We start from the raw sequence: 135,625 nt of genomic DNA on the forward strand, positions 1-135,625 counted from the left end.
CAACGTGCACCCCCTGTGCCCAGGCAGTCCGCGGGCACTGCCCTGGCCCTCACTATGGGCTAACACTGGGGCCCAACGAAAGGCAGAGCCACCGTCCCTTCCCCCCAGAAGCTAATGGGGGAGACATCACGTCTGTGAGCAGCCCGAGGCACCGGGCCGGCCACCGACTCTCAGAGCGTCTCTGCCGAGGGCCCTCCTCCCGGGGACCAGGTGTCCTCTGATTCTGGAGTCCGGGAGGCCAGGAGGACTCTCACAAATCCCTGCTGAGAGGACCCTTCCTTCCCGCCCAGCCCCCCCAAGCTGCTTCCTCCAGGGAGCCTCTCCTCTGGGTCTGTGGCTTTCAGCTCCAAAGAACATCAGAGTTGAATGTCAGGGCACGTTAGCCGGGAGATTTGGGGAGCAACGAGATACGGCCAGAGAGCCAGCCTGGAGTCGGGAGGAGCGAGGGCAAATCCCGTGTAACCTTGGGCCCCCCCAAAGAGAAAACTACCAATGAGATGGGCTTCCTCCGCTGCCCATTCTGTCCCCAGAACCCACCAGCTCAAGGCCCTCTACCTTCTTAACCCAGGAAAATTGCACTGATTCTGGACCGGGACAAGCTGGGAGGGACTTGGGTTTGGCGGAGGGAAAGGGTGGAGGGAACAGGGGCGGAGTGGGTGCCAGGGGAGCAGAGTGGGCACAGGGGGCAGAGTGAGCGCTGGGGAGCAGAGGGGCACGGGGGAGCAGAGGGTGCGGGGGAAGAGCAGGCACTGGGGAGCAGAGCAACGGGGAGCAGAGTGGTGCGGGGAGCAGAGGTGCGGGGAAGAGCAGGCACGGGGAGCAGAGGCGGAAGCAGAGTGGGCACAGGGAGCAGAGCGGTGGGGGAGAGAGGGCAACAGGGGCAGAGCGGAACCGGGGAGCAGAGCGGCGCTAGAGGAGGGCACGGGACAGAGGGTGCGGGGAAGAGCAGGCACCGGGGGGAGCAGAGCGGGCACCGGGGGGAGCAGAGCGGGCACGGGGGGAGCAGAGTGGGCACAGGGGGGCAGAGCAGGCGCCGGGGGGAGCAGAGCGGGAGCCGGCCTGTGAGCACTCGCCTCCGGGCTGCTCGGACTCACTCGAGGAGGCGCACCTAACCTTCTCGACTAGAATGAGACACGACGTGCCGTCTCTCCAGGGAAGGCCTCGTGCGCCAGAGCACTCCTCCTGCCGAGCGCTGCAGTTCCCTCCCAGCTGGCGCCGAGCTCTGGGAGAAGTCCTCCGCATCCTCCCTCTACGGCTTAGTCTTCCTCTCCTGTCTCATCAAAGGATAAGTTTGAGCTACCGACATGGCTGCCGACTTCGGGACCGAGGCTTCGAAGGCCTCGACGGTCGAAGGTCGCTGCAAAGAAGGCTGCCTCTCTGGCTGGGAGAATCAAGGGACTCGAGGCGTGGTCTCAGGGGCCATAGCCGACCCACTGCGGGGGCCTTCACCTCCTCCCCTGGGCCTCGTGCCCCCCTCCTCGCCCTCCCGGCCCTCGCCTCCCTCCTCCTCCCCTCCCCTGGCCCTCGTGCCCCCTCCTCCTCCCTGCCCCCTCCCGGCCCCGGCCCCTCCCTCTCGCCCCTCCCCGGGCTCCTCTCCCACGGCCCCACAGCCGAAGGAGCGGGTGCCTAGGGACCCCAGGGACTCGGTGACCCTGACCTCTGCCTCGGCAGCGCCCCGAGCAGGTGCCCCCCAGGGGAGCGGGCGCACCGCACGCAGGAGGGGAGCACCGCCTGCCCTCCCAGAGCCAGGACGCGAAGCGGCGGTTCGCCCTGGAGACCTCCCCCGAAAGTGCGGACTCGCGGGGGTACAACGCTGACGGCAGCGCCGCTGCAGGGAGCCCCGGGGGCCTCCGCCCTTCCCCGGCCTCGGCGGCTCCGGGGGCCCGGGCCGTGACCCCTCGGGCTGCGCCTCCCCGTCCGGGCCCTCCCCCTTCCCTCGGCCCGCGGGGCCTGTTCCTCCCTCCGCTCCCAGGGGCTGGGGGCCCCCGCCGGACCCCCGGGGCCGCCCTTCTTACCCGCCGTTCGGGGCTCGGCTCCGTGCTCGCCGCCGCCTCAGCCAGCTGCGCCCCCAGCGGCTGCTCGGGTCCGGGGCGCAGGCGCAGCCCCGCCCCTGGGGCTGACCACCGGGCGGAAGGCGGGGGGTGTTTCCCCCAGACAAGCGCTGCAGCGCGGGTGGTTCCGCCCGCCCCCCCCCCGCTGTGATGGGCTCGCCCGGGCCCCCCCCCCCCGGGGTTTGACAACAGAGCAAGTCACGTGCGCGGCCAGCCGGAAGCGGGCAGTCTGCGCCTGCGCCGTGGCGGCCCGGCCAGGAAGGGCCGCGAGCTCCTAGCCCGAGTCGCCCGAGGCCGAGGTGGAGGAAGGCGGTTCGGCTGGGGCCATGGCGGCGGGAGCGGCCCGGCCGGCGGCCTGCCCCGGCCCCTGCCCCGGCCGCGGCTCCGCGCGCGGCTTCTACTTCAACACGGTCCTGTCGCTGGCCCGCTCGCTGGCGGTGCAGAGGCCCGCGGCCCTGGACAAGGTGACCGGCCCTGGGGAGGGGAAGCTCTGCGCGCCCCCGGCCCCTCACCCCCGACCCTTCACCCCCGACCCCCGACCCCCGACCCCTCACCCCCGCCCGCTCCGAGAGCGGGGACAGCGGCTGTCGCGCTGCTCTCTCCCGGGAGCCGCGGCCGGAGCTGGCGCCCAGAGCCCCGAGTTCCGATCCTGCGCCGCCGCAGCTCCGGCCGCGCCCCTTCCTGAGCCCAGCCCGGGGGCCAGTCTCCCGGGAGCCTCCTCCGAGCGTTCGGGGTCGGAGCTGGGGCGCAGGGGGGGGCGCGGGGAAAGGGGCAGCGGGAGCTGCTCCCCGCCGGCTCCGCCCCCTCTGTGAGATCACGTGCCCCCGGGCGGCCGCTTTTGCGGGCCCGGGCTGGCCCTGCCGGGGGAAGGGCCCGGGCTGGGGGACCCTCAGGGGGCGGGGAGGATGGAGCCTGGGGGGGGGGGGCGCAGGGGCCTGAGGACAGAACTCCTCCTCGGGCAGCAGAGGCGGCAGAGCCCCAGCCCGAGGCGACAGGGCCCCCCGCGGGCCCCCGAGCGCGCTGCCGACTCTAACCCTAACCCTAAATGCGCCCGGCCCCCCTCGCGCTCTGGGAGAACGTTGCGGAGCCGGCCGCCTTGTGAAGCCGGGCCAGATTCGGGCGGAACCGGGGGAGGGCCCCTTCCCGGGGCCGGGTCTGCGGGTGGTCCGAGCCGCGCCCCCCTTCCTGGGGCACCTCAGGCCCTCCCCCACTCCCGGCTTCCGGGCAGGGCGCAGGCGCACCTGTGTGTGAGGGGGCCCGGCCCGGCCCCTCCCCGCCCTGGGCCACTGGTCCCGGGCGGGGCCGGCGGGCGAGGGAAACACCGCGCCGGCCGGTGCTGGAGAACTCGGGGGGCCTCTGCTGAGGGGGCTGGGGGCGCCGGCCGGGATGTGGGGGAAGGACACAGACGGCTCCGAGGGCCTCGGACCGAGCTTTGGCAGCGGAGGCGGCTTCCCCGGGAGAGGAGCCGGGCCCCTGCGAGGCAGCGGCTGCCCGGCCCGTTTGGCCGTACTATCCAATGTCTGAGCGGGAGACTGGAGCCCAGTCTGTTCTGGAGGCGTTAGGAGGGCTCAGAAGCCTGCGCAGGGGCGGTGGGGAGGGAGCTGGGGGCCGGACCCCGGCGGCCCCAGCCCCCCCCCCCCAGCCTCCCCAGGCCTCATCAGCTTATTTCTCCTGGTGGCGTCCCTGCAGAGCCCAGGGGAGCCCGGACAAAGCACTTCATTGCTGCCTGCCCAGCCCCCTTGGAGGGCGAGGGGCTCTGCGCAGGCCCGTGTCTAAATGGCTGAGGTTTTAGCTGCACTGGCAGGGCGGGCTTTCTGAAGCGGACCGGAACCGTTCCTGCTTTCTTCTCGTCACGTGGTGCGGTGGAGGCTGACCTGTCAGATGCGGGCTGCAGGCCCGACCCCCTCACACCCCCCTGTCCCCCACCCCCGGCCCTCAGTGTCGCCGGGCTCTCGCGCTGCCACTTCAACCTGACAACATGGGCCTCTTGCAGACCTCGCCGGGCGGCCAGAGCACCTTTGGCTAAGGGAACCAGAGCAGTTGGAGCGTGTCTGATGCCGCCTCCCAGGCTTTTGCTGGTGCTGAGAGGCGGCTCCATTTGTGGCGGAGGCTCTGTTCTGCTGTTCTGACAAGAGCTGGGACCGTGCTTATTTTGGAAGCTTGAACGTTCTGGATTTACAAGGAGACAAGATTGTGCAGTGATGGAGCAAGAGGTTAGAACGAGAGCCTCTGGAGTTTAACCCAAAGCCCTCAGCAACAGGGCTTCCTCAAACTGGTTTCCAATGTGGGCACTTGCGTCAGACTCTCGGACCAGCTTCATGCAGAGCTGTTGGGATTGACAAGTTACCTGGGATTATTCCCTGAAAAGACTTTATTATTTCAAGTTTTCCTGACATCGGGGTGGGCGATCTTTCCGTATAAGTAATTCTCCCTCGGCCTGAACGCACACTCTTCCAGGGCGTCCAAAACAGTGCTCCCCTGGTGGCCCGCAGTCCGGTGGCGACCCGAGTTCCGGGAATCAGGCACGTAGTTCGGTGCCTGAAGCCTGTCCGGCTGACCAGGCCCTGCCACCTCATTCCCCCTAGCTCATTGTGTCATGAGGAGGACCTTCGTGGAGGCCTCAGGAGAACAGACCATGAAAAAGTATCCAGGAGGACAAGTGGAAAATCTGAGGGAATGTTCCTGGCCTGGGCACCTGCTGGGACTGGCTGAGGGAGCTCTGGGGGCTCCGTGAGACCGAGGGGCAGAGACTTCTTCCCCCCAAAGCAGGAGGGATGTTTCTTGGCTGAACCTAAACGAAAGGTGCTTGTTTCTTGTTCACTTTAGTGGTTCGAGTTCCCAGGCTAGAGGGTTATTGTTGGTGAAATCATTAATGCTTTAGGGCTGCCCTACTTCCCAGGTGCAGAAGGTAACACCCACGTAATAATGGGCGGCCGGTGACCAGGCCACCGCCGCCTCCTCTTGCCCTCCCCGAACTCCTTGGCACTCAGCTCCCGTCTTGCCACTGTGAATGAAGGAGCCGGGATACTGGAGCGCGATTTTCCTCTGAAATGTCGTTATTCCAGTTCTTGTGCATGAAGGCTCTTATCCACCCAAGCATGGCTTTCTTAGAAGCTTTGGCCTTCCACCTGTGAGGGCTCTGCAAGTTAGAGGGGACAGCAGATCCCTACCTAATTACCAGGGAAACCAGGGCTACTCCCAACAGACTGAGGGCTGGCCCAGCTGGGGCCCAGCTAGGAAGCAAAGCCTGGCTGGAAAAGGCCACAGGAGCTGGTGGGAAGGGAGGCGGGCAAGCCTCATGCCGGGGGTCCCCATGCTCTTTCCTGCTCCAGTTCTGACTTGGGGTGTGTTTGAGTGAGTGTATAGTGCATTGTGGGACTTCAGAGGCAATGAAGAAACAGCTCTAGATCCAACAAACGATGGATAAGTTGAACCTAAGGATTGCCAGATTTCTGTTTCCAGGAGGAAGGAAGGGATCATGGGCCTTTACAGAAAATCTAGCCTTTGTACAAGAGGAGATGCTTGGAGACGGGTGGGCGGGAGGGGCTGGACGGGGAGACCCAGGAGCAGCCCTGGGATGCCATCTCCTGGCTCTTAGGGGTTACAGTGTCTGTCTCGGTCCTGTGGGCACCAGCAGCACGGACCTAACGGCCAGTACCCCCGGCAGCTGGAGCATGGGACGAGCCCCAGTCGGCTGTTCCCGGGGAGGGCCGGCCGCCTCTCAGAATCCTTGTTGCTACAGAAGAGATTTCTGAGGAGTTCAGTCCAACTGTGGATGCCCGGATGAAACTTTCTGTGTTCTGGCAGGATCTTCCCTTTGCAGCGTTGGTTCTGTTCAGTTGCACAGATATCGACCAGGGACTCTCGGTTGTGCTTAGGATTCTGGGATAGTGAAGCTGGATGCCCTGTGAATACGGCCCCCATCCCCCGCGAGCATAGGAGAGAGGCTCTGCCTTCTCTGCACACTAGGGACAAGCCCACTGTGCGCAGACTAACAGCATGAGTGGCTGCAGGTCAGTCAGTAAGCACTGAGTGAGGGCCTACTGTGTGCCAGACACAGGCAAAAGGTTGCCCCTGCCCTCACTAGCCCAGTGCTGGGCGACGGTGCTGCATCCAGCACTTGGGGTGTTTGGGATGGAACTGGCCAGAGAGGGGGGCAGGGTGCTGAGAAAGTCCCTCAATCTGGCCCCTGACCAGCATTAGCTGGGGGACCACGGAGAGGTCACTTTGTTTTTGAATCTCATGTCAGAGAGGGACAGTGACCACCCATACCCTGTGAAGTCACATGGACTCCAGGGATGCCAGAGCCCCAGTGAACTCCTCAAGACTGGCCCTTTAAAAGCCCCGCGTGGCCCCGGCTGCTAATCCTTTTGGTGCTGCCTCGTCTCCTGGGCTTCAAGAAGGGCTCAGGCCATACTGCTTTCTCAGCTTGGGGGACCCCCGGCCCGGTCACCCAGCCTCGTGCAGCTCAGTGCGCGCCGGAGGGCCGGCCTGCTGCCTTTCTCTCTCGTAGCACTTTCAAAGGGAGAGCATTGTTTTTTTCCAGAATCTGCAATGACGTTTTTCATTTTAATTTTTTTGGCTGTAGTTTGTTTTTCTTTGGAGTCAAGTGTCTCTTTGTGATTAATGGGGAGTTAGTTAGGGATCGGGCTTCGGCGGAGACACAGGTTCTCTGAACTAATCCCAAACCTCTGCCAGAGCCAGAAACACTGGGGCCTGCAGCATAGAGCCGAGCTGCCTTTTGGCCACGTCTCTCGGACTCTGGGTCCCTTTGCACACAGTCAGCGGGCTATGCTCCCCCTTCCCCCCCCGTCCGCCCTCATTCCCGCCAGTATGAGCCCTCCCTTTGTCTGGGCGGGGGGGGGGGGGGTTGGGTTCTGCCTTCTGTCAGCCAGCACTAGGTGCCAGGTAGGTGCCAGGCGCTCTGAGTGCTCCAGGAGATGAGAGGGAATGTGGTGGCTGGGCAAGGCCCCCCCCCCCGAGGGGGGGGCAGCGCAGACCACAGGAAGTGAGACGCCCTCCCCCAGGCGTGGCTCTGCCCTCTAGTCTGAGGAGAGAAGCCAGACCCTTCCCAGCCCTTTGCCCAAGTAGATGCTGGCCCGGTTTTCCTAGAATGTTTGCCTGGTGCCGGTGCCTGCCATGTGGGAGGCGCGAAGAAATGCTCCTTGTGGACTTGAGCTCAAGTCTTGTCAGCTCCTTGTTATCAGGTGACCTTGTCACTGAACTTCAGGAATAGCTGAGGGCAAATCCTGACTAAGGCACTTGCCTGAGAAGCCTGGGCAAGTCAAGTCAGCAAGCATTTATTAAGCACCAACTGTGTACTTGTTTAAAACAGGGCTTAAGAAATTCTGGTTGATTTACATTGTCATCTCCCGTGAAGTCATTTCTTATGGAGCAAATTAGGGATTAATAAGGGCGGTGAGACTCGGGACAAGGAAGGTGGTAAAAGAATTCTGGGGAAGGGGCCCTGCTGATTCCCTAGCTTCAGCACATGGGATCTGGCCCCCTGGGGCCCAGGAAAGCAAAGCCAGGCCAGGAGGGGCCGCCCATGGACAGCCTCCCACTGAACCATCTCTCACAAAAGACCACAAATCCTGCAAAGGCTATTGGGAGTCTTAGAAGCCTCAGTCACCCTTGAGTAGATGAATCAGAGCCATAGTCTTTTCTGACAACTGTCCATTAGATCACTGAGCACGATGAGGCCCCTGCTGTGTACAGTGGGGATGCAGAGGGAAGCCAGACCCACTTTCCAGGAGTTCGTGTTCTACCGTGAGGGGGAAACAAAAGGTCAGCTATGCACAGAAATGCAGGGTGAAGGGGAGGTGACCTCCAAGGGAAGGCACTGCCCACATAGAGTGGGCCAGGAAGGGGCCGGAAGCCACAGTGAAGAGGGAGAGCCCCCCAGAGGGGGAGAGTCAGGAGGCCAGCAGAGGGATCCCGCCAGAGAGCAGTGGACGCTACTCCACTCTGGTCTAAGGTCTTCTTCCCACGGCCCTTCAGGTACTTGAAGCAGGCTCTGGTGGGCCTGCTGAGAACTCCAGCTCCGTTGGCCCTGACATGGCCCGGAATGGGCTGGCTGTGCCCGGGGGCAGACCCAGGGAGGGCAGAAGCTCCCTAACTCCCAGAGCTGTCCGAACATTAAGGCAGAGATGGAGGCCGCTAGTCAGGGAGGTGAGGGCCCTTTCACCCAACGTTTGTTCTTGGTGACCCTCGAGGCCTCTTCCTGTCCCTAGAGTCTGGGATTCCCAGCAGACCAAAAAATAGAATTCAAGTTAGAAAGTCATCAGTACAAATGGAGCTCAAGGACACCCTTAGAGCTGGGGGGACATCAGGGAAAGCTGCATGGAAGGAGAGGATTCCCAGGCTGCTTCATGAAGAAAGGGTGGGAAGGGACAGCTCCTGATCCCAAGGAGAGGGATGGTGGGTGTGGAGGAGAGGCAGGAGCAGGGAGGGAAAGTTAGCACTTCACATGGGGTGACGAGAGGCTACAAGAGACGGGGGCCTCCGTGGCCAGGACCAGAACTTGCTCTGTGATCCAGAGCGAGAGAGCGTGGTACCAGGCAGGGGCATCCCCATGGTGGGGCTGTAGGAGCGGGGGCAAGAGCTGTGAGACCCCTCAGGGAAGAGCAGGGGAACCGCTTGCTGATTGGCTCTCCCTCCATGACGCTTGACTTAGTCTCTGCATTCCTCTCCAGCTTTTGTACTTAGGCCTTTAAATCAAGATGGGGTCCTTCATGCTTCTGAATGTTGGGCCGAGAAAGGCACCGGCTCCGGTGAGAAGCCGCCGGCTTCCTGGGCCCTCTGCCCCTTTGCCCCTTTTCAGGGTAGTGGTCCCCCCGACCACAGGCTGTGGTCCCTGTGTGGCTTCAGGGCTGCTCTGGGAGAATGTCGTGGGACTCCACGCAGTCAGCTGGTCTCTCCTCCTCTCCCAGAGGACCAGTACATATAACGACAAATAAGAAAAAGAAAAGAGGAAGGATGGGAAAAATCAGCAAAACTGTTCAAAATATTGGAAAAGTTTGGAAACCTGCCCCCTGCCCCCTGCTCATGTGTAATATTCTTCTCTAAAATACATTGTTCTCTGGGAGCAGGTTTCTTGGGGGGCTTCTGGAGGCAGGCTTCCTTTCAGTTCAAAATGATCACCCCAAATGCAGCCAGGAGTTAAAGTCTAAATCCTTTATTGTCTCCTTCAAAGTCTTGTCTCTTTTCCTGGGCCCAATTAGCTTTAATAGAGGTCTCTTTCTCCTTGGTTCCTGCCGCTAGTCCTTTGCCTCTGCCGGCTTCTGCCTCTGGCTCCCTCCGAATGAGCTTCTAGTGGACTTCTCCTTCTGGCCCTGACAGCTCCTCCTTATCTGCCCCACACTGAGCACACCCCAATCATTATATCTCTGGGAAACCATTATTTGTTGTAGGATTAAATCGATGCTAAAGTGGATTTAACCATTGTCTCCTCAGTTCCACTTAGTGCCTTGTTTCAAGCTCTAAATTCGTGCCCAACATCTCCTTGTAGGATCAGATCACACTGACCCAGGCTAAATGAGAGAACTATTGTCTCCATCAGTCTCACTGACTTAGCAGAATCCCAACACATGGGGATGTCTCCTTTTTGCAAGAGCAGGGGGGCCTGGGACAGGGCGCGGTGCCTTTGGGACCATGCTTGTTCTCCATAATGTGCTTTCAGTTGTTTGGGGTCATTTCCATTTATTCCATTGTTCAGTCGTGTCCAACTCTTTCTTCCCCCATTTGGGGTTTCCTTGGCAAAGATACTGGGCTGTCTTGCCATTTTTTTCTCTGGGTGATTCTACAGAGGAGGAAACTGAGGCAAACAGGGAGAAATGACTTGCCTAGGATCTCAGGAAGTGTTATTGAATCTGTCCTGCTGATTCCAACCCCCTCTCCCCCAGCTGCTCTCATTATTGGCAGCCACTGGCTTTGCTGACTTCCCCTTCATGGTTCCCTGGAGCTCAGTCTGCCAGGGCTTCCCCTTTGTTTCTGCTCCTTGCGCCTACACAGAGGGTTTGGGTGGAAGTGGCGCCTTCTCCTCCCCAGTCTTCTTGCCCAAAGCCCCTTCTGCCTCCTTGCTCCTCCTGTTCCCCACCATTCTTCCTGGCTGCCCCTAGGCTGGAAATCATCCTCAGCCCAACCACTGGCCTTCCAGGCTCCAAACTAAGACCCCACCCTGCCCAGGAAGCCCTCCCAGCCCCTCATAACTCCAGGGCTTTCTCTGTCCGCTCCTTCCATTTTATCCAGTTTCCAACTTGGCTGTTGTCTCCCCCATTGGGCAGCGACCTCCTGGAGGTCAAGGAGTGTCTGTTATCTTTATTTGTATCAGCAGTACTTAGAGCATAGCGCCTGGCTCACAGCCTGTCTATTAAATATTTATTGACTAATGCAATGACCTCCCTGGAGTCAGAGCCTGATGTGGGAGTCCCTGGGGTCTGGACCTGTGAGGCACTTGGGTGCAGATCGCTGTCCAGGCTGGTGGTGCTGATTCGGCTCCATCCGCGTGCCCCCGGGTGCCCACCCAGGTGGCTTTCCACCGGTCAGCAAAGGCTCCTGGGGGTTTCTGCTGGCATTTCTCTTCTCATTTATGGTTCAGAGCCGTCTTGAGGTTGTGCATAGTTTGCATTTCTTGTGGGAGCTGTTTGTTCCTGGGAAATGACTCTCGCCGTATCTCTGTGGTTGTTGGGTGTTTACATATCTTGGATACCAACTTATCTGAGAACTTTGAGACAAAGATTTTTTTTACTGTTCAGCCACCTCCCTTAAACCTAGATGGATCAGTGTTGTTTGCGCAGTGTTTGCGCAGAAGTTTATTTATCCATGTTATCGTCCATGATTATCTCCTGCCCTTCCTTGGTTAAGAACACCCCTTCTGCCCATAGCTGGGGGGAGTCTGATTTGCCTCTTTTCCAACTTCCTAATGATATGATCTCTATTTTGGATTTATGGGGGGACATGACATAAGATGCTGCTTCGGCCTAAATTTTAGCCAGTCTGCTTTCTCATTTTCCCATCATTTAAAAAAAATAAAATAAAATTGGGAGTTCTTTCCTAAAGGATTTGATTTTGGGGTTATTGAGTCCTGTTAGGATTTTTCTTTGTTTAGTGAGTTCCATTGATCCACTCCATTTTTCACCCAGTCCCAAATATTAACTGCATTTTTGTTGCTGCAAATAGTAACTTGAAAAATGAGAAGTGAAGCCGTTTTTTCTTTGCTTTCACTGCTGTTGCTTGGATCCCAACTTGGGTGAGATTTCCCTTGCTCTGGCTTCATTGGGAATTGCTTTGTGATAGATATTTCCAGCCTCTCCTTTGCTGCATTGGAAAAAGTCTCAAGTAGGGTCCCTGACCTCTTTTTTTTTTTTTTTAATTTTATTTTTATTTTTTTATTTTTTATTATAGTAACTTTTTATTGACAGAACCCATGCCAGGGTAAATTTTTTTTTAATTTAATAGCCTTTTATTTACAGGATATATGCATGGGTAACTTTACAGCATTAACAATTGCCAAACCTCTTGTTCCAATTTTTCACCTCTTCCCCCCCCCCCTCCCCTAGATGGCAGGATGACCAGTAGATGTTAAATATATTAAAATATAAATTAGATACACAACAAGTATACATGACAGGGTAATTTTTTTACAACATTATCCCTTTCACTCACTTCTGTTCCGATTTTTCCCTCCCATCCTCCACTCCCTCCTCTAGATGGCAAGCAGTCCTATATATGTTAAATATGTCCTAGTATATCCTAGATACAAGGTATGTGTGCAGATCCAAACAGTTTTCTTGTTGCTCAGGGAGAATTGGATTCAGAAGATAAAAATAACCCGGAGAGAAAAACAAAAATGCAAACAGTTTACATTCATTTCCCAGTGTTTTTTTTTTTTGGGTGTAGCTGCTTCTGTCCATCATTGATCAATTGAAACTGAATTAGGTCTCTTTGCCTGCCCTCTGGTTTTAACCAGACTTTGTGACTTTTTTTTGGATCCATTTAGAAGATGATGTCTTACATAGTGAAAAAGGGCAGGTTTTTCTGAGGAGTCCCATGTAGCCGGGATCCAGTCTGAGGCTGGGTTAGCTTTCTCTTGATGATGGTACATGTTTTTATTCCTTTGCTTAGGTCCAGAAACTGCTCTGCATGTGTCCTGTTGATTTTCATGGGATTTTCCAGTTAGACGAACGTCGGAGGGATGCTGTCATTGCTTTGGGGATTTTTCTTATCGAATCAAATCTGCAGGTATGGATTGTATTAGATTGTGAAACATATTGCTTAGAATAGAATTGATTTAAATCAGGAGGTTAAAGGAAACAAGTTAATCAAAGTAATTTTAAATCAAGTACTTTTTGTGCAATAGAACTTTAATCTGGTGTGGGTTATTCTCACATTTCACTAATAGATTAGGCTTAATGAGGGTATGAATTTTTAAGCACATTAAAAGTGATTCATTGTATTTAAGAGCCTTTTTTCCATTACATTTCTGCAATTGGATCTGAAAACCACGTGATAATTTGGCCATTTTATTTACCAATGGAGATGAAGTGACAGGGAAAGCATACCCAGACTAGAAGTTAATTATCAAGGGAGAGAATCTTTGCCAGACTCTTATTAGAGAGCTTTTGTTCCCCAAAGACCAATATTTGAATTGCCCGATTTAACTAAAGGAGAATTAAGTGTTCCACAAGTATTTGAGGAATGAACATGGAGGGTTATCTTAATGAAACCCAGCTTTAAGACACGAAGATGAATGTTATTTATTCATCCTGCTTCAGGTATCATTTTCTGTCCTCGGCTCCCCATGTTCTCTGTCACTTCTTTTCCAGCCCAGACTGTCCATCTTGATCTCCATCTTTTCCTCAAACCCCACCCTTATGTCCTCAGTACTCAGCTGGGCACTGGCTGAGGAAGATGTGGCACTTTCTCGGTGCCCTCCCAGGTGCCTCTTCTGCCATAGTGCCCTGCCCCACTAAGAGGTGGCATTTTCTCAGTGCCCTCCTAGCTGCCTCCTGTGGCATGGTGGGCATCTTTATGTGCCCTGCCCCTCTCTTGCCTCCTGAGCCTCCACTTTGGGAGCCCTCAGGCCTTGCCGCAGTTGTCCTTCCACCTCATTGGGACTCATGGCCCCAAGGGGGACTGGCCCCCCACCAGGCGTTCCCCAGGACTGGGGGTGGTTGGGGATAGTTGGACCATCCCTGATTTCACTGTGTTTCCCTTTCCTTTTCAGCACAAGGACCACATTGTTCCCTACCTCCTTCGCCTGCTGAAGGGTCTTCCCAAAGTGCACTGGATCGAGGAAAGTGCAGCTCGGAAAAAACGAGGTGAGATCCCGTTGGTTCCTCCGCTCCTCCTGGGGCTACTCAGTGGCCCCCCAAACTGCACGAATGTCCCCTCCCCAGTGCCCCTGCACTGCCGGCTCATTGCCTCCCAGAAGGAGGACCTCGGGGCCTTCCTCATTGGCTCCCAGTGGGCATCCTTCACAGCGGGCTCCCCAGCCATCGTCATCCTGTAAGGTCCCCATCTGGGGCCTGGGAGACATACCTCCCTGCCTCCCAGAGTTCTAGAGATGCTTTATCTTGATTGGCGGGAGGGGGGAAGGCCCCTGGGTTCTCAGCCGCCCCCCTCCCCCCCCCAGCCTATCTCCAGTGAGGAGGTATTGGGTGCCCTGGCTGAGCTCGGCTCTGGCAGCGGCCTAGGCTGTGGCGCGGGAGTCAACATGGGCTCCGGGTCACTCTGATTTTTCTTTCAGAATGGGGAAATGATGGGGAGATGATTTTCCCCTTGGTTTATAGCTTCATTTCTTTGTTTTTTTTTGGGGGGGAGGGGGTCTTGGTTTCCAGAGAGTTTAAGGGAACCCTGAAAACCTTCATTGTGACTCTCTGTATCAGGGGCCGGAGGAGGGTAGTTGTGAGTGATCTCAGGCCCCCTCCCCCACTTTACAGAGAAGAAAGTTGGTCCCATGCAGCGAATGTGTGTCTGAAGTGGGATTGGAGTCCAAGTCCTTCTGAATTCATTCTAGTGCCCTCTGCACAAGCTGCTCTGAGGCTGACAGCCTTCCCTGGGCACGAGCTCCTGCAGCTCCTGGCCCCTCTGAATTTTGGGGAGCCCCAGATCTTGGGGCTCTGATGCATCCACAAATGTCACTTTTCGTTTCCTTACACTGCCTGGGCTTTTTCTGTTACTGGAAGAAGCACCAACCCCCATCTTCAAAATGGGGCGGGTCACCAAATTTCAGCTGAAAGCTGAAAGAGGGCTCTGTGGCTGCCATCTTGTCAGCTCTGATCTTGCCCCGGCGTGGGCGGCAGCCTCTTGGGCTCTGGAAAGCCACTGGTTCTTTGGCACTTCGGGGTGACTTCAGCCTCAGTTCCCTGGCTCCCCTGGTCTCTGCCTCCCTGATTGCTCCCTGTTCCTTCTTCCGTCATAAAGTTCCACTTTGGGCCTTTCTTCTCATGGCTGGAGCCCTTGCCCCTTCGCCCTTTGCTCCTCCGGCTCCTCCTCATCCTGAGCTCCTGGTGCCCAGATGGGTTCTGAGGAGAGCTCTCCCGGCCTGGGACGCTTTCCCAAAGGATGTCCTTGTGCCATCTCATCACCTTGTGCAGATGCACAACTTGCTCAGGGTCACAGGAGGGGCTGCCCTGGCACTCCCTGGGGTGCCCTTCAGGGCCCCCCTTCTTCCATAACTGCTGCAGCATCGTTCAGAGCCGGCTTTATTAGGCCGAGCTGCTCTGCACCTGTGATCCCCCTGCCTGTGCCCAGGCTGGTCAGCAAGCAGGCTTCCAGCTGGGGCCTGTCCGTGCGGGGCCCTTCATGACCCTCCGGAGGCCTTGCTGCGAGGAGTCCCAGCTGGGGGCCCTGTCAGTGCCTGCTGGAGCCCCCAGGCTGGGGGCTTCTTTGTCTAGGGTGGGGGTCCTTGGACCCGGCTCCCTTCCTGATGACAGCTAGGCGAGTTTGGCCTCCTACCACACCTTGAACCTTAGATAGGGACCCGGCAGTTTGTGGCCAGGCTGTGGGGGTTAAGGGATGCCCAGGGTCACACAGCCAGGATATGTTAAGTATCTGAGACCAAATTTGAATTCAGGTCCTCCTGACTCCAGGGCTGGGGCTCTATCCACTACAGCACCCCCGGTGGCTCCAGGCATGTTTTTCTTAGAGAAGTCCATGCTCCCCTTTTCCCCTTCACTTTTCAAAAAAAACTGGTGGCGAATCACAGAGCCTGCTGCTCGGGCCGGGGTGTCCTACCTTGGCGAGAGCTGGCTCCGGGGACGGCTGGGTCAGTGAATAAATGCTGATGGCTCCAGGCCTTGGGGCCACATCTCAGCATGGCTGCTGTTCCTCTGCAAAGTCATCCCCATGTGGTGGGGAGGCACCCCTAGTTCCGGAAGCTGTCGGGGACAGTATCCTCTCGTAGTCCCAGTGAGCGGTTCTGGTTCTTGTCGGGGTGGGCCCTAGGAGCTGCAGCCCGCCTCAGCCCTATTGCCATTCTCACCCATCCTGCTTCCTCAGACTTAAGCTTCTGAGAGGAGCCAAGATGCAGGGAAGGAAGGCCTGATGTCAGGAGGCTCGATAAGGGGCATCCGTGGCTCAAGGGTTGTTTTAAATGTAGAAGAGGCCATTGGGCTGTGGAGGTTGAATTTCTGTCCTTTGCGGGGCTGACCCATTGGTGGCAGGCCATGACCACATTTTCTCAAAGACCTTTCCTCTGCACTGTCCTGGGAGGTAGCGAGCTGGATTTTCTGCTTCATTTCACATAAAATCAATCTCTAGCTCTTGTTTTTTTTAAATTTCAGGTCCAAATTCTCTTCTTCCCTTCCCTTTAATCCCTTATTGAGAAGACAAGCAAATTATGCACATATAAATTATGCATGCGTAGTTAGACCATTTTCATATTTGTCACGATGTGAAAGAAAATGCACACTCCCCCCCTCCCCCCCCCAAAAAAAAAACACAACCCAATCCATCAAGTTTTTAAAAAGTCTGCTTTGACATGCATTCAGATTCTATCAGTTCTTTCTCCGGAAGTGGATGGCACCCCCCCCCCCCCCCCCCCTGGTCCTTTGGAACTGTCCTGGATCAATGTACATAGCCAAGTTTTTCACAGTTGATTCTGTTGCTGTCTGTGTCCAATGTTCTCCTGTTTCCGCCCACTTCACTTTGCATCGGTTGGTGTAAGCCTTCCCAGGTCCTTCTGAAACCATCCCGTTCATCGAGTCTTCTGGATCATTTACCACGGCCTGCTGGGCCGTTCCCTGGTTGCTGGGCGTCCCCTCAGTTTCTAAGTCTTTGCCACCACAAAGAGCTGCTAGGAAGAGTTCTGTACAAATCGGTCCTTTCCCTTGTACTCCCCGGGGGACACAGACCTGGTTGTGGGGCCGCTCGCTCAGTTTGGGTCTAGCTCGGGATTGCTCCCAGAGTGGAGCGGTCGGGTGACGGCCCCGCCTGCAGCGCCCTCGTTTTCCCCGGGAGTCCTTCCTAATGTGCTCGTGTCTCCTAGGGATGCTTCCTGTCGCGGAGAACTTCAGTTTCTGCTTGGTGACTCTCTTGTCGGACGTGGCCTATCGGGATTCCTCCCTGCGCGACGAGGTGAGATTTCCCACACATCTCTACTGGGCCTATGGCCGGTTTGGTCCCACCAAGAGCGGGAAACTTTCGTGGGCTAAAGTGGGATGTTGGGGGATGGGTTGCGTGCTGCGCCCCGAACCCCAGAATGCCTCCCCTCCCAGTCGGCCTGAGTATCTTGGCCCCTCTGTGTGCCAGGCTTGCCAGAGCCAGCAGCCCCTGCTCTCCACGAACCCTTTGGGGCAAACCCATTTGTCTCCAGCCGTTTGGGGCAGGCCATAAGGGAAGCTTCTCAGTTTCGGTAATTTGGGGTAGAAATCTTTTTAAATGCCTCATTAACCAAACCCAATCGGACCTTTCTTTGGCCCCGCTTTGTCCCTGTGAGCATTTGTCCCTGTGCTGTCCTCGAGACTGTGAGGTGGCGGGGCTCACCCCCCATGATGTCCTTGTACCCACTTTTTATCATTTTGGGGGGCTGTCAGCTGTCCCCTTTTACTGTTGGGGCTGCCTCGAGCCTCCCTCTGTCCTTGCCCCCAGGTGGCCTCTTGAGCTTGTTGGGCAGATCAGGTGCCCAGCTGTTTGGGACAGAGTTAAATGGACCTTCCCAGGGCTCTGAGGGGAGACTGAGGAGGGCCCAAAGCAATGCCGGGGGTAGGACTGGGCAGAGATGGGGCTCTTCCTTGGGGCGCCAGGCCGGCACTGGGCACTGCACCCCTTCACCCATGAGGGCATTGTTAAAACCTTTAACCTTTGCATTGCCTTTATCTGTTTTCTCAACCACCAGATTTTCGAGACAGTTCTGCACGTTTTGAACCTCCTTTTGGGGATGTGCAAGGCTTCGGAGATTCAGGAAAAGGGTATGTTGGATGTTCTTTCATGGCGTGATTCTCAGGAGGGCAGTTCCTGCTTCCCGTCCCTCCCCCTACTCTATCTCTGAAGGGCAAAGTTGATGGTTATGGGTTTGTCTTTTGGATTTGATGGAGTCTTGTCAGGGTGTGCACGTGCACCCTTGTCTCGGGGCATCCAGACTGCTCCTGGGTGGCCCCTGGCTCTTCTCAGGAACATCACAGCCCAAGGGGGAGGAGCCCTGTGCTTAGCACCTTGGGCTTGGAGCTCATAGACGGCACTGGCTGGGGAACGCTTGTCCGTGACTGTGGGGGAGGGACTCATTGGGCCTCTCCCCAGGGGGCCAGAGCCGGGGGTGGCCAGCCGCACTGTGCCAGGCCCTTCCCCCTCCCCAGCTCAGAGGGCTCTGAGTCCCTCCAGCTTGGTGGGAAGGAGCTGTCCCGGCTTCCTGCAGTGCCCTTCTCAGTGCCCATCTGTAGGAGGGGCTGGCGTGAGAGAGCCCTGGGCCTGCCACCAACCTCTCCCTGAAAGTCTGAGATCATCTCTCCCCGAAGGCCTGGCATGGCCCATCCTCAGCTCAGCATGTGCCATTTGGTCACAGTCTGAGCATGTAGATAAAGTGTCCGAGGCCCTGACGGTGTGGCTGCCTCCTGCTGCTGGCGCTTGTCAGTGGGCCTGGGGCATGCAGCCTGCCCAGGGGAGGCCTTGCCCATTCTGGGAGGGCTGCCCTGGCTGAGCGGATTCTCTGCTCGTTGGGACTGGCCCTCGGGTGCCACAGTGTTCCTGCTGTTCCCTGTTTGGGAGACGTCTGTTCCTGAAGGGCTGGGTGCACTTTGCTCTCAGTGCTCCTGACCTGACCACAGGCCTGGCACGCGGGGAATGGCTCGCCCTCCTGGCTCTAAAGCCTCCTCCTCCTCTTTGTTCCAGAGTACCTGTGTCGCTACACTGTGCCCTGCTTGCTGGGCATCGCTCGGGCCTTCGGGCGCTTCAGCCTCACGGAGGAGCCCCTGCTCTCCAAGCTCTTCCCTCAGATCCCGCCGCAGTCACTCAAAGTCCCAGAGGAGCTGGAGGGCATTCGCAGGCGCTCCTTCAACGACTTCCGCTCCATCCTGCCCAGCAATTTGCTGACCGTCTACCAGGAAGGCACCTTGAAGAGAAAAACCAGCAGCGTCTCCAGCATTACTCAGGTGAGCTGGGTCCCCTGGCAGTCATGCCAAGCTAAGGTGGGGAGAGCTTGGCACCATCCCGGGCTGGCGTGGGTCAGCAGTCCACCTGGCCACGGTGGGTCTCCCCTGGTCACCAGCGAACAAACTCCTCAGCCAGGCGTGAATCTGGCCCTCGGAGAAAGCCACCGCCTGCTTCCCGGGCTGATCCCTCCCCTGTGTTTCTTGTCTCTGCCTCTCCTGCCCGCCCTGGCTGGGTGCTGCCCACACTGGCCCCTTGGCATAGGCCTGGGCACTGGGGCCTGGAATTGGGTGATGCTGTGATTTTGAGTCTGACCTAGACCCCATCTGGCTGTGAGATCCTGGGCAAGCGACCGCCTCAGTTTTTGCTGCTCTTCAGTGGTTTTACCAGGTTAATGGCAACAGCAGCCCTGCAGGATGATTGGGTATTGATCCATTTGTCTGCTGTCTTCCCACTACTGGGAAGGGAACAGAAGATGCAGGTCGTCTCTCCCGGTAGCAAAGACCTGGCAGACCTTTTTCAGAGAACAGGGCAGGGGACTATAGGTGCCCGTGTGGAAAATGGCACGGCTGAGTTTTGCCCTCTAGACAAAGGTTTTTCAAAACCAGGAGCAGTCTGAGGGGTGCTAAAGTCTCCTTTTCTTTTCCTAACTTGGCTGGGGCCTAGCAGAGGACTGTGTCCTCACAGGACTGGCCCCGAGAGCCTGACAGTCAGAGGGTGCCCACCTTAGCGGGGCCGGCCAGGTTTTCTGGCTGTAGTAGATCAGGACGGTGTGCTGGCTGAGCGGGGCCAGGGACTCCAATAATCAGGGACCCTGTTTCCTATTTCAGGTGAGCCCTGAGCGAGGAGTGCCGCCCCCCAACTCTCCCGGAGGAACCTTCTTTCACTCCATGGATGGTAGGAGCATTTCTTTGGCCTGAGGGTTAGTGGGTTGGAGCAGGGTTTTCACAGCGCCAGCGTCCGGGGAAGAGGCTGGTTCTGAGGCGGCCCCAAGCTGGAGTGCGGTGGGACAATGGAGGCTTTACGTCACCATGCAGAGCTCGGAGGAAGCGTGTTTGCCTTAACTTTTCCAGGGCTACCATTTTCCCCGTCCTGCCCCCAGTAGTTCAGCCCCCGTCCTGCCCAGCGTAATGGGGCAGCTGTCTTGTCTGCTCTGGCTGTAAAATGAATCTCTCTACTTGCCCATGACGCCTCTCCATAGAGTCACAGAGATGGAAATGTGGAGGAGACTGTCGAGACTATCCCATCCACACCCCAGCCCCCCGCAGGAGTCCAGCAAGACTCTGCTTAAATCCTTCCAGCGACAGGGAGCTCGCTACCTAAGCAAGGAGCTCGTGCCATTTCTGTGGCCTGAGATCTCGAGCCAGCCAGTTCTCCCAGCTCAGGCTTCCTGCAGGGCTTTGAAGGCAGCCCTCTGCTCCCACTGCCACGAGTCTCCGATTCCTTCAGCTCTTCTTGGAGTCTTGGGAGGCACCTGGCTAGTGGGCCGGAAAGCTTAGGTTTGAGCTGCAAAGGGCCTTTGAAATCAGTGCCTTTCCCCTAATTGTACGGGAAGGAAACTGAGGCGCCGCCTGGGGAGGGCCTTTTTTCTTTTAGCTTATGATAGTATTTTGTCCCCATTTACATCACAAGAAGATTTTTTGCATTCATTTTTACGGTATTTTGAGTTCCACATATTTCTTCCTCTTTTTATCTCTTCCTCCCTCCTCTCCCCTCCAAAAAAGGTAGGCAGTTTGATATAGTTTATACATGTGCTATCATCTCAAATATATTAATTTCAGTTGTGAAAGAAAAAAAATAGATAAAAAGGGGAAAAAATCACAAGAAAGAATAAGTAAAGATAAATGAAAAAAATATGCTTTGCTGTGCCTTCAGAGTCCAAACGTTCTTTATCCTGGGGATAGATAACATTTTTCATAGTAAGTCCTTCAGAGTGGTCTTGGATCATCATATTGCTGAGAGTAGTTACATCATTCACTGCTGATCATCTTATGATATTGCTGTTACTTAGTACACAGCTCATTTATTTTGTATCCGCTCATGGGAGTCTTTTCAGGTTTGTCTGAGATCATCCTGCTCATCATTTCTTATGGCACAATAGTATTCCATCCTATTTACACACTGCAGTTTATTCAACCACCCCTGACTAATGGGCATCCCAGTTTTTGGTATATATAAGTCCTTTTCTTTGTTTGTTTTTAAATCTTTTTAGGGATATGTACCTAGAGTGGTATTGCTAGCTCAAAGGATAGGCCTAGTTTTATAATCCTTAATTCCAGATTGCACTACAGAGTGGTCAGATCAGTTCACAACAACATCAACAGCACTAATGTCTCATTTCCCCCACATCCCCGCCAACATTTGTCACTTGTTTCTTTTCTGTCTTCGCTGCCAATCTAATAGGTATGTGGTAGTACCTTGGAATTGTTTCACTTCCATTTCTCCAGTCAGTTGTGAGTCAGAACATTTTTATCGTATGGTTATAGATAACTATGATTATTTCATATGAAATAAATGGAAGCCATTCTTATCTTTTGATCATTTCTCAGTTGAAGAATGGTTCTTATTTTTCCAAATTTAATTGTTTTCCATATATTTGAGACACAAGGCCTTTTTCAGAAATATTTGCTTCAAATTTTTTTCACAATTGCTCTTGCTATCCCCCCCATTCTTTCTCTCTCTCTCTCTCTCTCTCTCTCTCTCTCTCTCTCTCCTGTCCTGTCTCTTTCTCTCTCTCTCTCTCTCATCTCTTTCTCTCTCAATCTGTCTCACCTCAAAAGCATTTTACTTTTGAACCATTCCCCCAAACAGTCGTCCTTTTTATCACCTCCCTCATGCCCTTCCCCTCCTACTATTTCATAGTGTAAGATTAGAGTTCTACGCCCAATTGAGTGTGTAAATTAATCCTTCTTTGAGCCAATTTGGATGAGAATAAGATTCACTCAGTCCCCTTCACCTCACCCTCTTCCCCTCCATTGTAAAAGCTTTCTCTTGCTTCTATTCCAGCTCTTCCTTTCCCTCTTTCTCAGTACATTCCTCTCTCATCCTTTAAATTGATTTTTTTGAGATCATCCCTTCACATTCAGCTAATACCCTTTGTCTGTATATACTCCTAACTACCCTAATTATAAGAAAGTTCTTATTAGTTGTAAGCATCATCTTCCTATGTATGAATGTAAGCAGTTTAACCTTAGTAAGTTGATTATGATTTATCTTTTCTGTTTAGCTTTTTATGCTTCTCTTGAGTTTTGTGTTTGAAAGCCAGTTTTTCTATTCAGTTCTGGTCTTTTCATCAAGAACTCTTGAAAATCCTTTATTTCATTCACTTCCCCTGAAAGAATTATACTGTTTTCCTGGGAGATGATTGTTGGCTGTAATCCTAGTTGCTTTTCCCTCCAGAATATCCTATTCCAAGCTCTCTGATCTTTTAATGTAGAAGCTGATAAATCTTGAGTTATCCTTACTGTGGCTTCTCAATGTAAGAATTGTTTCTTGCTGACTATTTTCTCCTTGAACTGGGAACTCTGGAATTTGGCTATCTTATTTTTGAGAGTTTTGATTTTGCGATCTCTTCCAGGAGATGATAGATGGATACTTTCAGATTCTATTTGACCCTCTGGTACAAGAATATCAGGGCAGTTTTCCTTGACAATTTCTTGAAAGATGATGTCTGGGCTCTTTTTTGTCTAGGTCAGTTTTTCCAGCGAGATATTTCATATTGTCTTCGATTTTTAATTTTTTGGTTTTTTGTTATTGTTTCCTGATTTCTTATCAAATCACTAGCCTCCATTTGCTCAGTTCCGATTTTTAAGGAATTATTTTCTTCAGTGAGCTTTTTATTCAATTTGTCCAATTCTGCTTTTAAAGGAGTTGTTTTCTTCAGTGGATATTTTTTTCCCATTTGGTCTGTTCCACTTTTCAAGGCTTTATTCTCATCATTGGCTTTTTGTACTTCTATTACCATTTGACCTAGTCTGTTTTTTAAGGTGTTATTTTCTAAAGTATTTTTGTGTGTGTGTGTCTCCTTAATCAAGTTGTTGATTTCTTGTATCATTCTCATTTCTCTTCCCCCTTTTTCTTCTGCCTCTCTCACATGATTTTCCTAATTCTTTTAGAACTCTTCCGTGGTGTGAGACTATACTTTTCTCAGAGGCTTTGGATGTAAAAACCTTGACTTTGTTATCTTCTGAGTGTGTTTTAAAGTTCCTTGTCACCATAGTAACTTCCCGTGGTCAGATTCTTTTTCTGTTGTTTGCTCATTTTCCCAGCCTCTTTGAATTTGGACTTTTTGCTAAAGAGGGGCTCTGCTTCCAGGGTGGAGGTTATACTATCCAAAGCTTCAGGGTTTTATGCAGCTGTTTTCAGAGACACATCTAGAGCCTTTAAGTTTTCAGTTCTTCCAAGGGGGTATGATCTAAGGAGAGGGCTGCGGCTCTCCTGGCCCGGGATCTGGTCTGCGAGTGACCACAGGCACTCTTTTCTGCCCGGGAGTGGTGACGAGGGTCCCTGCTCCACTGAGCAGGAAGCTGCTGCTGATTCAGTGGTTCTCAAGGCCTGCCCCTGGTTTTCTGGAGCTGGGGCTGTGCTGGGGCGGTCTGTGCTGGGCTGCGGTCGACTCTCACCCTGGTGCGACTTTCCTCCACTTCCAAACCATCCAGGGCTGGACGATTGTCATTCTTTAAAGGCATTGGAGGGTTTGGGGGGGGGAGCACAGAGAGAGCCTCCCCTCACTCTGCCTTTCTGGTTCCATGCCAGGAGGTCTCTTAGAGCACCTGGTCATCAAGGCAGCCTGAAGCCCAGTGTTCTGATTCCAGATCCATTGGCCCCTGGGTTCCTGTAGAATAAAAAAGCTGCCGGGGGCAGGACTCTTTGCTTCTTTTTTTTCCCCCTTTCCTTGCCTCCCATCATAAACTCCTGCAGAGAGTAAGCTCTTCGAAAGACTTGTTGAATAGAATCATTGCAGAGTAACCTTCTTTTCCATAGTTTTTCACAAAAAAGAGACTGAGACTCAAATCACTGATAAATGTTCCTGGTTAGTGTGAGACCCGAAATGTTGGCGTGGTCTCCAGGGCCCTAAGCACTAACTGAGGTACAGGTTGATTGAGAACTTGCCCTTTCTCCTCCCATTTCCCTTCCCCTCCCTTCAGGTCCTTGGAGGGCAGTGATGGCCTTCTGTTCTCAGGCTCCCTCCCTCCTGAACAGCTCCATCCTGGGATTCCCTTCGATGCAGGAGTCCTTCCAAGGGGCAGGTTGCGGTCTGTCTCTGCTGGCCTAGTTCATCCCTGTGTCTTTCCCCAGAATCCGTCCTTGGGCTGCCAGAGTCGGGCCTCTCCTGGGGGCCTTGGCTATAGGCCTGGCCCTTTCCTTTCCCTGCCCTTTGAACCAGGGAGCCCCAAGCAGTCCATCCAGCTGGCCTCCTGCCCGGTCCTCAGGGGCCCTTCCCATCCCAGCTTCTCCCTGACTCTCCGGCCACTGCAGAGGCCAGACTCCCACAGGCGGTGGCGGCGGCTACTGACCGTCCCCTTCTGCGCCCTGGTTGTTGCCCCGCTGTTCTCCCGGGCTCCCCTCCCACACGTCTCGTCCTTCCTGCTCACGGCTGTCACTGTCTAGCTCGGCTGCCCTCGAGCAGCCTCCATGGTGTCGAGGGCAAGGCTTCTGGACCCCTGGGAGACGGGATGATCTGTTCATTAGGGACTCACTAAGTGACAGGCCCTGAGCCAAGAACTGGGGACAGAAGAAGGCAAAAGTCCCTGCCTCAAGGAGCTCCCAGTCTGATGGAGGAGAAAAGCAGCAGATATATTTAATCAAGCTGGAGACCCCAGGGGAAGGGGCTGGGAAGGGGGGGGGGTTCTTATTGCTGCTTCATGGAAGCAAGAGACGAGGATGGCCTGGCCCCGGGGGCCAGAGGCAGAGGGAGGTCCTGAACCTGCTGGGCTGAGTGGGTCGTCCAGTCCAGGAGCACGGAGAAGAGAGGAGGGCCGAGAGAGTCCTGAGGGACCCTGAAGATTAGAGGGCATCATCTGGGGAAGGACCCAGCAGAGGAGACCGAGAAGGGCTGGTCTCAGAGGGAGGCCGGAGTCTGGAGATGGAAAAGGAGAACGAAAATAGCGGGAGGGGGAGCGCGGCGTCCGAGGCTGCAGAGATCCAGAAGACGCAGCATGGAGAAAGGGCCGCCAGGTCTGGCGACTGAGCGGCCCTCCCTGCTTGGGAGGGGGCGGCTTTGTGGGACAATGAGGTCCGAATTCTGCTTGTTCTGAGTTGAGAGAATGAGAGGAGAGCAGTGTAGACGGCTCTTCCGGGAGTTTGGCGTCACAGGGCAGGGGAGAGCCGGAACGACGGCCAGCAGGGACAGAGGGAAAGGAGCAGGAAAGGGGGAGCAGGGAGGGAGAGCGGAAAGCGAAAGTGGGGACTGGAGAGCAGACGGCAAGGACGGGGGCCAGCCTCGGTGAGGAGTGTGGCCACGCAGTCTGAGACGGCGCGAGCCAGGAGGTGGCGGATGAACCCTGAGTGAGGGCAGAGCCGAGGGGAGCTTTGGAAGAGCTGCTGGGGAGGGGGAGGGGGAGTTGGTGAGGGCGGCAGGGAGGGCCCAGCCCACTTGGGAAGGGTTCGGGCACTGAAGGTCCTCTCCTGAGCTCTGGCTCTCCCTGCCCCAGCCGGCTCCTTCGGCTCCTTCACCGCCCTCTGGGGCCTTTTCCCAGGAATCCACATTCAATTAGCAGAGTCTGTTCCCTTTCCTTTGGCAGCCAAGACGTTTGCCCGCTCCGTGCTGTGGCCGGGCCCCATTTTCTGAACCCAGACACAGGAGGGTTTGGCCACTTCCTCCTCAGCTCATTTTAGGACATGGAGGCAGACAGGGTGAGGTATGACCAGGATCACACAGCTAGCAAGTGTTTGAGGCAGGATTTGAACCCAGGACTTGCTGCCTCCAGGCCTGGCACCCTCCTCTGTGCCCCTGGCTGCCCACATGTTGTGGTACCTCTGCCCCTTCTTTTGTACCTAAGGGTCTCATTCATCTGGACCAATGGATGTCAGTTCATCAAGGGCTGCCAACTGACGTTTTGCGTCCCCTCCTCTGGGGTCTTAACTTCCTGCTGATTGTCAGCCATGTGCTGTCGGGTGCTCAGGGTGACAATCGAGGGATGAGAGCCCGGGACCTCCTTCCTTCTCCCTGTGGACGGATCTCGGGCCCTCAGCTTTGCATCTGCTTGGGGAAGGTGCTCTCGGAGGGGTCATTCTCTTTCCTGCTGCCTTCAGTGTGGTCTAGGCCCTGGCTCACCCCCCGGGTTGTCCTGGTCTCCTCCTCTCATTGCTCGTAGCCCGGCACTGGCCAAGTCGCTTCTGCCTCCAGAGCATTTCTTGGAGCCGCCCCCTCCCTGACCCTGCACCCCCCGTGCGGACCCTCTTCGCCTCCTCCCGACCAGTCTGGCCTCTCCTTGGCATCCAGGCTGCCTGTCCTTGGGAGGGCGCTGCTGATGGGGCGCCTTGTTGTCCGCAGGGCCTCTGTTTCCCGACGGGCAGGCCCTGGATCCAGAGTGCTGCTTGTTCACCGTCAGCTCCAGCTTCTCCATGTCTCCGCTGCTCCCGGGCACCATCAATGCCGACTACCAGGTGCCCCTGGAAATGCTCTATGACCTCCTCAGCCTGGTAAGTGGTGCTAGGCTCCGGGGCCGGCTGGGGCCCGGCCAGCTCAGTCAGCAGCGTCCCACGCTGGGCTTCTGCTCTCGCTCCCTCCTGGCGTTGCCACGTCTGTCCGCCACGGGACGTTGGGACTGCCTCAAGCCTTCCCTCTGCCGGTCACTTCCCTGGGCCCAAACTGCCTCTTCTGGTAGTCCATCCACATTTATTAAGCGCCTCTTGTGTGCTAGGCGCCAGCCTGAGGGGTACAGAGAGGCAGAAACGGCCTTGGCCTCTAAGGAGGAGCCCAATGTGGGGGCAAGTAGGCAGAAGGAGGCTGGCACCCCCCTGGTGTGCTTCTGCCTTAGCCCAGTGCTGGCAACACCGCAGGTGCCTGCGACCTTAGTCAGAACCGTTTGTGATGCAGGATTTGGTAGAGAGGCAGGCCCTTGAGTCTTTGTAACATTCCCTCTCAGGAGAAAGTTAATTTGTTTTAGAATTTAGGTTTCTTGTAACTAACTTCGTTTTTCTCCTACAAGTCAGTGTGTCATTTGTTGGACCTTCTGAAGTGCCCATAGTGAATAAAAAGGGGCACACTGGCAGGAGGCCCCCGGAGCCTCCAGGGAGGGTTTTGGGGGGGCAGCTGTGCACGGCTTCCCAGCCTTTCGGGTACTCCCACCTTGTGGGGGGCATCCTGACCACAGGCTTCCCAGGAGGCCTCCTCGGGCCTCTGTCACCTCTACTGTTGGTGGGACTGGCTGATGAGACTCCGGGGGCGGCTTCTTGGGACCAGCGTCATTCTGTGCCCTTGACTTTGACTTTTTTTCTTTGGTAGGTGAAGAAGGTTGTGGAGGAACCTGTTCTCAAAGCCTTGGACTCTGTGGTGACCTCGGTCACAGAGGTGGGTGACGTACATGCTTATTTGGGGGTGAAGGGACCCTAGAACAGGGGCCCTAGAATGTCAACTCTCTCCGGAGCCCGGGTCCCGCCTGCCCATTGTGCCGCTTGGGGAGCTGGGGCTCGACTTGGTCTCCGGGCAACTTGTCCAAGGTGCCCTCATGCTCGGGGCAGAGTCTGGACTAGTTTCCGGCCTGATTTTTCAATGGCTTCCCAGCTTCAGCATTGACGCCTGGCAGGAGGGGTGCTGTTCCGAGCAATTGGCCAGTCGCCTTTCCGGCTGCAAGCATCTCTTAAAAAAATTTTCAGTAGTGTTTAAATATTTCCAATTACATAGAAAGATAATTTTCAGCGATTTTTTTTTTTTTTTTTTAAGATTTTGAGTTCCTTCATGTCCCCCCTCCCAAAGCCAGCAAGCGATCTGCTGCAGGTTCTACATGTGTCATTATTTTAAACATATTTCCCCACCATTCTTGTTGTGCAAGAAAAATCAGAACAGAAGGGAAAATCACGAGAAACAAAAAGCAAATAGACAAGTCTCCGTAGTCGTTCTTTGGGTGCGGACGGCTCTCTCCATCCCAATCTCTTGGAACTGCCTTAAACCATCTCACTGTTGGAGAGAGCCACCATCATTCCCGCTGATCATTGTGTCATCTTGTTGCTGTGTACAATGATCTCCTGGCCCTGCTCATTTCCCTCAGCAGCAGTTCCTGTCAGTCTCTCCAGGCCTCTCTGAAATCCTCCTGCCGGTCGTTTCTTACAGAACAATTATATTCCATAACATTCATAGACCACAATTTATTCAGCCAGTCTCCAATTGAGGGGCATCCACTCAGTTTCTGGCCACTACAAACAGGGCTGCCACAAACATTCGTGCACATACAGGTGCCTTTCCCTTTTTTAGTATCTCTGTGGGGTATAAACCCAGTAGTAACACTGCTGGGTCAAAGGGGATGCACAGTTTGATAACTTTTTGAGCGTACTTCCAAATTGCTCTCCAGAATGGCTGGATGTGTTCACAATTCCACGCACAAGGCATCAGTGTCCCAGGTTTCCCGCATCCCTCCAACATTCGTCCTTGTGGTTCCCTGTCATCCTCGCCGCGCCGACAGGCAGGAGGTGGCCCCTCAGAGTTGCCCCCACCTTCCTCCCTGCTGGATGAGAGGAGGCCCCTGGGAGAGCAGGACACAGGTTTCTTTTAATGAGCTTGAAGGGTGTGGCTGTTCCCTATTTAAGTGGAGGGCCGCACTGGGCAGACAGGTCGTCAGAACTGGTCTCGGGGCTGCTTGTCTTGGGAATGGTCCCAGTCAATAAAACAAGCCAGGGGTCCGGGCACCAGGCTCTGCTCAGTGGGAGGGTGCAAGAGACGGCCCGCACGGGGCCCAGCACGAGACCTGAGGATGGCATTCGAAGCTGGGGTGCCCGGACAGAGCCTCCCCGGGGAGTGACCAGGCTCCCGGGCCCTGCCCTGCCATAGGCAGAGGTGGAGAGAGCCAAGCTCAGCTACCCTGGCTGGCACATCTGCCGGATACGGCCCCCCTCCCCTCCCCCAGGCGAGCATGTGAGGGGCCAGGGCAGTCCGGCCCTCCCTTGTCTCTCACCAAGCTGCCTGAGGGCAGGCCTGGTTCCCTGGGCAGTACCCGCTCGGTACCAGGAGTGCAGCTCAGGCAGAGCTTGTGCAGCAGTGGGCAGCACTTGCCCGGCCTCAGGTTTCAGGCGACACCACATCCCCCACTTTTAGGCATGGACTGAGTCCTGACCCAGCCAGAAGCTGGAGGGGGTGGGAAGGGTCAGGAGTCTGGTGCCCTTTTGGGCCAGAGGGCAGGGTCTGAGGAAGGTCCGACCCAGGCTGCTGAATCACCCACCGGGAGCAGGTGCCGTCTGCCTGCTGGCGCCTGAGGCTGGGGGGGCCGAAGTGGGAGAACCAGCCGCAGTTTGCCCGGCCCGGGGCAGGCACAGCCCACCTCCTCACCTTTCTCATGCTGACCGCGGCTTTCTTTCAGGCCAACCCCAACATTGATCTGTACTACTCCACCTTCAGCGACCCCCTCTATGTCGCCATGTTCAAGATGCTGAGAGACACCCTGAACTACATGAAAGGTGAGTGATGGCCGGACACGCGTCCGCTCCCTGGCTTATGGGCAGGCGCAGGGGCCAGGCCGGGGCCGAAGGCCGCCTCTCAGGGCCAGCGTCCATGGGCACTGGGCATGGGGCGAGGGGGTCATCTGCCTTCCAGGCAAGGATGCCTGAGGCACCATGGCCGGCTGCCCAGCCCAGTGTCCCCCTAGAGCCCACCTTCCCCAGGTTCTCTTTGTGGCCCTGACACCTCCTACTTCTGCCATCTGAACCCCCCAGGGCCTGTGCTGGGGGCTCATCTGCCCTTGGGGAGCCCAGGCTGGGGCACTTCCTATTCTGGGCCCCCTTTCTCTGGACCCCCCCCCTTGACCACTGGCCTCTTGCCCTCCCTCAGTAGCCATGGGCGTCTTTCAGAGAAGCAGTGGGCCCCCTGCCCCCCCACAGGAAGCTAAAGCTTGGGCCCAGACCTCAGCAAGCAGCCCAGGGCCTCTCTGATGGGGGGGGCGGCCTTTGGACTGTGGCCTTGGGGGGGGGGGATGGAGCATCCCCCAGAGGCCTCAGATTCCAGCTCTGGGCTCTCACTCCCTGTCCAGAGGGTGTGGGTTACCTCCGGGCAGGCCTGGGGGGCGGCGTGTGCCTCTGTGCCGGCCTGAGGTGGTCTCTGCTGCTCGCTCTCCACAGACCTGCCCATGTCCTTCGTGAAGGAGGTCCACGACTTCGTGCTGGAGCAGTTCAACCTGAGCCAGGCTGAGCTGCAGAAAATCCTCCACGACGTCGACCGCATCCCCAGCGAGCTCAGCCCCCTGAAGCTTCGCTGCCAGGCCAACGCCGCCTGCGTGGACCTCATGGTGTGGGCCGTGAAGGACGAGCAAGGTGGGCGCGGGGGCAGGCCTGGAAGGGGGGATGGGCCTGGAAGGGGGGGGCGGGGTGGGAAGGTGGGGCGGGGAAGGAGGCCAGGTGCAGTAGGGAAGTCCTTGGAGGCTGTAGCCTGCCAGGGGTGCGGGGAAAGGAAGAATTCCCACACCTGCAGATCCTGCAGAAGGGGAAGGGAAGGAAAGGGAACATTTAGGTGGCGCCTGCTGTGTGCCGGGCCGTGGGACAGCTCTGTAATGTTCAGGGGGATTCCTTTTGGGAAGGGGGATGGGCCTGACGGCTGCTGGGTTCTTGCCCCACACCGCCATTAGCCCCTGGAGTCAGCGTCCGAGGTCCTGCTCCCCTCCTGTGTGCCCCGACCTGGGCCTGTGCCCCCGATAGGCCAAGCCCGGGGGGCCGTGATCTGGAGCGTGGAGGGCCCGCAGCTGCTGCGACCCCCGCCATGGCCTCTGGCGGACCCGGCAGGGCTCGCGGCGCGCTGTGGGGCTCACCGATGTCCCCTATTTGCCCCCGACCTCACAGGAGCAGAAAACCTCTGCCTGAAGCTCTCCGAGAAGCTGCAGTCCAAGACCTCAAGCAAGGTCATCATCGCCCACTTGCCTCTGCTCATCTGCTGTCTGCAGGTGGGTCTCTCCGGCAGCAGGCACACATTCCGGGCAGAGCCTCCTCGCCCTTACTCCAGGGGGCCTTTCTCAGGCTCCCATGTGGCAGCGGGGCGGCCTCCCCTCCAAGTCTGTGCTGGGGAACTTGCGTCCTGGGGTCTCGGGCCCCCCCGCCCCCCTTTCTCCCATCCCCCAATCTCAGATCCTCGGGAGATGCTTAAATCTCTCTGGGTTCCGGCCTCCCCATGGCGAGGGGCACCTCTGCCTCCCAGCTCCGGCTCAGCTCCTGCCCAGCTCCTGCCCCGGCTTCTGTCCACAGGCCTTCCCCCGCCGCACCCACCGCTGCTTGGGCCAGGGCTCCCCCGGCAGGACCCACTGCTTGCCTTCCTTTGTGTGCCGGGGGCTTAGTGCGGGCACTTAGGCGCTGCCTGGCACTGACCCACACGGGGGTGTTGGACAGCGCTGCCCCTGGCACTCAGGCTGGTGGCTGCTGGGACTTCTCCCGGGACCCGCTAGACCTCTCCAAACATGTCCTTGGTCCCGGCCTGGAATCCCGTTGGGGCTCCTTGGTCAACTCCCCTGGGTCCAGGCCTGTAAAGACCACAGGCCTGGCCCACCTTCGTCCGGTCACTGCCCCTGTTCCCGCTTCCCCCTCCCGCATCCCGGGCCCCCCTGCTGACCATGGCCCCTTGGTGTCCCCCAGGGTCTGGGCCGCCTCTGTGAACGCTTCCCGGTGGTGGTTCATTCCGTGACACCGTCTCTGCGGGACTTCCTAGTCATCCCGTCCCCGGTGCTGATCAAGCTGTACAAGTACCACAGCCAGTACCACGCAGGTACCGGGGCCCCCAGCGGGTGGTCCCCCAGCAGCTCCTCCCTGGTGTTACTGGGAGGAGGGCCCCCAGGAGGCACCTCCTAAGTGCTCGTTCCCTCCTCTCCATCCTCCCCACACGTGCTAATCTCTACTGTGGGGCCCTGGTTTGGGGCTGGGAGGCGCAGATTTGGGGTCCCAGTTTCCTAGAACCAGAGATTCCCCCCCGAGCTCAGGTCACTCCCCACCCGGGTTGCCATGGCAACATCGGCCAGCTTTCAGGATGGAGTTGGGGCCTTGTCTGTCAAAGGCCGGCTCCGGCCCCTCCTCATGGGGTCCTCGGGATTAGTCCTAGGCTGGCCTGGTGGTGCTCATGCCCCCTGCTGCCCTGCAGCCTCTGGCTGCCCCGCTCCTTTGACCCAGCCAAGTTGTTCCACTGACCGGAACCTTATGAGCTTCAGAGAGTGTTGTGTGCCCGGGAGGAGGTCAGGAGGCCCATTGCCTCTGCCCAGGGGGCAGGCCATCGGCCTGAGTGGCGGAGCCTGTAAGGGATGTCCCCGTGTTCCCACTGCACGCCTCCTCGCCTCCCTCACTGTGCTCCCTGCAATGGGGTTCCTTATGATAAAAACTAAAAACAAAGGGAGGAAAGCTCTGGAAAGTGACCCTGACAGAAAGCTGACTGTGTGTGGTGCCCCACGCCTGGCACCCCCTCCCCAGAGGCTGTTAGGGAGGCCAAGGCGGGCAGAGCGGGCACCAAACTGTGTGTGTACCCATGTTTGCCTTTAGTTGGCGGCAACGACATCAAGATCAGCATCACCAATGAGCACTCGGAGCCCACGGTGAACGTGATGTCGGGGAAGAAGAGCCAGCCCTCCATGTACGAGCAGCTCCGCGACATCGCCATTGACAACATCTGCAGGTGAGTGAGGCTCTGGGAAGGGGAGCGCACCCTGGAGATGGAGGCCCCAGCCGGGCCCGAGTCGTCCCCGGGGGGGATGGGCTCTCTGCCCACAGTGGTGACGCGGAGGCCCCAGGCCAGCAGGTCCAGGGGCTTCGGGCTGTGTCACACACCCTGCTCACAGGCGCTTTCCTGGGGCTCCCCCCATGCGGGGCCGCTCTCCTCAGGGCCTCAGGGCCTTTCCTCCATCTTCTCAGGTGCCTGAAATCTGGCTTGACAATCGACCCGGTGATTGTGGAGGCCTTCCTGGCCAGCCTCTCCAACAGGCTCTACATCTCGCAGGAGAGTGACAAGTAAGGCTTCGGCGTCCGGCGTCTGTGGTGGGACAGCGAGAGGGAGCAGAGGGAGGGGGCGCAGAGGGAGGGGCTGCAGGCCGTAGCTCCCTGGGGCTTCGTCTGGTGAGGGAGATGATGGGGGGATGATGGTGAGGGGGACCCCGCTGATCACAGGCCGTGCTCCTCCTGGAGACCCCTGGGAAGTGGGCCAGAAGTGGGGCCTCTGCCGGCTGCTCAGAGTATCCTTGCCCCCAGGGACGCCCACCTGATTCCTGATCACACGATCCGGGCCCTGGGCCACATTGCTGTGGCTCTGAGGGACACCCCCAAGGTCATGGAGCCCATCCTGCAGATCCTGCAGCAGAAGTTCTGCCAGCCTCCGTCCCCACTCGATGTGCTTATTATCGATCAGCTGGGCTGCCTGGTGATCACTGGCAACGTAGGTACCCCCCCTCCCCTCCAAGGTGCTGCGGTCACGCCGATTCAAAGAGACAGGGCTCCAGGTCTGATCAGGGAAGGAACTGAGCCCAGGGTCCGGTCGGGGGCCCACTGCTCTGTCCCTGCTGGGACCCTCGTCCTTCCAAGAGACAGAGAGCCAGAGCCATGGCCCATTCCCAGGCTAATATCAGGCCCGTCTCCTCTCAGAAAAAGGAAGGGCCCGGGCATGCACACCCCCAGAGTAGCCCCTCGCCCTTTCCACTGGGGTTTGAGGGAAGGGAAGCAGCTCCCAGCGTGCCCACTGGACCCCAGGGAGGGAGCTGGAAGCACTGGGACTGAACCTTTAACCCCTAGAATTGAAATGGATTCCGAGCTGGAAGGGCCTGGCAGGAAATCCCTCCTCAGCCTCCCCCGATGCCGCCCCGCTCTGGGCGCCCGCCACCCTCTCGGCCGCATCTTGCCTGCACCGGTGGGCTGGGGCCGCCCTCGGGGACGGGTGGGGCGTGCTCTTGGGCAGCCTCAGGAGCTCCAGGCCCTGGCCCTGCCACGGCTGCTCGGAGCGCTCAGAGAAGGCGGTTCTTTTTCAGCAATACATTTACCAGGAGGTGTGGAACCTGTTCCAGCAGATCAGCGTCAAGGCCAGCTCTGTGGTGTACTCGGCCACCAAAGACCACAAGGATCACGGCTACAGGTACGGCCCCAGCGAGAGGAAGCTGCCCTTGGGGCTGCAGGGGCGCAGGGACCCCCGGCTGGAACCAAGCGGGGCTTCCTCCTCTTGGGCTCATCCCCAAGCGCCCCAACCCTGAGCACTGCCTCCTACAGGAAGCCTCCCCAGCCTGGAGACTGCCTGTTCTTTGTCCCCCACAGCGTCGCCCGGCCGTGCTCCAGGGCAGGGAGCTCACCTTTGCAGCCAGGTCCCCTCAGGCCCAATAATCCAGCCTCACAGAGGCCTGTGGGGCAGGTGGGGGCAGGGTCTGTGAGGGGGTCGGTGTGGCCCTGGCCTGTCCGTCTCCATCCTGATGGTTCCGGCCTTTCTTCCCCCCCTCTTCCCCTGGAGTGCTTGGTGGCCCACGAGCCTCCTGCCTCAGCCCTTGGGTTCAGCCAGGAGGGCCGCCCCCTTCTCCTGCTCCCGCTCTGAGCCTGGGCCCTGCCGGGGTGGGGGCGGGAGAAAGGGCCTCCTTCTCAGGGGCCCAGATTGTCCGATGAGGGGCCGTGTCCGGGCCTGGAAGCCTTCACACCGGCCGCAGGCCTCCATGGGCTTTTCCTCATTCCCTGCTTGGCCCGAGCTGAGCCCCGGGAGGCACCTGGGGGCCTCAGCTGTGGGCGCCCCAGGGAGTGCTGTTTGTTCTGGTCAGAGGTGGTACCAAGGCCCCAGGGCCGAGCCCCTGGGGGAGCAGAGGCTTTCCTCCTGGTGTCCATAGTGGCCCCTCCCTGCGGTCACACTGGGCGCTCTTCCCCGGAGTCCCTGTCGGGTTTGGGCCCCCGGGCTTGGGTAAAGGAGGGGTCTGGCGGAGAACACACCTCCCGGGGGGGGGGGGGGCACACAGGCTGGGCCTGCCCCTGGAACTTGGGACCCGCGCTGGGCGCCCCCAGCCAAGGCGTTCTCCCGGAGGCCCCGGGCAGCCTCTCCTTTCCAAGGCTGCTTCCCGCACAGCAGCTCCAGGCCTCCCCTGGCCCCCGGCCCCCAGGCAGCTCCCGGGCGCTGCGCGGGCCCCAGGCCGGGTGGGCCGGGCCACTGGGGTCACGGTGCCCTCCCTCTCCCCAGGCACTGCTCCCTGGCCGTGATCAACGCCCTGGCCAACATCGCCGCCAACATCCAGGACGAGCACCTGGTGGACGAGCTGCTCATGAACCTGCTGGAGCTCTTCGTGCAGCTGGGGCTGGAGGGCAAGCGCGCCAGCGAGCGCGCCAGCGAGAAGGGCCCGGCCTTGAAGGTGAGCCAGCCGCCGCCCTGCCCCCCCTCACCCCCATCCTCTGGGCCTCAGCCCCTTGTGCTGCCCCCGCCCACGGTGCCCAAGGCCCCGCCCACAGCGTCAGGGGCCCCGCCCAGGGAGCATGAGGCCCCGCCCACATCGCCAGAGGCCCCGCCCAGGGAGCATGAGGTCCCACCCACACTGCCAGAGGCCCCACCCAGGGAGCATGAGGCCCCGCCCACACTGCCAGAGGCCCCGCCCAGGGAGCATGAGGTCCCACCCACACTGCCAGAGGCCCCGCCCAGGGAGCATGAGGCCCCGCCCACACTGCCAGAGGCCCCGCCCAGGGAGCCAGATTCTGAACTTCAACAAGAGAAGAACTCCTGAATTATGGGCCTGCAGGCTTCCTCAGGGCGGGGCGTTCCCCACCTAAAGGCTGCCCCCTCCTGGCCGCAGCGGGCACTGGGCACTTGGGTAAAAGCGGGTTTGTGTGAGGCAGCGGGTGCCAGTGTGAGAGAGACTCAGTAGGAGCGATAGAGTGGCTCAGCTCGGGGACAGAATAAGCACTGGGGGGAGGGGACGGGGATCCAAAGGGGGAGGCCTGGACTGGCCCCGAGAGAAGGGAGGCCCAGGCCCGGAGGCCGAGAGGACGTGGGGGAGGAGAAGCCGAGTCCAGAGGCCGAAGGCCTGGGCTTGGGAACAGTTGTAAAAGGCTCCAAAAACCGCAGGGAGGCCGGAGGTGGGCGCAGGGAGCCGAGGACACGTGTGTCTGCTTCAGGCACAGGGGCCTCCCCCAGGGTGCTTGGCGCCGACACGGGGCTCAACTGAGCGCCCCGTGTGTGTGGTTTGGGAGGTGAAGAAGATGACTAGGGCGGGGTCACACGCTGCCGAGGATGGGAGCTCGGGGCTCAGGTGCTGCCTTCTGCACCCCCCCCGCCCCGCTGCCCCAGGCCTCCCCCCCCTCCCCCCACCCCGGCTGCCCCAGCATCTGCCAGCTGCCCCAGGCCTCCCCTCCCCCCCCCCCCCCAGCTGCTTGGAAGGGCTTGGCCAGCCCACTAGCGCGTCATTGGAGATCTCCAAGCACAAAAGGTCCCGCAGCCTGGTGGGCCGCAGGGACCTGGCCCTTGTGTGGGGAGCCTTGTGAAGGCTGGGGAGCAGCAAAGGGGGGCTGCCCGTGGCCCCGGCACCTCTGGAGGGGAGCTCGCTTCTGTTGGTTTAAGTGCTTGTTGCTGGCCGACCGAGCTAAGGAGGGGGGAGCTGTGGGGCTAGAAACAGGAGGAGGAGACCCTGCAAGAGGCAGCGGAGGGGCCCCCAGATCTCCCATGGGTGTAGACAGAGGGGCCCTTGAGAGCCCCCACGGGTATAGACAGAGGGGCCCCCAGATCCCTGTGGGTATGGATGGAGCCCTCTGCCTGCCTCCGCATGTTGCCCCTGTTTGGAGGCAGCTCAGTGGCCCGTGGTTGCAGCCCCGGCTCAGGAGGCAGAAGACCCTAGTTCAAATGCAGCCTCAGGCACCTCCAAGCCCAAATGTGGGCATCTCTATGTGTGAGAGCCCCCTGGGCGCACCCTTCCTCGTCCTTGGCCCAGAGGGTAGGTCCCAGGCCCGGGGGCGAGCGCCTGCTCAGCGTTGCCCGCTCCTGGCTCCGGGCCCTGACGGGACATCTGCTCTCTCCCTCTCCAGGCGTCCAGCAGCGCCGGGAACCTTGGCGTGCTCATCCCCGTCATCGCTGTGGTGAGTAGCCGCGACCCCCTGCCCAGTCCCAGGGCTCAGGGCCTGGCATCTCGGGGGGCTTTTCTGCCAGGCCGGAGCCGACCTGCTCCCCTCCCCCCAGTCTCTGACCCTCTCTCCCCTCCCCCCACTTGTGCTGCCACCACCTGGAAGTCGTAGTCTTCCCCCCTCCCTCGCTGCCCTTCCGAACGTCTCCCCCTCGGGGCAGGGAAGCCCGGCTCCAAGTGCGGGAAGACCCCCTGGGAAGGTGGGTAGAGATCCTGGCCCGTCAGGAAGTGACAGCCCGAGCCGAGTGCCAGGCGGAGTGTTTGCCTGCTAAGAATTGTGGGAAATGGCGACTCCTTAGGTTTGAAGGTTGTGGGTTTCTCTCTGATATTCAGCGCCGTCTCCGCCACCTTTTCCCAGGATATGGCCTGAGGGCGGGCCGGCAATCTCAGGGTGGTGGTGTGGGCCCGGCGAGCCCCCCCCTCTCACTGCTGCTGCCTCTCCCAAGGCCATTTCCAGCAGAGCTGGGGCTTCCTAGTGTCTGGTTCTGCCCCAGGGCCGTCCGCCCACCATTTATCTGAGGCCCCCGGGTACTTTTTGACAGGCCCAGGCTAAGTGAAGGGCCTTGGGGGAGGCTTCCTACAAGACAAGGGGGGGAGGAGGGAGGGAGGCCTCCGAGAGAGAGGGCCTGGGAAGCCGGGCAGCAAGCTGGGGAGAAAGGGCTTCGGAGGCCGGGCAGGGCACAGTGTGACTGGTCCCACAAGCCCTCGGGAGCCGCCGGAGCAGGGGGGAGGCCTGGGCCTCCAGCAGCTAAGAGAGACGTGCAGGGGGCCTGCTGCTGGCAAGGGCCGCATCAGGAGAGGAGGGGGCGTGTTCCAGAGACGATCCTGGCCGCCACTGGCACCGTATTCGGTGGGGGGTGAGAGGGGGCAGTAGGGGATGACTCCCGGGCCAGGGGCTGGAGGGGGGCGTCGTTCTCATAGTAACGGGGGCAGGGGGGGTATAACAAGTTCCGTTTGGACGGGCTGGGCATGAGGCTTCTCCAGTGGGAGGTGGCTGAAGGGCGGGGGTATCATGGCAGGAGGGTGGCTGTGAGATCAGGTGGGCGAGTGAGGGTCCTGAGCCCAGGGCGGCCATTCAGTCCACGGCAGCCGAGGAGAGCAAGACTCGGGGCGTGGTCTGGACGAGAAACCGAGGTTCAGTGGGCTCTGGGAGGGGCTGCCAGTCAGCCGGGGGCATTCCTGGTCTGGCAGACGCCCTGAGTGGGGTGACCTCCACCTTCATCCACTTAAGCCAGGTGGGACTTGGACCCCCCTGCCGGGGTCAGTGACCCTCTTCCTTAGGCCACCTGGGGGCCCGAGGGGATGGAGTCAGCCTGTGGGGGGGTCATGAGCAGAGAGGGTGGTCCAGGGAGCATCCGGTGCCAAGCAGAGCTGGGGACAGCGGACTTGTGGGAGCAAAAGCTCCGGGCTCTTGGCAGGCTCGCGTCCCACGAGTCACCACGGGGGCGTTGGGCTTCTTCTTGCTCTGTCCTGATGCAGGCGGATGGAAGGTCCCGTCAAACATGCAGAAGATGTTTGTTTCCCAACTGGTGTGACCCTTAGCACGAGTCGCTCAAGTCCCAGAGGGCTCTTGGCCAAAGTTAATGGTTACACGGTGGGGGAGGAAGCAAATATTTGGCCTTCTTGCTCAACAGAGGGCACATCCCAAGGCCCGGCTCCGGGCTACTTTCTGCTGCCCTCTTGGACTTGCCGGGGCCCCCGGTGCTGTTTCCGGGGCCCCTGGGGATGATTCATGGTGCTGGGAGGGTCCCAAGTGCTTGGATGGGGCCTTCCCTAAGCGCTCTGGCCCGGCGTCCCCAGCCTTCCCACACATCCTCACCTGGGCCGCTCACTGGCCATCCTGACCAGGGCCCATCCTCAGCTCTCAGAGCCTTCACTTCCCAGCTATGGATTAGAGATGCTCCGGCCCAAGCCCAGGCTTGTGACACGGGTGCTTGTGAACTGTGCCCGGGGCCCCCGGGAGACACTGACACCGACGTGCTGACGAGACCCTCGGTCAGGACCGAGGCAGTGACACCGCCCAGCTCCCCTCATCCCTCACGGACCGCCCTGGGCCACAGGTGCTTCTCTCGGAGCCCGGCCAGAACAGCCCTGTCCCCAGGGAAGCGCGCCTCGGGGAGAAGCAGCTCAAGTGGCGTGTGGGATGCATTGGGAGCGATTCTGGAGGGGGCAGGTGTTCTACAGGAATCAGGGGACCGTCTGAAGATGGAGGCAACAGCGGTGGGAAACCCAAGGCAGGAACTTTGTAACAGACCAGAAGGAAGGAAGGGAAAATCTACAAATGGCGTCGCTGAGAGCAGTGAGGAAGCAGGAAGGCGGGTCTGACCTTGGAGTAATGGCTAGAATTAACGCAGTCTTGACCCCTGCGCAGGGGATGGAGTAGAAGGCTCATTGACAAGGCAACTCCTGGGGACTGAGGGTCAGGGAGGGGCCTTCCTGCTCCACAGCATACCCCCTGCTGTAAGCCGGCGGGAGCCCCCAAGCAAGGGCTGCGTCCTGGGCCACGGCTCCTGCAGGCTGAGCCCACAAGGGCTCCACGAAGACTTTCCTAAAAGTCTCGGACACACAAGGCGGAGAGGAGAGCCCCACGGTTCCCCGGGGGCTTGGTGCTTGTCCAGAGCTTTTCCGGAACTCCCTGTGAGGGAGTCTCTCCCTTCTACAGGCATGGAGCCTTGAGGCGGGGGCCGCTACTCCTGTGGACAGTTTTGTGCCCCCCATTTCTGGTGGCTCTTAATGCCCCTGCTGGAGAACACACCTCAGTGGCAAGACAGCAGGCAAGACTCTCCCCTTCCCCTTCCCCCAAGCCATCGCCCTCTCATCACATGCCACAGGACCCAGGCCCGGCCCTCAATCTTTGGGGCTTGACTCTGCCCACTAATGGTGCCCGCTTTGGAATCTGAGTCCCTGGCTTCTACTCGGCTGTCCCTCTCTGCATGGCCTGGCTTGTAATCACTCACATTTCTGTGCCTTCTGACTGATGACCTCAAAGACCCTGCCCAGTTCTCGACCCACAGTCCTGTGAAGCAGGAGCCCCTTTGCCATCTTCCTAGGGCTGCAGAAACGGGATCCTTGCCCTGCCTTCTCTGGGGAGCTAGTGTGAAAGCCCTACTTTGTGCCAGGCCCAGAGCAGCCACTGAAAGCCCTACTGTGTGCCAGGCCCAGAACAGCCACTGTGAAAGCCCTACTGTGTGCCAGGCCCAGAGCAGCCACTGTGAAAGCCCTACTGTGTGCCAGGCCCAGAACTGGGGCCCCAGGAGCACTGACTGATTTACTGGGGCTCGTACATTAGCATTTAGTGGGAGTCTGCCAGTGGAGAGAAGGCTGGCGGGCCCAGGTTAAAAGTGGTTGATATTCATTGGTGTCCAGACGGGGCACCTCAGGATGCCAGCGTGGCGGGGGAGGCCCCAAGAGAGCAGAAGGTGGCTCTGAGAAGGGCCCAGAAATCGGGTTGCTTGGGCAGAGACGCTAAAGAACCAGCAGTCGTAGGGTCGGCTCCTTGAGGATACTTTAATGTATTCCCTGGCAGCGCATGCGGGCACATATGAGGCGCATACACGGGCACACATGGCTCTGCTGGGTTCGGGACCGTTTGCTGCAGCGGTTCCCACACCGCTCCCACGAGCTGTGACTTCCTTCCCTAGACAGACGTTCCGGGGCCGTGGCGGATCCTGAACGGGCGCCCCTCGGGTGAGCCCCAGCCTTTCCCCTAAGACCTGCTGGGATTGGAGACGCGGCCCATGAACAGCAGGCAGCTGGTGCGGTGCTCGTAGATGAGGAACAGGAAAGGGCGGTCAACGATGAAGCGCACCTGCGTGGAGAGGGGCATGAAGCCCACCGTGGTCACAGCGGCAGCCTGGGTGCCCTCCTCGTTCACCGTGATGGTGCTCTGATGCTTGAACTGTTGAGACACGAAGGAGAGGCTCTTAATCCCCGCCTAACACGGGAGCCACACCCTTGGTCAGGGGGTGCCCATGTGCCCGGGATCGCCTTCGCCCTCCCCTCTGGGAGTCAGAGCCGGGCCTTGGCTGACTGCGCTGGCAGCCGGAGCCAGACTGGCGCTGTGCCCGCTCCCAAGTCAGGGCCGGCCCTTCCAGGGGCAGAGGGAGTGTGCGCTTACCAAGTCAATGGCGAGCTTTTGGTCGGATATTCCAGAGAAGTCCCCGGTGTGATCAAACAGCGCCGTGATGCCCATGGCCTTGAGGGCATCCACGAGGTTATAGTTCTTTTCCAGCTTGAACCTGGGCAGGCGGACCTCGCGGGTTCTGTCAGAGAAGGGGAAGGTGTCACCCCGGAGTGGGAACAGCAGTTTGTGCAGGAGGGGGAGCGCACGGTGCCCGCTGCTGGTGCCTGCTGCTGGCACCGCCATGGTCAAGACAGCAAAAGAGTGGGCGAGGATAGCGCTTATAGCCCTGGAGGGCACTCTGGGAAACTGAGCCAGAGTGGAGCTCCCTCAGTCATCCTTGTAACACTGACGATAATGGACCTTCTACTGCGCTTTACATTCGACACCCTTTTTATCCCATGGGATCCTCACAATCTCCCTGGAGGGAGGAGCTGCTCTTATCCCCATTTTACAGATGAGAAAACTTGTCCAGAGTCATGCAGCTAATTCCAGGTCCACTGGGAACTTAGATTTCTGCCTCTAGAAAGTTTTGGGGTTTTTTTTAAGTGTTTTAGGGAAGTTATCCATGAGACTCAAAGACAGGGTGGCCCAGGGCCTGGAGCCCCGGCTGACCTACCCGGGCACACCCGGAAGCTGTGGAAGAAGGTGCTGGGAGAGGGAGCGGTCTCCTGGCTGGCCAGGCCTAGAGCTTGGAGGCCCGTAGGTGGGGCTCCGAATACTGGATCTTATGAATCTCCCTGGGACTGCCTTGGGGACAGGCCTGGCCCTCCTTCCTTTGGGATTCCTTTTATTTCTGCGTCCTCCCCAGCCCTTCTCAATCATCCCTGCTCAGCGCACTCCCTGCCCCAGCAGCCTTTGGGGTTCTTTGTCAAAGCCCTTCCTCCTTCCATCCCCATCCCTCAGCTCCCTCCCACCCACTTCCCCTCAGGATACGGCCCAGAGAGAGCCAGCACCATAGGTGGTAGAGTTTCCCTAATGGGCGTTCCATCAATCTGAGGGGGTGATGCTTTTTTAAAGGGAGGGCTGTCAGCTGCCCAGAGCTGCGGGCACATCTCACTGCTGCCCGCTGCTTCTTGCTTTTCCCCTCTCACCCCTGGAGAGGCCCAGGGAAGCTGGAGCCCAAGGCCCTCGGGCCAGGCTGACGCCAGATTCTGAGGGGGGAGTCCTGCCCGTTAGTGCCCGGGAGTCTCTGGGCCTGCGCCGCTGCCCCTACCTGTTGGTCATGCTCTTCTGCCATCTCTCCACCACCTGCGGGCTGAGCTGGCTCTCGAGCGTCCTCATGCCTGCCAGCTTGTGGGGCATCACGATCAGCATGCTGATGTCGCCCACGTACTGCAGTTGCAGCACGTCGCAGTCCAGCTCCTGGTCGTTGGCCACAAGGAAGTTGCCCTTGGTCTGCATCATGGGAACCTTGACCACCTCTCGCTCATTCAGGCGGAAATTGGAGTTGTGCGTCATTTCCACGGGGAACTTGTTCACCCAGGTTCCTGTGGATTCAGCAAGAGAGGGGCTGTCACGGCGACCCCGGGTGGTTACTGGGACACGGGGAGCCTGCGTGGGGGGCCGGCCCACCCTGGGATGCTGCCCACCGGGGCAGACAGGTAGGTGGTGACCGAGCCCTGTGGGTTTGGAGCGGGGCTGTCACCAGCCGCCTCTCTAAGGGTGTGCTTGGGTCCTTGGCCCGCACAGTCACCCACTTTGCCCACGCTCTCCACTCACGCTTACGTGTAGTGATTCTGGAGGCCAGTGTGAAGCCCCCTCCCCACATCGGGGTGTCCAGCCCTCCCACGCGGCCATACCCCCCAGGCGCGCTCATTGCCACCTGCCTTTCCAGAGACAGAAGGCAGAAGAAGCAAGTCCGGCTGCTTCCTAATCAGAGGAGCTTGGGGCTGGGTTTGGCCTTAGCCCCCGGCTTCCTTTCCTTCTCTGGTTCTGTGGGTGCTCTTTGGAGCAGCATAAGCCTGACCCCTGACCCAGCACCCACCCCGGGGACTGGCCACATGTGCCAGGCTGATGGCCCAGGGGGAGGAGCCCTGCTTTAAACCCTGAGGAGGAGCCGCTGATCCTGGGGGTCTGCCCCTCCAGCTGCCTGGCTTCTTCCCTCACTGGCCTCGGTATGGACGAGCTCCTTTGGGCTCCCTCTCCCTTGCCTTTCTCAGGCCGGGCCCTCAAAGCCTCGGGGCCTTATGCCTGCTGCTCTGCCCCTGGCCTGGCACCAGGAAGTAGGCTTGAGCTGGGGGCCGGCTCCGACCCCTGCCTGCTGCAGCGAGGGCCCCACAGGCGGTACCCAGCCTCGGGGCGCTAGGAGGATTATAGCTGCTGTTATGGAGAAGCCCCCCTTGAGCGACCCTCAGCCGTGGTCACGGAGCTGCTGCCTTTAGCCCTCTCTCCCTGCTCCATGTCCGTGCCCTCGGGCATCGCTGCTTTCTGCCTTCAGAGGCACTGGCTTTGCCATGTGGTGAGCACGGGAGCACAAGCAAACCACTTCCTCGCTCTGAGTCACTGCCCATTCATCAGTGAGCAAAGGGAATGGTTCTCAGAGGAAAAGTCCCGGCTCCCAGCAGGCACCTGAAAGCATCCCCAAAGCGCTCGTAATCAGAAACGCAGCCCCTCAGATTGTCTGCATCTGCAGAAAAGAAAGGGGCTTATGGGAAAAAGGCTCCGGAGTGGGACGTGCTCCAGCCCTTCCACAGGGCAGTGCGGAGCTGTGCCCGCAAGCCCACTGAGGTATGCACGCACTTTGACCCTGAGACACCGCGGCAGAGAGAGCAAAGGAAAGGAGCTCTGGGGAGAGGCGCTCAGAACGGCTCCGCAGATGGCGGCCACGAAGGGAGTGGCTACTGCTCAAGGGGCCACAGGGCATCAGCGAGTCCCAGAAAGGCTCAGAGGAGCTGCTGCAGGGAGAAGGGGGCTCACGGGCAACAAAACCCCCCGGGGCAGAGCTCTGCAAGCCAGCTGCAATGGCAGCCGGGAGTGCCCATGATGCAGAGCGCGCGCCGCCTCCCGCAGAGAGGACACGGACGGTCGGGGGAGACGGGCCTTTGGGGATTCGGTCAGTGGAGAGCTATGCTTCTTCCTGACTTTTTAGCAAGAATTTGGGGGTTCTAACAGCCATGGGCTGGGGCTGAGAAAGGGGACAAATGAATCCCTCTTAGCCTCCAGTTCTTAAGGCTCTTCATAGGAGCCTCCTTTGTGCACTAGCTTCTTCTCGAGGTTATCATGGGGACCCTGGAGCACGTGTGCCGAGCTTGGGTTTCATTGGTTCCAGGACCTCCCTCCTGACTGGTGGGCTTGGGGAAGCCCCCTCTGTGGGGCCCCGTGACTGGCCCTTGGGCAAGCCCCCTCTGTGGGCCCAAGCCGGCCAGAGGGACGGCACTTTACCTTTGAAGTAAATGCAGTTGAGAATCATCATCTGCGTGGCCGGGTCTACATTGACCAGCGCGTCCTTGATGAGGCCCTTGGTGACCTTGAGGATGTGGTGGTTGGCCTTGGCGATGAAGGCGGGCTCCGAGAAGGCGGCGGGCCTCGCCTCGGCGAAGTAGAACTCGCGCACCTTGTTCTGGAAGTCCTCCAGCACGGGGGCGCGCTGCTGCACGTACAGGTCGTTGACCGAGCGCAGCGTGTAGCCAAAGTTCCTCCGGAAGAGGCGGTGGGTCAGCTTGCGGAAGAGGTTGTGCACGGTCTGGGTCTCGTACTTGCTGCTGGCGTTGACAAAGTCCCGGAAGAAGGCGGCGGCGTGCACCTGCTCGTGGGTGGCCCCCTTCAGGCCCAGGGAGATCATGCCCATGGCCGTGGAGATGCCCACGGGTGCCAGGAGGATGTTGTCGCCGGGGCCGGCCGCCTCCCTCAGGGTCCTGTAGAGATTGAACGCGAACTTGGCGTTGAGAATATTGAGGCGCTGGATCCGGCTCTTGCCTTGGAATAGCTCCAGGACGTTCCCAGGCTGGGCCTCGGGGTCCGGGGGGGCGACCGCGTCGATGATGTCGATGTAGTCGTCGTCCTCGCTGAAGATCTTCTCCAGGTCCAAGTAGTCCTCCTCCTCCTCCTCCTCCACCAGCAGGTCGTGGGTTACCGTGTTTTCCCTGTGGAAGTCGGCCGGGAGGCTGAGGTTGCCGAGGTCGAGGGGCGCCCACTGCCCTTTGGCCGGCGGGGATCCCTCCCCGTTCTCCACGAGGCCCCCGGGTTCCTCACGCCTCCCAAACACCGGCGAGGTGACGAGAGAGAGGAGGAAGAGCTGGAGCCCGAGTTTCATGGTGAGACCTGCCATCGGAAGAGGAAGGGATCCGTTAGTGTTTGGGTTCCAGGCTACACATGCTCGCCCTTTGCCTACAGACGGGGGCCGGGGGTGGTGGGCGTGGTGCAGGAGGCCGGAGCCACTCTTGGGAGGGCACGCTTTTCCAGAGGAGGAAACCGAGGCCTTGTGCACCTGCCCCCAAGCAGAGGCTGGACCGCACCTGGGCATCCTTTCCATGGCACCCCACTGCTTCCCCCTCCCCGTCTGCCCCTACGTTTCACTGCGGCTTCTCGGAGCTTGAACTAGCCGGATACTCCCTGCCAGGCCAGATGCCCCTCCCGGGCCGGACGCCCGCACCAGGCCAGACACTCCCCGCCGGGTCAGACAGCCTCCAAGTACAGAATGTTTGACCACAGAGGGGCCCCGGAGCACTGGGTGGCCAGTGGAGCCGAATCGCCACCTGCAACAGTTCAGAGCTCGCCCGGGGCAGTGCCCGCTGCAGCCGCTTCATCACAGTCATGACCCAACTGAGTTGGCAGAGGAGAGTCCCGGGGTGTTAAGGAGCATGCCCCCACACACACGCCTGCTTGTGACCTCGGGCCTTGGAGCTCACAGATGCCAAGGCCCACTCTGGAGAGGGGAGGGAGCCGGGGGAGGCAGCTGGGGCGTGGTGCCCGCTCTGTGGCAGTCAGCCTTTGCCACCCACGCAGCCTCTGGATCCCCCTCCAAGCCCTTGCTGATGCCTGGGGCAGCGGGGCTGGCACCCAGGTGAACGAGTCCGTTATGGGACCGTGTAATGGGGCGGGCCACAAGGCCTCAGCCCGGGGCTCTGTGGCCCCACAGGCGCCCGCTAGCTCCCTGCCTCGGAACCTCCCTGTTTTCCTTTGCCAGCGTCCCCCCTCCTCCTCTCCCGCCGTGCTGTGGTCAGCTGAGCGTCCGCATGGGGTCATACAGAGCGAGGGCCAAGGTCAGGAGCTCTGGCTAAAGTGCACAGGCTTCATGAGAGGGAGGCCCTCACCTGGGCCCCAGCACTCAGCTCCTGGGGCTGGCTCCTCCTGGCTCCGGGTCCTTCCGTCCTTCCTTCCCTCCGTGCGCACACACACTCCTTGGGACCTTAGGCCTTCACTCCCCTTTGGCTCCAAGCCTGAGATGACCTCTCCGCCCGCCCTGTCTGCCTGAGCCCAGGAGAGCCCAACTAACTGCCCTGACCCTGGCTGTGCTTCCCCTGATCCTTCTGGCCTGCTGTGCTCCCCCCAATCCTCCCACCCCGCCCCTGCTTTGTGTCCTCCCTGTGATCTTCCCACCCCACCCCTGCATGCTGTGCTCCCCCTGCTCCTCCCGCCCTGCCCTCCCCACTCCAAGAAGCTGGTGTCTTGTGAAGGGGATGGCTCCGAGCTCGGGTGATTGAGTGTTTCCAGAGCCCTGGCCCCTGGAAGGGGGTGCTGCTGAACGCCCCCCACTTGGTAGCTGAGGAAACAGGCGCAGAGGCAGGCCACAGTTACCCAGGCTCCAGCCACAAGGGAGTGTCGCCAGCAAGGCCTTCTGGGCCCAGACCGCCGTCCCTCCCCCAGCCCCTGTGCCTCCCGAGGCCTTGTTCTCCTGGTGGGGAGGACGTGATTGGGGGAAGGGGGGGTCTGGGCTGCTTCTATCCCCTGGGCCACTTGGCAGCGGGGGCCCTCAGGGCCCCCTTAGGGGGAGGAAGCTGTGGGCTGAGAGGCCCTGGGGGCAGCAGCCAGGGGGAGGGGGGGGCGGCCCCCACAGCTAACCCAGGCCTTTCCTCAGCCTCGGAGGAAGGCGGGCAGGGCGTGTTCCCCTCGTTTGGCAGAGAAGGGAACTGAGGCTGGGGAAGTGACCCAGAGGTAAGAGCTTACTAAGGTAAGCACTTACTGTGTGCCGGGCCCCTCCCTGCCCGAAGCATCCCCAGGGAGCCGAGGCCCCGGCCTTTCCCACCCGCAGAGGCCACTCTCCCGCGCTGGCCCCCCCAGCCCCTTGTCCCAGGCCCAGCCGGGCAGAGTCCAGAAAGGCTCCCTCCGTCCGGCGCAGGGACCAGAGCGGCTCAGAGGGGCGGCCCCAGCTCCGGAAACGCCGCCCCCCCCCCACACACACACTGGGGAATTTAGTTCTTAATCCTTATTCCCAGGAGCAGCCATGGGAAGCCTCTGTTTGGGAGAAGGAAGCCTGGACCTTGGGAGGGGCCGAGGCTTGGCGGGCGGCCCTGACCCATCCAGGAGCAGAGCTATGAGCAGCCGGCTCCCGGCACTAGGAAGGGCACTGGGAGCCGCACAAAACTGAGCCCTTTCCCCCACTGCCCGGGCGCTCTCTGCCCCAAGTTCCCCTTGTCCCTTCCAACGAGACTCAATGAACCTACGCCCGACGGCACGGCTGCTGAGCCCCCTCCCAGTTCCTCTCCTGGGGAGTCGGCTCTGTCTGCCCCATCTGAATAGGCCCCAGCCTGAGACCCCACCTTCCAGCAAGCCCCCCATTTATTGTGCAGAGGAGGAAACTGAGGCCCAAGGAAGGGGGAGCCCCCACCCCAAGTCAGAGGGAGCAGGGGGGTCCCGTGCAGCCACAAGTCGCCCAGTGAAGGGGCTCCTCCTGTGGCCTTCCCGTGGCCTGCCCTCCTAAGGAGACAGTCCTGGATGGGAGGGAGACGGGGGCATCCCACACTTCCCCATGGGTAGCCCCCTCCCCCACTTGGAGTTCCTAGTTGGGACAGAAGAGGTGCCAGGACAGACAGCAGCACATAGTAGGGATAGAAGAGGTGCTGGAGTCGGATGGGAGCGCATAGTAGGGGCAGAGGAGGTGCCGGGGGCCAATGGGGAGCCAGTCTTACCTCGGTGCCCCTGAGCTGGCAGAGCGTGGAGCCGAGAGGAGCAGCCTCAGGCGCCGGTGCCGTCTTAATGTGAACTTTGGGGCTGGGCTGAGGCAGAGTTTCCAAGGTAAACAGGATCCAAACCAAACACCGGCAACTGCCTCTGTCAGCAAAAAGCCGCCTCCCCCGTGTTTGCCCTGGGCCTGCCCGCAGTGCCTCGCAGAGCCAGGCCCCGCCCCAGCCTTGATGCCCCGAGTCACTTCTTGGGGTCTCTCCCCCAATCTGTCGCCCCCCACTCCCTGGGAACAATCCTGACCCCTCAGGACTTTGGGAGCTCTTTGGCCCCTTTGCTTTGGAAGCTCTTCTCAGGCCGGCCCCGGCCGCCTCTCCGGGCCTTTGCCTGGGCTGTGCCCCCTGCCCGGAGGCTGTCCGTGGGTCATCCGCAGTGACCGCAGCTTTTCCTTTCTGTCTCGGGCAGCTGGGTGGTGCCACAGGGCAGAGAGGGCCCTCCTTCCCCTGAATTTGATCCGGCCTCAGACATCCCTGCTGGGTGTCCTGGGCGAGTCCCAGCACCCTTCTCTGCCTTGGTTTCCTCATCTGTCCAAAGCACTAGAGAAGGAAAGGGTTGGGGAGATAGGGAGTCAGGAGGAGCCTGGCCCTAATCCAGTTCAATGTATTGTTTTCCCCAGTGGGGAGGAAGCACCCGAGGGAGGCACTGTCCCCGGGGCCTGGCCCTTAGGGAATGCTTCTGAACTTGCAGAGGTTAGGGTCCCCATTGTACAGGTGGGACAACTGAGGGCCAGCTGGGCGGTTCAGATAGAGGCTGAAGGGGGACCCAGCCCAATCTGTGAGTCCAGGCCCCTGCGCGACGAAGGGCTTTGGTCATCACACAGAAGGGTTCTTTGGGGAGGGGCCGCTGCCGCCGTCACCCCCCACGCTCCTCAGGGATGCCTGAAATCTTGGGGGCGCCTCCCAAGCTAGCATCTCATGGACTCCCTGAGCCCGAGAGAAGCTCGAGGCTTTCTCGGTTCGCCAAACGGTGCCAGGGCGCAGACAGCCAAGGGCCACGGGGCTGCCGGGGGGTGGGCGGGAGCACCAGCTGCAGCGGCATGCCCGGTGACCAGACGGCGCCACCTTTTCTCCGGCCGTCCCAAACTTCGGCCCGGCTACTCTCAAAGGCTCCCGGCTCCGCCCATCTGGGCTCGCCTTTGGCCGGGGACTCCCACAGCGAGGCTTCTGGTACTGCCCGTACCTTGGCCGCCGGCCTCTCCTCCCGCGGAGCTTATTGTCTGGGATCCCCCCCGGGGGAGATGGGACTGTGCAGGGGACGCCCAGCCCCGGGCAGGCTCCCTGAGGGATCCCCAGCTGGTGGTGCCCCCCCTGGAGGCCCTGCCAATGCTGGTCCTTCTTCTGGCCAGCATTTATTAGACACCACAGGGAGCGAGTCTGACCTCAGCCCCGTGTCATGTTGAGAGGCTTGGACCCGCTACCAGGTCTCAGTCTCTTTATCCATAACATGGGCAAAATGGCCTAAATGTTCTGTGCAACCAGGGGCCGGGGGCCCCTTCTTAGGGACATCTGGACTGACCGCTGGCGAGGCAAGGTGGGCAAAGCCAGGCCCTTGTGGGAGGGGCCCAGTGGGGGGCACCTCTCGTGCTCAGCCGGCATCTGCGGGTACTGGAGCCCCCCCTCTCCCCCGTGCCCTTGGCGTTCCCTTCCAGAGCCCAGTGCGCTTGGGCATTCTCACCCCCTCCTCCTCTGTGTCCCGTTAGCTCACGAGGCGCCTGCTCCCCATCAAGAAGGCCAAGCCAAGGCTGCAGAAGCTCTTCCGGGACTTCTGGCTCTACTCGGTGCTCATGGGCTTTGCCGTGGAAGGCTCAGGTAGGGAGGCGGGGCCTGGGGGGGCGCCTGTGGCCAGGAGGGGCCGGGCCGGCCTCAGGCAGCTGCGTTTCTGGGACCCCAGAGTGGGGGAGAGCTTCCTTCTGACAGGACCCCATCTGAGGGGGCGCAGGGCCTGGACGTCCCACTCATTCCCGTCTGTGTGAGAGGGTGGGGGGCCCTTGCAGAGCGGCCTCCCCCGGCCCCCCCAGGTGTCCCCATGTCCCTTCGGTACCCACAGGACTGTGGCCCGAGGAGTGGTACGAGGGGGTCTGTGAGATCGCCACCAAGTCCCCCCTGCTCACGTTCCCCAGCAAGGAGCCCCTGCGGTCTGTCCTCCAGTACAACTCCGCCATGAAGAACGACACCGTCACGCCGGTAAGGGCCGCCTTGTCTCCCGAGGGGGCTCCTTCTGCTGCCCCCCCAAATGTCCCCTCTCCCCCTTACCAAAGGGGATACCGACTGCCCACGAGGGGGTGGGAGGGCGGCTGAGGCCCAGAGCCCGACCCCAGAATCGGAACCCGCCTGCTTCGCATCCCGTACATCCACTAGAGCGTTGGGGCCGAAGGGGGGATGGTGGCAGGGAGCTCTGGAGGAGGGGCCGCCCGGCCTGGGAGCACCCCCTGCTGCAGCTCCCATCTCCTCAGGCCGAGCTGAACGAGCTCCGCGGCACCATCAGCAACCTGCTGGACCCGCCCCCAGAAGTCTCTGCCCTCATCAACAAGCTGGACTTCGCCATGTCCACCTACCTGCTGTCTGTCTACCGCCTGGAGTACATGAGGTGCGTCTGTCCCAGGCCGCTCCTGCTGGAGGCAGTGGGGGGTGGGGGGCGGGGGGCGCGGTGTGGAGAAGTGCCCGTCCAGCCCTCCTGTGCCGGCTCACTCTGGCCAAGCTTGCACCCCCCACCCCGGCCCCCTCTCCCCGGAGTCCCAGCCAAGCACTCGCAGGCAGGGGTTTCCTGAGTCGGAGCGTGCACAGAAGGAGGGGGAATCAGGCTGGGCCCTCTGAGGAGGGAGGCCGGCCTCTCCCAGAGGCGGATCTCACAACTGTCCCGCAGGGTTCGAGCTCCTGAGCCGCGCCTTGTGCAGGCCCCGGGGCTGCCGCCCGCCTGCCACGACCACTCTCTTCCTCAGGGTGCTGCGCTCCACGGACCCAGACCGCTTCCAGGTGATGTTCTACTACTTCGAGGACAAGGCCATTCAGAAGGACAAGTCCGGTAAGCGGCCCCCTCGCTGTGCCCAGAATGGCGGCTCCTCGGGGCCCGCGCTGCCGGCCCTCCTGCTCCTGCCGTGGGGGGCTCGGGCCAGGGGTCCCTTGTCGCATGGTGGCCCCCGCCCGGCTCACAGCGTCATGGCACCAGGACAGGGAGCCGGGCCCTGATAGCAGCCCTCGGTCCTGCCCCGCTGCCCCCTGGCGGTCCTGGGCGGCCAAAACCAGGATTGCCCGGGGCCGCCTGGAGCCCCTTCTGTGGCCGCGGCCTTCCCCTCCCCCCCCCCGCCAGGACACGGCTCAGAAACTCTCAGCTGGGTGGCCCAGTGGGCAGCGCGCAGGGCCCAGAGCCTGGGAGGCCCATTCAGCCTTGGGCGCTTTGTTGCTGGGACCTGCTAGGCCACTGAGCTGCCTCTGCCTCGGTTTCCTTCCTGCTCCCAGAGCTGTGGCGAGGTTCAAGGGAGATCACAATATGGACCTCCCAGCTCGAGCTGGCACATAGTAGGCCCTCTAGAAGAGCTGCTTCTTGTTGTTGTGCTAATGGAGAGGGTTTCCTCCTCCCAGGGCCGTCCCCGCCCTCCTTATGGGCTGGAGAGGAAGAGCTGCCCAGGCTGCCTCCTCCCCCCAAAGGAGGGGGTGGGAAAGCTGTTATTAAGCGCTTCCTGTATACTAAGGGCTGGGAGAAGGTCTCCCCCACTGTGTCCCATTGGACCCACCAAGGTTCGGGGCCTCAGCAGCCCCCAGAGGCAGAAGGATTTGCCGCTGGCTCGGGGAGGCTGCGCAGGCCCCTGGAGTCCAGTTCTAGGACTCCCTCCCAGGGCCTGGCCTTGTCCGGCCTCTGCTGCCCCTTTAAGGATTGGGATTTGTAACAAGGGGGGCCCTGCCCTCCAGGAAGTGATCCCGAAACAGCTGTGCCCTTAAACAGCTGCCCCCCCTTTGATCTTCCCAGAAAGGCCTGAAGAGGTTAATACGGTGCCTGTGGGGCCCCTGCCGGGCTCTTGAGAGTCTGAGGGGGCCTGCAGCTGCTGCGCTCCCCCAGGGCCCAGCGATCAAAGGGGCTGCCAGTCAGGGCGGGGCCCCCCACGGATCACCCCCACGTGGGCCTTCTGCCTCGGCTTCTGGCTCTCCCTTCCCCCCATTTCTTGTCTCTGTCTCTGTCTCTGTCTCTCTGTTTCTGTGTCTGTCTCTGTTGCTGTCTATCTGTCTTTTCTCTCTCGTTCGTCTTCTCCCTCTCCGCCCCTCCCCCTCCTCTCTCTCCCTCCTTCCCCCCCTCCCCCCCCTTCCTTCACCTAGCAGCAGCAGTTCTGTTTTTCAGTTGTTTTTTCTCTTTGGAAAAGAGGGAGCGGCGCTAACGTTGCCCCTGCCCCGGGAGGGGGGGCCCTTTCCCAGCCGGTCCCTGCTCTTTGGAGGTGGAGGCGTATTAGGGGCGCGACTTTGGGATAAAGCAGAGCTCAGGCACTTCCTGTGCGGGGGGTCCCATCCTGGAGGAGCTCCGGGGGCGGACGGCTCAGGACAGCACGGGCGGGCTGGGCACGGGCAGCGGTATGTCCGCCTGGCGCCTGGCGCGCTGTCTCTGCCCGGACACGAGTCGCGGTCAGAAAGCATGGCCACCGCCAGAGCATTCAGCAGCCCCCTCGGGGTGCTCGAGGCAGCGGAAGCGTCGCCCTCAGTCCAGAGAATGGAAGAATAAGACCCAAGACAGAAGGTGAGAAGAAAGCGGAGGCAGAGATGGCTGCAGGGAGACTCCAAGCCCCGGTGCCCCTGGGTGCTGTGCGACGAGAGCCCGGAGCCGCAATTCAAGGAAGCCCCCACTCCCACAGGGCACCACGGCTGCCGCGTCAGGCCCACGAGGGCCCCTTTGGTTCTGGACTCGGTTGGCTAGACTACAAAGGAGGCCTGGCATGAGAAAGTGGCCAGAGAGACCGGATACACACTCAGATTTGGGAGGACAGACCAAGGCTACTGCCCAGAGGAGGAATCCTGGCCAAGTCACTTCTGATTGCCTCAGCTTCCTCATCTGCAAAATGGGCAAAACATGAGCCTCTGTTTCCCAGCCTTGTTGGAAGGAGCAAATGAGAGAATATTTGTGCGCAGTGCTCAGCACTGGGCCTGGCATACAGCAGGTGCTCTATAGATGCTTGTTCCCTTCTCTGCCTATTTCACAGGATTTGGAGAAAGCTTGAGAGAGATCCTGGGGTTCACAGTTCTTTAGGTGAACAAAATCGTTTGCATAATTGGCAGATGGAATTGGAAGAGTGAGTGTCATGATGGAGGAAGCCCAGTCCCAGGTCTTGGAGGGGCGGGGGGGGCAGAGAAGGTTCTGACTGTGGCAGCCTTGGAAACCCATCCAGCATTGATCCGGAGCTGACCATCGAGTCAGACGCTGGAGACCGAATCACGAGCTCACAAAGTATTAGGTGAAATTGAGATTTTCCAGAAGTAACAGAACGTGTTTCATCCCAATGTTCTCCTGAAGAACTAGAATTACTCATCATCCCATTTCTAAAGGGAAAAGTGGTTTGGATCACCAAGGCTTTTTGCCTGTTCTGAGAACTGAGTCTGGATGGCAAGATCCCTCCTGTTTGTGCAGGATGCTCTCCTGAGAATTCTCAGAGGATCCTGGGAAAAAGCCCAGCCTGTCCATCCCCACGGCAAAGGCCAAATGCATGAAGAAAGGCTACTGCCCAGGTTTCGGCTGCATTTACCTGAACATCCCGGACAGCAAGAGTTAAGAGTTAGACTCCATGCACGATTAAAAGAAGTTTGGGTAACAACATTACTAATTTCCAATTAGTAATCCTGGGAATTAAAAAGCGTTGTCCCAAGAATAGCCCCATGGGGTTCACCAGAATTTCCAAGATAGAAAAAAGGAGAAAAACCTTTGCTCTAGAACTTGTCCCGTTTTGTGTGTGTGTGTGTAATATAATCTATAATTGTATCATTTGTGTAGTATTTAGTTTTGTAATTATATGTGCCTTTCCTGTCATGTTGGTGACTGAGAGATATGAGATGCTGCCTCAGTTATTTTAATGTGCATTTTTTCAATCAATTGCCATTTAGGGGCAATTGATACGACTGTAGCTTTATTATTTCGTAAATTGCCCATTCGTTCCCATTGACCCATTTTGGGAATGACTCATATTCTTCTAAATTTAACTTTGTATTTGAGAATTGGGGCCTTCGTTAGAGAACTTCTTGTTAAAAAATGTCCCCCACTTTTCTGCTTTCTTTATTATCTATCTCGATCACATTAGTTTTGCTTGTGCGCAACCTTTTTTTTTTAATTCAGTGTAATCCCATTAATCTGTTCTGCATCTGCTGATGGCTCTGGCTCGTTTGGCCATCAGTTCTTTATCTAAAAGAGATCTGACAGAGTGACCGTCCCGTGCTCCCCTAAATTTGCTGGGATTTGGAGGTTCTGGAGCCGGTGATCCTGTCCCGGCAGGGTCGTGTCCCTTGGGTTGCCATGGTGGTCCGGGCCCCCTGGCGGGGGATGGGCATGGGTGCTGGGCACCGGTGCCCACCTCCTGGAGCCGACAGGAGGCTCCCGACCACCTCCCTGACTTGCCCGGTGCCCGGCGTCTGAGCGCAGGCGCCTTCACCGCATGATCCCTTGTCTCGTCAGGCATGATGCAGTGTGTGATCGCCGTGGCCGACAAAGTCTTCGACGCTTTTCTCAACATGATGGCCGAAAAGGTGAGGGGACCCCCCCCCCGTGCCCCCCAGCCTGGGCCCGGCTCCTCGGCTGGCCAGCAGGCATCTGCCTCTGCTGATCCTGGCCTTCCAGGAGCCACTTGGACCTGTCACCCCCCGTTGGTGTGGGGGGCCGGGGAGGGGACCCCACTTTCATCACTTCCGCCCTCCCAGCCCTGCTGTGGGTTCCCTGCCTGTCCTTCTGGCCCATCTTGTCTCTCCCTGTGCTGAACGCTTCTGGGGGAGCGGCCACGGGTGGCTCCCAGAATGGGGGGGCTCTTAGAGGTGCTCCCCAGAAGCAGAGGGCCTGTGCCTCCCCGTAGTCCCCTGGCCCCAGCACGCCTCGTTGGCTTCCCTCTCCCTGCCAAGGCCCCTCCCGAGCGTGGCCTGGAGGTCGGGGGGGTGTTCACAGCCTGGAGGTCAGGGGGCACTTATGGCCTGGAGGTCAGAGGATGCTCACGGCCTGGAGGTCAGGGGGCACTCACGGCCTGGAGGTCAGAGGGTGCTCACGGCCTGGAGGTCGGGGGGCACTCATGGCCTGGAGGTCAGAGGGTGCTCACAGCCTGGAGGTCAGGGGGCACTCACGGCTTGGAGGTCAGAGGATGCTCATGGCCTGGAGGTCAGGGGGCGCTCACGGCCTTTGTCCTCACCTCCTTCCAGGCGAAAACCAAGGAGAATGAGGAGGAGCTCGAGCGTCACGCCCAGTTTCTGCTGGTGAACTTCAATCACATCCACAAGAGGATCCGCAGGGTGGCCGACAAGTATCTGTCCGGGCTGGTCGACAAGTACGTCCCCGGGTGGCCCCTCCCCCCGGGTGGGGAGGGGGTGGGGGGCTCGCTGCCATCTCCCAGCTAGCCGAGGCAGCCTGCCTGCGGCCTCCCAGAGTGCAGGAAGCCTTTTGAATTGCGTTCCCTGGGCCAGCAGCCCCGGAAGCTGGGGGGTCCGGGGCCGCCCAGAGATGTTGGGGGTCAGGTGCGAACCTGTGTGGCTGCCAAGTCACGGCCGATGGGGTCTCTCCCCCGGGGGTGGCAGGGCCTCTGTCTCGTCCCCGTCATTCTCTGGGCCGGGGGTTGCGGGGTGAGGGGGGCAGACCTGGGCCTCTGGAAGTCTGTGGCCCTACAGGCAGCCCCCAAATGTCGTTAATCCGAGGGGCATCCCCTGAACCACATCCCCCACAGGGGGCCTCCAGCCTCCTCCCAGAGCCTCTGGGACGCTTCTACCACAGCCCCCCCCTCGGAGGCAGCTCCTTGAGTTAGGAGAAATCCGTCTCCTCGTGCGGCTCCTTGATCCTGCCGCCCTCCCCCTTCCTTCAGCCGGCCTCCTTGATGTCCCCTGGGCCTGGATCCCAGCACTGGGCAACCCCCCAACCTTTTTTAGAATGGCTTTTTACAAGGTGTCATGTGGCCCCCCACACACACACAGGTTCCTCCAGAACGCCCAGAGCCCCCTCCCCCCAGTACCGGGCAGGTGGTCTCGGCTGAGGGCAGACATCTGACCCGGACAAGCCCATTACCAGGGAACAGCTCAGAGCAGGGGCGCACATGTCCCCCGGGGACCTGACCCCATGGCCCCCCACTGGGGGCTCCCAGCTGGCATGGCGCCCAAGGGCCCCGCCTCTAGGACTGGCCCAGCTGCCCCATTTCCAGGCTTCCCAGGTTGGGAGCCAAGAGCAAGCAGGCCTTGCCCAGGGAGGGTTCCCCTTCGGGGGCACGGCAGAGCTGGCACTCTGACCCCCCTGGGCAGCTGGGAGAGCTCCCAGGTCCCATTTGCTCTCAGTCTGCTCGTGGCGTTGGGGGGGGGGGGGCCTGGGTCCGGGGCTGGGCCGCCAGGGGCCTCCAGCAAGAACGGGGCTTTACCCACGGGCTGCAGCAGCAGCAACTGTCCGGGGCCCGGGCTCAGGCCTTCGACTGGACGGTTGCCTGCAGGTTTCCCCACTTGCTGTGGAGCGGCACTGTGCTGAAGACCATGCTGGACATCCTGCAGACCCTGTCGCTCTCCCTCAGCGCGGTGAGTGGGGCTGCCTGGCACGCAGGCTCTCTGTCCCCCCACGGGCCCCCGGAGGAGGGTCTGGGCCCGGCCATCGAAGAGAACTTGGGGTGTGAAAACGGGGAGGGACCTGAGCACATCAGAGCCAGGGAGCAGTGAGCCCGGGATCTTGGAATTCAGAGCCGGGGGGCCAGTGAGCCTGGGATCCCGGAAGGGGAGACAGGGGTGAGCAGGGAGGAGCTGCAGGTTGGAAAGTGTGTTAAAGCTGAGAGAAGCTTGGAGGTGGCCATGAGTGGTGCAGAGCCTTGCCGAAGGCCCCCCAGTGAATGCTCTTCCCGCCCCCTCCCCAACCCAACTGTATTTCTTGGTGATTCCATTTCTAATTAGACTTGGGGTTTCACCTTCTGGAGCTGGGCCTTCTAAAGGCAGCTCGGGAAGGGGCCTTCCTTGGGCCCGGGAACATCGGGGGCTTTTTGCCTTCCAGGATATCCACAAGGACCAACCTTACTATGACATTCCAGACACTCCCTACCGCATCACGGTCCCCGACACCGGCGAAGCCCGAGAGGTGAGCGCGGCTGCGGCCGCCGGCTTTCCTCTGGTTCATGGTGCCTGGGGCTCACCCCCTCCCCTCGGGGCAGGTGCCGGAGCTGGGTCACTGGGGAGCTCCCCCAGCTCGTTAATCTCCGCACAGTGTTTCTGGCGTATCCGTGGAGACGAGGAAAGCCCCCCGCCCTGGGCCTGACCAGAGCTGGCCCTTCTCTGGCAGAGAGGTCCCGGAGAGGGCCTTGGGCTGCCCTCTGGAAAGTGGGAACGTGAGGGAGTTCACCAGCCGTAGTAGTGGGAAAGCTTTCGGCGGCTGAGCTCCCGGGGAGCCCCCGTCCTGTAGGGCAGGGAGGGGCCTGTCGGGGCTTCGGCCGAGTGCTTGGGGCCAGGGCTCTTTCCAGGCTGCCGGCCTCCGGGGATGGGGACCAGGTGAGGGGGGGCCGCCGACCATCAGGGTCCCAGAGCCTGCAGGGCCCGGCCCCAGCCCTTGGAGCTGGCCTTGGTGCTGGAGCAGCGCCTCTGACCCGCCGGAGGAGGGCGCTGTGCTCTCCCCAGAATCGCTGACATTCCACACCCTTTTCTAGAACATCGTGAAGGACTTTGCCGCCCGCTGCAAGATGATTCTCCAGGAGGCAATGAAGTGGGCCCCGACTGTGACCAAATCCCACCTGCAGGTGAGCCGGGGAACCTCCCCTCCCCGCACAGGGTCCCGGGGGGCGGTCGCCGCCGGCGTCTGCGCAGGCGTGAGCCTCGGCCCCGGGTTGTGGGGCTGGGGCTCCGAGGCCAGGGGGGCCGGCGCCGGACGTTCCCCGGATCTGTTTTGTATCTTGGCACTTCCCCGACTCTCCACGGTTTCTTAACTAAACTCTCATTTACACAGAAAGGTTTTTTAATGCTCCTTCTCTCCGTTTCCTTTTCTTCTCCATGTGACTGCACTTCTAGCATCGGGTAGAACAGCAGCGATGACAGTGGCCGTCCTTGCTTTATCTCTGGTCTTATTGGGAAGGCCTCTGGCCTGATACGTAGCCCCGGCTCTTGGTTTTCCATGGATATTACTGGTCGCATTAGGGAAAGATCTGCTTATTCCCGGGCTTCCCAGTATGTTTTCAAAAGCACGGGTGTGTGGTAGCTCGCTTAAAGTTTTTTCTCTATTTATTGATAGGTGATATTTGTTATTCTTAGCATTAATAGGGTCTGTTTTTATACTTTTCATGATATTAAAACTAGCCTTTCATTCTTGGTACAAAATCAGGCTGGTCTTGCTGTGCAATCTTAGGGATATATCGCTGTAGACCAATTGCTCATTTTAAAAAAATTTTGCGGGGAGCAGCTGGATGGCGCAGTGGATAGAGCCCCAGCCCTGAAGTCAGGAGGACCTGAGTTCAAATCTACCCTCAGGCACTTAACACTTCCTGGCTGTGGGACTCTGGGCAAATCACTTATCCCCAATTGCCACAGGGAAAAAAAAAATAATCTTCAACATTCACTTGGTGTGTTTTGTTCAGGCCTAATTTTTTTTCTTTTAAAAAAAAAAAAAATTCTTTTATTTATTTTATTTTTATTAAAGCTTTTTATTTACAAAGCATATGCAGGGTAATTTTTCCAAACATTGAGCCTTGCATAACCTTTTGTTCCAACTTTTCTCCTCCTTCTCCCCATCCCCTCCCCTAGATGGCAGGTAACCCAATACATGTTAAGTATGTAAAAATATGTGCTAAATTTAGGCCTAATTTTCCCCTGAATCTACCTACAGCTTAGCCCCAACCTCCTTTCTCCCTTTTCCTCTTGCTTCCTTGAGGAGAGAGCCCCCATTTCCATACCCACCGTGAGGTGTCTGTGTTAGGTGAGGGAAGAGGCCGATTCGTTCTCTTCCACTCTTTTATCCTTATTTATAGAGTCTTCTTCTGAACCCCCCCGCCCCCATTATTGGATCATTTTCAGCACATTTTCCACCCTAATATGTGCCTTTTCGTCTCCCTCCTTTTAAGATCACGAAAACATATAAAGAACCTTCCAGGCCCTTTCTCTCTGTAGATTTCGTTTATGATCTCTGCCATTTCTTTTTCCATTTTTTCGACTAATGCCTTTGTTTCATTTTTTTAAATCTTTTTTTAAACTCTCACTTTATCTCTTTGAGGAAATATAGTTGGACTTATATCTGAACTGTTTTTCTTTTGAGACTTTGCTGGTAGATTTTGGGGATTCGTTCTCTTCTCCTGGATCTCTGTCATGAGTGTCTGTCACCATAGCAGCTTTTTTGTAAGGGAATCGGCAATGATTTCTGATTTTTCCAGCCTGTTTCTGATGTTGGCGCATGTCAGAGACGGTTGCTGCCCACTGCCATGAGTATCTATGCCCTCGTGGGTCTTTCGGCCATTTTGTTAGTTGTAGCGTCTCACGGATAGCTCGGGCTGGCCCCCCCCCCCCCCGTTTTGCTGTTCCCAGAACGAGGGCGTAAAGCCTGCTCGCTTCCCTCCTGCTCTGAGCCCTGCACGGTCCCAGCCTGACTCAGGCCTGGGCAACCCGACGGTTGACTTGCCCCAGTTGGAGTTCCAGCTCCACAGGCTCTGCCGGCTTCAGGCTCACTCGGGCCTGCATCTGAATCCCCACATGTTCCCCTCCCTAGAGGCGGCTCTTGCTCCAAGCCCTGCCCTGGCTCGAGGCCTGTCCAGGCAGCCTGCCCACACTGGGACCCCTCCAGCTGGCCCGGGGCAGCGCTCTGGGCGGCCATCATTTCGTCTGACTGGGGAGGCTCTGGTCTCTGGCCCTTCCTGGGATGGTTTTCTTGGGTCTCCTGACTGGGACCCTTTGTGCTGAACATTGGGGGAGAGCTCAGCTGTCCATCTTGGCTGTTTCTCCATCTTGGCTCTCTGCCCCGACTCCGGGTCTTGGCCGAGCGTTCTACGTGTTCCTCCCCTGCCCAGGGTGGGAGGAGGCGGCCCAAGCCTGTGGCTGGAACGCGGCCGGCTGCACTTGGCCTTGTGCTGGCAAAAGGCCTTCCCGTTCCGCGTTAAATGGAATGCTCCGACCTTCCTTTTCAGGAATATCTGAACAAGCACCAGAACTGGGTGTCGGGCTTGTCCCAGCACACGGGCATGGCCATGGCCACCGAGAGCATCCTGCACTTCGCTGGTTACAACCGGCAGAACACGACGCTGGGGGTGAGTGCCGGGGCCCCTGGTGGGGAGCTGGTCCAGGGCCCGAGGGCGGCCCTCAGAGGTCCCAGAGCAGGCCAAGCATTAGGCACCTACTCTGTGCCAGGCACTGGGCTCGGGGCTAGCTCACAGCCTGATAGGGCAGATAGCAAACGGGCACGAGCAACCGTGCTACGTACGGAGTCAGACCGAGAGAAGGCGCTGACTGGGGTGGGGGGGCCAGGCAGCCTTGCCCGCCTTGTTCAGCCGAACAAGGTGGGCTGTTAGTCAGGACCTAAAGGAGCTGGGAAGGTCAGCGGTCCAGGCACGGGGGCGGCCGGAAAGTGCCCCGAGCTGAGAGACGAGGTGCTTGTGGGTAGGACAGCCGGGGGACCAAAGAGTGGGGGGGAAGGGAGAGGAAGGCCAATGCTCCTGGAGGTCATAGGGAGCCACAGCAGCTGACTGAGTAGGAGGTGACACGGTCAGGTCTGTGCTTTTGTGGCAGATCCAGCAGGGGTCTTGGAGCGCCCCTCGGGCAGGGTCACCAGTCACTGGAAAAGCCAGGAACATGGTTTGGGACTTTGACTCCCGATCCGGCGCTCTGACCTCTGCACCACACTGCCCTTCTTTCCCTGTCATTCTCCGCATCAGGGGTTCACAGAGCCCCGGATCCTCATGTCTGGCTCTCTGGGGCATCACCCACGCCCAAGGTGGGCAGCCCGCAGCATCCCTGTCTCTGGGCCGGGTGACTGTCCATGAGGCTGGCAGGGAACTAGCAAGGGCCGGGGCCCCTGGGAGAGGGGCCAGACGGGCTCGTACTCCGTTGGGCCGGACTGACATTTCTGCTCCGTCTCCAGGTCACTCAGCTCACAGAGCGGCCTGCGTGTGTGAAGAAAGACTACTCCAACTTCATGGCCTCCCTGAACCTGCGCAACCGCTACGCAGGCGAGGTAATGCCCTGCTGCCCCGTGCCCAGGGAGTACTGGCAGCCAGAGGGCTGAGAGCCCAGGGGTGCGCCAGCCCGCTGGCACCTGAGGTCGGGAGAGTGGGTGGCATTTGTCCTTCGGACAGCAGTCGGAGCCCCAGGGAAGGAAGGTGATCAGCCCTGGGCCTTAGAACAATCCCTCCAGCTGGCTCCATCGCATCAGGCTAAGAGGTGCCCTTGGCCCTGGCCCACCCAGGCCCCCAGGGGAAATGTGGGTAAGCTGGAGGGCCCGCCCCTCGTGCCCACTGTGCCAGCTCTAGTGTGTCCATCCTGTGGTCCGGGCACTCCCCGGGCGGCCCCCTGAGATCCTGAGGCCCCTGCACCGCATGGTACTATTTCCACCTTGACTGATAGAGGAAGGAGTGGCGGCCTTTGACCTCGGCCTCCACGCTCCTCAGCCCGGGGCCGCCATCTGCTTCCTCGGACCCTTTGGCATGGCGCTGAGGTCTGCAGTGAGCTCCACTCTAAGGGCTTCTCCTATGGAAAGGCCTGGCAGCCAAGCCCCTGCCTCTGCTCGGGAGGCGTGCCTTTTCTTAAATTTCCAGTAGTACTTTCTTTTCCCAAATATCTGTAATGATAGTTTTTGACACTGATTTCCATAAGCCTTTGGCTTCCACATTTCTCTCCTCCCCTCCCCGGGCCAGGATACCAGCCCTCTGATACCGGTTAAATGTGAGCCATGCTTTTTTTTATTATTATTGTTATTATGGCTTTTTATTTACAAGTTCTATGCGTGGGTAATTTTGCAGCAGTGACAGTTGTCAAACCTTTGGTCCCATTTTTCCCCTCCTTCCCCTCCCCCAGATGGCAGGTTGACCAATACATGTAAAATATGTTAAAGTATAAATTAAATACAATATATGTGTACACGTCCTAACAGTTATTTGCTGCACAAAAAGACTCGGACTCTGAAATAATGTACAATTAGCCTGTGAAGGAAATCCAAAATGCAGGTGGACAAAAATAGAGGGATTGGGAATTCTATGTAGTGGTTCCTAGTCATCTCCCAGAGTTCTTTCGCCGGGCGTAGCCAGTTCAGTTCATCACTGTGAGCCATCCTTCTAAGCATATTTCCATCTGTCGTGTTATACAAGAAAAATTAGATCAAAAGGGAAAAAACACAAACCGACAAAAAGCACAGAGCGCTTCGTTCCACGTCCAGTCCCCGTACTTCTCCCGCTGGGTGCGTTTTCCTGCAAGAACAAAGACGTAGGGGGCTCACGGAGAGAGAAACCGAGGCTTGCCGGGCGTCCCTCGGCTGCTTGGCTCAGGGTGGGATTCCGCCCTCCCCGGCTCTCAGACGGAGCGCTCCTGACGTGCCCTGTGTCCCTGCAGGTCTACGGGATGATCCAGTTCTCAGACAGCACGGGCCACACGTCTGACCTCAAGAAGCTGATGGTCCAGCAGCTGAACACAGCCCTGGACCTGCACAAGGCCCAGGACTACACGCAGGCCATGTTCAAGCTGACGGCCATGCTGATCAGCATCCCAGGTAGGACTCTGAGGCGCTCTGCCCCCTGGTCCCCTCTCCCCCTGTGGGAGACACCCCGGCCAGGAGCTGACGCCCACTGACACACCGCCGCCTCCTCCTCCTCCTCCTCACACAGAGGGGGGGCTGCAGTCGCTGTGGCAGCAGCACCTTGGGGGAGGGGGGGCACTTAGCGCCTCAGTCTCAGTGTTCCTTCTCCGCTCTGCCCCTGAGCCCCTTGGGTGCCGCCCCCCAGCTCTGTCTCTCTGGTTCTAGACTGTGACCCTCAGCTCCTGCACCACTTGTGCTGGGGCCCCCTCCGAATGTTCAACGAGCACGGCATGGAGACGGCCATCGCGTGCTGGGAGTGGCTGCTCGCGGGCAAGAACGGCGTGGAAGTGCCGGTAAGGAACCCCGCCTTTAAGCTGGGACCAATGTCCGCCCAGGCCTCCTGGCTGTAGCACCCCCCCACCCCCGCCCCTCCAGGCCAAGACCACTCTGAGGACGCTGCTGTGCTCCTGTCCAGAAGGGGCTGCGTCCGTGTCTACACCTACCTCAGGGCTTCCTCAGGGCTCACATTTGGAGTGGGAAGGGTCTTGGAGGTCATAGAGGAAAGAACTGAGGCCAGAGGGGCCTCTGCCCGCGGGATTCAGCGGCAGCTCGGGGCATCAGGCAGTGCCGGGAGGATGCTGCGCATGGGGCCCGGCCCAGGCTTCCCGGGCAGAGCTGGCACCCGCCAAGGTGGGGACGTGGAGCCTCGGGGCCCTGCAGGGCCCCCCGAGCCCAGCTCCTCTCAGGACTCTGAGCAGGGCCCTTGTGCTTCCAGTTCATGCGTGAGATGGCCGGCGCCTGGCAGATGACGGTGGAGCAGAAATATGGGCTGTTTTCCATGGAGGTGAAGGAAGCGGATCCGCTGGCGGCTTCCGAAATGAGCCAGCCCAAGCCGTGCCCCACCGAGGTGACGCCGCACTACATCTGGATTGACGTGAGTACCCCTGGCAGTGGGAGAGGGGGCTGAGGGTGTCAGACCCCACTCCTGGCAGCGTGCCGCCCCCTGGGGCTGAGATGCAGACACAGACAGTTGTGGGGCCCAGGATCCCAGGAGAGGGCTCCCAGGGGGGCCTGAAGGGGGATGGGGCTGGGGCGGGACTGAACAGTGGGAGGGTGTGGAAGGAGAAAGGCCAGAATGGGCCCTGGGGGCAGAGAGCCACCTCCTTGGTTGGGGTGTGAGACAAAGCCGGAAAAGCCGGCCCAGGGGGCCAGGCCGGGCAGGACCAGGCGGACGAGGTTGGGCAGGGTCACAGGCCCAGAGGCGAGGCCAGGCAGGGTCAGGGGGCCAGGAGGCGAGGCCAGGCAGGACCAGAGAGTGAGGCTGGGCAGGGCCAGGCTGCTCCATCCCGACCTGTGTCCGCCCACAGTTCCTGGTGCAGAGGTTTGAAATCGCCAAGTACTGCAGCTCCGACCAGGTGGAAATCTTCTCCAGCCTCCTCCAGCGCTCCATGTCCCTCAACATCGGGGGCACCAAGGGCAGCATGAACCGGCACGTGGCAGCCATTGGCCCCCGCTTCAAGTGAGCCTCCCGTGGGCCCCAGGGAGGACGCTGCTCTGGGGACACCCCCTCCGGGGGAGCCCTCAGACTCCTTACTCTGCGAGAGGAGCTGCAGTAGCGAGGGCCAAGCAGGCACCCCCCTTTTTCAGATGGGGTTAAGGGGGATCAAGGAGAGGTCACATCTGACTGTCCCCCAGTGAGGTATCCCCCGGCCCATGCCAGTCCTCCCCTGCCTCCCCGCCCCCCACAGCCCTGGGCCAGAGCTCCGCCTGCCACCTGCTGGGCGGCCCATGTTGGCACGGCTGCTGGTGGATCCCCGAGTCCTGACCCAGGGGAGCGGCTTCTCAAGCCCCGTTCGCTTGGTCCCCGGCGAGCGCTGCCATGACGCTTGCCAGCTTACAGTAATCGGGGAGCGGGTCCGTGTTCTTCCATCTTGTAAGTGGGACGGTCTTAGTGATGCTCACGATCCCATCAGAGCAGTGTGCCGTGCTCCCCCGCACTCCCTCCACTTCTGCTTTTGGAAGAGCTCTCCGTGGTCAGGGGGACCCCATCAGCGACCCTCAGGAGGCTGGGACGCAACACAGGCGGCCCCATTGTACAGATGGGGAAACAGAGGCCTGGAAATAGGAAGTGACCTGGGCAGAAGGAAGCGCCCTGGGTGGGGTTTGGGCCTTCTGAAGCTCCCTCCGGCTCCCAGGGGCCCTTGGGCACGGCCCAGGCACAGGGGCTGGCACAAGGCAGGGTAGCTGCCAGGCCGAGCTCCTGGGCTCCTCCCAGAGGAGGTCCAGAGGGTCAAGCAGGACTCCCCGGTCAGACAGAGCCCCCCAGGGCCCTCCTTGGGGCAGGTGGCGGGCTTGGCCCAGGGTGGGAGGGGGCTCCAGGGTCCAGGTTCTAGTCCTGGCCTCGGAGCTACCGGGCTCAGGCAGAGAGCCCCAGTCTTGTCAGTAACCACGGCCCTGGCTCCGGGCCTGGCTCCTCGGGGAGCATTGCCCTAAATGCCTTGGGGCGAGTCACTGCTGGCCGGGCCCTGGCGGGGCGGACTCCGAGGGCAGGGACCCCTCCTGACCATGGCCTCCCCTTCCCAGGCTGCTGACCCTCGGCTTGTCGCTGCTGCACGCCGACGTGGTCCCCAACGCCACCATCCGCAACGTGCTGCGCGAGAAGGTGTACTCCACCGCTTTCGACTACTTCAGGTGCGCCATCCCCCCCACCCTGGCTGTCTGGGAGGCCGCAGGCCTGGCCCCCCCCCCCAAGGTGGGCAGCGGCGCCTCTTTATTGCAGCCGGACATTGCCCCCATGGCAGCCTGGTTCTCGGGGAGCACTGGAGCCTCTGCTCATGGCCCCTCGTTCCCTCGGCCTTTCCCGCCTCCCCCATCACAGCAGCGGTCAAGGTTTATGCAACAGCTGCTGTGAGCCGGGCCCTGTCCAAGAGCTTCCCAAAGTGTCATCCGGGCTTCCTGACAAACGCCCTGAGGGGTTGGGGCCATCATTAGCCCCGTTTTGCAGATGAGGAAACTGAGGCTGGATCTGGGCTCTTCCTCCAGGGGGAAGCTGGTGGCAGCCACGGGTCTCACTGCATGCCCACTGCACAGGGCTGGCACACAAGGGGCCCTTGGGAAGCTGCTGCTCCCCCGCAGCCCTTCTGCGGGATCAGCGGGGATGCCCAGGATGCGGCCCCCTTGCAGAGGGCCCGCCCCCTCCTGCTGCCAGCCCGTGAGCCCCTTTTCTCCCTCTCGTTTTCAGTTGCCCCCCGAGGTTCCCCACCCAGGGAGAGAACCAGCTGCGCGAGGACATCAGCATCTTGATCAAGTTCTGGACGGCCATGTTCTCTGACAAGAAGTACCTCACGGCCAGCCAGCTGGTGCCCCCGGGTGAGTACGGGGCAGGGCGTGGGGCCAGCGATGGCGCGGCCTTGGGATGAAGAGGGTGGGGCCCCGTCGAGCGGCCCCGAGAGTGGCACCTGGCTGAGGAGCAGGGAGGAGCCCCCCGGGACACAGCGCCCTGCGGCTCGTCCGGCCGCCTCGGGAGGGCGCAGCGTCACTTAGGGGGAGGGTCGCTTCCCCAAGAAAGGGCGGGGCCTCAGCCGCCGCGAAGGACAGACGCCGCGGTTCCTGTGGGATCGCCCGGTGTCGATCAGAGTGGCGACGCGCCTCTGGGGCACCTAGCCCAGGTGAGGGGAGCACAGCAGTCCCCGATCGGGAAGACCTCCCCCAGCGGCAGCTCCGCCAGGACCCCTCGAGTCTTCCTGGTCCAGAGACCCGCAGGTCTCTGCAGGGGGACGAGCCCCTCGGCCCCCAGCGGCTCTACCCACCGTCCCGAGCAGGGCAGGAGGAGGAGGGCGCGGTGCTCCGGGGCTGGGCCCAGGCCCGCCCGTCAGTCCCAGGGAACCCGCCTTCCCCAAGTGCGGAGCCAGAGCCCTCGGGAGGCCCCGGGCCCAGGAGTCGGGGACCAGGGACGCCCTGTCAGGGGCAGCAGCAAGGAGAAAGCTGGGTGTCGGCAGAGAGGACCAAGAGGGCCTCCCACAGGAGGCAGAGTCTAGCGGGGCTGGAGGAGACGGGCAGCTTCCCTGGCGCAGAGGGAGAGGGCGGCGCAGACGGAAGCCCGGACTGCGGGGGCAGCGTCCCTGGGGCCGGGGCTGTGGCAGAGGGGCCAGCGCCCCCACGAGGCTCGGCGGAGAAGTGTGAATGCCGACGCGGGAAGGGAGCCAGGGGGCACCGCACCCCCCCCCCCCCCCCCCCGCCCGCCACCCGCGGCACCTCCAGCCGTGCTCCTTCTCGAGCGTCGCTGTTGTGTTTGACTGTAGATAATCAAGACACGCGGAGTAACCTGGACATAACCGTGGGCTCTCGGCAGCAGGCCACGCAGGGCTGGATCAATACTTACCCGCTCTCCAGCGGCATGTCCACCATCTCCAAGAAATCAGGTCATCTAGTTCCTTGCCCGCGCGCCACCTTCTCTTTCCTCTGCTCGGGCGGCGCCCGCCCGTCCTCGCCTGAGACCGCCGCGCCGTCGTCACCGGGCGCTCCTCCGCCAGCGCCGCCGTCCCACGGCGCTCCCCTGGGTCGCGCCCCGGCCGTGGGACGGGGAGCCCGAGGAAGCGCCCGAGGCGGGGGGCCCGGCCCCGCCCTCCACCGGGGCCCGCCCGGATGAGGAAGCTGAGCCGGGCGCTGGCTCCTGGGCACTGAGCCGGCCTTGGCGCTCCCTGAGGAATTCTCCCTTCCCTCCCCTCTCCAGGGATGTCCAAGAAGACCAACAGGGGCACCCAGCTGCACAAGTACTACATGAAGCGCCGGACCCTGCTGCTCTCCCTGCTGGTGAGTGGGGGCGCACGGGGAGCCCGGGGCCGCAGAGACCAGGAGGAAAGGGCCCGGCTTGAGGGGTCCCCAATGCCCAGGGAGCTCCCGACCCTCTGGGTGGCGCGTGAGGAGCCTGCAGGAGCCCCTGGCAGGCACCGGGCACGGTCTGTGCGCCTCCTAGGGCAGTTGGGCCAGTGCCGGGGGTCCCAGGGCCTGCCTTTCTGCAGTACCCCCAGCCCAGACCCTTCCCTGGAGCCCTTCATAACGAGCGGGCAGTGGGACCATCCTCACTGGGCTTTGAACGTCCACTCTGGCGCTCGGTCCCTCAGTCTCGGTACTTGGGATGTGCCAGGCCCCGCGTTGAGTGCGACAGAAGGAGCCCCTGGCCCCAGAGCTTCCCTTCTCCCGGGAGCACAGCCCGGAAAGGGAGTGGGCGTCCCAGAGGGGAAGCCTCTTCTCCACTGGTCACCCGCCCCCTGCCCCAAGGCCTTCCCTGCTCCTGCCCCCCCCCCCCCGCACCCCTTTCCCTTTTTCCTCTTCCTCCCTCCCTCTCCCCCTCCTCCTTCTCAGGGGTGTCCCCAGGAGCAGGTAGCGAGCCCTACCTCTGGTACTTCAGGCTCGTCTGCTTTCTGGGCCCCTTCCCCCGAGTTCCCCAGTGCCCCCCCACCGGCAGCTCTGCCCTCTTGCTGCCCACTCTGGCTCCCCCCTTGGGCCCCCCCTGCTGGCGCCTTCCTCCCTGACAGCCTCCCACCCCCTCGCTCCGGAGCCGTTGTTTGTCCCTCCTTTCCCTCCCCAAGGCTGAGCTTGGGGCCACGCACGCAGTAGGTGTTTGGTCAAGGCCCCATAAAAGGGGGAACTGCGAGCTCCTGATGGGAAGCCAAAGCCCTTCCCACCCCGGGCAGCGGAGGAGCACAGAACAATCTCGAGGCAGCTCAGGGAGACCCCAGACCGGCCCGCTCTGACTGGCAGCCTTTTGCCACGCCCCATTGCTGGCCCCTTCTGGGAGGGGGCAGGTCAGGGGCCAGGGGAGCCCGGGTCCAGGCATGCGGTCTGGAGGGCAGATGGCTTCTGGGGAGGAGCCGTGGCCTGAGGTTGATCCGGCTGGGACGATGGCGGCAGGCACCGGGGAGTCCTGTGACCTTGGCCCAGGAGGCCCAGCCCTGCCGCTGCTCCCTGAGCCCCGCAGCGCAGCCTGCCACGAGGTCCGGGCCGGGCTGGTGGCAGAGGCCACGGACGAGGAGCTGACCCCGTTCCCCTGCTCTCGGTCCTCCAGGCCACGGAGATCGAGCGTCTGATCACATTGTACAACCCCCTGTCGGCGCCCGAGCTGGAGCTGGACCAGACGGGCGAGAGCAGCGTGGCCAACTGGAAGTCCAAGTACGTCAGCATGAGCGAGAAGCAGTGGAAGGACAATGTGAACCTGGCCTGGAGCATCTCCCCGCACCTGGCTGTGCAGCTGCCCTCCAGGTGGGCCGGGGGGGCAGAGCCGGGTGTACCTGGGGCAGGGGCAGGGCCCCAGTGGCCCCTGGGGATCCCTCTGGGAAGAGGAAAAGCCTGTGGTGAGATGGGAAAGGCTGCGGGGCATGGTGCATGTTTGGTGACATGAGGCCGGCGTCTATCTCAGATTCAAGAACACGGAAGCCATCGGGACCGAGGTGACGCGGCTGGTGCGGCTGGACCCGGGCGCGGTCAGCGACTTGCCAGAGGCCATCAAGGTAGTGTCTCTCCCTGGCCGGAGCCTCCTTTCCCCCGGGCCGTTGTCCCCTCTGGCTGCCCCAGGCTTGGCGCGGGGCCCCTCAGGGGGTCCTGGTTGAGCTACGTTAACCCGCCCGCCCCAGAGGGTCCCTGCTTGGCCCCCTCCGCCCCCACCGCTCGCATACGGCCGCCCTCTCTCCTGCCCGGAGGGCCTGGACCGCAGGTCGTTGTCAGAGGCGAATGGGGCGGGCCTTGTGCCCCGGTGCCCGCTTCTGGGCCCGCCTCCCAAGCAGCCTCTGGTCCCTCCCTGCAGTACTTGGTGACCTGGCACACGATCGACGCAGACGCCCCCGAGCTCAGCCACGTGCTGTGCTGGGCCCCCACGGACCCGCCCACTGGCCTCTCCTACTTCTCCAGCATGTACCCGCCCCACCCGGTCACCGCACAGTACGGGGTCAAGGTCTTGCGCTCCTTTCCTCCGGTAAGAGCCCCCGGGACCCCCACACCCTCTCGCGTATTGGCTCGGTCCCATCCCTGGCTCTGGCCGCCACTGGTCGCGAGCCCTCCTCCGGTCCGAGGCTGCCCGGCAGCAGCTCCTCTCCGTGCTCCCTCCCGGAGTCCTCCCGGTGACCGCAGACGCTCGCGTGGGGCAGCTCTGGGCGTCTCCTCCCCAGGCCTCTCCGTCCCCCACAGCCTGGCTGGCGGCCCCGGCTCCTCACCGGCCTCAGGCCTTTGTTCTCACGAGTCGCGGGGTTTCCGTCGGGGTTTTCATCTTTAACGCCCTTGTGCCCCCCTTTTGCAGGACGCCATTCTGTTCTACATCCCCCAGATCGTGCAGGCCCTGCGGTATGACAAGGTGAGCCTCGTGCTGCCCGCCTGGTTCCCCCTCTGCCCCGCACTGGAGCCGGGGAAGCTGCCCCTCTGCCGGCCTGTGGGCCCAGGGTTGGGGGGCCGGGGCCCAAGAGCAGAGGCCGCAGCCACGAGCTGGCGTGAACCCGGCGCTTCCTCGGGGCCTCGGCTTCAGCCCACTCCCAGGCAGGGCAGCTCCGAGCTCCCGGCTTCCTCCGGTTTTACTGGGGCTGCAAGGAGGAGCGGGGGGGCTGGGGGCCGAGGAAGGGCCCGGGATGGGGGCACTGGCTCCCCGGGAGGGCTCCCCTCCCCTGCTGCTGCCTTGGACCTGTCACCTTCCAGGGCGGGGGCCAAGAGGGCGGGGTGGGGGTGGCCCCAGGGCTCAGGGCGCTGCTCTGCCCACAGATGGGCTACGTCCGGGAGTACATCCTGTGGGCGGCGTCCAAGTCCCAGCTGCTGGCCCACCAGTTCATCTGGAACATGAAGACCAACATCTTCCTGGACGAAGAGGGCCACCAGAAGGACCGTGAGTGCCGGCGGGCCGGGCCTGGGGTCCCAGGGCCCTGCCCCCCCATCCCCCCTGGCCAGGCCCCCTCCCCAACATCCCCCCGTTCCCCCTGGCCAGGCCTCCACTCCCCAGCCCCCACCTCCGTCCCCCTGCCCCGGGCACTTTTTTCCCTTCCCATTGGTTCACTGTGGGGATGTGACCTTTGGGGCCCACAGTGGGGAGAGCCCCATACTGGCCCCGAGCCCGCTTCGGCCCGTTTCCCTGCGCCGGCGGTGGGGTCTGGGCCAGGACGCCGGGTGCCGCGGTTCGTGCGCTGGGGGGAGGGCCGGGCGTTGCCCCACCCAACCGTGCTATGCTCGGGGCACCCCTTGGCCACGTGAGTGTGACCGCGCCCTCGCCCCCTCAGCGGACATCGGAGAGCTCCTGGAGCAGCTGGTGGAGGAGATCACGGGCTCCCTGTCCGGCCCCGCCAAGGACTTCTATCAGCGCGAGTTCGACTTCTTCAACAAAATCACCAATGTGTCCGCCATCATCAAGTGAGCCGGGTTCCCGGGGCCTTGGGGGCAGGGCCGGGAGGGAGTGGGCCCCGCTGTGCTTTATAGGGCGGGGTCCCCAAAACAGAAGCCCGGCTTAAGAGTAGGTCTTGTGGGGGTGTTTGCCCGAGGTCTCAGCGGACCCCAAGTGTGTGAAGTAACAGCCTAAAAAGGAGCGTGGTCTGAGGCTGCTCTGGATCCCGGCAGCCCCAGAATAGGGGACCCCCATCTCCCCTGACAGCCTCAGCCCAGAAGGAGGGAGCCCCCTGGGGAACAGGGAGGAGAGCCTCATGCTCATGCTGAGGAAGAAGAGACTTGGGGTCAGAGTGCCCCAGCCTGGGGGGAGCATGAGGAGCCGCCCCACACCTAATGCACCCCTACCCCAGACCTGGGCGTGTGGGCGGCTCTGAGGCGCTCTGCTACCTCTCTGCAAGCCGGGGCTGAGGGGCCGAGAGGGAATGTGGGGGTCACCAGCTGGGCCCCGGGCAGGAGCAAGGGGGACCTGGAGAGGTGTGACCCCTGAGGGTGGGGGCAGTCCTGGGGCACTCCCCGTGTCCCTGCGGGGGTGCTCCCCGTGTCCCTGTGGCGGTGCTCCCCGTGTCCCTGCGGTGCTGCCCCTGGTTCGAACCTCCCCCAGGGCACGACCCAAGCTGCTCTGTCCTCTTCCCCAGGCCATTTCCCAAAGGCGACGAGCGGAAGAAGGCGTGTCTGAGCGCCCTGGCCGACGTGAAGGTGCAGCCCTGTAAGCGGCCCCACTGTGCCAGGCTGGGGGAGGGGCCCCGGGGGAGGTGGCAGGAGCCCCCACGGGCAGGAGGGAGCCGGGACTTTTGGAGCCACGTGCGGTCTGTCCCAGACGGGCCCTGCCCCCCTCCCCCACCAGTGCCTTCTGGGGCCGGGGCTCTGGGGGAAGGGGTGGAGCCTCTTAGCCCGAGAAGACCCCTGCTGTGCGCAGGCCCCTGCCCCGATTCTAGCCCAAGGAAACACCGAGCCTGAGGAAAACCCCGGCCAAGTCGCTGGGCGGGAGGGCGGGCACTGGGCGGGCGGCGACAGAACCTTGTGTGGAAAGAGGCTCATGAGCAGAGGGGGTCTGGGAGGCCCCGGGGAAGGTGGGCCATGGGAGGAGCCTCAACACTGACAGCAGAGGGTGGGCACGGGGGAGGGGCCCCAGACCTGGGAAGGCCCCTGACCCCCTTTAGGCCGCGTCTGCCGCGGCTCCCTGACCGCGCGCTGCTGGCGCTCTGCCCTGGGGCGTGCTTCGGCGTGGCCGGCCCTCCCTTGAGGGGCTCCTTCTTTTCTAGGCTGCTACCTCCCCAGTAACCCTGAGGCCATCGTGCTGGACATCGACTACAAGTCAGGGACCCCGATGCAGAGGTGAGTGGCCCCCACCCCAGGTTTGGTCCCAGGCGGCACGGGGGGCTCCACCTACACATGGACCTTGGGCAGGGCCGGGAATGGGCTGGTGACCCCCACTGCCTAGGGGAGGGGGCGACGACTCACACACCCGCGCCCTCATCTTTGCAGCGCCGCCAAGGCCCCGTACCTGGCCAAGTTCAAGGTGAAGCGTTGCGGGGTCAGCGAGCTGGAGAAGGAAGGTCAGTGCAGAGCTTCGGCCTCGGGCAGGCCCCACTCGGGCTGCCCCACTAGGGTCAGGGGCAGGGACGGGAGCGGGGCTAGTGGAGTCCCACCAGCCGGCTCTCGTCAGCGCCCCCTCCTGGCAGCCCATCGGCCAGCACCAATTTAGCACCTACTTCATGCACTCACGTTCACCTGCATGTTCTTGTGCACAGATTCCGGTGCACGTGTGGAGTTAAGGTTGCTGCCGGGGCGACCCTCGGGTGGGAAGCACTTGGGGCTCTGTGGATGTGGGTTTGCCTGGAGCTTCCGGGGGTTCTGGGCTCCCAGGGGTCTCTGGGCCCCGGTGCTGAGCGCCCAGCCTCTCGGCCTGCCAGGGTTACGATGCGGCTCAGACTTTGTCACCACCACCGAGGACGAGGATGAGAGCAGTGGGAAGATTTCTTGGCAGGCAGCCATCTTTAAAGTGGGCGATGACTGCAGACAGGTAACCTGAGCCCCGGCCCGGGAGGGCCACAGAAGCCACTCTGCCCCCCCACCTGGGCTGCTTCGGGGGCACAAGCAGGAGGAAACTTGGCAGAGAAACCCTTGGGGGGCGCCCCCCAGTGATGCCTTCATCTCCTGCAACAAGCTGGTGCTTAGGGAGGAAGTTAGAATCGGGACGTGAGAGCCCATCCCTCTCCTTCCCCCGGGCACAGTGCCCGGCCCTGCCCTGGATGAGTCTGGCAGGGAGAGCTCGCCTCCTTCCCCATCCCAGCCCTCGCCCTGGCTCTCAGCGTGCCCCGAGTGAGGAGTAGGAGGGTCCGTGGGGGGAGCAGCCCCAGGCCGCTCCCTCCTGGAGGGGGGGCCTCGAAGGCAGAAGCGGCAGCCGTCCTGGCCCAGGCCTTCTGACGGGGCCCCCGTGTCGTCCCCAGGACATGCTGGCCCTGCAGATCATTGACCTCTTCAAGAACATCTTCCAGCTGATGGGCCTGGACCTCTTTGTGTTTCCCTACAGGGTGGTGGCCACGGCTCCAGGGGTGAGTGTAGCCGGGCGCTGGGCCGGCTGGGCCTGGGAGGGGGCTGCCCTCTGGGGGCAGGAGAGGGCCACGGAGACCTGCCCCGCTGGGAGGGGGACGCGGAGCTCGGGGCCCGTCCCCAGGCCTTCTCGGGCGGCCCCAGGCTCAGGCTGGCTCTCCTGGTCCTCAGTGCGGGGTGATCGAGTGCATTCCTGACTGCACCTCTCGAGACCAGCTGGGCCGGCAGACAGACTTCGGCATGTACGACTACTTCACTCGGCAGTACGGGGACGAATCGACCTTGGCCTTCCAGCAGGTACCGTGGGGAGAGGGGATCCTGGGGCCAGAGCGGGCTGGACTGGCCGCCCCCGCTTCCTCTACGCCACCATTTTCCTCGCCGGCCTCCTTGACTCCCACTGTCCTCTGCCCTCAGATACTCTCCCGGGATGTTCAGGAGATACTGTATGTGCAGAACTCATCCCCCACCCCCCATCCTCCTCCTGGACCCCCTCCCCAGTACGATGCCCCTCCTGGCCACATCCCTCTATACCATCTCTCCAGGAGGCCCCTCCTCTCCTTCGGCACCGCACCCTGCCCGGGACAGGCCCTCGGCACTCACTCAGCCGCCAGTCCCAAGTCCAGCGACGGCTTGGCCCTACTCAGTAAACTCCGTCGTCTCTGCCCCCATGTCCCAGCCCCCTCCCTCTGTCCTGGCTTCTCACCCCTCGGTCCCCACTGACCCTGAGCCTTTTCTCTGGCGGTCACATGGGCCTGGGGCTCCCTCCTGCTCCCCTTCTCGCCGGCTTCAGCTTCCTCCAGGTTCCCTGGGAGGCGACCTCAGTCTGGTACAAGGGGTTCAGGCCTTTAACTGGGATGCCCTGGACCACAGCGGCCAGGCCCTTCCGTCCTGCACTGTCTCTGTCCGTCCGAGCTCGTGTCCGTCGCTTCCCTGACTCCCTCTCCTCCTTTGTTTGCCCCTTCTTCTCCTTTGGCCTTTGATCTCTCCCGACGTCGGGGCTTCTCCAGTGAGTCACTTCTTCTTCCCGTGGCCAAAATATTCCAGCTGTAGTATTTGACCTTCCGGTGAATGGTCCAAATTAACTTCCATAAACCTTGACCAATTGGCTCTTGGGTCCGGGCTTCTCTCAGGATTCTTCTCAAGCAGCTGATTGGAAAGCGTCTGCCTTGTGGTGCGCAGCACGCTTGTACCTCGCTGCAGGAGCAGCCTGGACCGCCCGGACCCTGGAGGGTGCCGGCTCTGCGCATGCTGACCCCTTGGCCCTAGCTTTCCTTCCAAGGAGCCGACACCGTTTAGTTTCAGGGCAGCGCTCGCAGTCTGTGGTATCTTATGAGCCCAAGGGCTTTCAGGCTGATCCTGCTTCCATTTCCCAGGAAGCAGTGGGAACAATTGCCACTTCCAGCGGGCCTTTACGCCCTCCTCTTCCCCCATCTCCGGAGGGTTCTTCCCGCCTCTTCACTCTCTGCCTCCATCCGCGATGGTTGAGATGCCTCCCAGCGGTCTTATTTCTGACCTTTCATTCATTCGGCCTGACATTATGCACGATCGACTCTGCATATGAGCCCAATACGGCGAGAACGCACCACCTCGTTTTACTCCTTTTCCATTCTGAACCATTCAGATGTTCTGTTCCGTTCTGACTGTGGCTTCTTGGTCCCCACACGTTTTCCTCAGGAGCCAAATAAGATGATCTGCTCCTCCCATCTCTGAGCACTCGTCACATTTTGTTGCAACCCAGTCAGAGGCTTTAGTGGAGCCAAAGAAGCAGAGGCACGTGTCTTTTCTGGAACTCCATGACCCAGAGAGTATCGGCAATTTAGTCTCTGAAAACCAGCCTGCCCTCGTGGTAATTCTCAGGCCGCGTTTGCCGAAGCCAAAGTATAAGCTTGCTCAGTTCAGTACCTGCAATGTCCCTTGACCTTCCCCTTCTTTAATACCGGGCCCTAAATGGATTTTTTTTAGTCCAGTGGCCCCTGCTGCGTTCTCTCAGTTGTACTCTCTTGAGTACAGCACTTCAAAAACACATTATTTATATATTTCTGTATTATTTTTATTTCATTATATATTTATTTATATGGGTAATTTTTATGATATACAATTTATATAATACATAATTATTATGATGCATAAATATTACAAATTACTATATATCATAAACATAAGATTACACACAATCTCATATACTATATATTGCTTATTATGTACATATTCATCCATGGCTCAGCGGGAGTTCCATCTTGTTAACAGGGCTCCCAAAGGGCCCCTTTGTGTCCTTCTCCAGAATTTCTGGCTCCACATCCATGTGCCGTATCCCGGTGACGTGGAGAACGTTCTCGGGTGGTTCTCTTGTGTATCCCTGGCAGCTCGGCCAATCCCTTCTGCCCCTGTGAAGTCCCCACCATTTTTGTCTCTTCTCATACCCATTTTTCTCTTTGTGTTGCTCGTTTAAGAGAAGCTTCCCTCCCTTGCTTTCCTGTGGATTTGTGCCTTGGCCGGCCCTTTCCCTTTCCTTTTCCTTCTTTCCTCATTGGAGCCCTCTGGCTTTCACGCTCTTCTTTTGCTTTGGGGTGTTTAGCAGGTGCCGCTGCCTCCTGTCCCGTGTTGCGATGCTCAGTCAGGAGCTCTCCGGGCCCTCGGTCGCCCAGATCTCATCCCTTCGGTCTGTCTTTGCCTCTCCTTCGTGTTCACGAGGAGTGTTATTTAGGCCACACTCCGGCAGCCGGGTGGTTTTGCCGATTTTTTTCGTTTTTGGTCTGAATTTTGCAATAAGCTCCAGCTCTGGCCTGAGCAGTCGAGAGCGTCTCCAGGCGGCAAAGTGCAGAAAGGCTCCGTCTGATTTCTGTCAGCCATCTGTCCACGGGTAGTTGCCCCAGACTTTGTGTCTATAAAATGGGAATCATGGCAGCCCCTTCCTCCTCGGGCAGGGGGGGAGAGAAGAACTGCCAGGTGCTCGAGGCACTCCTGGGTCCCTCCTGGGTCAGGGGCGGCGCAGGGGCTGGTGTAGCTCAGTGAAAGGGTGGCCCGGGGGGAGAGCTCCGGCCCAAGGGGCTCTGCTGGAGAGGGAAAGGCAGGTCTCTGCCAGCTCGGGTTTGCTGGCTCCAACAGTTTATCCGCCAGAACGGCTTCCAGTTGTACCCCAAGGTCCAACTTCCTGGTGGTCCCATTCCCGTCAGATGTCCTGCGTTAGCACGTAGGTGCACGGGGCCCCGTTGGGGCTGTACTTTCTGGCTTTTCCTAGAGCTGAGCAGCTCCAGTCCTCGGCCCTCAGTGGCCGGAGCAAGACCAGCGTCCCTGCGGCGCTCGGGGCTCTGCCTTGAGTGTGGCCGGGTCTCACTCTGGCCTTGGGAGATTGTGCCACATGCCTACTTTTCTCGCCCTCTTACGCATCGCACGGGTGCCATTCTCTCCTGCCCGTAGTAGCCAGGCAGCATCCCCTGAGTCAGGTTCCCACTCACTGAGGTTGTCCAAGCTGCCCCCCCCCCCCACAGGGCGGTGACCCAGGAGGGACCTACTGTGTGCACCGAGCCCACCCCCATCCAAGGAGAAAGGTGCTGAGGTGATTCCCTCTTGTAGACGTAAAGTCTGGGGCGCGCAGAACATCTGATGGGCTCAGATTTGAACTTGGGTCTTTTGGACGCGCTGTAGCACCTCGCTGTTCAGCGTTCTTGCGGCAGCCTTATTTGTGATTGTGAAAAAGTGAGACTGGCCCGAGCGCCCACTCAGGGAGCAGCGGAATAAGCGCCTCTGGGCGGTGGCAAGGGGGGCTCCTGGGAGCAGCACCAAGGGTCCCAGCTCCTCCTCTAGGCAGGAGAGGGCTAACCCGGGCTCTGGGCTCAGGGCTCAGGGCGGGTGCCGAAGGAGCCAGAAGCAGACCCCGCTTGGTCCAGTGACAGCTGCTGCCGCAGGGGATTCTGGGAGGGCCTGGGGGCCACCCCCGTGACCATGCGCCCTTTTCCCGCACAGGCTCGCTACAACTTCATCCGCAGCATGGCCGCTTACAGCCTCCTCCTGTTCCTGCTGCAGATCAAAGACCGGCACAATGGCAACATCATGCTGGACAAGAAGGGCCACATCATCCACATCGGTCAGCCGGGGGCCTCCGGGAGGGGAGGGGGGCTGGCGAGTTCTTGGAGACCGACCACGGTCCTCATTGTCCTCCTCTGTAAAATGGGCGCGATAACGCCCTCGTGGGAGGGGCTGTGGACGAGGGCTTGAGGCAAAGCATCCGTGACTTGCTTGTGCCCCATTGTGCCTCATCGGTCCTCACAGCCGCCCCGGGAGGTGGCGCTTGTCTTATCCCCATTTTACAGTTGGAGAAACCGAGGCAGGCCAGGCTCCCCCACTGGGACAGAGGCCTCCCACTCCCGGCCGCTGCGCTGCCTGCCGGGAGGGGGAGGCCCCGGGGGGCGCCGGCTCCCGCGTCCTCGGCTCCAACCTCCCTCACCGGGGGCTCCCCTCTCGGTCCCACAGACTTTGGCTTTATGTTCGAGAGCTCCCCCGGGGGCAATCTGGGCTGGGAGCCGGACATCAAGCTGACGGACGAGATGGTGATGATCATGGGCGGCAAGATGGAGGCCACCCCATTCAAGTGGTTCATGGAGATGTGTGTCCGGGGCTACCTGGCGGTCAGGTGAGGGCCTCCGGGTGTACCCCGGCCCCCCCCACCCCGGGCATGGCGGGGATGCAGGGCCCGTCCCCCCCGAGGGCAGCCAATGGTCATGTGGCGACCCCGGGCCCCTCCCAGCGGGGAAGGAGGGGGAGGCTTTGGGTGCCCTGCCGGACCCCCTGCTCTGCCCTCAGGCCCTACATGGACGCCGTGGTCTCCCTGGTCACCCTGATGCTGGACACCGGGCTGCCCTGCTTCCGAGGACAGACAATCAAGCTGCTGAAGTGAGTCCTGGCGCGGCTTCGGCCCCTCCCACACTCGGGCTGTTGGCTGTGGCTTCCTCCTGGGGAGGCCCTTGTCCCTCTGTAGCCAGCACCCGGGGGGCTTCTCGGCCGCCTTTGGGGGCGCGGGGGTTCTCAGGAGGGAGGCTTCCAGCCGGGGCTTCGGAGGCAGAACGCTCGGGGCGGTGACCCCCGACGGGACCTGCTGTGCTCGGCCCCTCGGCCTGCGGGCAGGGCTGCGACCCAGAGTGGCCCCGGAACACGGAGGTCGTGGGCCGGGGGCAGTGCCAGGGACGGGGCCTGGCCCAGGGGTCCCTTTGTGAGAACCCCTCGTCAGGATCGCCCCCTGGTCTTCCCTGAGAAGCCCCCGTGGCAGCAGCCCGGCACAGGCTCCCCAGAGGGCGACCACTGTCCCGGGGCTTCTTGGGGCCCATCTCCGTGTGTCTCCCTGCAGGCACAGGTTCAGCCCGAACATGACTGAACGGGAGGCGGCCAACTTCATCCTGAAGGTCATTCAGAACTGCTTCCTCAGCAACAGGTCAGTCCCCGCCCCCTCCTTCCCCCCCCCCCAACTCCTGCCCATCCGTCTGCGTCCTGCGCTTGGCACAAGGGGGCGGCCTTCCAGACAGAGACAGCCTAAGGGCTCCCTCCCCTGACCCTGACATCTCGGCCCTGCTCCTGCTCTGGCTCATCCTCGGCCCCCCAGAGCTCGGGGCTCTCTGGGACCCCCAGGCCAGCCCTCGAGGTGCCCAGGAAGCCGGGGTCCTCCCAGAACGGCCAGTCCCGCCTCCGGCCCCGAGGCCTCTCTGTCGGGTCCCTGCCAGAAGCCGCCTGCGGCCAGGAGGGAGAAGGGACGGGGAAGGAGAGACCAGAGCCGTTCTCAGCGGGGCCGGGAGCAGCCGCACAGAGAGCGCGAGGCCAGGGCGCCGGCTCTCTGGCATTGGGCGGCGTGCGCGAGGCTGGGGAAGGCCAAGCCCCACAGGGGTCCGAGACTGTCTGAGGGAGGGCCACATCCTCAGCCCTCCGAAGTCCAGCCCATTGCCCTGCACACCCTTGATGCTGCCCAACCGAATTCTGGACACGTCGAGGCTCGAGAGCCCGGTCGGATCGTCTGGGGGGGGGGGGGGGGGCGTCTCTGCCCGGACGGAGCTCAGCAGCTTAGCCTTGGAACCGGAGCCCCCCTGGCACTGGGCCCCGGCCCCTGCTCCTTAGGACTCAGGCTGTGGGTCACACTGTCTGACCTTCGTCCCCTCTCTGGCCGAATCCCGTCCTGCACCCACTCCCTCAGACTCACCCCGGCCCCCAGATTCTGGACCACCAGCCGGAGACGCTCCAACGGAGCTCCTGGGGAACCGGCTCAATGCTGAACCACGTCTGGGGGACTCTTGAGAAGTGGAGAAGAAGGAGAAGCATGTCCTAGGGATTAGGGATGGGGCCCAGGACAGAAGTACAGAGATGGGAGACGGGGAGTCATGGAGGAGGAACAGGGAGGAGGCATGTCCAGGGAGGGTCAAAGACCACGTCCTGTGGTGCTGGAGTTCATCCAGCGGTGAGAGTGCAGGAGGTCAGCCAGCTGTGAGGGTGCAGGTCATCCAGCGGTGAGAGTGCAGGAAGTCAGCCAGCTGTGAGGGTGTAGGAGGTCATCCAGCGGTGGGAGTGTAGAAGGTCATCCAGCAATGAGAGTGCAGGAGGTTATCCAGCAGTGAATGTAGGAGGTCATCCAGCTGTGAGGGTGCAGGAGGTCAGCCAGTGATGAGAGTGCAGGAGGTTGGCCAGCATGTCTACCCCAGGCCCTCCTCCTCCTTTGGCCTAGTGAAACTTTGGGCGGATGGCCACTGCCCTGTTGGCCCCTTCCTGGTGGAGCACTCTGTCCCTCCTTCCTCCCCTGCTCTCTTCCTTCTCTCCCCTCTGCTCCCGCCTTCGCTCCCCCCTCTGCTCCCTCCCTCCTCCCCGCAGCCTGTGACCGCACCGATCTCAGGGTCCCTGAGACTTTCCATCTGAGTCTAACCCCCTCCGTCCGTTCCCCGCAGGAGCCGGACCTACGACATGATCCAGTACTATCAGAACGACATCCCATATTGAGGCCCCCCGCGGGCAGGGGGTTTCAGGGGCAACAACGCTGCTTCCAGTCTTGTCTCGCGCACTGTGCAATCGTACCCGGCTCCGGCTCTGGTCTGTGGGGGGGCAGGCAGCGGGGGTGTGCATGCTTGTGTGTGCGTGGGTGCGTGCGGGGGGGGCGCGCCCCAGAGCTCCCTGCGGCTCACCAGCTCCCCCACCTTAGCGCAATCAGTAGATGAGTCCTCTTCGGCCGGGCTCCCTGAGGGGGTCACGGGTGCCCCCACGCCCGGTGGCGGATCTGAGGGGGATGCGGGCAGGGAGCATCCCGGGAAAGGGGTCAGGGGTGGGACCCGGGGCAATCCTGTGGGGATCCTCAGAGGTGGAAGATAATCATCCCGGGGCAGCCCGGTCCCGTGCATGGGCCCTGCCGCCACGTTCCATTATGTCATAGGTACAAGGAGAATGTATTTTTCCTTCTGTGTGTAAAATAAAAATCACTCTATGAAAGATTTATTTAATCTACCCAAAAGAATAAAAGGACCAAAATAGCACCGGGTTTGTGTGAGCCTGCGCTTTCTCTGGCGGCCGCTCCTGGGACCCTGGCGGAGGCCAAGGCGGGCCCATGAGCCTGGGAAGATGAATTCCCATCCCATCACTGGCCCATGTTCTTTGGTCAGGCACTTCAGGGCCAGAAATGACCTCCACAAAGAAGCTCTGAAACCTCCATATATCACTGTGGCTCCCTCTCCCCTCCGGGAGCAAGTGCAAAACGGCCTTCAGAGCCCTTCGGAACCCCCTGTCCCCATCCCCACCTCCACCCCGCCTGTTGACACTGGCCTCTGGCTGGTCCACAAGCAAGATCTCCCTCCTCTCGACTTGGCCCGTCATCCCTGGAAGGGTCCCTCCTCCCCTCCAACTATGGACCCGCCTTCTGTGGAAACCTCCTGTCGGCAACTCTTGGACTCCCCCTCAGTCATTTCCCATTTACCCAGAATGCAGCTTATTTGTGTCTTCCCACTTAGACTTAAGGGCAGGAACTGTCTGTCCCCTTCTCATCTTCCCCTCCCCCCCCCCCCCCCCCCCCCCCCCCCCCCCCCCCCCCCCCAGATCCAGCACTTAGCCTTGTACACAGCAGATGCTTGAGAAATGGCTTCTTTCACAGACTGCTTTTAATTTTCAACAGTATTTTATTTTGCCATATCCGTGAAGCGATCGTGTGCAGCACTCAGCTTTATAAAACTGTGTTCCCAACTTCTCTCCTTCCCAAGCTGGTGAGCAATCCGACGGAGGCTAAATATGGGCTCTTCTTTTATTTCTTTTTTTTGCTGAGAAAATTGGGGTTAAGTGACTTGCCCAGGGTCACACAGCTAGGAAGTGTTAAGTGTCTGAGACCAGATTTGAACTCCGGTCCTCCTGACTTCAGGGCCGGTGCTCTATCCGCTGTACTACCTAGCTGCCCCTTGTGCAGTTCTTTTAAACAAACTTCCAGATTTGTTATATTGAACAAGAAAAATTGGACCAAAAGGGGAAAAAAGCATGAAAAAGAAAGCACAAAACCATATTCCAGCTCCATAGTTCTCTGTGCATACGGATGGCCCAGCCAAGTCTATTGGAACTGCCTTGAATCACCTCGTTGAGAAGAGCCGAGTTCGCCCTGTTGACCGTCACGTAATCTCGTTGCTGTGCACGGTGATCTATCTCCTGGTTCCGCTCCCTTCACTCGGCGTCAGTTCCGAGAACATCAAACAAGCAATGAAACATCACTGACTTTGGGGTCACCATTTCATCTTCCAGATGCTTCCCAATCGATGGTTAGATGGTCCCTTGGCCAATTTTCCCATTAATAAAATTTCAAACCCTGTTCAGAGATGACATTTTTGCTTTTCCTAACTTCCCTGTTACTGTTAGGGCTCCCAAGCCAGGAGACATTCTGGATTCCTCTTGTCTCTCTCTCTCTTGTCTCTTGTCTCTCCCTGTCTCAGTGTCTCTTGCTGCTTTGTCTCTCTTGTCTGTGTCTTGCTACTTCTCTGTCTCTCTCTCTCGTCTCAGTGTCTCCACTTCTGTGTCTTTCACACCCACATCCAAGCTCATACCAAGGTCTGTTGGTTCTACTTATGCAGTTTCTCTTGTTCATTTTACCTTTACAACATCTCTTCCCTATGTGACCTCCTCCTCTCCTCTGGCACCATCCCCCACCCTGGTACAGACCCCTATCACTGTACACATGGACAATGGCAGTATCTACTGGGTGGGGGGAGGGGGGAGTTCCTGCCTTGTCTTTCAGCATGGCGTGAAGACAGGTGTGTGACGGGAGTGACGACCTACACCAGAGGGGAAAACCAGTGGCTGTCCTGCTTGCAGAGATCCATCCCCATTCACCTTTGGATCAGCCCAAGCTACGTTCTGCACACCCACACGAAGTCCTAGAGGGGCCCTCACCTCGCACAGGTGCCAGCTTGTGCCTCTCACCCAATGTAGGGTCACAGATCCAGGGAGGACGAAGAGCCCCGAGCCAGAGGGGGCCTTCGTAGGCAAGAATCTGACTCGGCTCCTAGGCTGTGTTTGAGGAGTACAGAGGGCAGGAAACATCTGCTGCGTGGCTGAAACCTGACTACTGGCCCTCCTCCCCACCCCAAAAAAGAAGAATCCGATCATGATGGTGGCAGGAAAGCACAAAACATAAACCAAAAAGAGAAGTCACTCTATCAAGACATCTAAAATATCGAAGGAAAACTCACTTCGGGCCCAAATTCAACTAGAATTCCTGGAAGGGATGAAGCCAGAGTTCAGGATTTTTTTTTAAGAATTTAAAATTAATTTTCTGAATAAGTTAAATGGGACCAATTAGAGAAAAAAATAGGAAAAGAATTGTGGAAGAAATTGGATTGGAAGGGGAATTGACAGCTTGACACAAGAGATACAAAACAAACAACAAATTGAAGGTTATAACAGAACAAACAGAAAATAACGACTGCATGAGATAATATTAAAGTCAGAGGATGGGGGAATGGGACATGAAGAAAACAGAAGGCATTTCACATCAAAGACAAGTGATCGAGAATACAGACCGAGAGCATTGAAGATTCATCAGACAATCTGAAAAACCCTTATACCCCCCCAAAAAAAAACCCATAAAATTACCCAAATCTCTTAGAGCCAAAGATACAGTAGAAATATCTACTGAAAGCAAATCCAAAATAACCTCAAATAATATAGCCAAAATCTTGAGGTTCTAGGTTGAAGAAAACAAAATTGCCCACAACGAGGAAGAATTCAGGTACTGGGAAACCACGTCAGGAAGACACATGATTTAGCAGCCATCACTATTAATGAGCCAAGAACTTGGAATACATTCTAGAAGGTAAAGGATGTGAACTTGCAGCTAAAAATAACCCAGAAAAACTATTATGCCATAGGGAGGAAATGGATTTGAGAACTTCCCAGCATTCCTGATGAAAAGGACATAGCTGTATAGAAACTTTGAAGTACTAGTCCAGCTGTCAAAGAAAGGTAAAACACAAGTGATCAGAGTGTTGTTCTACAGTGGGAAAATAAAGCATTTCCCCTCTAAATCCCATATCATTACAAGTCACAGAAGTCAGATAAGACAGAGGAGCAGAGAGTTTTGATCATCTTAGAAGAAATGGGATGGAAAAAGAAATAGTTCCTGTGGGGGTAGAGCTGGGAAAGAAATGTGAGAACTTATGTAATAAAAGAGCACAAGTAGACATCTATAAAGAGGGGATGCAGAGGGAGAGTGACACATGAACCTCACTTGCATTTGAACTGGTCAGCGGAGAGACATGCATGTGCACAGTTAGCAGCAGAAATAAGTTTATTCAGCAGGGAAGGATAGGGGAGAAATTGGGGAGGAGGGTGCAGATTAAGAGGGATTCTTCCTGAGCAAAACAAATTCTAACAATAAAGGATCAAATGTGAAGAGGTATTTAAAAAGAAAAAAATAATAAATTGGGCTTTGCATAAAGGAAAGAGAATAGGAAAACAGTAGATTACCTCAAACCTAAGAACCAGCCTTCCCCATCAACCTCTTCTGATTAAGAGGGGGAGGAGAAACTGGGCAGAGTAATGAATGAATTCAAGCATGTATACAATGGTGTGAAGAAGGAAAAAATGCCCTTGACAGCCTTAAGAACCGATCCAAACAGTGACCAATCATAAATCCAGAGAGCCAGTGACCCATCTGCTGATAGAGAGGGGATGGACTGGGCAGGCTGAGGGCGAGTTGTGCAGAATGAGACATGCCCAATGTATAAAGTGCTTTGCAAACTGTTAGAAACAAAGAACTCGACTGATGATGCGATTTTTTTATTTTACATTCTTGCAAGAATGGATGCCTAGGTTAGTAGACTTTGGAAAACACAAAGACAGTATTTTCTTTCCTCTCTTGAAGTGCAAGTCCCTCCCCGATTCCCCATTAATGTGATGTTACAGAAGTTAGAATGTGAATCTCTACCCCTCATTCATTGCATAGCCAGTCCCTGACCCTACTCTTGTTTCCCTTCCTGTCTCCTGGATTCATCAATGTGGTCCTAGGATCTCGAACAGTCTTGAGTGGGGGACATCGGAGCTGATCCACAAGAACATTGAAATCAATGTTCTTCTGGTGCCTCAACAGGAGCTGCCCCCAACTCATGTCGTCTGGATCCCGGACGAGCCCCCTTCTAAAAGAAACCTGTCTTACTTACCAGGAACGCCACTGACTCCCTGATGAATGCGGGAAAGGTTTATTTTCCGTTCTTGCAAGAATGGGTGCTCACGTTTGTCACACTTATGAAAACACGAAGGCAAGATTGTATGTCCTATCCTGAAGCACAAGTCCCTCCCCTGACTCCATTAATTGGATATTGCAGAGTGTGAATCTCTTCATTACATAGCCGGCCCCTGACCCTGCGGAGCTTACATTCTTATGGGGGAAGATAAAGTCGGTTAAATCCAGAGGGTCCCTTTTCAAATCTAAGACCACCACCCCTGATGACCAAAGCCAGTCCCTGCTCCACAGGAGCTTATATTCTTACATCCTTTGGGGGGAAGATCACCGGAGGGGAAGAGGGCCACATCCAGACGGCTCCCATTCAAATCTAAAACTTCCACTATTCTTATGTCCTCTTGGAATTTCACTGATTTAAATTTTATTTTTCCAATTTAATTTTCATAACTGTGGAAACTATAGGATCCCCCATCCATTTCTCACCCAGACCTTAAAGCATCAGGTAGATGTTGGCTGTTCTTCCGTGGCCAACATGAGAATTGTCTTTTTGCTTCACTGTCTAAGTATGTGAGAGTTTTGGGGTTTTTTATTTTTAATGCTTGAACGGAGGCGGGGGCCAAATTTGCCTCCCTGCTCCTCTCAGATGACACACTCCATCTCGTCCCGAGACTGGCAGCGGGGGTCCAGTGCTGTCCCCCTTCAGTGCTGCCTCTTCTGCTGTGCTTCGGCACTGGGCTCCACCACCACCCGATCCCCATCTCCACCCTCCCACCAAAATGACAGCCCTTTATTTGGTGTTGGGCATATGTCGGGCGCTCCAGGGAAATGGAAGGTTCTCGGAGACGCCCAATGGGGCCCGTGGCTGGCGCCCAGCATGGAAAGTGCTTTCAAGAACCCTGTTGTTGAGGGGAGCTTGGGGCCTCCCCCCCCTCCTGTTGGAGCGGGGCTGGGGTCCCGTGATCGGGGGCCAAGCGCCCAGCATCGGTCCGGCATCACGGAGACCCGCCCCGGCCCAGGAGGGACCGCCCTGGCTCCCACGGGGCTCCTCGGCCCGGATCCCCAGAAACCTGTGTCTGAAATCTGTCCCGACCTGACCACGGCCGGGCACAATCAGCTGCGGGGCCCCCGCGGGCCGTCCCCGGGCACAGGAGGCGGGGGCACCTCAGTCGCACCGAAGGGTTCGGGGCCAAAGGAGTTTGGCCACAAGACCCAGGGGCCCTCCTGCGCTGCCGGGAGCCCGGCCCTCCCCAATGGCACCGACGGGTTCGGCTCCGCGGGCCGCCCCCGGGCACCTGCTGCGCTGCCCGGGGACCTGTGGCCGGCGCCGGGGCAGGGACGCACGGGCGCACACGTAGGCTCGCACACACCTCCAATCTGAGCCCAGATCCATTAATCCATGATCAATCCAGGATATACACAACCCCTGGGCCCGGGGAGATTTCACCCCGTCCCTGCAGAGCCGGGGAGTGGGAGGCGTCGAGGACTGGAGAGAAGGGGAAAACAAGGGGCCCGGGGAGGGAAGGGGCCTGGGGGACAGCTGGGCAGGGGGCCGGGCGGGAAGGGCCACGGGCCCCGGACCTTCAAAGGGGGTCTCACTAGAGGGGAAAGGGGTTCGACCGGAATGCCCCGGGACAGGGGCCCTCCCGGGAGCCCTTGGGGAATTTCTGGGGGGGGCCCAGGCCCAGGCGGGGAGCCGCCCCCGACCAGCAGCCTGGGGGGCACAGGGCGGCTGAGGGGGGGGGGGGGCCAGGCCGGTGGGGGGGGACAGGGGGGCGGGGGGGGTCGGGGGGGAGGGGGCGTCCCTGGCCCCAGCCCAACCTGAGCCGAATGCCGGACTGTTCGCCCTGTTTTCCGCCAAAAAAGGAGGCGGGCTTGGGGGCGCCCGGAGCTGGGGGCGGGGGAGGCCTGGCCCCTTCCTACAGGCCTCTGTAAGGCAGGGCCCACCAAGGCCCGCAGGCCTCCCCCGTCCTCCCCAGCCCCGCCCCCACCAGCCTCTGGCCTCCGCAGTCCCCGCCCCCAGCCTCCCTCCCTCCCCGCTCACGAAGTTGGCTTCGGCCACCTCCTCCATGAGCGAGCCGGGGGTTTTGGCCGTGGGGGACACCTGGCCGGCCTTCCTGCCGAGAACAGGGCAGGGGTGAGAAGCCGAGGCCCCGCCCCCCCACTCCCGGCCCCCCCACAACCTCCCCCTCCCCCCCTTGGCTTAGCCCCCTGCCGCGGGCCCCCCCTCCGGGCTCGGGACTTACAGCTCCATCCCTTCTCGAGGCGTGTCCAGCACGGAAGCCACCTCCATCACCTTGGTCTGGAGCTCCTGGGGGGGGAGGGGGAGACTGTGGACAAGGGCTCCCGGGTGCAGCGGGTGGGGGCGGGGACTCGGGCGGAGCTCGGGGGCTGGGGAGCACGGAGGCTGGGAGCTGGGGGGCTGGGGAGCACAGGGACTGGGGAGCACGGAGGCTGGGAGCTGGGGGAGGGAATCCTCGCACCTGGAGGACCCCGCTCTGCTCCTGGAAGCTGGACCACGCCTCCTCCTTCTGCATGATGCCCTGTGGAGCAGGAGCGAGGAGGGGGCTAAGCTGGGGCGCCCCGCCCCCCCCAGACCCGGCGGCCCGAGACGCGCGCCCGCACTCACCCCCCCCCCCTCACCTTCTGGATGCCCTCAGCCTGCAGGGCGGACCTGGACTCCATGAGCTCGAGCTGTTTCTGTGCACAGGAGGAGGGCCGGGTCACCCCCTTCCCCGCCTGCCGGCGCCCGGGGCCCCCTCCCCTCCCCGGCCCCCCTCCAGGGTCCCTGCCCCTCCCCTCCTCCCCCCCCCCTCCTCCTCCCTCCCCGACCCCCCTCCCTGCCCTCCGCCCCTCCCCTGGCCCACCCCCCAGCAGCTCCTGCAGCCGCCCGTTGCCCCCCCTCTCTCCCTTGTAAAAAGCGGGAGGGGGAAACTTGGGGGGTGGGGGGCCCGGCCTCTCCCGTCGTTCTGGGGGAGGCCCGGGGACCAGATCGTGGCCTCGGCCATTTACAGCTGGGGAAACTGAGGCAGAGAGGGGCGGCTCCCAGCGAGAGCTCGAAGGGCCCCCAGAGGTCGCTCGGTGCAGCCCCTGCCTCCCCAGCCCCCCCTCGCCCACCTTCCTTTGACAGGAGGGAAGCCTGCGCCCGAGGCACGGGAGGAAGGCGCTGGCCCCGCCCCCCGGCCCCGCGGGGCTCCCCGCCAGCTTCCCCGGGCCCCCGGACCCCGTACCTGGCTGGAAAGTTCTTCCCATTCTTCTTGAAGCAGCTGGTTGTTCCTCTCCTGAAGAGGAGGCAGGGCCGGGGTCCGGATTCAAGTCCCGCCCCCCGGCCCGGCCCCCACTCTGCCTCCCCGCCCCCCCCCGGCCCGGCCCCCCTCCGTCCCCCCCGCTCCCCCCCACTGCCGCCCTCACCAAGATCAGCTTCTGCTCCGCAGCGTCGGCGATGAGCTCCAGGGTATGGGCCGCTCGGCTCTTGACCACCTCCTCGGCCTCCCCGCGCAGGGCCCCGGCTGCCTGGTTCAGCCTCCGCTGGAGGCTGCGGGAGGAAGGCACGTGAGGGGCCCGGGAAGAAGCTCCGGGGGAGGCTGGAGGCCGCCTCCGCTCCGAGGGCTCCCGAGCCCCTCTGCTGGGTCCGGGCAGCCCCGCGGGAGGGGGCTGGGCCCGGACCGAGCGGTCCCCCGGCGCCCGTTTCCTCCCCGTCGTTCAATGCGCCTGGGAGCTAGGGAGCGCCTCCTGAATACCGAGCCTAGGGAGCCAGAGGAGAGCTCGGGCCCTCGTCCTCGTCCTCCTCTGGCTCTCTCCCCCTCCTCTTCCCCCTCTCCTGTTCCTTCCTTTCTCCCCTCCCCCGGCCCCCCTCCCTCCCCTCCCCCGCTCCCTCCCCAGCCCCCTCCTCAGCCTGTGCCGGCGGTGACCCGTGGGAGCGCCCGGTACTCGGCCCGCGTGGCCTCCCCCCACCCCCACCCCCCGGGCCTGCTGGGTCGGGGTCACCGCCGCGGGCCGGGGCTGCGGGCGGGGGGAGAGGGGCTCCCTCCCCGCAGCTCCGGGCCGGTGGGACGCGCACCCTGAGCCTCTGAGCCCCGGCGGGGTCCCGGCCCCGGGCTTGGGCAGGCCGGGCAGCAGGGTGCTTAGCGCCGCGAGGCGCCCCTTGTCCCCGGGCGGGGGGGCTCCCGCTGCTGGGATTCTCGCCTAGAGATGATGGCAGCTTGGGGGGCGCCCAGGGAGGGGGCTCGGGCTCCCCAAGAACCGCGCGCCCCTCTTCTCGGCCCGCCTGCGCCCCGGGGGGCGCGGTGGTTAGCGCGGCCTCGGGAGGCGGGCGCCAGGCTGAGGGACCAGCCCCCGCGCGCTAAGCTTGGCCCGGACCAACAGCATCCGGGGCTGGGGGGCGGGGGGGCTGTTCTGCTCCAGGTGCTCGCCAGCGCCGGTGACCCCCGAAGGGGGGAGGGGCAGGACTGGGACCCTCAGAGCTCCGCCCTGCCCCCCCCGCCCCCGAGGACCTCAGACGGCCCTTTGGGGCTCAGTTTCTCTGCCGCCCTCCAGCAGGCTCCAAGAGAAGGTTCTCTTCCTCCCGACCCCGCCCCACGCCGGGGAGCTCCAGCGCTCCCCCTCTTTCTCCCCGGGACCCGCGCGGGGTCCTCCCCGCCCCAGCCCGTGGCTCCCCCCCGAAAGCGACTGTGCGACCTCCACTCTCGCCACGGCCTCGGGGCCCGATGCCCGGAACCCTGCGTCCGAGCCGGCTCGCGCCGTCCTCTCCAGTGCCCCCGCCCCCCATCTCCCCAAAGTGCCGGCCTGCCCCTCCTCTCCTGCCTCCCCCAGCCGCTGACTTTCCCTCCGCCCTTTGCCCGCGGCCCCCCGTGGGGGGCTTGTCTCTTCGCGTAGCCCGGCACTAGCGCCCGGTATACAGTAGGCGCTTGACAGAGGCGGATTTCCTAAAGTGACCTAATATTTCTGCTTTACATCAAATCCCCCGGGCCTGGCACAGACTAGAGCCCGAGGGCATCACTAAGGGGCTGAGGGAGGCCCGGACCCCTCCCTTGCCCAGGGCCAAGTATGCAGCTAGTGCTTAATAAACTCTCAGTAAATCCTCTCCCAAGTCTCTTTCTGGCGCCTGTTCAAAGTTTCCCTTGAACCCCCTTCCCCAGGCTTCGGAGCTTCCGGGGCTCGGGGCACCTGCTGTTTCTAGAACCGCTGGGGAGGGAGCCCCCAAGTTTCACAAAGCAACAGCAGCCCCGGCCTCAGTTTCCCCAGAACCCCAGGTTCTCTCAAGGGCCCTCCCGGCCTCCGGAGGGGAGCGACCTCCAGCCCCCCCCAGCCTCTCCCCCCCCTGCCAGGGGCCCCACCTGCGCTCGCGCTCCCTGAGGCTCCTCAGGGTCAGGACGAGGCTGTCGCTCTCGGTCTCCAGGATCCTCATGAGCTCCTCCAGCTCCTGCTTCCGCAGCCGCCCGTCCCTGTTGTCCTTCTGCAGCTGCAGCAGGATCTCCTCGGCCTCCGCCATGGCTCCGCTGGCCAGAGCCCCCTCCTGCTGCACCGGCCCAGCCTGGCCCCGGCCAAGCCCTCAGCCCGCAGGTCATGGGGCATCACAATGGCAGGGCCCCGCCCGGGCAGGGCCCCGGCACCCAGGGGGCGCCTAATGGAGGGCCTGACTCCAGAGCTCCCCCTCCCGGCCGGAGGAGGCAGCTCAGGCCATCCCTTTCCCGGGGACTCCCCTCCCTGACCGGCTCCACTTCCCAGCACCCCGCGCTCCCGCCGCCGGCTCCAGCTTTAGACCCGGCCCTCCTGGCGAAGCCCCTCGGCTCTCGGGCAGGCCGCTTCTGCAGGGCCCAGGGCGGGAAAGAGGAGGCACAGGTAGCCGTGCTCCCTGACCCGGCCAACCTTGGACACATGGAGCCAGCCCCTGCCCCCCGACCAAAGGCCCAGCAGGCCCTGGACACAGCGAGCCGGCCCCCGCCCCCCGACCAAAGGCTCAGCAGGCCCTGGACACAGGTAGCCATGTTCCCGGGCTCAGCACCTGATAAAAGGCCCAGAAGGCCCTGGGCACACAGCAAGCCATGCCCCAGGCATCAGTGACACAAGACTCGCGCATCAAACACCAACCAGATGGAAATGTGACTAAGAGCAGCACGTGGCACACAGTGGGGCCGTTTGCCGAGTACACGAGGGCCAGTCGAGCCCATTGGTGTCCATGTGCCAGGGCCTGGTGCCCACAGCGACATCTGGCTCGGCCCCGGTGCCCCAGCGCCCAGACTTCTGGCCTCTGTTCTGCAGGAGTGCTCCCTCCCCCAGCCCCGGCTGCTCCCGATCTCACAGCCGAGACCGGATGAAAGCGCCCGGGGCCGGTCCCAGGGAGCCCCGGGGAAGGCAGGCCCAGAGAGGCTGGGACTTGCCCGATGCCTCATGGGTATTTCACACTGGGAGGATCCTGCTTGTGGCACTTGCTCGAGGAATCCGCTTTCCCAATCTGCCACATAGGAACTTGGGGATGTGGGGGGGGGGGGGTCTCCGTCGGGGGAGCAATGATGGACACAAACCAGCGTGGGCCATGTCTGGGGATGAACGCGAATCCTTCCCGGGTTTGTGGGGGCCGGGCCAGGTCTGGCCACTGGGGGAAGGCCCGGAGCCAGCGCTCATGCCGAGGATGACCGGAGGCCAACAGAGGGTGCTTGGGAAGAACTGGGGGCACAGTCGGGGAGAAGGGTCCCAAAGGGCAGAACCAAGGCGTTGAGTAGACCTTGCAAAAGGACAAACTGAGGTTTTGTCAGGAAAACCACAATTATCGAAAAGCTGGGGGTGCTTCAGTCTTTGAAGTTGCTGAGATCTCAGGGTCTTTTGGCTAAAAGCCAGAGCTGGGTCTGAGGGAGCTGCAAAACCCAACCCCCTCCCACCGGTTTCCCAGATAACCGGGGCTTTCACCACCCCCTTCCCCCTCCCCCTCCCCGCTTCAGCTGTTCCTGGGACCAGAATGTCCCCCCTCCCACGGGGACACCTGTCGGGATCCTTCTCGTTCCTCCCAAGGCCCCCCTTCCCCAAGCCCAGCCGCACTCCTGGGGGCTCAGGTTGTCTACAATTGGCTATGGGTAAGTGGAGGGGGGGGGGGGGGGAAGATGGTTGCGCCCTTCCCAACGGGTGCCTCAGGGCAGAGCACAGTAGTCAAAGCTCCTGGAGGGCCCAGAATGAGGGCAAAGGAAACTCCTCCACAAGGACAGTCTCAGAGGGGACACGCAGTAGGGTCCTCCCACATATAGACTCCTTTATGGAGACCCCATCTCAGGGGCCCCATTGTGGCCCGTGTGAGGAGGCCTGGGTCCCCTCCCAAAAGCTGCATGGACCCTCTCACAGGGATGGCCCAAGACAAGCGGATGGGTTCTCCCTCCTCCATGACAGGGGGTCACAAGACCTAACTCAGGGCCGTGCCCGAGGGGGTCCCGTTTTTCTGGCAGAAACCAGCCTGAGAAAGGACTCGGAAGGTGTGAGGGGAATGGAGGCCCACTGGGGGTTGGCTCCAGCAGGCTGGGCCCTGGGCGAGAAAGGCCGGAGACCCTGGCGGGCGCTAGCCCCAGAAGGGGCAGTGAAGGACACGGGGCTGTTTTGAACCAAGCTTTTAATGAAAAGGTCATAAAATAGCAGTTTCTCGTCACTGTACATTAAGACTGCACGCTTCTGAACGGAGATCAGACGCTCGAGTTTCTCTCGACGCTCGGGGGGCCACGGCCTGTGGCCCCGACCTGAATTTCTGGAGGGAGACGGGTCGAGAGTGTCGCCGCGGACAGTGGCGGGCAGGGAGTGCAGTCCCAGGAGCCCGCCGCTCCCTCCCAGGAAGTGTGAGATCCCTCTTCCAGTTTTACTTAAATAACAGCTAACCCCCCCACCCCCCACCCCCCAGACGAGGTATTTGCGAAATGGGTCGGCGCCCGGGCCGGGGCCCCGGGGGCCCCGCCACGGGCGGGCAGGGACGGACATGGGAGGTTCCCCTCAGCACCTGGCCCCCTGGGGCCCCACCGAGCGTCTCTGTGGGGAGAGCCCTGGAGAATCCTCCTGCCCCCGAGGTCCTGATGCAGCATTTCTGAGGTCAATAAATTACAGCAATAAATAGTGAGGCTGGGAGAAGGGGGGCTCCTGCTGGAAACGGGGGCGCGGGCGGGGAGGGGGCCGGAGGGGGGGCCCGCTGCCATTCCCGATCTCTTCTCCCCGCCCCCCTCCGCGGAATGTGGGCTCGAGGCTCGGCCCCCGCCCCCCCGGATCAGGAGCCGGAACGTTCAGCCTCAAAATTCCTGCCCTCAGCACATGATTTGGGGAAGCTGGAGACCCCCGGGCCGGGGGGGGGCAAAGAGCGCCCCGCCACTGCCCCGTCTTTGGCCGCCCGGAGGGGGCCCTGCTCAGGAACCTTATTGCTGACACAGCCCGCGCCCAGCGCGCGCGCGTGTGGATGTGTGTGGATGTGTGTGTGACGGACGGACGGACACGCCGGGCCCGGCTCCCTCCGCGCTGCAAGCGGCCGCTGTGTGACGGGTCCGGGCGAGGGGCGTGCCCCGCGTGGTCTTTGTTTGCGATCCGGCCGGCGGGCGCAGGGCGGGCACCGGGCAGTGGCGTGCCCGAGGCTGAGGAATAAATACATTCATCACTGCACGTACAGATTGATACAAAAGGAACACTGTCAAAGAGTGTCTGCACCATCTTGGAGAAGGGCCAGGCCGCCCGCACAAGCTCCGCTCTTTGGCCCGGGGGGCCCCGCCCTGCCGCGGCCCCTCCCGCTGGCGCTCCACTGGGGGCCCGGGCCACGGCCGGCTCGGGCGGGGCTCTTTGGTGCCCGGCGGGCAGGGCTCCCGGGGCCGCTGGGAGCGTAAGGCAAATCCCCGGGGCCGGGGCCGGGGCCGGAGTGGACACACTGGATGCCTCGGGACTGGTCCTTCCTTCTGCTGAGGTCTGAAACTGTAAGAGTTTATGTAAACAATGAGGTCACTATATTAGGGTTCTCGGGAGCCCCGCGAGGTTCCGGACTCAGTTACATGTGCTTTGGTTTACAAAATAGTTTTATGATTTTGGGTGTGAGCTTCTCCCCCCCAGAGCCCGCCGCCTGCTCGCCCGCTTCCTGTTTCTCCGAAGACCGTGGGGAGCCCCTCCCGCCCCTCCCCCTGCTCTCGCCCGGTCCCCCCGGGCTCCCCCGGGCCGCACGCACTCGCAGGCGCACACGCGCTCACTCTCTCTCTCACACGCACGTGACATGAAGGTACAAAACAAACAGAAAAGTGACCGCCCCCCACCCCCACCCGTAAAATCTTAAATATGAAACTAGTGTTCTGTCTTCTCATTTAAAATACAGAAAATGTCCCGATACAACACTAAGGTTGGATACAATACTAGGTCGTACAAATGTCATTGAGTGTCGGGGGCGCGGGCTCCCCGTCCCTGAAGTTGGGGGCTCGGCCGCCCGCCCCCGCTCCTCTGCGTCCGGTGAGCGCCCGGGCCGGGCCGGGAGGGGGGAGGAGGCCCCCGCTGCGGTACAGACTTTGTGTCGGGTGCTTGGGTAAGTGCTGAAGGAGGGGCCGCCGGAGGGGGGGCGGGAGAGAGGACCCCCTCCCTCCCCGAGCGCGGGCTCAGGCTCAGCTCAAGGTTCCTTCTCCAAAGGGAGGAGGGGGCAGAGACTCGAGGACTTTTTGGTCTGAACTTACAAAACTGAACTTACAAAAGAAGAAGTTATAAAACACAACAGACAAATGAAAGAGCCCGGGAGGGCGGGGAGGGGCCACCCGGTCCCCCCTGGCCCCAGAGGTCTCGTCCCCAGCCTGGGAAGGTGAGGAGACGCTTTGGTTTGGATCGGCCGCCCGAGTCCTGCCCGCCCAGTTGTTCTGGGCCCCGTTCTAGTCCAGATGTGCAGGGGAAAGGGGGGCCCGGAAGGAGCCCTCTCCTCCACCCCCCCCAGCACCCCCCTCTGCCCACCCAAACTGCCCTCAGCACGCTCGCACCCACACAGGCCCGCCGGAGAAAGGCCCCGCTGCTGGGGGGCGGGGGGAGCGGCGCCCGCTGGATGCGCCCCCCGGCTCCCTGAGACGCGCTCAGCACGCGCGGGCCCCTCCTCCGGGCCAGGGGCTCAGAGCTCACCGACTTATTGTTCTCGTGAATTAAGAGGTAGAAAAAAAACTGGAAGTCTCAGATGGACTCCGTGTTCAGTGAGGAAAGAAGTGACCCAGCCGTCCACGCACGCCACGCGCACTCACGCACCCACTCACGCAGCCACGAAACACAAAGTACCTGGGACGCGGCCCCGCCCCCGCCGCCCCCTGGAACCACCCCCAGGCCGGCACCTCTGGGCCAGGAAGTCTCGGGCCTCGAGGGGGGCCGGGAGGGGGGCCCAGCCGCCCCTCTTACATTCAGGCCCGGCCCGGGGGCAGCAGGGAGGGAGACCGGGCAGGGGTCGGAGAAAAACAACAAAAACGACCAGGGGCCGAGGGGCGGGAAGCAAACTCAAGGAGGGGAGGCATGGGGCCCCAGGGGTGGAGGAGGGCGGGCCGCGGGGGAAGCGGGGCGCCCCGTTGCTTGGGAGGGGGGCGGGCGCCCCCTTTATCTAGGAGGCGAGGTTTGCATCGCGGTGGCTGATGAGGTTGCGCTGCTGGGGGCCCGCCCCCTTTTTGTGGGGCTTCCGCCCGAGGCGCATGTCTCCAGGGCGGTACTGGCGCGTGGGCATCCACCTCCTGAGGAAGGAGGGGCCCAGGTGGCTGCGCATGTGGCGCGTCATGGTGCCGCGCTGCGTGAACATCTTGCCGCAGATGTTGCAGGGGAAGGGCCGCGTCAGCCAGTGCGTCTTCTCGTGCTGCCGCAGCGTGGCCGGGTCCTTGTAGCTCTTGTCGCAGCCCGAGCACTTGAAGGGCCGCGGCTCGGAGGCGAAGGCCGGGCTGGGCGCCGACAGGTCCTCGGCCTCCTCCTCGGGGGCGCCGTAGCCGGCCTCCTCCTTGATGAAGAGCTCCTCCTCTGTGTGGGTCTCCACGTGGGCGTTGAGCTGCTCCGAGCTGGGGAAGCCCTTGCCGCAGGGGATGCAGACGTACAGGTTGTCCCCATAGGGCACCGCCTCGAAGCCCTCCTGCCGGTAGACGTAGTTGGGGGCGCCCGCGGCCCCCCCGGCCGTCCCCCCGCCCTCGGCCTCGCTCTGCCCGCTCTCCTCGCTGAGCTCCTTGCCGTTCTCCATCTCCTCCTTGCAGGCGAAGGGCGGTTCCCCGTAGGGCCCCGCGCCGCCAGCCCCCAGGACCCCGTTGGGGAGCCCGTCCTCCGGCTCCTCCTCGTCTCCGGCCTCCTTGCGCTCGAAGGAGGCGCAGGCCACGGCCTCGGCCTTGCCCCACTCCTTCTTGCGGGTCAGGTGCCGGAGGCTCTTGCGGGGCTGGCCTGTGGGGCCCTCCAGCAGCCCCAGGTGGTTCTCCTCGGGGGCACCCGCTGCCTCCACCTCCATGGGATCTTCGGGGGGCCCGCCGGGCTCCGGGTACGAGGCACTGTTGGCAGAGGCCGGCGCAGGGGAGCCGTGCTGGCTGTCGCTGAGTTGGGCCAGGTCCTCGGGGCCCAGAAGGGTCCCAGGCGCCGGGGGCTGCAGGGTGGGGCTCTTCTTGGAGAGGTCCAGGCCCAGCTCTTGCTCGCTGCCGCCGCTGTTCCCACCGGAGCCCCCGCAGCCGGGCCCATCCCCACCGTTCTTGCAGCTCATCCGGCTCAGGGGGCGAGGGTTCTCCTGCCCGGGGGCCCCCAGGAACAGCTCGTCGTCGGAGCCCTTGGCCTGGGGAGGCTCCTTGGGTGGGAGCGCGGCCTTGCGCGCCTCGGGGGTCGGCGGGTAGCGGGCCTGGATGACCGAGGCTGCGGCCAGGCGCTGACCGCGGGCCGGCCTGCCCGCCCCGGGGACCCCGGCCCGGCCTGCGCCGTAGGGCTTGCCCGCCCGCTTGAGCTTGCGGCGGCAGAGGGCGGCCAGCTCGGGGAGCTGCAGGTAGCTGGCGGCCGTGAGCAGCGTGCCGAAGTTGGGCTCGCCGGGCGGCTCGCCGGGCAGCACCTTGCCCGTGTAGATGAAGTCCAGCACCTGGCGGAAGACGGTGGGGCTGACCATGTCCGTGTCCAGGTGGATGAGGTTGTCGTGCAGCACGAGCGACTTGAAGTACATGCTGCTGGCCGCCAGCACGTTCTTGTGGGCCCGGAAGAGCGCGTTCTCCACCACGATGATGACGTCACACAGGAAGCCCTTGGCCCGCTGCTGGTTCAGCTGCAGCAGCAGCTGCTTGGAATGGTTGGGCAGCTCCATGGCCGCGGGCCCCGAGTGCCAGCCGACGACCTGCGGGGGGAGACGAGGGTCGCCGTCAGCCCCCCGCCCTCAGAGACCCCCGCTCTCCTCTGCCCCTTCCCACATACTACCCCCACCCGGAACCCTTCGCTCACACGGCGCCCCCCACAAAGGGGGTGGTGACCCTGCCCCCCCCCGGGCCCTGATACAGCCTTGGGGGGGGTCTGCAAACCACCCCCACCCCCTGCCCTCTATATCGAGCTCCTCAGGGCTCCATGATGAGGCTGGGCCGGGCCCCGCCCCCGCTCTCCTGTGGGGCTGGAGGTCTCTGCCAAGCCCCCGCAGCCTCTCGCCCTTTCTAGGAAAAGCGGCTGCTGCCCGGCCATAGGCCCAGCCCTGCCAGACCTGTGGGCACAGACTGATCGATGCATCAAGCTATAAAAGCACCAACACCTCTGGTTTCTGAGGGGGTCACACGCCCCGCAGAGACACCCAAGCCCAGGGGGTGGAGGACCCTCTCTCAGATTCCCCCCAGCAGCCCCTGGGGCCTCAGAGGGGCAGCACCCCCAGGAACACCCCCCCAAGGGCCCGCAGCTCTGGAAGCCGCCAGGGCTGCTGGGGGGGCGAGTAAGGGAAGTCAGATGGGAGAGAAGAGCTCCCCCCCCATGCCAAGCCTGGGCCTGGACACCCCCCCCTCCCAGAGGGGTTGCCAGGGCCTGGGTGGTTCCTTGGCTGGGCTGGGAGGCGGCCAGGCCCACAGCCCGGGGGCCTCACGGCACAGAGAACAGGGCAGGCAACAAAATGAAAGAAAAAGGGGCCCGGCTCAAGTTGGGGACCTCACATCCCCTTTGGGAAGGGCAGGACAAGCGGGGTAGGCAGGGAAAAGCCAGGCCAACTTTCTTGACCTGGGAGAAGAAAAAGGGAGAATGGGGCTAAGGGGGAAAGGGTAGGCCCCACCCCTCATGCCCAAACGACAAACCTCCACAACCCCGGCCTAAGGGGCCCCCAAGGCAAACCACAAAAATACTCCAACCGGGCTCTCAAGCACCTAAAGGCACTGAATCTTTCCCACTCGGGAGGAGGGGCCCCATAGCTCAGTGGGCTCCAGAAAGGGGCAGGAGCTCTGCTTATGGGCGACCGGGCGTCTGGGGCTCTGGAACAGCCCCCTCCCCCCCCCCCCCCCCCCCCCCCGGGGCCCGGCTCACCGAAAGCTTGGAGCTCAGAAACCATGCGAGCGAGCGGTGGCCGCCTGCAGGGTGCGGTCTCTCAGCCGGAGCATCGAAGCCTGGTTACCTGGGGGGAAGGAGGGCGGTCAGCACGTGGGCGGCAGTGGGCGCCAGGGCCAGAGTGGGGTGGGGGGAGGGAGGGGCAGCGACGGCTGGTCAGACCCCACGTGCCTCACAAGGGGCCCCTTCCTCCCCGCCGGCCAGCGCTGTCCCGGTGGGGGCTGGGCTCCCCCCAAGCCTCCCAGCAGCTCCCGGGGCAGGCCCGGCCCGTGTGAGGAACAAAAGGCAAATGGGCGGCTGGCAAGCTGGGCCCCCTCCCCCGTGGCCCTTCCCATGCTGCCCGGGCCAGAGGTGAGGGAGGAGGCCCCGGCCCTGCCCCTCCCCCGGGGCCTCAGGAATGTGGCCAGACCCGGGTGCTGGGGCCAGAGGGCCCGGCTGCCAGCTGTCCCCGCAGCCCCCTCCCCCGCAGGCCCCGATGCTCCCGGCCCAGCCAGACCAGCTCCGTGGGTTCAGAGGCCCGAGGACTTCCTGGGGTCAGCGGGGGCCCGGGAGGCAGAATGGGGCCGGGCGGGCACAGGCCCCGTTTCTGCCCCGAAGCTCGGCTGTGCCCGGGTCCAGGGCCCGTCCTGCCTCCCCGGGGCTTCCTTGTTCCCTCCCAGACTCTAGGCCGGCGCCTCCCACTCCAAAATCACCAACAGCTCCACAAAGACCCACCTCCCGGGCCAGGGGCTGGGGTCTCCCCACAATGTCCCCCAGGCCCAGGGGCCCCTCCCTCGCCCAGCTCCCCCCCGAGGCTCCCAGGCACCCCCGACCGCTCCAGTCCGGCCCCTCCCTCGACTGCACACAAAGGGACTCCGAGGGCCGGGGCCTGGGGAAGGGGCCCCGCGGCCAATCAGGCGCCTCCTCCACAGGAGCCTCTCAAGGCCTTCCCCCACCCCCACGTCCTCCCCAAAACGTGGTGACCACAGTGAGCCCACCCCCAGCCCCCTCCCCCTCCCTCTCTTCCTGGGCCCGGTCGCTCACTGGGGGACAAAAGCGATAGAGGCACTTCCCACCTGGTGCCCGCACTGAAACCCAGCAGGCACCGAGTTTGTGCCAGTCCCGGGCAGTGGGGCCCAGGACACCCAAGGGAGCCCTCTCGCTGCCAATCCCACCTTCAAACACCAAAGCAAGGAGACTGGCCCGGTCCCTTGCCCCCGACACCGCCCCCACCAACTAGGAATGAGGGGGAAGGACCAGTTGGCACCCCCGGTGCCCACTTGACTCAAGAGAATAGCTAGAGCCAGTTCTGGGCAGAGGGCGAAGCCCCCGTGCCCGCCCCGAGTCTCTGCAGACATGGCCCGGAGCTGGCAGCGGGCCCAGACGCCGCTCCTATCGCGGGGATCTCGCGCTCCCTCCCAGCCGAGCACACGCCCGGGATGCCAGTCGGGGGAGAAGCTGCCAAGGCGGCCCCCTCCCCTGAGCCAGGCCCAGCTGCGGCAGGAGCCCCCGATTCTCCTCCTGGGCCGACCGCGGCCCCCTTCCCCGTCACCTCCTACCCCCTCCCTCGTCCACCACCTTGACCCATGGGGGAGCGAGGAGCCGCTTCTCTCCTGCTCACGGGGCCACGCGCCAAAGACAGACAGCGGCGCTCCCCGGCCTCCTGCCCCATCGGGGAAACAAGAAACCGCGGGGGCGGTGGGTAAGGTGAGCCGGGGGGAGCGGGCCACGGTGGCACCTATGCCGAGTACCCGAGGAGCATCCCCAGGGACAGACTCCTCTCCCTCCCAGAGGGCCGCCGCCTCCTCCTCGTGCTCCCCCCCCTTCCTTCCCCCCAGCTTCCCCCACATTCTGGTCCGGCCCGGGTAGGAGGGAACAGAAGGGCATCCCAAGGACTTCCGAGCCCCCCGGGGCCCCCCTCCCTGCCCCACCCCCCCTGGGAGGGCTCCCTCCCTTGCTGTGTCCCACCGTTGGCCTCCCTCCCCCGCAGAATTCCTCATCGGCCCAGGGAGGGCGGGGGCCACGGAGGCTCAGTCCCAGAAGAGGCAGGGGCAGAGGCAGCCCGGGCCGGACCCTGGGGAGGCTCTGAGGGGCCCGGGAAGCTTTAGGCCGACCCAAAAATTCCCCAGGCCTCGTCCCCCCACTGCCCCCTAGGCCCTCCCCCCCCGGCTAAAGAACCAGGCAGGCCCGGGAGGGGGGGTCGTCTGGCCACCCACCCGGGGAGGCGGGTCCCGGCCTTGTCTTTCCATCTGTGGAAGACGGATCCAGAACTGTTTACAGGAGCCCCCAGACCTCCGTGGGGACAAGCTCATCTCCCCAAAGCCCCCAGGGGGCCCCCGGGCTCAAGGGGGCCCCATCTCGTCCCCAAGAATCCCTTTCCCCCAGCCCCCTTAACAAGGAACACGATCTCCCCCTCGTGCCAGGCTGGCCACAAGACCAGTCACTCCAAAGGTACAGGGAGGGGAGACTGAGGCCCCAGGTCACCCAGCGGGGAGGAGGCAGAACCTGCCTTCGAAGCCTCGGTCTCCCCGGGACACGGCGCAGATGGAGGCTGAGGAGCCCCTAGCAATGGCCGGGACTGCTGCCAAAGGTCATTTGTCCAGGTGAATAAGGGGCGGGCTGGAAAGCCCCCGGGTCCCGTCCCGGCACAACCCCCGTCCACCTGCCCCTTGCTGGGAGCCAGGCACCTGAGGCCCGGGCACCTGCTACTGTATGAGGAGCCGCCACAAATCTCACCAGAAACCAGGGCACTCGCGGCCCCGGGTGCCCACACCGTGCCAACCTGGGGGGCCAGGGGGCAGCGCGATCTCCAGACTCCACGCGGCCCCGGCCAGAGCGAGCCCCAAGGAGCTGCCGCAGATTCGCCGGCTGCGCCGTCCCCTGGAGATGAGACGGGAGGAACACGGGATTTTTGGGGCAGTTGGGGGCCCGGGGCAGGGTCGGGGGAGCCAGGGCTGGGCCAAGGCGCTGCCATGGGAACCGTGTCCTCGTCCTCCTTGACCTCCCCCCCGCCCTGGGCCCGTGCCCAGTGCCAGTGTTCATCTGCATGGGCACAGCCCCAGAGCCCAGCCCGGGCCTGGAAGGCGGCCAGCTCCTCCTTGGCGGCCTGCCCAGATCTCCTCCTGGAAAGCATCAGGCTCGCAGAAGGCCCAGGGCTCAGTCTCCAAAGGAGGCTCTCGAAGGGGAGACGCCTCCTCTCCCCTGGCACTTGCCCGGGCCCAGGCACCGTCACCCGGCTCTGGCCACACGGGCACTGCAGGGAGTCCGAGAGCGGGTTAGGGGGGACGGGCTCTGGGCTAGCCACGGAGCTCAGTAATGGGGGGAGAAGATGAGGTGCCCCCCCCGGACAACCAGCCTGCAGGGGTGGGGAGGAATCGCTCAGAGGGGCCGCTTCCCAAGGGCGCCGGCGGCATGCGGCCAGTCCCGCCCTCCCCCGTCACCGGGGACACTCGTCCCCCTCACCCACTCCCCACTCTGGCCCCCAGAGCCCTGCCAGGGCCGGGACTGCGACCGCTCTCGCAGAAGCCCAGCCGGGTACGGGGCCCGAGCGGGGCCGGCCGCGCTCCTCCCCCCGTGCCGAGCCCAGCCTGTGAGGTTCCCCGACTGCTCCGAGGCCGGGACACGTTTGTGCTCAGCCACACACTGGCTCCTGCTCCCAGCCCCCACAGAGCCACAGGCCCCCGGCCTTCCCAAGGAGCCCCAGCTGCTCGCACTCTCCCCAGCAGCCAGTCTGCCGGACGCCCGGCCCAGAGCAGCCCCTCGCACCGAGGCAGGAGAGCGTCTGTGTGGGGCTTCCCCCTCCCCCCCGATGAGGGAACTTGGCTCAACACGTGCACGAGCACCCGAGGACTATGTGCCCTCCCCCACTGCTCCCCATCAGGAGACACAGAGCCTGGGATGGGGGAGCCTCGAGGCCGGGCCACCAGATGGAGGGAGCCAGCCCCCGACAGCAGGAGAGCCAAGGTCCAACAAACCCCGAGATCTCGGCCTCTGGGAGAAGCACCACCAAGCACTGCTGGGAAAACTGGGGAAAGTGCAGCCAACCCGGGCGGAGACCAGCGCCCCCCACCCGGCACCCCCCGAGGGCAGAACGGGTCAGATTCAGGCAGCAAGCAGGGAGAGCGAGGGTGGGCCGGCCTCTCAGATCTCTGCCCAGGGCAGGGACTCGAGGCCACAAACACAGAAGGGACAAGTCTCTAAATAAAAGGTTCTGCCCAGTCAGAAGCCGCGCAGCCAAGTCAGAGAAGGGAACTAGGTAGAAGTGGGGGGGGGGCCGCATCCCCCCACAAAGGGAGCCTCTCTAATGGGGGGAAACCCATCTACAGGAGCGGACGCCGCTCCCACTGACGAGGGCTCAAGTGCCACGAACCACTCTCAGATAAAGAAATTAAAGCCACCGAGTAGTAGAAAACCATGTTGGGAATCGCAGCAGGTGAGAATCGCAGGACAAGTCAACTCCCAAGTTCCCCTTGGCCTCCCAACCTGGCGAAGACGCCCGGGAAAGAGGGCAGAGGCTGGCGGGCGCGTGGGGAGAGCGGGCACTGGGGCACTGCAGGGGGGTCCGGGAGCCCGGGACTATCGGGCTGCAACCCCCCGGCCCCTGCACCGTCCCTATGGGGCTGCATCCCGGAATCCACACAGCAAAGTGCCCGTGGCAGCCCCTCCGGCGGAAGCCGGCAGCAAGTGGTGCCCCTGAGGGGAGGACGGAGCAAGCCCCGGCTTCTGGAGGGCAGGAGGCGAGCGCTTCCGAGCAAGGGCGGCAGGCGGGAAGCCCGGCCGGGAGTGAGGGAGGGAGCAGCAGAACCAGGAGGTCACCGAGCCCGTTACACAAGGAGCAGTGCGGGACCCAGGACCTTCCAAGAGACTAAGGACAGACACGTCCCCCTGGCGGCTCTAAGGGCGCCGTTTCCCCTTCTCTTCCTTTTTTAGCTCCCACTTTTCTCTCTTGTGGCCGGATTTCTCTTGTACAATGTGACGAATAAAGAAACAAGTCTGAGAAAGGCACTTTTTAACCGTTTAAAAGCCACGGATTTAGGGGCCACTGGGGGGCGTCACAGATAGAGCCCCACCCTGAAGTCAGGAGGGCCCAAGTTCAAATCTGGCCTCGGACACAACATTCCTGGCTGTGGGACCCTGGGCAAGTCCCCGAACCCCACCTGCCTTAAAAAAAAAAAAGGGAAAGGAAAGAAAAAAGGGGAGCCCCACACATTCACTTCCCTTTCTTTCCCAGCTCTAGCCAGGGCCAGGCGGCTCCATCTTCCCTGGCCTCAGAGCCTCCCGTGGCTCGCAGCCCCCACCAGGCAGCGCCCGCACCCTGCCCCCGGATGCCCTTCCCAGCTAACCCGGTCCTGGCCTCTCAGTGCCTTACGTGCCCAGGGGACTCCTGCCCCCTCTCCGGGGCCCCCGGACCCAGGGCCCCACATGCCTTCAGCCCACTGGCAGCTCCCAGGAGACAGAAAAGCTCCCCAAGAGCCCCGGAGAAAGGCCGGCAGGGCCAGAAAAGCCAAGCCCGGGGCCCGCAGCTGGCCCAGTTTGCCTCGGACTCCCTGCTGGCTGGCTCCGGGCAGGCTGGGCTGTGGCTCGTGCCTTTGCCTAGCCCAGTACCTGGCACCCAGCGGGCGTTCGATGAATGCTCCTAACTGGGGACGACAAGCAGCCCCCCTCCCTCAAAGGCCTTTTGAGGCCAGTTCCCTGAAGACCCCCAGAAGCCGGCAAGCCTCCGACCTGAGAGCAGGAGGCCCCGTGACCCGCCCAAAGTCTGGCCCCATCTGTGTGGGAAAAGGGCCAGCTGGCCTCTGGGGGGCTCCTGGGAAAGGGCCTCACACGCCCCAGCCCCGGGACTGACCCACCACGTTCCGGGCTGGACAGAGCCGAGCCACGAGCAGAGCTGGGCAAGGCCTGCCCCTGTGCACCACCACCCCCCAGCCAGATTGGGTCGGCCTGGGCCGAGGGGGAGGGCCCACTCCTCAGTCAATCATCAGCCCAGGTGATTCCTGGCTTCTGCCCCTTTGCCCCCACCCAGCAACACCCAGAGCAGGTGGGGGCAGGGCTTGCAAGGCAGAGCTTCATGCAGAGGCCAGACCCAGGTCCAGGTCTTGCTCCCCTCCCCCCGCCCCCTCCAGGCTTCTGCTTCCCTAGATGTGGCTCCTGGCGGCCGATTCTACCCAAAGGTCCAGAAGAACAAGGGCGAGGGGGCTGGTGGGAGCCTGGTCCTGTGCACGAGGGGCCTCCCTCCCGGCAGGCCCAGAATGGGCACGGGCAGCCCCCCACGGACCCCAGAGGCTGTTCCCAGGCTTGCTGCCTTCAGAGGCGCCCCGGGAGGCACAGCGGCCCAAAGGCAGACAAGCCAGCAGGGCCTCCCCCGGTGAGTGGGAGCAGCAGTCCCCTCAGTGCTGCTGCGAGAATGAGGAAGGAAAACCCGAACCGCATCAGTCCCGGCTGGAGAAGGGACACGGCCTCCTGGGGAGCCGGAACCCCTCAGCCCGGACACGGCGGCCGGGAACCAGCCTGCGGCCCCTGGAGAACGGCGCCTCCTGCGGCCAGGCTGTCCAAAGAGCAGGACTCTGGCCCCGGCCCGGCTTCCTCACTGGGAAGGCGAGAACGGTCCCACCGTGTCCCAGGGAGGACGGGGAGGAGCACTCTCTAACCGAGGCCCCAAAGAGATCAAAGAGAAAGGAAACAGATGCCCGGGCAGCTCTTGGCGTGGCTGCCCAACAACCAGGGCGCCAAGAAGGGCACCAACGTTCAGCGCCCCGGGAAGATGGGAAGGAGCCAGGGCCCCAAGACAAACACCTCTGGGAGGCACAAGATCCACCCGCTGACTGGCCATGGCTGCAGAGGGAGTCCCACCAGAATCTTGGGGGGGAGTCTGTTTGGCAACATGTTGGACCTTCCCCACCCCCACAGGGAGAAGAAAAGAGCAAGGAAAAAAGATTTAAAACCATGTTCCGTGCTCCCCGGGGCCCGAGAACACCAGGGGGCCTGAAGGCAGACCCAGCGGCCATGCCCAGACTCTTCTCTCACAACCTGACTAAAGCAGAAACACGGATAATACCGACTGCACACGGCGATCCTATGCAGGCCCGGTCCTAGAGAGGTTTGCCATGTGCCTCCTCAAGAGGGAGGATGGCAGGGAGGCTGAAGGCTGAAAATTACAATAGGAAAATGTGGATTGTTGTGGGAAACACAGTGAAATGGTGAAAAGTCTAAAAAAGGCCCAGCAACACCCCGAAGGACATCCCAGAGTGCGGAGGAACAGAACCTTGGAGCAGGGAGGGACTGGGGGTCTGCACGCACTATCCAGAGAGCCCTGGACCCGACCCCCACATCGAGGCCGACTCGCCACCAAAGACGGACTCGCCACCGTGCTCCCGCACGCACTTGCCGAGCACAAGGCACAGGCAGCCCCATCTCTCTGGCCCCACCCCTTCCCCCTTCCTTTGGGCTGTGGCAGGACCTACTTTCTGGGGTGTCCGGGGGGAGGGGGCGGGTACCGGGCCTCACTTCAAAGCGCCTTCAAGGGCCAAGCAGGGAAGCAGAAGAGATGCAAGAAGGGAGAGCGGTAGGGAGGGAGCACAGAGGGAGCACGGAGGCAGAGGGACAGGAACGATGTGGGGGACACCTCCACCAGAGCTGCCACTGCCTCGAAACCTGAGCCCAGTTTGCTCACTGATCAAACACTCGATCAGTCTCGTCTCCTCCTGGAGGTGCAAGAGGGCTCAGCAAGGATGGGAGGGCTGGGTCACAAGGAGCCGCTGCGAGCCCTGCTGCGCCTCCTGGGAGCCCTGCTGCCCCCTGGGGTTTCCTTCAAGGGAAGGAGCCCAGGGAGGAGGCCAGAGCCAAGGAGGGGAGCATCGCCTGATGAACAGTGATGAGTGACCCGCTGGGAAGGGTGTCCCAAGGTGGTTCCTGCCCTGAACGAGTCCCTTGCCCCATGGCCTCAATCAACCCCGTCCTCCCAGGGATGCTGGGGCCTAAGTCCGGGCACTCCTGCTCTCGGGCTCCTGCCTCTTTCTCCACCTTTTCCACCCCTGCTGGGGCACAAGGCCTGGCCCGGGTACCCACGTACCCCAGAGGCCAGAAGACTGATAGGAAAGGCGGCTATGGGGCCCCTGAGCCAGCTTCTTGTAGCTAAGTGGGGACTTTTTTGCTCAGTTACTTGGAGAGTGACTGGCCTGCCCCGAGCCCCCAAAAGCGCCCCCACCCCTCCCAGGCCAGGAGGCAGCCCCGGGGCCCTGCCCGGGGTCCAGGCACATGGCCACCACCCCTGGGCTTCCCCACTTCCAGAGCCCCTCTGGGCCCGCCTGCCCTGGGCACCCTCTGCAGCAGACACTTCCCCGGGCCCCGTGGACCGCTCCGGGCATTCCCGGCCCCCTCCATCCGTGCCAGCCTGGCTTCCCAGGAAGCGTCCAAGGAAGGCAGCGTGGCTGCTACAGGCCGATTCCCCAGAAAGCCCCTGTCTTAGAGATGGGGCCGCCTCCTGTTCCCAGAAGACGGGCCGGGGAGAGGGGCCGGCTGGGGTCGCATACAGCAAATCCCGGATCCCTCTGGCCGGCCGGGGCCCGAGTAGAACAGGTGCCGGTGCTGGTCAAAGGGAGGCCGGCTTTGCCAGGGCCTCCACTCTCAGATCAAACACAGTGCTCCTGACCCCAAATCCCAGGCGGAGGCGAGATAACCAATGGGCGGCTGTGTAGGGAGCAGTAAAGCTGGCCGCCCCCTGGGAGGGCCCCTCCTCCCTCAGCTATCAGGGAGTGCCTCCCGCCCCTTCTCTGGCTCCTCACCCTTCCAGGAAGGAGACCCAGGCGGCCCAGAACAGCTCCGGGCTGCAGGAGGCAAGTTTGCACAAACCCTTGCACCAGCAGACCCTCCCTGGGGCCCCGGGCTCCCGCGGCACGCAGAGGGGCCCAGGAGGCATCTGGGGGCGACCCTCACGGAGCCGGGCAGGTGGGGGTCCTGGCAGGCAGAGGAGGGAGCAGCCGTCGCCCACGCCCTCCTGCAGGCAGACCCTTCCGCCTCCTGGCAGGCCTCAATCTCCACCCCCCCCACCCCCGCCTGCCTTTGTTTCCCTTCTGGAAAGCAGCCCCAGGCCCCCAGGGACTGGGAGAAAGCCCAGAAGTCGCCCTGCCCCCCTGGTGGGAGGGTGGGCTGCACCCCACGGATCTGGGCAGCAACGGGCCCACACCACCCGGGGAGGCCTCGGCCTCCCCAAAGCGGCCCTGTTCCTTCCTCTTTCTCTGGCTCTACAGGGAAGGGGCCTCCTGCTGGGCCCGAATCTCCTAGGCCCCAGAGAGACGCCTTCAGAGGCCTGAAAACAGCCAACAGGGGCCCCAAAGGCGGCCCCTGAGCCCCCGCATCCCAAAGTTCTCCAGCCAAGTGTCCTCCCCGGGAGTCAGGGAGACCCTGCCGGGGCACCAGCCATGGGGGATTCCTTCCCCCACCATACCCACTCAACAGCAGGGGGAGCACTTTGCCGGGGCAAGCCTGGACGCACCCGGGGGGTCTCCCGAACCCGAGGTGCCCTCCACTCCCCAAGGGGCCCGGCTCCTCCCAGAAGCCTTTTGGGGATCGGCTTCGCCAGTGCCATCTCCCCCGGCCGCTGCGCCTTCCCCCAGGCCCCAGGACTGCGCCCCACACTGGCCAGCTCTATGGCCTGCTGGGCACTTCATAAGTGCCTGTAGAGCATCTGGGGAAGGGAAGAGTCCTGGGGAAATGCAAAGCCCCACTGCCTGGGGGGAGGGGGGGTGGATGATGACCCCCACCCTCTTCTTCACCCACTGGCAGGGCCCGGCCCCCAGAGCCCCTCACTGCCTGGTCCCAGCTCCAGCCCCCGGGGAGGCCTTGGGCCGAGCTGGGGAAGGGGCCGCATCTGCCTTGGCAAGGACAATGTCCCATTTCCTGCCCTTCCCCGGCTGCAGCCCAGGAGAAAGGTCCCTCACTTATCACCTCGGGGCCCTCCGTCCTTCTGTCCTTCCCCCTTTAATCCCAGATAAAGGCCCAGCAGCGGGAACAAATGGGCAGGGAGGCCCCAGAAGCCGCTGGCGGAGGTCAGCCCCCTCCCCGGCCGCCCCACCCCCGGCCCGCGCTCAGCTGAGCCCCAGCTGCCTGCTCCCTGGCCCCCGCCCGGCCCCAGCAGACCCGGCTCGGTGGGGGCTCCGCCCTGGCCAGCCCCCAGGGGCCTCTCCCAGGCCGCCCCCGGCCCCGGGTGGGGGGAGGGGGCCTTATCTCCCAGGCTTCCTCACCATCTGAGCCCGGCAGCCCACCTGGGGGGGGGGGGGGCGCAGTCCGGGGCCCTCTGCGCCCTCCCCCCGGGCGGCCTCGGGGAAACTGGACTTTAGCCCTGGGCCCGCAGGCGCGCGGCGGCCGGGCGGCCCCGCGGGGGGCCTGTCATCTCAGCTGTCCCCCCCACAACAGCTGACTCGGACGCCGGGGGCCGCTGCCCCGAACGGAAACCCGATCCGCAGGGAGCGGCGCGCGGGGATTACGCCGGGCCGGGCCCCCGGCCAAGCCTGGGCCGCCACCTGTCCCCGGCAGGTACCGGGCGCGCGGCGCGGAGCCGCTTTTCAGGAATCGCTCCGGAGTCCCGCAGGCGGCGGCCCCGAGGCTGCCGGGCCCGGCCCCGCCCTCCCGGACCCCCCCTCCCCCCCCCGAGCAGTGCCCGCTGGGCAAACGCGCCCCGGCGGCCCCTGGGGGGGGGCGGGGACCGAGGGGCAGGGGGGCAGGGAGAGGGGGGGCAGAGAGAGGGGGGGGCAGGGGGGCAGGGAGAGGGGGGGGGCAGGGGGGCAGGGAGAGAGGGGGCAGGGAGAGGGGGGCAGGGAGAGAGGGGGGCAGGGGGCAGGGAGAGAGCGAACAGAGCGGAGCCCGAGGCAGGCAGGCAGGCACCGGGGCCAGGGAAGCAGAGAGGGCCCAGCGGGGACGCGGACAAAGCGCCACAGGACCCGCTGCAGGCGCCGGGACCCCAGCAGGCCCTGACAAACCTGGTCAGCCGGAGGCCCTCCGCGCCCTCGCGCCCAGCCCACCCCTGCGAATCAGGCACCCTTTCCAGATGTGCCGGCCCCGGGGAGCAGAAGCCCCGCACCCTGCGCCGCCCCAGGCTGGGGAGCAGGGGGGCCAAGGGCCCCTCCCCGCAGACATCCCGGCCCGGCAAGGGCGGGGCGGGGGCTCCCGGGCTGTCAGGCACAAAGGCCCGGGCGGGGGGCTCCGGCCAGCCCGGGCTCTTTGTGAGGTGGGCACCCCGACCCCTCCCCTCCTCCTCTGCCCGCCCCTCCTCCCGGCGGCTGCCCGCCGCCCGCGGGCGCGAACAAAGCCCGGGCCGGGGGCGCCACGGACCCGGCGGCACCGACCGGCCGAGTCCCGGGCACTGCCCCCCTCCGCGGCGCGCGCGTGGGCCGGGACACACCCCCGGGCCGGGCCCCTCGCGCTAGCCCCCCACGCCGCACTCGCGCGCGCGCCCCCGGCCACACGCCCCGCGGCGCGCCTCCGCCCGCGCGCCCCCGCTCCGCGCGCTCCCGCCCAGGCCCCGTCGCCCCTCTGCATCGGTCCCGCCGGCCGCGCGCGCGGCGGCGGCGGCTCCCTCGCCCGGCCCGGCCCGGCCTGGTCCCGCCGCCTCGGCCACCTCGGCCCCGGCCCGTGCCGCCTCCGCCCGCGCCCCGCGCCCCGCGCCCCGCTCCGCGCCCGCTCACGGCCGCCCGCCCGGCGCCATCTTGGAGGCTGGTGACGTCGGCGCCGCCCGCTTCTCACCCCTGACCCACAGCGCGAGCCGCGAGCCGCCAGCCGCGAGCCGGGAGCCGCGAGCAACCGACCGCAGGCCGGGGCCGGCCGGCAGGATAGAGGGCAGGCTTTGGGAGAGATGGGCCAATGGCCATGGAGGGTCCCGCCCTCGGGTCGGGCCGGTTGCCGTGAGGGGGCGGAGCACTGCCTCGAAGGACGAATTGCCTGAGGGGGGGAGAGATCTAGCCCCGCCCACTCCGGCCCCCTCCTGCACCCCGCCCCTGGGGGGGGAACTTAACTCCGAGCCCGGTCAGGGGCCGAGAGGACCTGGCCGCAGGGGGGGCGGGGTTAAGGGGGGAAAGGGCCAATGAGTCGGAGAGATTACATTAAGTCCCGCCCCCTGGCGCCTATCCAACCCGAGAGCCCTGGGGGAGGGACCTCTTAGAGGCGTGGTCAGGACGCGGGACAAGGCCCTAGGGCGGAGTGCTAAGATGGCGCTCCGCCCCCAATTTCCCCCTCCCCGCCCAATTCACCCGAGTTGGGGGCCCCAGAGCAGAAACCAGAGGTCGAGAGGCGGAGCCTAGCGAGGAGGCGTGGTCATCGCGGGAAGAGGTCATTGGGTGCGGAAACACCTGGGTCCCGCCCTCCACCCGCCCCCAGGCTAGGGAGGCTCCGAGAGCACCCGGGCACGAGGTGGGGGTCCCGCGGAGAGGCTGCGGCCTCAGCACCCCCCCCACAAGTACGCAAACCGGACCCCGAGAGCGCTCTGTGCCCCCCAAAGTGCCCCCCCCGCGCGCGGCCAGCGCCGGGCCCCCACACCCCCGGGGCTCCCCGTCCTCCGCTGTCAGCCGGCGCCCAGCAGCCCCCCCCCCCGTCGGGCCCTCTCCCCGCCGCCACGGCCGGTCCGCAGCAGCGCGCTGCCCACCTCGCCGCCCTCTCCCCGTTCCAGGCTGGAAGCGCGCCTCGCTGGTGCCGGCGTTTGCCGCTGCTGGGGAGCAGGCCGCCCCCGGAGCGAGCGCCCCCCGCCTCCCGCACCGCGCGTCCCGGGGAGCCGGGAGCAGCGTCAGGCCCCCAACCGAACCTTCTAAGCCGCCCGTGACCCAGTGGCCCCCCCTCCCCCCGGGCCTCCCCCCGGGCTGGCCCGCTTCTTACCTGGTTCGGTGCCGGAGGCGGGGCGGGCGCGGCCGGTGCTGCTGTGGCCAGGAAACGGCCGAGAGCCGGACCTAGAGAGGGACAAGCACGGGGGCTGCAGCGCCTCTGCGTGAGGGGCCGCTCCCCACTTCTCCCCGAGCCCAAGGGCGCCCCGGCGGGCGGGGACGGGAGGGTCGCCAAGGGCTTAAAACGGACGCGCGGGCCGGACGTCCAGAACTTGGGCCTCGCCCCGGGCCCGGCCGGGACTGCCCTCCACAGAGCGGGCCTCCGACCGTGTGCCTGGCCTCTGCCCGGAGGAGGCCGCAGCCTCGCAGGGGTCTCCTGGCCCGGGAAGTGCCCCTTTCCTCATTCCCTTAAGCGCGTTTTGAAAGTGTAGGGCCGGGCCGCCGGCGCCTCTCTCCTTGCTCCAAGGACTGCTGCAGCTCCCTGGGACTCCGCTCAAATACAAACCAGAACCCGAGGGGCTCCCAGCCTGTCTCCTCCGGTACCGACCTTTCACACATAGACCAATAAGGCGCATCAGCTCCCACCGCAAGGCCCCGGGCTCTCCGCGCCCCACAGTGAAGTTTCTCCCAAACGAAATCTTAGCCAATCAACGCGCGTTTGTTAAACACCTACTAAGTGCCAGGCTGAGCGCCGGGCAGGGCAAGAAAGGCGAAGGCAGCCCTGGCCCGCACAGCTCATCTCCGATCCTGATCCTAAGCTCCAAATGTAAACAACTGCACACAAGCCAGATAGAGAGGGCTAAGCTGCAGATAAGCCCCGAGGGAAGGCACTGGCATGAAGGGAGGTTGGGAAAGGCTGCTCCCTCCCGGAAGGCAGGATCCAGCCGGACCCGAAGGAAGCCAGCCACAGATGGCCGGCCAGAGCGGTCAAGGCCTGGGGGTGGCCGGAGAGAGTGCCCAGAGCCGAAGCGGGAGGGAGGGCCCGCGGGACCGAACAATCCGGGGGGAAGACAGGGCAAGGTAGGAGGGGACCGGTGTCTAGGACTTAAAAGCCAATGGGAGAATCTTACATCTGGTCCCTTCCCATTTCTGTGGGTTTCCGCCCACAATCCTCCAGGCTTGCTGGGCTCTCTGCCCCCCCCCCCCCAGCCAGACCGAGTGGGGGAGCCTTTCCCTGACCCCCCCAGTCAGGAAGGCCTCGCTCCCAAGTCAGTTTTCCTCTGCGTTGTTAAAAATACCCATCCACACTTACCAGTTGTGTCCCGGAGAGTGCTGGCTCGGTGAGGACAGGAAGTGGCTTTATTGGTATTCCCCAGAAGCAGCACCCAGTAGGTACTTTACAAAGAAAGCATCTCCTAGGCACTTACCTTAGTAAGTAAGTAAGTAAGCACTTTGGCACTGAAGAACAGGGAGGGGCAGGACTTGATCCTCTCAGTCTGAGCCCCAGAGCCGCCCGGCACACCTTGCCATCAGCCCCAGGAAACCCCTCATCTCCACTCACCATCTGCACTGCCCTCTGGCTGGCCCTGCCCTTCTCCCGGTCTGCTTGGCCCCACTTCCCTTGCCCGGCCCTCAAGTAATCAATCATTCAATCAGTGGGTCTCATTCCCTTCTGGGAAATTAGGCCCCCCGGGGCAGGGACGGGCCTTGGTCTTTGTCCCAGCTTGGGCATGTGGTAGGCATTGTAGAAAAGCTCCATTTCTTTAATCATTCCCTGACAATGAGTTAAAGGCTCCTGGCAGTAAAAGCTGTCCTCCTGCAGCCAAGTCAGATAAGGAGGTGGGAGGTCCCAGGTCTCCCGGGAGTGAGACAAGCTCAGGATCCCACTCAGGGCCTCTGGCTGCTGTGCCAGCCCCTGACTCCACGGGAAGCCCCTTCCCCCGTCAGACTGCCAGACGAGGTTAAGGGGGTGCCCGGTTTTCCTCCATCTCTAGAGCCTGTAACCCCCAAGGATAACGATTCTAGATTTGGAGAGGAAGAGGCTCCCAAAGGTGGAGGGATTTGCCTGGAGCCGAGATTCACCCTCGCCTTCCCTTACTACATCCCACAATGCATCCAGTCATTACCCCCCCCCCCCACCGCCATCTTCCCCAAAGTCACATATGGCTCCATCAAATCCAGCATGACCATTGCTCCAGGAGATGTCGGCCCACACTCTGTGCGCTCCCAGAAGCCCGAATCTGGGCGTTTTCCCGGCTGACTCCCCTGTGTGGAATGCTCACCACTCTTATCTCTGCCACCTGGCTTCCATCAAATCTCGGTTACAAAAGCCTTCTCCCCAATCTGCTGCATCTACATGGCTCGGACATGGTTTTTCACATACGGGCTCTCCCTTCGGGCCATGAGGCCCTGGCTTTTGCCTTCCTTTGTGCCCTACGCGTCCCCCAGTATCCCCCGGGGTCTGGCGGGTGCACGGCACCTAGTAGGTGGTTTATGAATGCTTCTTGACCACCCAGGTGAAAACTCCCTTCCCTGGCTACCACTGATGGTAGCTGGCATTTCTATGGCGCCTTCCGTGGGCCAGTCCCTGGGCTGAGTGTTTTACAAAGATAATTTTGCTTGATCTTCACAATGACGCCGAGAGGTATTGTCCCCATTTTACAATTGAGGAAACTGAGGATTAGTTATCTGCCCGAGGTCACCCAGTTGGTGTCCTCCTTGGTCCAGGTCCGGTTCTTTATCCATGGCCATATGAGGCTTCCCTCCACCACTTCCTCAGACTGTTGGCTTCTATGGCAAGGTCAGCTGCTTGAGAGCAGACTCTGCCCCGATTTAGTGGTTGCATCCCCATTACTGCAGGAGCGTAGTCAGTACGTAGTGTCTTTTTGATCCGTTCATTTGTTGCTCCCAGACTCTCAGAACCCCCGAGAAGAGTCGAGAGAGGACGGGGTCCCCTTGGCCAACCCAAGCCTTACGCGAGATCCCAGGCCGGGAATCGGGAAGGTGGGAGCTCAAATGTGCCCTCAGCCACGTATTCGTTGTGCAAAGCTGAGCCACTCGCTTAACCCCCACTGCCTCTCCAAAGAAAAAACCAACAAGGAATCCCTGCTGGGACCCCCGGGCTCGGGCTCTGGTTCTCTGCCGGGATAACTGTGTGTGCCCCGAGTTCTAGCTGACATACCTGCCAGGACTCGGCTCACAAAGGCAGAAGATCCCGGGGCTGCTCACTCCAAAGCCGGGACATTCTCGGAGGCCCTCTGGTCCAAGCTTCTCATTTTACAGGACAGGAAACTGAGGCATGGAGTGCTTTCCTCCGAAGCTCTCTCCCCTCTACTTCCTTCCAAACTCTAAAGGACTTCTGCCCAAAGCCTTCCCAGGTGCCACCCTTCCTCCCAAACTACCTCTTATCCATTTTATTTAATGCCTGTACTTATGGCCTCCCTCCAGAGAATGTAAGTTGCTTGAGGGCAGGGCCTGTTTCATTCCAGGCTCCCTGGTGCCCAGCCCAGTGTTTGGGATAGTGAGGGCTTGATAAATATTGATTGACTGGGGAATTTGCCCAAGTGACTTGACTTGCAGCTAGAATTCAAGTGCTGGACTTCTCCCTCCCAAGCCACCCTCCCAGCTGGCGTGGCCCCTGAATTCTGGGTGCAGGCTGGATGCCTCGAGCACTGGGCAACTCCGCGACCTCTGATCTCTGTGTCCCCAACAGGGGGACTGGGGCTGGGGCGCCAGGTCCTTGGCAGGGAGTCATTCGGGTTCTGCAGTTCAGAGCAACAGATCTGTTGTGGGAAGTGCTTTTGCTTGCTGACCCTAGAAAAGTTTATTTATTACTTCTGGCCACAATGTGCCGCCTGAGAGAGAGGGAGAGACAGAGACAGACAGAGAGAGTGAGAGAGCGAGAGAGAGAGAAAGAGAGAGACAGAGAGAAAGAGATGGGAGATGCCAAATGCCGGATGGGTCAAGCTCCCACCAGCTTGACCTGCCCGCACCCTGTTGGAGCCAGTGCTCCCTAGCCGGCCCTGCCCTGCGTCCAATTTGGCTCAGCGCCAATTCCAACTGCCAACAAAGGGCAGGTGAGCATTAGAATCCTCAGAAACAGCAGCATTCCCCAGACTACCAGTTCCCAACAGCCATCACCCACCCTGTGGCGGAACCCCTCCGGCCGTCCCTACCACCAAGGGCTTCAAAACGGCTTCTAGGGATGGGCCCGCGGGCCAGCTAGCCAGGGCCACGGGGAGGCCCGAGGGAGACCAGAGGGAGTCCGGACTTGGGCCAGCTAGCCAGGGCCATGGGGAGGCCCAAGGGAGGCCTGAGGGAGGGACTTGGGCGGAATGTTAACCACTGCCACCCGAGACATCATCTCCCCCCCGGACCCCACAAGCCAGAAGCTTGTACCCCTGCCCCAGCCATGGCGGCAAGCCCGGTCTGCCCCGCTCCCCACCCAGCTCCTCGGCCATCAGAGGGAATGAAAAAGCCCCTCTGGAAATGCCCTTGTCACAAAGTGGCTCTCGTCTCCACAACAGCCTCAGCTCTGGAGGCCCCAGAAGAGAAAATTCTCGCCTCCAGTGGAAACATCACAAAGCTCAGTATCAGAAACGGTGGGAATGATCCTCCGGAAGGGCTGTCAGCTGGTTCCTGTGTCCCAAGGACCATGGGACCTGTCCAGCCGGTGACCAGCAGCCGAACCCTTCCAGATGTGGGGTCTCCCCCACGGACTCAGAGCCAGTGGGTCCGCCTTTTCCATTTGTGCTCTTCCCTGGGCTGAGACAGGCTCACTTATTAAGTACCTTTTTAAAAATTCATCCTTTCTTTCTTCAGGCCAGCAAATCCACTCTTCTGAAGGCCTGAGCACAGCTTTTCCTCGCCCTTTCTCTAAAGAATTAAATGAGTGGAGGAAGGCTTAAGTGCTTAAGATGTACAAAGCACTATCTAAATGCAGAGGATACCAAAACAAAGTTAATCAATCAACCCTCTTCCAGGGAGTTCTCACTGGGAAGGGAAAGGCGGCACATTGGGAAGGTCTTTAGTTGCAGGACACATGGGAAGGTCTCATGATCCTTAGGGCGGAGCAGGGAAGCAGATGGCAAGGCTTTGTTTTTAATGGCCTTTCCAGGGGTCAAATCCTACCAGCTTCTGGCGCTCGGGCATGGGACGGTTCCGGGACTTTGGGGCCGGAATTCTGACCCACCTTCAGGTGCCAGAGCCGTTGGTTGCTCTCCAAGAAGCTGGTCGTGGGCAGTGACCGTAAGCGCGAGGCTCTGGGGAGCAGAGTTCAGGGCTGTCTCTGAGGGGAGACCGTGGTGGGTCAGCTTAAAGATGAATTTCACTCAGAGGACAGCAGAGAGGTCTGTGATGGTTGTGAGCGAACTACGGGAAGAGCGGGAGGGAAATAAATGTCTGATAGGAAGAAAAGATGGAAAAACAAGGGGAAAAAAAAGGAAAGGAAAGATAGGCTGATCACATGACAAGAGGGAGAGGGCTCCCTACTCTGTGCTAAATGTTAAGGAAGACCAAGGAAGGCTTCTTCTAGCCCTTAGGGTGACCCCTCCAGCCAGCAACATCTTGAGTTTATGGGAAGACGTAGGCGATAATTCACCGGCTGGACCCACATGGATGAAGGAAAGATCTGCACTAATTAGATTCCAAATTCCCCAGAAAGCTTCTGTGTGTCTGAACCAGTTCTAAATCCCATTTAGGGATCCTCCTTCCTTTGGACCCCCTTCACTCCCCTAAAAATTCTCACGTTCCTCCCACGTGGCAGTCTTTCCAAGACTTCCAGGCAACCAGGTGACACAGCCCATAGAATCCCAGGACCCGCGTCCAAATTTGGCCAGATCGTTTAGTTCCTCTGTGACTCTGGGCAAATCGCCTCACCTCCATCTGCCTCAGTTTCCCCATATGTAAAATGGAGATGATAATCCCTACCATCCAGAGATCTTGTGAGGGTCAAATGAGATAATACATGTCAAAAGCACTTACTACAATGCCTGCTCCATGATTACTAGGTATTGTCATTATTATTCGAAGAACTACTACAATCCTCTGGCACTGAGTTGATTACATAGAATTTTAAAAAGCTTTTCCACCAATAAAAACAAATGAATCTAGAGAAGAGAACCACAGAGCAGAACAAACATTTGCATCAAATTTCAGCGACAGAAGTCCCAGATCCAAGACAATGGAGACAAATCTACATGACCAGGATGTAGTCCTCAATCGGTGAATGATAAAGGATATGACCCATTTTCCAAAGGCACCTGAGTGAAGGTTGGAGAGAGGACCTGGATCAGCTGGAGTTGGGATTCTTTTGGGGGTTGAGTGAGACACCTGAGGTTGCTTAAAACTCAAAAATATCATGATTCTGTAGCCTCCAAAGAGAGAAAAGTCATGGCGTCATGGGAAAACTCGCTGCTCTTAAGGGCTAATCGTTGGGAACTTTGTCCCCACAGCACCTAAATCTACCTCTCTGGCTCCCATTCACTACTCCCAATCCTAGTAAATTGTGATGTACTTGAAAAATGGGGGAAACTCTGCCTATTTTGGGGAGAACAGACTTGAAAGGCTACCCCAAGAAAGGAAAAGTAGGTGGGGACTGTGGGCTAGAATTCTGCCAGGCAAAGCAGCTGGGAAGAATGGAACCTCCCAGGAATGAAATCTAAAGCCCCAACAAACAATTCCGATGAGGAGGAGAAACTGAATTCTCTTAGAGACTGATATGGACACACCGGGAACTCCCCAACCAACTTAGATTTTGAAGATGAATAACAATCTAGGGCACTGCCCCATAATAACACCAGTCGAGATAGGAGCCTGGAAGGAGGTGCCTTTCATAACAATGGGGGAGGAGGAGCTCTTGACCCAAAGGCTTTCAAGGATTATGGAGGGCAAATAGAATTTCCATTACATAACATGGAAAAGATTTGGAGACTACAAAAATCAAGGCAGATAAAAATAAAAACGAAGCTGTTACTGGGAAAGAAAATCTTTGTACCAAACTTACGTGATAAAAATCTGATTCTCAGGGTAATTTTTTTATTTTATGTTTTGCTGAGACAATTGGGGTTAAGTGACTTGCCCAGGATCACACAGCCAGGAAGTGTTAAGTGTATTGAGACTAGATTTGAACTCGGGTCCTCCTGACTTCAGGACTGGTGCTCTATCCAACTGTTTTTGTTTTTTTCAGTTGTTTTTGACAAAGATGCTGGAGCTGTTTGCCATTTTCTCCTCCACCTCATTGGATAGATTAGGAAATTGAGCCAAAGAAGGTTTTGGCTCATCCAGGGTCACACAGCTAGTGTCGGAGGGCACATTTGAACTGGGCTCCGTCTCCTGACTCCAAGACTAGCGTTCTATCTGCTACCCAAGGTATATAGGGACTTGATGAAAATGTGTAAAAACAAGAGCCACACCCCATTAAGTAAAAGTTAGGAATATCGATTGTCAGCTCTCAAAAGAATAAAAACAAGCCATCAATCGCTATGTGGGAAAAAAGGCTCCAAGTCAATGAGAGAAATGCCGAGGGAAACCAGCCCGGGTTTCTTTCTCACATCCGTGAGATTGGCAGGTGACAAAAAAAAAATGGAGGAGGAAATGGAGAATAGACACACTGATGCTTTATGGGTAAAACTGAGAGTTGGTGCAACTCATCCAATTTAACTATCCCCTCCCCCCAAATCTTTAACCTGTGTTTAGCCAGTTTATAAGCCGACACACTGGGCTTTTACTCCAAAGAGTTCAAATAAAGAGGAAAAGTACCCACAGAGACAAAAATATTCAGCACAGCGCTTCTGTTGTAGCAAAGAACTGGAAGTGAAGGGAGTATCTTTTATGATAGTAACTCAGTCTCAAGTCATTACCCCCAGAAAAGATGGAGGTATTTATCCTAAAAGAGCATGGAAGCGAGTGAGTGACAGAGATTATGCAATAAGGACTGGAAGCTGCCACATTCCAAGTTGTAAAAATTTAGCATCTAATAGATATCTAGAAAGATAAAATTAAGTAACTCTAATTATGCCCCAGATCCTGCCTTTCTGGCCTGAGCTAATAGCTCAATCATCTCTACCTAACAGGCATAATCCCTCCCCCCCCAAAAAAAAAATTGCTTTGAAAATGCAGCTGAATCGATTGGAGAACTGAGCGAGCCACAGGTAAGAAATGTGTCACCATGAAAAGTGCCGAAAGGGACGATTTCCGAGAAGCCTGCGATTAGGACTTGTAGAAACTGATGCAAAGTGAAGCGAGCAGAACTGGGAGAACAATTCCTGCCACAGCGGCAACATTGTAAAAGAAAACAGCCCCATCAGTTCGTTGCCAGCCGTGCTCCCGGAGCACCAGTGGGAAATCATGTTTCTGACCTTTTCCCACAGGCAAGAGACACTAATGTGAGGGATTGGTTTGTTTAACTCCCTTTACCGGTTACAGGAAAAGGTACCTGCTGCACTTAGCACAGAGCCTGGCACATAAATGGTCAAAAAATGGGGCTGGCTGGTTATTGGTTAATAAGTAGCATTAGAGACACAGGATCATAGCCTCATTTCTCAAGGAGTTTAGCCATAACAGAGAGGAGAGATATAGGGTGACAGCGTTAAATTAGGGTTGTTTTTTTTTGTTTTTAAGGATGGAGGGAAGCATGAGCATGTTTGTAGGTTAGAGAGTGAGGGGGTAGACAGAGGGAGGAGATGGGAAGGAATGGAATCAAAAACGCATTGGACAAGGAAGGCTATCTCCTTCTGCACTGACTCCCCTCCATACACTCTGCAGTCCGATGACGCCGGCCTCCATGTTGTTCCAAGCACAGACCCCATCTCCCGACTTGGTGCTAGCATTTTGTATCTTCTCCATCCATCATGGGTGGCGGGCACTCTCTGCCACTGCATTGCCCACCCTGTGGGCAGGAACCCTGTTTACCTTTGTTTGTGTCCCCAGCACTTAACATCATGCTTGGCTCCCAGAGTTGAGTATTAAGTACTTGTTGACTTGACCTGACTGAGACTAAAAGGAAAGGGAAATGGTGAGGAAGGTGAGGGACTGAGGTGTGAGGAGGAGGAAGAAGAAGGAGGGAGCGCTTGATCTCAAGTTTTTCTGTGAGAAACAAGGTTTTCAGCCAGAGAGTGGAGTGTGGGGGTTCCCCGGGAAGTTTGAGGAGAGACAAGATCACTTCTCTGAGGATAGCAAACCTGTTAGGAACAGAAAGTTGACTGGGTATAGTGATGCCCTATTTTTTTTTTTTTTTTTTGAGGCAACCGGGGTTAAGTGATTTGCCCAGAGTCCCAAGCTAGAAAGGGTTTTGAACTCGGGTGCTCCTGACTCTAAGCCCAGAGGACTATGGGCTGTTCTACCCAGCTCAAGGGAGGTTACAGAGCAAGCAACTTCAGAGTGGACCCACTCGATATGATTTCTTCTTTTTTCTTCTGGCTCCAATGGGGGAGCAGGGATAACGTTGAGGGATAATCCAAGGTGGGGCTGATTGGCAAAGAATGATCAGCATGGAGGTCCAGGCCAGAGGATGGGTTAGAACCATGACCAAGGGATTAAGACCAAGGGAGATGGTGGAAGGGGGAGAGCCTGGGGAAAAGCCAAGAGGAGGGGGGAAGGCATCAGAGGTCACAGGGAGGACGAAGTATGCCAGGTGAAGGGTCAGAAGGCCCAGGGCAAGATGGGCCGATAGGGAGTAATGATCAGATAGGGGAATTTCAGAGGTCACACACATGGAAGGCCCTTTGTGGGTGATGGCAAGACCAATGGGTGACCATGTCTGCCTGTAGCTAAGGTAGAATGGGAAAGAAAAAGACTGAGGCACTGGGCAGCCGGGGAGCTCAGGGAGGACACTGGTGTGCTATGTGGAGAGCATTAACATTTAAAAAATTATTAAAAATGTAACATGATGATTAGTTGCCACCTAGGGGAGAGAGTGGGGGGGGAAGGGAGGGAAAAAAAATTGGGACCCCAAGGTTTTGCAAGGGTGAATGCATGTGTTCTGAAAATAAAAACCTTTATTAAAAAGTTTAATATAAGCAGTTATACCTCAGAATTTGGCATTTGCCACAAATCTTGGCTTATTGTTTTGTTGATTATGTTTTTTAAAGTGAGGAGGAATATGTTAATAATGGTGATTGAACTTAAAAATATGTCATGCATGAAATCCTTTCTGGGAGTTTTTTTCGTGTGTGTTGACTTTTTTGCCTGGAGAGCTGGTGATTAAATACTCGCCAAAGTAGCCTCGATGACTCCATATTGATCTGTGTGTTGAAGTCCCCTAATATGAGGGTGGAGAGCGTGAGGAGAGAGGTCCCGGGAGCCTGCCACCCAGTGAGGAGGGGAGGAAGGAGAGCGTGCTGGTGGTCCCTAGAAAACAGCCACCGAGACCTGGATAAATTTGGAGAGCATGAACCTCCAAGTGAGAGAGGTTGGTGAGGGACTGGCGGAAAACAGGGATGAGAACTGAGGGATCAAGGAGGAGCCTGACCCCTTCTCTCAATAAACTCACAGTGTCTACTTGACCTGAATGTAAAAAGCCACATTATAAAAAGTGGTTTTAGAAGTGACCCATCCAAGGTGATCTCAACCTCCATCTGCACCCAGAAAAAGAACCATGAAATCACATGCTGTGTTGCCTTCTTTTTTCTAATTTTCCCCCTACCCATCGGTTTTTCCTTCTGTCCCGATTTTTCTTTCCCAACATGATTCATAAAGCAACGTGTATTGTAAATAAATAAATCAATTTTAAAAGAAATGAACCAGAAGAGCTGCCTTTCACAAGTAAAGCTCGACCAAGGAGAGATATTACAAAAGGCTAAAGACTCATTGAATTATTTCAGACTAAAACAGACCAACAGATAGTTTTTGCACAAAGTCACCAGGTGCAACAGGAAGAAGAGATCAGGAGAGAAGGGAACATCCATTTATTAACCACCTACTGTGTTCCTGGCAGGCACTGTGCTAAACCCTTTCCAAATATTTTCTCATTTGAGCTTTGCAACCATCCTGGGAGATAGGTGCTGTTATTGCGTATTTCACAGTTAAGGAAAGCAAGGTAGACAAAAATGACTCAAGGAGGCTCACACAGCCAGGGACTGAGATGGGAGCTGAACTCGGGACCCCAGCTCCTGCCTCAACATTTCCAGTGCTTCTGCTGGAGAACGCTTCTGAGGAGTTTCTCAAAGTGATTTGTGAGATAATAGGGAGGACGTGGACCTCTTTGGGAGAGGATGTGGAAAGTGGTCACTTTCCATGGACCTGGACACATCTTTCCCATGGACCCAGCCCTTTGCCAATAGGACCCAGGGAACCCTCCGATTAGTGCCTGCCTTCCGAGGTAACCCCAGTGCTTTCTCTCCTGCTGCATCGGGGACCACCTCCAGTTACCCTGATCCGTCAGGCCTCTGTCCCTAGATGTTTTGGAGGGGAAAGTGAGGCAGGTGACCCTGCCCAGCCCCCCTCGCTTAAATCCAATTCACTTATGGGAATTGTCCCAATGGCACGGACCTCTTGAAGAAGGAAGGACCACCAGCAACCTCCCCCAGCGCGCCCTGTTGGTCGGAGCCATTTCCAGTCACCTCCCAATGAGACTGTCATCTCCCCCACAGCAGGAGCTGCCTTTTACCTTTCTTTGTATCCCTGGGGTTAGCTCCGTGCCGACACAGAGTAGGTGCTTAATTAATGTTAATTGACTGGGGCGAGGCCAGGTGATGGCTGGGGGACTGAAGCCCCAGAAGATGGGCTTGTTGCGAGGAGCCTTTCAGAGGTCTGAGAATGAGGAGAGATGATGCACCTTTGGGAGCCTTTTCCTGAGCTTCCTTTCCCTTGACCTTCCCCACTGGAGGGAAACGAGCGCCGTGGGACTGTCTCCCCACCAGCGCTCAGCAATCATTGGGACTTCAAGTGGAAACACCGGGCAGCGAGGGCCTCGGGGCGGCCCTTGCGTTTTTCCCACTCGGTTCCCGGCTGCCTCTTCCATCTTGTTGTTTTCCCAGCCCGCGCCAGCGCCGAGGAGGCCTGAGAAATGGCTGGTTTCTTCCTCGGGGGTTATGTCATTGGGCAATCCCCGATTCCCGAATTCCGGAGCTGAGTCAAAGCCCAGCTGCTCCCACAGAGATTTCCTTAACAAGGCCATAAAAGCGGGAGGACCGACTGGCACGGGGGGATTTGCGCTTCGGAGCAACAAACGCTCTGGCGGATCTGGAGCCCTGTGATCTCCCAGCAGAGCAGACTTGAGTCACACCTGGGAGTTGGGGGGAAACAAGTTGTGTTCTTCCCTCTTGCAGAGAATAAACAGAGAGGAAGGAGCCGGGATTGCACCGGCTTAATCGCAGCACAGGCCAGGGAAAGGGATTCCTCCCCTCCCCGCCCCCACCCCCACCCCAGGGACTCCACAAGTTGAGCTATGGAAAAGTGTCAACACGGGAGCAATGGGGAGGAGGGGAAGAGGGGGAGGGGAGGGGAGAGAGGGGCAGGGGAGAGCTGGAGGGCAGAGAGAGGGAGGGAAGGAAGCCGGAGTTGGGAGAGGGGAAAAGAAAGGGGAGGAAAAGGGGAGAGAAGCAGAAAAGGATCGGGGGTAGGTGAGAAGGGGAGATGAAGGAAGAGGAGGAAAAGGGGAAAGGGGAGAGGGAGAGAGACAGAGAGAGAGGGAGGGAGGAAGGGAGGAAAGAGGGAAAAAAGAGAAGGAGGGAGGAGAGAAAAGGGGAGAGGAGAGAAAGGGAGGAGAGAAAGAGAGAGGAGAGAGAGAGGGAGGAAAGAGGGGAAAAAGAAGGAGGGAGAGAAAAAGGGAGAGAGAGGAGAGAGGGAGGAAAGAGGGAAGAAAGAGAGGGAAGGAGGAGAGAAAAAGGGAGAGAGAGAGGGAGACAGAGACGTAACCATCTTGCAACAAAGAACTCATGAAAACTGCCAATTTAATAATCACTCTTCAAAGATGAAGGCAAATTCCCAAAGTTTCACATTTCCTCAGTTTTCCCTTCCCACGTCTATAGTCTAGTCTTTGTTACACACTCTTCTTCCTGGAAAAGGAATGATCTCAATAATTACTGAGGGCCTGGAATTCCCCTTTAAGTCAATCAATCAAGGATATTTAAATTAGGGTCAAGAAGTCCTTGATCAATCGAAAAGAAATGAAAATTATTGGAGGAAATGACCCGACATGGACCAGGAAGGAAGGATACTGGCCCAGATTGAAGACACCGGCTCATACCCCGTGGGTCCTGTGTAAAATTAGCACGTTTGTCTGGAAGCGGAGTCTTTGAGCATTTGGTGATCTAGGGCAGTTCTGGCCCAGCTCGGGAGAGGAAGTTACTTGGGGAGAGGGGAGGAGAAGAGTCTTAGGTTTCTTTCTCACCCACCCCGACTAGCTCCTGACCAGCGGTGGACCTGGTGAACTTTGAAAGACTCATAATTACAGACTCCTCCCTCTGTGAACGTGCTTGCGGTATCCCCAGAACCGCTGAAGACCCAGTTGGTCCCGGGATCCTGGGACAAACCCCTGAAAATACTTGAGAAGTCTGCAAGGACCCTCCTCCCCTGGCCACACACACCAAAGCTATACCATGCCTAAAGAGAATTTCATGGGGCCCCACACAAGGGGAAAAAGGCATGCTGGCCAAAGGACTTCCAGGAGCCGGCACCCCTGTGCCATGCCATGTGCTCGGAGCTCGAATGCGGGGCGGGTCTTGTGAAAGGCTGTGCCCGGGTTTGGACGGGTCGTTCTGTACCAGCGGCGCTTACTATAACGCCCTAATTATTACATACCCATTTCTAAAGGTTGTGGGATTTATTAAATGATAACAGACAATCAAAGAGGGAAGCACTGGTGGGGGCTCGGGAAGTAGGATAATAGAAAAACTACCCTCCTGGGTTCCTCCTAGGCCACAGACAGCAGACATAATAGCCACCCTCTGAGAACCTAGATGGGCAATAAGGTCGGAGTTAGTATAGCAGCCCCCCCCCAACCCCCCACTGTATAAGTACTTCCTGTATCTTGAATGGGTTTCATAGATACAGAAACCCGGGATTGCTTAAGGAGACTTGGTCCAATGAAGGAAGGCTCAGCTGCAAATAGACCAAACTTAAATTAGGGCAGAGCCCCCTGATTCTGGCCAAACAGGAGAAATAGTTCCAATGCTGAGGGACACGGTTCTGATTGTATAAATAATTTGTCTGAATAAACTGTAAAATCACTTGGAAACGGGCTGCATGGATTTGGGGGCCACTCAATTGCTCCTAGACCGAAAGCTAGCTAATTGTCACAGGTGGGTATAAATGAGATCACGCTGGACTCTGACCTCCTGCTTCTCCTCTACCCCTCAGAAGATGGACAAGCTTTGGGACCTGACTCTTTGCAGCAGCCACCTTTATCCCCCATGGGCTTTTATCTATTTTCTTGCTTAGATGGTGTGCTGGGTTTGAGCCTGACAAGGTCTCCAAAGCTGCCCTTCCAGTCCTCCCTCTTCACAAAGCCCAAATCTCATCTATTTCTTTCCCATCTGTCCCATTCCCTAAAAGCCTTCTGTGCAGTGTTCTAACATTGCGTGGGTGCAGCAAGAGTGTTTGGACTGGGTATTTCCTCCCTCGTTTCTGAGACAAGCTCTAGACTGGGTGTGAGGAGGATATGGGCTTCTGTAAAAAATGGGGGGAACTAGATGTCCCCAAAGGTCCCCAAAATCTGGCTGTAAATCTATGATCTTACAGAACAACTACTGTGACAAATGTTTGATGATTGTCTCTCAAAAAATGTGCCCAAAATACATATTGAAGTTGAATTAGCATCGTTATTTTCTCCATCCTGTCTAAAATATAGAAATCAATAAATCAAGCTCGGGCTTGTTTCTGAGGTGTAAATGTTTGTATTGAAATTTTAATCGTCAGCTCTAAAGCCCAGGTTTGAAATCCTTCCAACATACCCCTGGATGAGCTAAACCTAGACATGCTCCCTCGCGGTTTTTATTTCTTTTTCTAATCTCTATATTTCTCATTCTGTCTAGTTTGGGGATTGAGTGTTTGGCATGGGCGAGGTACCTTAATATTTTGCAAATTTTGGCAAGTCGAGGTTGCGGACAACAATTTCGTCTGTAACGATGCTTCACGTCCAGCGCAACTGAATCCGCCAGGATATTCTGGGGTTCGTATCTGTAGTGCAGGTGTTTGTGGGTTCTTAGTTTTGCAATGTTAGGGAATTTCTGGCATATAGTTCTTGTTACCCCATCGTGTCGTTCTGCGTGCTAGAGCTTTCCAACCCAAAGGAGCGTGGTCCACAGTATAATCTGCACTGATTAGTAAATCTGGATTCTCTAAGGATAATCTTTTTTTTTTTTAACGACCAGGGACAATGACCTTATAGAGAAAAAGCTTTGTTAAACCCTCCATTTCTATAAACTAATTGCCATGACTCAGCCATCTACGCTCCTCTGTTGACATATGTTGGCTGAGTTCATATGGATTTTGCCCCAGAGGGCTCTTTGATTCCACTCCCCGATCTTAGCTCTGTCTGCAGATAAACCACTTTCACTTATCCACAGTGTGTGCCTTTGGTCAGCCTCTTGTTTCTCAGTAAAGTGAAGCTGGTTTGTTTCAAAATGACTTCTGCACATTTGGGACCTGTTTATTATTCATGAACTTTGTCCGTTTTTGGTGTTATTTTATTCTTCTCATTCACTACATGTTTCGTGGCTCTGTGTGTGGAAGGCTTGATCACGCCACAGGTTGAAATCTGCCCATGCCCTCCATATATCTTTCCATTGTTCTTGGTCCCCTGGAATTAGAATCCTGAAGATTGTGACTGATTTACCACCAGGTAGCAAAGAGAAGAGCTTGGGACCTTTGAAAATGCTCCACTATTGCCCCCTAACTCCCTATCTCCTCCTCCTGTTGGATTCTGGAGCTGCCCAAGCTATGTTGTATTGATGGACTCATCCAATCCCACCTGATTTCCGGACAAACATTCCTCACCCATTTGTTTTTTTCTTCGATATTCCAGGTTGTGTCTCGGTTGGCCACGAACGGCCATGAGTGGAGTCAGGTACAAAATAGACAAGTCACCTGGACGGGAAGGATGCAAGAACAGATATGTGTTCCTTGACCCCACCTCCCCACCAGTTACTGGCTCACTGTTTTTTTCTGGCTTACAGAAACGAGACTGTCCACTAATTGTTCCCAGAAGTCCCTTCTTCCCAGATGTTAATAGACCGTCTACTGGGTGGCCCACAGATCTTAGGGGGCTTTGCAGTTTTATATCAAGAGAGACCAATCTAGCTGCTCTGCTTTTAGCAGGGCAGAGAAGGCTAAGCACAGGGATGGGTAGGGCTTCTTTGGAGCAGGAGCTACACTCATGGATACTTCTCAGTCCCCACGGCTGCCTTTATTTACCTATTCCCCCTCTTCTCTCTAGGGGGCTTGCCTGATGCGTATAATAAACACTTAATAAATGTGCGTCGCATGAATGACGACTGGATGAATTGCAAACTTCCGCGACCTTTTTTAATTGGGCTTGTGATTTCACGAGCGTTCGGAGTTCAGAGGGAGGAAGTCTCTGCCAAGCCAGATCAGCCCCTGCCCCAAGACTAACCGTTTCAGAGAGACCTGGAGCCCCGAGTGGCCCAGGACTTGGTATTCTAAGCATCCTGGGATGGATGTAGTTACATGCTCCCCAGCAGTCCAGTGGATGAAGCATTGAGCACAGAAAGAGAGAGAGAGAGGACCTGGGACTGGCTAGAGCGCGGAAGGCTCCCAAAGCATCAGGACTGTGGTGGGGGCAGTGGGGAGCCACTGATAGGGGTGGGAGAGGTTTAAGTAACATGGACTTGGCAGCCCGTGCCAGACAGATTGTAGAGGGAGAGATGAGCGGGGCCTTTGGAGCTGGGAGGGACCAGACAGATCATTGAGTCCAACCTCCATCACTTAACAGAGGGAGGAAATGTCCAGGTGTTCTCATCTTCTCCAAGATCATACAACTAGTGAGCACTGAGCTGGGAATCCAAAGGGGATCGCTGGCTCCAAATGCAGGATGGCTGCTGGCCATGGGGTCCCAAAGGAGGGGACGGATACTACAGGGATGGAATCCACAGAACCTGACTGAATGGGTGGGAGGCACCCTGGAAAAAACTCCAGATTCTATAGAGTCCAAGGACCTGGATTTGAATCCCACTTACCATCTTTAAAGGGTCTGCTAAGTGACACTGTGGTGCAGAAATCATCAGGCCTGGAATTCGGGAAGTCCTGAGTTCAAATCCAGCCCAGCAAGTCCGTTCACGTGCCTGCCTGTTTCTTCATCTGTAAAATGGGCTGGAGAAGGAAGTTTGCCAAGAAAACCCCAAATGAGGTCGTGAAGTCTGAATCACACTATGTTTAAGGCTCTGGACAGATTATTTCAGTTCAGTTCCCTGGCCCTCAGTTTTTTCATCTGTAAAATGAGGGGATTGGACTCAATGGTCTCTGAAGAACCTTCCAGCTCTGGCATTTGGCTACTTTTCTAGTTAAGGGGTGGGGGTCACGACTAACTACACTGAGAATGATGGGATCACCAATAAACACCGGGAAATTAGGAAGACCTCTGGTTTTGAGGGGAGGATGATTGGCTCATTTGGGAACATCTTTGAGTTTGAGAATTACTTGAGATGCCCAGGTGGGTGCCAGGGAGGAGACACGGGACCCTCAGAGAAGAGGGGCCATGGCTGAAGGTGCAGCTTTGTCAGGAGAAACCCAAAGGTGACCGGGGAAGACAGAAGGATAAGACATGACTGCGGTCACTCCAAGATGGGTGAGTAGGTCCCATTCTGGCAAATGACTAGTAACCGGCATCAAGAACAAAGTAGAAATACGTCTTAAGTTTAATCTTCATTCTAATACTTTCTTAAGTCTAGACAAGCCACAAAACAATAAGCAAGCCCAGATTTGTAGTTTTTGCCCATTTCCAAGATGTAATAACTCACCTTAAAAATTTAACAATCAACTCTCCCCAGGCTGTTTGAGCCGGTTCCCACACACAGACTGTATTCTGAAGGTACCAGGGAAACTTGAGAATTCACTAAACAACCTTGCCTTTTGTAGTTGTTCTGGTCACTTTTCAGTCACATCTAATTCTTTGTGACCCCATTTGAGATTTTGTTGGCAAAGATACAGAGAATTTCCTTCTCCAGCTCATTTTACAGATGAGGAAACTGAGGCAGCCAGGGTGAAGTGACTTGTTCAGAGTCACACAGCTGGGGAATTCTGGTCTTTATGACTCCCGGCAATGTCATGACTTCCTATTCACTATGGCCTTGTCTATCTGCCCATTGCATTTATTTATCTGTATCCATATCGGGTCACCTCAATTGGATGTAAATTCCTTGAAATTAGGAGAATGTAGGGGCAGCTGGGTGGTACAGTGGATAGAGCACCAGCCTTGAAGTCAGGAGGACCTGAGTTCAAATCAGACACTTCACACTCCCTAGCTGTGTGACCCTGGGCAAGTCACTTAACCCCAATTGCCTCAGCAAGCACACACACACATTCACCCCCGAAATAAAACAAAAACAAATTAGGAGATTGTTAAATCTTTCTTCATCTCCTCAGAAGCTTCCTCTGTGCCTTACCCAGAGTACATTTAATAACACTCATGCTCCTAGGAGATCCCTGAATAACTGGACCTCCCATCACTAGTATGCCCTTCATTTCAGCTTGATCTATTTCTTCCCTCCTTTCCCCCGGGCTGTCTTAAGCTCCCATTAAAATATTACTTCTATTTCTCTCTTCCTTGATTTTCTAATCTTTCATCATTCTTCTCCTCTCCTTTTCCTGAATTTCCTCATACAAGTATCAGACCATCAACTAACCAATAAGCCTTTATTAAAATGCCTCCTGTGTGCCAGGAACTCAACCAAGTGCTAAAAATACAAAGAATGAAATCATCTCAATATTTTCTACCCCTTTCCTCTATTGCTTTATTTGAAAGTTCCAGTGGAGTCCCAACCCACCAAGCTGCAGTGATATCTAGGAAATCAAATTTGCCTCTTGTTTGGAGCATCTCTGGCTCATCCTGTTAATTGCCAGTCCTTTGTGCATTTGTATGCAGGCATTTGAGATCATGGGTATCTTCCTGAATATTCTCTCCTGTGAATGACTGGTTCCCTTCACACCCATTCTTCCCGGGCTCAGCCGGACCCTCCATGGGGTCCCACTTGGCAGATCCTTGTGAGCAGTCCCTTCTGCTCTTTTATCAGTTTGCCTCTCTCTGCTCCAATGCTAATCATTAGAAAATTGTTCCACATGTTGGATTACTTGCTGTCTAAGGGAGGGGGTGGGGGAAAGGAAGGGAGAAAAAACTGAGAACACAAGGTTTTGCAAGGGTGAATGTTGAAAACTGTGCATATATTTTGGAAATAAAAAGCTAAAAAACGAAAAGAAAAGAAAACTGTTCTTTAACTAGAATCAAACGTTTTGTTTGCTTGAAACAGTTTCCTTCCCAACTTGTTCTATCCCCTGGAACCAAGCAGAGCAATACTGATTGCTCTTTCTCAGGGCAGCTCTTCAGTTACTGGGAGATATTACTAATGTTTCCCCCTCAACAACTCCCTAACCCCAAGGCTTTCTTGATTCGGGCCAAATGTCCTCAGATCCTTCAAATGACTATTATTAGGACCACATTTGAAAAAATTATTAATTATCAACTTGACATACATCAATAAATAGGAACATCTCCACATATAGAGAATAAAAAGAGGATTATCTCTGTCTAATCTTGCTATTGGGCCTCCAGGAGCTGAGGTCCTGCACCCATTCCCCACCCAAGCATGAGGCGGAGACCCTAAGTTCTAAGGAAAAGGAGGGTAAGCTCCCCGTTCCCACATATTTGGGACGATTATTTCCCCCAACTTGGTGCCCTGGGGAAGATTTTTCTTCCAGTTTAATGGGATGACTCACGCTTGAGAAAAATTAAAAGTACTCAGTGTACCATGTGAATCAGGTATGGCGCAGGTAATTTATTCCTCCACACAAAAGAAATGCTAAAAATAAAAGACTCAGCACATGTCTAGCAGAAGTAATTAAACGGGATTTAGTAACAACTTAAAACTACTGTTATGACCTGCTGGTATTTAAGCCAAATTGGCCTACAACAGCTTTCAGCGTTGCCAGTTAGCCCATTCACAACTCACTTGGGCTCTAAACCATTGTCGGAGGATTAAAAAAAATCCCAACTCAAGCCCATTTTCTTGTTGGTAGCGGTCTTCTCCCAGAGAGCTGGAGGGTCTCCAGGGCCTCCTCTGCTGCTACCCAGTAACTCCTCTTGGCCCCGGAACCTCCAGACCCCCCCAACTCCCGGGGTCACTCTCAAGCCTAGACGGATCCATCTAAGATGAGGAAAGAGAAAACCCAACAGAGGTAACTGCAGCTTGTCTAGGCAGGACATGGACTTCAGAGGCCATATACATGCTTATGGCTGTCAAAAGGCCAGGGGTGAGTGAGGGGGGTGAGGAGGAAGTGTTAGGGCAGCTGCCCTTCTCCTTGCCCTCCCACCCCCACCCCAGGCTCTTATGCAGACCTAATTCATAGCCGAAAAGGAAGAGAGAGGCCGAGGGGAGGGTCATTCCCAACTCATTTACCACTCTTTGGGCTCTGCGATCTCTAAAGGAACTCCTCGTTATCTCAAAAGCTCCCCCATTGTCGGCTAGAACTAGAAATGGCAACTCTGAGTTTGCCCCGTGGGCCGGCCCCCATCAGCCCATGCAACCTCTCCGCAGATGAGATTTTTTGGGATCCCAGATCCGACATCCAACACCCAGCATGTTAACTCTCACTGCAGGTTTTGGGTCATCTGCATTTGATCAATGAGACAGATGTGCCTTTGATTTCAGTCAACACACATGTTCATCTTATGTCTCCTTCACGCAGAGGATGTGTTAAGGGCAGGGGACTATAAAAAGTTTAGCAAAGGGAGGGAGAAAGGGTCCTTGCTCTCCCGGAACGTGCCATTGAGTAGACCGGACATTTTTCATTCGGGTCATTCGAATATGGCAAACCCTGAGGCCCGGGACAGATGCCTGGGACCCCAAGACCTGGTTCTGGAGCGCCCCTGCTGCAAGTCTGCAGACTGGGCTTCCCATCCATTCCCCACCCATTCTTGTCCTTGTCTCTTTCTTCCTTCTTTTCCCATGGTCTCCCATTACAACCTCTCTTCCATTTGTCTCGCCCTTGTTTTTCTAATCTTTTCCATCATACTTCTCCTCTTTTTCCTGAATTTCCTCAGGAGATCACAGGAGCCGACCATGGGCTGTCCCAGGGAGGACAGTTTCTCTGTGGCATTTTCCAGATCTGCTAAGCTAATGAGCCCGGCGAGGAAGGGAATGAAGTTATTCTGGTGGGGCCTGTTCCTGAAGGAGCTGAGAGGCATCCTGGGGATCATCAGAAACCTTTGTATTTGTCACAGACCATTCCTTTCACCAGGGATCCATGGCTGACGTGGAGGCAGGGAGAACAGGATTCAAATCATGCCCCTGTGAGGGAGGAACTAACTGCCCCTTCTTTCTAGGATCGTGGTAGAGGATTGAATGAAATCACAATGATCCAGGGCTTTGTAAACATTAAAAGGTCGTTGAAATGCTTGCTCAAGAATTTTGCCCGGAAAGAGTTTTTTTTTAAATGAGGTTTAAGAGTGAGTTGTATGTCCCGAGAAAATACATGTGCTGGAAATGAGATCATGTTTAGTGGTGGAGACAGCCAGGACTGGGAAGTCAGCAGATCTGGGTCCCCACGCCGGCTCTACCAGCTCGTCATCTGCCCTCTCTGAGGCTCAGAGTCTTCTCTGCAAAACACAGTGAATAACCCTTGCAGCCCCGGCCCAGCAGGAAACATCCTCCACTTGGAGGGAGAAAGGGCACATCTTGAATCCATCCCTGCCCTCCTCTCCCGCCCCACCCCCACTCCATTCCAGCCTTTCTCACCCCTCACCTGGACCATTATTGCAATGGCTTTGTAATTAATGTCAGTGCCGGAGTCTCTCTTAGCTCGAACACGTCCTGCCCAGAGCTGAAAAATCCCCAGTGCGTTTTCTGAAGCAGAGCCCATCATTCCGCTCTCCACCATCCCACCCAGTAACTTTCAGCGGCTCTGTTCCCCCAGTGTTTATGGTTTATGAACCCTTGGCTTTGGCCTCTGAAGCTCTGACAGCCTGGCCCTTTCCCACCTTTCCACTGTTCTTAAGCTTTACTCCCCTTTCTGTGATCCAATGACTATAGTCTCTGTGCAGTTATGTTCACCCTGAATCCTCCATCTCCTCCTCTCTTTGGGCCTTTGCATGGAATGGATTTTCTCCTCATTTCTGCCTCTTAGAACCTCTAGTTTTTATCAAGGCCCAACTCGCGTACCATCTCCTACGTGAAGCCTTCCCTGGTTTCTCCCAGTGACTTATTTACTTTGGATTCATTTTCTCTATTTTGCATATAGCTATTTAGCCACCAGAATGTCCCAGCCCAAATCCAGAGCCCCCAATACAAGCCCCCAGAAACCGTCCAAGACCATGGAACTATAATCAATATATTCAAGATCACATAAGACCTGGGAGCTTCTACCAGAAAAGAGAGGAAATCTTGGACTACAATGTAACAAAAGGTAAAAGATAAATTCTTACAAACAAACCCTGCAGAGCTGAATATCCATCAACAGGAGGAAAATGAAAGAGAAGATTTTTACAAATTTCTGTTTAAAAAACAGGCTGAGTAGAAACTTTGGAAATACCAACCCCAGAGTCTGGAGAAACTTAGAAAAGCAAATGTCTTTGAGCTTTTGGAAGGGTTGTTTGATGACGTGGTGATAATAGTGTAAGAGAAACAGATAAAACAACTTGAGTGTTTTCAAAGAATACCAGAATGTTAATAAACAAGAAAGATAGAGATCTTGAGCATGGCTTGGTTCTGTTCTCAGAGTCGGAAGAGGGGACCACACTAATGTAGAAAAGAGGAAGAAGAGAGTAGAACTTGAGATTTCTCATAACTGGGGTGTGTCAGAAGATACAGGCGTGGGGGGATGGGTGTCAGATGAATTTCCCTCATATGAAATCAATAAAAGAGGGTTGAACTCATACACAAATTTCCCCATTCTGAATGAGGCTTAAAAGGGGAAAACAGAGACAGGAAAAGAGAGAATCAGAATCTAAAGGGATATCTTGGACAGCCTCTTGGATAATGGGGGGGAAACTGAATAATTGAAGGTTTAGGAATATAATGGAATATTATTGTGCCATGGGAAATGATGAAAGAGATAATATCAGAATATCTTGGGTAGCATCAACTGATGTGCAATGAAATGAGAAGTAGAAGAGTTTAGATTAGGACACCACCACAGGAAAGAAAATAAGTGTCCTCAAGGGGGGGAGCATATATTGAAGCATGATCCTCTGACACCCAAGGGAGGGATTCAAAAGGTAGAGAGAGACACATGTACATAGCCATGGTAAGGAGCCATTTGCTTGACTATGCTTATTTCTTGCAAGGATTTTTGTCTTTTTTTCTTTCAGTTTTTAATTTGAAGGTTGGGTTAGAAAAGATCCAAAAGAAAGTTAGCAGTTGAGATGATTAAAAAAAAAGAAACAGAGGACCATCAAAATATTTTTTTAAATGTACATATGATATTTTAACATATTTAACATGTATTGGATTACCTGCCATGAAGGGGAGAGGTAGGGGGAAAGAGGGGAAAATTTGGAACAGAAGGTTTTGCAAGCGTCAATGTTGAAAAAATTACCCATGAATATATTTTGTAAATAAAAAGCTATAAAATGAAAAATAGAATAAAATGTACATATGAGAACAAAAGCAAGTTCCGATGGAAGCATCCACAAGCAGGACAGTTTT

The 135,625-nt window shown here is 59.6% G+C and overlaps 6 protein-coding genes across 8 annotated transcripts; 3 read left to right on the forward strand and 3 right to left on the reverse strand.

Annotated features, from left to right (window-relative positions):
- The first annotated feature begins 2,237 nt into the window (after positions 1-2,237).
- PI4KA (phosphatidylinositol 4-kinase alpha) lies at positions 2,238-81,451 on the forward strand. Of its 3 annotated transcripts, none has more exons than XM_031949036.1 (55): positions 2,238-2,515; positions 12,177-12,293; positions 13,279-13,372; positions 16,543-16,631; positions 17,392-17,464; positions 18,381-18,640; positions 19,469-19,535; positions 26,134-26,282; positions 27,088-27,153; positions 29,153-29,249; positions 29,907-30,098; positions 30,621-30,721; positions 31,404-31,533; positions 32,295-32,427; positions 32,664-32,759; positions 32,997-33,180; positions 33,767-33,870; positions 34,945-35,113; positions 36,774-36,824; positions 49,810-49,918; positions 50,157-50,293; positions 50,563-50,696; positions 51,049-51,131; positions 54,750-54,820; positions 55,478-55,602; positions 56,743-56,824; positions 57,288-57,371; positions 57,934-58,023; positions 60,391-60,510; positions 61,341-61,433; positions 62,804-62,960; positions 63,213-63,340; positions 63,763-63,921; positions 64,355-64,506; positions 65,571-65,678; positions 66,229-66,356; positions 67,289-67,408; positions 67,720-67,799; positions 69,055-69,248; positions 69,406-69,496; positions 69,790-69,957; positions 70,279-70,332; positions 70,731-70,851; positions 71,240-71,369; positions 72,038-72,108; positions 72,665-72,737; positions 72,888-72,958; positions 73,316-73,425; positions 73,853-73,957; positions 74,127-74,252; positions 77,919-78,039; positions 78,426-78,585; positions 78,756-78,845; positions 79,297-79,380; positions 80,873-81,451. In XM_031949036.1, exons 1-55 carry the CDS (start codon positions 2,378-2,380, stop codon positions 80,922-80,924), a joined length of 6,291 nt encoding a protein of 2,096 aa, XP_031804896.1. In that variant the 5' UTR covers positions 2,238-2,377; the 3' UTR covers positions 80,925-81,451. The 3 variants fall into 3 exon arrangements, with proteins under 3 accessions (XP_031804896.1, XP_031804897.1, XP_031804898.1); XM_031949038.1 differs by lacking the exon at positions 2,238-2,515 and adding an exon at positions 4,159-4,853; XM_031949037.1 differs by lacking the exon at positions 67,289-67,408.
- Positions 40,357-48,143, reverse strand: SERPIND1 (serpin family D member 1). Its single transcript, XM_023498516.2, has 5 exons — positions 48,059-48,143; positions 44,373-45,251; positions 42,205-42,478; positions 40,986-41,130; positions 40,357-40,766 (listed from the first exon to the last, which is right to left on the reverse strand). Exons 2-5 carry the CDS (start codon positions 45,241-45,243, stop codon positions 40,575-40,577), a joined length of 1,482 nt encoding a protein of 493 aa, XP_023354284.1. The 5' UTR covers positions 45,244-45,251; positions 48,059-48,143; the 3' UTR covers positions 40,357-40,574.
- Positions 81,452-87,224: 5,773 nt separating the features above from the next.
- On the reverse strand, positions 87,225-91,190 carry TMEM191C (transmembrane protein 191C). The gene is made up of 8 exons (XM_031949068.1): positions 90,963-91,190; positions 89,038-89,161; positions 88,850-88,907; positions 88,270-88,385; positions 88,110-88,169; positions 87,873-87,937; positions 87,622-87,743; positions 87,225-87,358 (listed from the first exon to the last, which is right to left on the reverse strand). The coding sequence occupies exons 1-8, from the start codon at positions 91,115-91,117 to the stop codon at positions 87,225-87,227; spliced, it is 834 nt and encodes a 277-aa protein (XP_031804928.1). The 5' UTR covers positions 91,118-91,190.
- A 4,991-nt stretch (positions 91,191-96,181) lies between these two features.
- HIC2 (HIC ZBTB transcriptional repressor 2) lies at positions 96,182-99,135 on the reverse strand. Its single transcript, XM_031949073.1, has 2 exons — positions 99,070-99,135; positions 96,182-97,915 (listed from the first exon to the last, which is right to left on the reverse strand). The coding sequence occupies exon 2, from the start codon at positions 97,883-97,885 to the stop codon at positions 96,182-96,184; it is 1,704 nt and encodes a 567-aa protein (XP_031804933.1). The 5' UTR covers positions 97,886-97,915; positions 99,070-99,135.
- A 3,345-nt stretch (positions 99,136-102,480) lies between these two features.
- On the forward strand, positions 102,481-108,412 carry LOC105749677 (basic proline-rich protein-like). The gene is made up of 9 exons (XM_031949081.1): positions 102,481-103,196; positions 103,561-103,755; positions 104,300-104,669; positions 104,885-105,106; positions 105,208-105,935; positions 106,523-106,630; positions 107,356-107,520; positions 107,858-108,012; positions 108,315-108,412. The coding sequence occupies exons 1-9, from the start codon at positions 102,481-102,483 to the stop codon at positions 108,410-108,412; spliced, it is 2,757 nt and encodes a 918-aa protein (XP_031804941.1).
- Positions 108,413-108,485: 73 nt separating this feature from the next.
- LOC116420900 (basic salivary proline-rich protein 2-like) lies at positions 108,486-111,863 on the forward strand. The gene is made up of 5 exons (XM_031949092.1): positions 108,486-108,716; positions 109,055-109,112; positions 109,480-109,599; positions 110,013-110,290; positions 111,441-111,863. The coding sequence occupies exons 1-5, from the start codon at positions 108,486-108,488 to the stop codon at positions 111,861-111,863; spliced, it is 1,110 nt and encodes a 369-aa protein (XP_031804952.1).
- Positions 111,864-135,625: the final 23,762 nt, after the last annotated feature.

This window comes from Sarcophilus harrisii, chromosome 1 (assembly GCF_902635505.1).
Source record: "Sarcophilus harrisii chromosome 1, mSarHar1.11, whole genome shotgun sequence".
In the NCBI taxonomy this organism is placed as follows: Eukaryota; Metazoa; Chordata; class Mammalia; order Dasyuromorphia; family Dasyuridae; genus Sarcophilus; species Sarcophilus harrisii.

Coding starts and splice junctions, on each gene's coding strand:
- TMEM191C (XM_031949068.1), bottom strand. CDS start 91,117: ATGGCGGAGGCCGAGGAGATCCTGCTGCAGCTGCAGAAGGACAACAGG. Junction 88,386..88,849: donor ACTTTCCAGCCAGGTACGGG/GTCCGGGGGCCC, acceptor CGGGGAGGGGAG/GGGGCCCCGGGCGCCGGCAG. Junction 87,359..87,621: donor GGGGACTGCGGAGGCCAGAG/GCTGGTGGGGGC, acceptor CCCCCCCCTCAG/CCGCCCTGTGCCCCCCAGGC.
- LOC105749677 (XM_031949081.1), top strand. CDS start 102,481: ATGCGGCCAGTCCCGCCCTCCCCCGTCACCGGGGACACTCGTCCCCCT. Junction 103,756..104,299: donor GCGGAAGCCGGCAGCAAGTG/GTGCCCCTGAGG, acceptor TTTCTTTCCCAG/CTCTAGCCAGGGCCAGGCGG. Junction 104,670..104,884: donor TCGTGCCTTTGCCTAGCCCA/GTACCTGGCACC, acceptor CTCCTGGGAAAG/GGCCTCACACGCCCCAGCCC.
- LOC116420900 (XM_031949092.1), top strand. CDS start 108,486: ATGGGGGATTCCTTCCCCCACCATACCCACTCAACAGCAGGGGGAGCA. Junction 109,113..109,479: donor CCCAGAAGCCGCTGGCGGAG/GTCAGCCCCCTC, acceptor CCCCCACAACAG/CTGACTCGGACGCCGGGGGC. Junction 110,291..111,440: donor CAGCCCGGGCTCTTTGTGAG/GTGGGCACCCCG, acceptor CCCCCAGGCTAG/GGAGGCTCCGAGAGCACCCG.
- PI4KA (XM_031949036.1), top strand. CDS start 2,378: ATGGCGGCGGGAGCGGCCCGGCCGGCGGCCTGCCCCGGCCCCTGCCCC. Junction 16,632..17,391: donor ATTCCTCCCTGCGCGACGAG/GTGAGATTTCCC, acceptor CTCAACCACCAG/ATTTTCGAGACAGTTCTGCA. Junction 26,283..27,087: donor TCTATGACCTCCTCAGCCTG/GTAAGTGGTGCT, acceptor TTTCTTTGGTAG/GTGAAGAAGGTTGTGGAGGA.
- SERPIND1 (XM_023498516.2), bottom strand. CDS start 45,243: ATGAAACTCGGGCTCCAGCTCTTCCTCCTCTCTCTCGTCACCTCGCCG. Junction 41,131..42,204: donor CAGAAGAGCATGACCAACAG/GTAGGGGCAGCG, acceptor CTTCTCTGACAG/AACCCGCGAGGTCCGCCTGC. Junction 40,767..40,985: donor AAAAGCTCGCCATTGACTTG/GTAAGCGCACAC, acceptor GTGTCTCAACAG/TTCAAGCATCAGAGCACCAT.
- HIC2 (XM_031949073.1), bottom strand. CDS start 97,885: ATGGAGCTGCCCAACCATTCCAAGCAGCTGCTGCTGCAGCTGAACCAG.